This window comes from Papio anubis, chromosome 3, assembly GCF_008728515.1.
Source record: "Papio anubis isolate 15944 chromosome 3, Panubis1.0, whole genome shotgun sequence".
In the NCBI taxonomy this organism is placed as follows: Eukaryota; Metazoa; Chordata; class Mammalia; order Primates; family Cercopithecidae; genus Papio; species Papio anubis.
The window spans coordinates 29,438,253-29,582,431 of record NC_044978.1 but is presented as its reverse complement, the minus strand read 5'-3'; positions in this window follow the sequence as shown (position 1 = coordinate 29,582,431).

Genomic DNA, 144,179 nt, shown 5'->3' with positions numbered 1-144,179 from the left:
GTAAATATCATGGCATGGGACTGCTGAGTGACATGGCAAGTGGTATGCTAACATCACAAGAAACTACCAAAATACATTCCATAACTGTATCATTTTGCATATGTTCCAGTTGTTCGTGTCTTTGCCAACATTAGTATTACTGGTCTTCTAATTTTAATCACTCTTGCCGGTGTGTAATGGTATCTCATGGTGGTTTTCACTTGTATTTTCCTAGTGACTAATGAAATTAAACATCTTTTTATGGGCTTATGTGCAGTATATTATGTTCTTTGGTGAAGTGTATTTTAAACATTTTGTCCATTTTAAAAATTAGTTTTATTTTCTAATTATTGTATTTTGATAGTTATTTTTCATTCTCTATACAAGTACTTTATTAATAAGTTGTTTGCAAATATTTTCTTCTTGTTTGTGGTGTGTCTTTTTAGCAATATATGGCAGTGTTCTTTGGTGTGGCTTTCTATATATTTCTTTTGCTGGGTGTTTAAGTTTCTAGGGTCTCTGGGTTCATAATTTTTAACAATTTGTAAATGTTCAGTGATTATTTCTTCAAATATTTTTTTCTGTCACTTCTCCATTTTTTTCTTCTCCTTCTGAATCTCCAGTTACACATATGTTAGACTAGTAGATACTGTTCCACAATTTTCTGAACATCTGTTTTTTCCTTCTTAATCCTTTTACCTATGATTTTTATCACATTGTGTTTTTAAGTTTCCACATCTTCTTCAATGTTTAATCCGCTAGGAATCCCATCTGACATACTGTTTATTTTAGATTTTGTAGTTTTTTTCCCCTATGAGTTTAATTAGGATCTTTTAAATCTTCCATATGTTTTCTTTTTGTGGTTATCTTCTCTTTAACATTTTTGAGAATATTTGTAAGATTTGTAGTAGCCATTTTATGCCCTTATCTGATAATTCTATAATCTCTGCCATTTTAGGACCTATTTTTACAGATTGACTTTTCTTTAGGTTATGAGTCATGTTTCCAACTTTTTCATGCTTAGTAATGTTGACCAATCCAATGATCTTGTAAATTTCACATTATTGAATATTAGGTTGTCTTGTATTCATTTAAAGGGTTTGGACTTTGTTACTGCACATTGTAGGTGACAGACTTCAGGGTGGCTCCATAACCCCTGTCTCTTGGTGTTCATGCTCTTGTATAATCTCATCCCCATGAGTATGTCTAATCAATAGAACGTGGTAAAGGTAATGTTATGTCACTTTCCTCATTGGTTATGTTTTATGGCAAAGGTGATGCAGTGTCATTCCTGTTATATTATAAAACTCCATCTTATCAGATTGGAACTGTAGGCTTTCCTTGTAGGCTTGTTGAAGAAAGTGGCCATGTTGGTCAGGCTATTGGGCAGGGAACTGCAGGTGGTACCCGAGATCTGATGATGCCCTCCAGATGACAGCAAGCAAAACCCAGGGCTCCCATTCCTCTAACCACAACAGAATGGATTCTGCAAACAATTTTAGTGAGCTTGGAAGCAGACTCTTCCCCAGGCCAGGCCTCAGTTGATACAGTAGCTTGCCTGACATCTTCGTTGCAGCCAGAATTATGCTGATAAATTTGTGGCAACTGTTATATAGCAATGGGAAATGAATGTACACAAAGTAAGTTATTTTTGATATAGTGGATACTTTTGAGGCTTGCTTTGAAAGGTTTTATAATAAGCCTGGAACAGCATTTACTCTAGGTATAACTTATCCTCCATGAAGATATAACCCTCTTGAGGCCTTGGTTGAACGCACTGGGTAGTTAAAAAGTCTCTTCATTCTCTCTGGCGGGAACACAAATGATTCCCTATGCAAGTTCTAGGAATTATGTGGCCTACCGCTTTCACCTGCTTATTCCTCAGCTTCATGGAGTTTTACCCCACAATGGCACAGAATAGTACTCTACCAAATAATGAGAAGATCCTTCTGTGATCCCAAGCTATTTCTTTGCACGGTCTCTCCCCGTGGGGTATTCTGCTCCACAAATTCTACCCATCTCCTGAATTCTCTCATCTGTCTTTTCAGTTCAATGGATTGATAAACTCCGTTAGCTGAATCATGGAATTTGCCTTTTTAAAGTTTTTATATTTTAAGTTCTAGGATACCTGTACAGAACATGCAGGTTTGTTACATAGGTATACACATGCCATGGTGGTTTGCTGCACCCATCAACCCGTCATCTACATTAGGTATTTCTCCTAATGCTATCCCTCCCCTGGTGCCCCACCCCCGACAGGCCCTGTGTGTGTGTGATGTTCCGCTCCCTGCTCCATCAGGTGTTCTCATAGTTCAACTCCCACTTGTGAGTGAGAACATACACTGTGTTTGGTTTTCTGTTTCTGTGTTAATTTGCTGAGAATAATGGTTTCCAGCTTCATCCATGTCCCTGCAAAGGACATGAATTCATCCTTGTTTATGGATGCATAGTAGTCCATGGTGTATATGTGCCAGACTTTCTTTATCCAGTCTAACATTGATGGGTATTTGAGTTGGTTCCAAGTCTTTGCTATTGTGAACAGTGCTGCAGTAAACATATGTGTGCATGTGTCTTTATAGTAGAATAATTTATACTCCTTGGGTATATACCCAGTAATGGGATTGCTGGGTCAAATGGTATTTCTGGTTCTAGCCACACTGTCTTCCACAATGGTTGAACTAATTTTCAGTCCCACCAACAGTGTAAAAGCATTCCTATTTTTCCAAATCCTCTCCAGCATCTGTTGTTTCCAGACTTTTTAATGATCGCCATTCTAACTGGTGTGAGATGGTATCTCATTGTGGTTTTGATTTGCATTTCTCTAATGACCAGTGATGATGAGCTTTTTTTTCTTATGTTTGTTGGTCATATACATGTCTTCTTTCGAGAAGTGTCTGTTCATATCCTTCACCCACTTTTTGTTTTGTTTTGTTTTTTTTTTTTTTGTAAATTTATTTAAGTTCCTTGTAGATTCTGGATATTAGCCCTTTGTCAGGTGGATAGATGGCAGAAAAATTTCTCCTATTCCAGAGGGCTGCCTGTTCACTCTTTGATGATAAGGTTTCTTTTGCTGTGCAGAAGCTCTTTTTAGTTTAATTCAATCCCATTTGTCATTTTGGCTTTTTGTTCCTACTTTGCTTTTGTGTTTTTAGAAGCCATGTGAAGTCTTTGCCCATGCTCTATGTCCTGAAATTTGCATTGCCTAGGTTTTCTTCTAGGGTTTTTATGGTTTTAGGTTTTATGTTTAAGTCTTTAATCCATCTTTAGTTAATTTTTGTATAAGGTGTAAGGAAGGGGTCCAGTTTCAGTTTTCTGCATATGGCTAGCCAGTTTTCCCAACACCATTTATTAAATATGGAATCCTTTGCCCATTGCTTATTTTTGTCAGGTTTGTCAAAGATGACATGGCTGTAGATGTGTGGCGTTATGTCTGAGGCCTCTTTTCTGTTCCATTGGTCTATATGTCTGTTTTGGTACAAGTACCATGCTGTTTGGGTTACTGTAGCCTTATGCTATAGTTTGAAGTAAGGTAGCATGATACCTCCAGCTTTGATCTTTCTACTTAGGATTGTCTTGGCTATACAGGCTCTTTTTTGGTTCCATATGAAATTTAAAGTAGTTTTTTTCTAATTCTGTGAGGAAAGTCAATGGTAGCTTGATGGGGATAGAATTGAATCAGTAAGCTGGAGTAATTTTTTGACTCATTTTTATCCTAGGCTGTCTGATATCCAATGTCTGAAAACAGTTATTTCATATATATATAATTTTCTGTTTTGAGTTTTGTTTTTGCAGGTAGATCATTCCTAGAGCAGTTAATCATTCATGGGCTGAAGCAAAAGTCCTGTCATACTTTATTTTGTTATCTGTCGTCATTCTGGAATGTATATGTCATGAGGGCTGATATTTGGACTGCTTTTGTTCATTGCTGGACCTCCAGTGTCTGGAATATTGTATGTGCAGAGTATATGTATATGCACAATAAGTAATTTAATATGAATGAGCTTAGACATACCATTCTTAGTGTCTGTGGAGTGTATTTTTCCTTTTCTGATATGTATCACCAACTTGAGAGGTTATGTGAGTTTGGCTTTCCTTGTTTCACCTGGGGTATTTCACAGAGCCTTTCTTATTAACTTCTGCTTCTTAGAGTTAATTTCTAATGCAATTTGTTTGTCCATTAATTTAGCTAATGTACATGGAAAATTATGATATCCCAGGTGATCTTTTAGGCACTAGTTAAGAAAACATACTCTTAGATCTTTCCTTTTTCTCTGTCGTAAATGTAATCTCTTTCCTAACTTTCTTTTTTTCTTCTCTTTTAAGTCTTATGATAGTATCTAAAAATTCCTTAAACATAGTGATCAGTAAGTAAATTGTATTGGCTTTAATAATAGGTAAGTGGGTCTGAAGTACTTGTACCCTGTGTGTAGTGGACAGTAATGATGGAGCAATAGTTGATCTTAGGGAGGTGTGAGAAATCTTAGTAGAGCAAAAGCTATACAGCATGAATAGTTGGCACCTTTCTCCTTTCCAAACTTGGACAGGACACTATCAGTGTGCTAAAGGGAAAAGAAAATGCCCGGATCATTATTTCTCCAAAAGTGAAGTATACTGAAAAATATGGTATTAAAATAATCATCATAATAAGTGATTTTTGAAATGTTCTAAATTTAAATCTTTTGAATCTAAAGTATGATTTTTTCTATGAAAGTATTGCTGTACATATGTTATACACAAGATTTGGGACAAGAAATTTGATGGTTTAATGTATTGTATAGTTTTCTAGGCATTCTTGTTTGGGAAGTACAGTAGTATCTTAAAAAATGAAGCAAAACTACGATCCTGGAAAGATAATCCCAGAAAGATATAGCCTAGTTTCACTTACAATAAAATCATCCATCCTTCGATATTTCTGTGGGTACAACAAAGCTTGGTTTGCTAGAAATACTTTAATTAATATTTTAGAGTTTAAAATACTATTACTGAAAATTTATTTGCTTAATCTTGCTTTTTTTAAAAAATTATTTTTTCAATTTGCCAGACTGTTAGCTCCATTAGGACAAAAAACATATTTTTGATTTATTGATATAATCCCAGAACTGGCATATTCTAGGTGTTCAATAATTATGTGCTGTAAGAGTGAACAATTAATTACTAATGATGTTGTTGAAATAAGAATATATTAGTGATTATCTAGATTTTGCAAATTTACTGTATAAAAATAGCCCTTTATCAAATGGTTAAATTGTGAAGGCATATGCAATTTGAAAGGTAACCATAATTTAAAAGAATAGAACATTTACTCATGTAGAAATTCTATCTAATCTGATAAAAAAATTTCCATTGGCTTAAACCGCATGACAACCTATTAGAACATTAATCAAATAATAAAAGGGAACATAAATCATTAAAATATGTGTGTTTAGCAGAAAATGTGTCAAAATACACAATACAGTTCTTCGAGAAAGCTAAAAGCAAAAGTCATCATGGTGAAATACAGTTCAAAATTATTTTAGCTTGTTTTATTTTATTCTCTTGATTAGGAATAGAGAAATCTATGAATGAGGGAAACTCTGGGCAAATTGTAGAGAGAATACACAAGCAGAGTTTTAAGTTTTATACTCATTATCCTTCACATCCTTTTTTTGTGGGTTGTGGAGGGTTCGTTGGGGAAGGAAGTATCTTTTTGGCTCTTGGAGACTTTGTAGACTGGACTACATTGTCAACTCTCATGACTTATCAGAGCAATCATTGCTGTACTAGACCAAAAGCAAGCACCCCTCCTCCTCTCTCCAATTTCCCACATGCTTTGTCTTGGCTTGCTAAAGACTCTTGGGGAGAATGCTTTTATTAGAATCACTTTAAGGGGTACCTCTGGCTTGTGTTTGGACACAGGCTACTTGGACTGATCTAAAGTATCAGGAAAATGTTATGGTACAGCCAAAGCATGCATATAGCTAGTTATCTCTTTTCAGGTTTTCAGGATGTTCATTGTCCTTTGATTTATTTCTCCTTCAACTAATTTGTTGAGGTGTTTTGAAGGTTTTTGTTGTTGTTACCTCCTTTTGGTAGAATTTGCCTGCAGATGTTGGCTAGTGAATTTGACTGCAGTGAGCCATGATGCTATCTTCCCTGGCAACCATATCTTTGGGTCTGGTTATGAGTACAGTGAGATATTGCACTTCCTTTCTGCCCTCAAGAGAAATAAGAAAGGAATAGATATTTTTCTCCTCTAAGGAAGATAAAGCTCAAAACTCACTTTCTTATAGCATTACCAAATACAAAATCTAGAGAAAACAATATTAGGCCAAAATGAGGACTCTAATTAAATATATAGTAATGTTTTCACACTTTTGTTTTTAAACCATTATTGACATCATAGGTTATGTTGCTCCCCCTTGGATAGCTTCCAGAAGTAAAAAATTGCTCACGCATCAAATATGTAAAGGTTTATGGTGATTCGATCATTTCTGGAGTGATCTTTCATACTTCTCATTCCTGGAGTGTGTGAGTGCTCATAACAGTGAATGAAAACAAACTATTTTTGCTATATATTTAAATGTTATCCAAGGTGCAAGAAACCACACTCATTCATACAGACACTGTCACCTTCTTTTGAAGGAAATAAAATATACTAGTTTATTTATTGGTAAGCACAGTTTGTTCTGGTCTCTGAAATATGCCATAAAATTTTATAAGTTATAAAAGAGTAATATTCACCAAGAGGCTAGTGGAGACTTTTGTTTTGAGGAGGAAAATAAAAAAATTAAATGAAAAAATAGTTACATGCCTTTTAGTTTAGATTTTGGGTAGTAAAAATAAGGTTATTTTATATAATGTCAATGCAATTTTTATATGAAGAGGTGAATGAAACAATTCTGTGTATTGGCTTCAATAGAAAGTGAACAAGATAGTGACTAAAATATAATAAAAATTTTATGATTTTCTGACTTATGGAATCAGTGTTTTACTATTCATACTTTTACATTTGTGTTTTCTCAAAACTGTATGCTATAAAAACTTTGACAAGGGAGTACATCTTATTAATGATTTCACAGTGGTGTCTAATATAATTTAGAGTCTTGATAATTTAGGTAATGAATAAATATGTGATTTCTTTTCAACCGTGTGATCATTTGAATACAATTTTGCATGCACACAATTAGTTTTACATCTCACATATCTGAAATTATTTTCTTTTTGGTGCATGGGATTTTCTAGCATTGAACTTCCAAAGTGCCTAAAACCCTGTATAAAAACAGCTTGCTTTAAAGAACGGGGTGAAAGCCAATAGTAGAGATCTGTGGGAGGAAGCTCTTATTGCAGAGGTGAGGGTGTGCTATCTAACTTGTTCATCAGGTGAACAAGTAGTATGATCAAGTCATCCAGTTTTCCTGTGACTTTGCTAGTTTTAGCACTGAAAGCCTTGAATCCTGGGAACGTCCTTGGTCCATATAATCATATACAAAACTTCAGTGGGTCAGGTGATATCTAACCTATGTCTATGTCTTTATCTATAAATGAATCTGTATCTGTATTTGTCTACATACTGGATATGTGATATGGATATACACAGTGATTCAGGAAGGGGGAAAAGCACAAATGGGTCTTATATGCTTGTATGTACTGATATAGTACATGTGTCTAATATCTGCAGGTGCAGAGAGTTGTGTTAACTCTAGTATTAGTTTCATAACAATTGCCATGGCTGATCCATTCCAGATCTTCTCATTTTGTTCACTTAATCTATTTTCCTTTATCCCTTATTTCTACCATCCACTCTAGTAATATGTTCCATATATGTTCTCAACTATTTTTGAATTCTTATAAAATAAGCAGTATTTGTTTGTGGACATAGAGGTTTTAATTTTCACAAATGTTACTGTACTATAGGCTTTACTTTATTTGTTAAATTTATTTTTGTTTTTAAGATTTATAATACTCTAAGAGAACAATCTGATTTATTATTTTAAATTGCTGCATAATATCCATCACATGCATCTACTACATTTTAACTTTCATTCCTTTACTGATGAATACTTAAACTGTCCCCAACCCCTTGCTACCACAATAATGCAGCACTGAACATTTTGGACTTTTCTGAGTCTTTATCTGGATTTCATACCTTAAAATCAGAGTTCTGTATGTCAGGGAATAGGCATCCTTAATTTCAATATGCTCTGCCAGATTGCATTCCAGAGACAGTGAACGTGTTTGTACTTTCACTTGTATTAAACAAGACTTCCCGTCTCCTTGTTTTTGTTTCAAAGCTTGGTGTTCTCCATCTTTCTAATTGAGTACTTTGTGTTTGATGCTCATATTTTAGCAAATTGTATTAACACACATTTTGGTTAGTCTTTAGTTTTCTGTTTCTTCTTATCTGTCTTCATGTTTTATTTTATGTTATAATTAAAGGTATCACAAACTATAGGACACATGTGTAGAAGCAGCAGCATTTCTTAGGTGCTAGATTCACTTTCTTTTTGACAACCAATATTGTTAAATGACTTCTAACTTGAAATTTTATGTACCTTTTTAAAGCATGAAGAACATTTGAAATACTGAGAGAAAAAAATTGCTCCAGATTTTATTTTAGCTAAATGTCTGGATTTATCAATCCCATTACTGGGTATATACGCAAAGGAATATAAATCATTCTGTTATAAAGATACATGCATGCGTATGCTCATTGCATCACTGTTCACAATAGCAAAGACATGGAATCAACCTAAATGCTCATCAATAATAGACTGGATAAAGAAAATGTGGTACATATACACCAGGGAATACTATGCAACTGTAAAAGGGAATGAGATCATGTCCTTTGCAGGGACATGGAGGCAGCTGGAGGCCATTGTCCTCAGCAAACTAACGCAGGAACCCAAAACCAAATAGCACATGTTCTCACTTTTAAGTGGAAGTTGAACGATGAGAACACATGGAGGGGGAACAACACACACTGGGGGCTGTCAGAGGGTGGGGGGTCAGGGGAAGGGCATTAGGAAGAAGAGCTAATGGATGCTGGGCTTAATACCTGGGTGATGGTATGTCCTGTGCAGCAAACTGCCATGGCACATGTTTACCTATGTAACAAACCTGCACATCCTGCACATGTACCCCTGAACTTAAAATAAAAGTTGGAAAAAAAGGTCAGTGTCTGGGTTTATGAACAGCAAAAACTGATATATTTCATATAGTGGAGATATTTCTTTCTGAATATTCCATGATTAAGGCTTTTGTGTGCATACATGACAGTGTGATCAATGTCTTATATAACGTCAACCTCCTGAGGCCTCACTATTCTGTGGTTACTAGTTAGGTCATATTACCATTTGTGCTCACATTTCACTTGCTTGTAGATACTGTACCATCATAATTTTCTAATCAGCATCTCCTATTCCTGTACTGGGAGTTCCTGGGGCCTTTTACATGTGTCTCTAGTCTCCTTTCCCTAAGGTCTTAAAGAGCCAGTGCAAGATGGAGCTTATTGTTCTGCTGCTACCCTCCTTGAAAACAGTGCTTCTCTCTCTACTGATTTCTTTGCTGTCTCCTAGGCTGTATTTTGCTACAAAATGCTATATTTTATTTGTTACCTTATCCCCAGTGTGCTTGAGTTAGTACCTGCCACATGATAGCGGTGAAGTAACTATTTGTGGATTGTATGAATAAATGAATGAGTTCATTAATACACACATGTTTATTGAGTATAGGTACAAATAGAAGAAGGCTAGTAGCTGAGGATACAATGATGGACTTTAGAGACATGAGTTCTTTCCACACGGAGGGCAGTTATCATTCACTGGAGAATACAGATCAGTGAACAGGCAGTCATCATGCAGTACAAGGTGCCAAGTGTCATGTGAGGAGAGTGTAGGATGCTGGACCCACCAATGAAGGGCACCCAGCGACTCCATTTAGTATCCACCCAGGCCACCCTGGTGTATAGACAGCTGTTTGCGCTGGTCTGTTTTATTGGGGATGGGCAGAGAAGTTCTTTACTTCTCTGGATGCAGGAATGCTCTTCCTACCACAATTCTTTCCAGAATTGAGGATCTCCACAAATTCTATGTCATTTCTGGGTTTAAGGAATTTAAAAAAATACATATTTCCAAAGCATAAAATTGGTTCCTTAATGTATTTCTGTTTCTAATTTACCACAAGAACATTTCTAAGGAGAATCTAAATTTATCTTTTTTCACTTTAAAAATGTAATATACTAACTATAATGTCTGGAAAATAAGATGAAAACCTAAGACTAATTCACCGTAGTTTTTTTCTTTTTTGGGGGGTGGTGGGGTGGAACATGCAAGGGGAAGAGTAATGTATAATTCTCTGTAACACTACGTTTCAATGCTGGGTTTTTTGTCATTTTTTGTTGTTGTTGTTCTTATTTAATCATCACTAGCAGGTGTGCATGATGATGTTGGGGTTTCTTTTATTTCTGGCAAAGCATTTAGCATACAGTTTTATGTTCATGAAGTATATTTCAATGGGACCAATGTACTCATTGGCGCTCATTAAATATCACATCGTGGTAGACTCGGATAAGAAACTCTTTTAAATGTACTCCCCTCTCATTCATATGCTAACATTCTGTCAAGTTCAGTATGTGTCCTAGAGCTTTAGAAAGTGTTTTATCTTCAGATACTTCATTCATGCTCATCAAAACACAGTCAAATAAGAAAAATCTGTTTCATTTTCTAGTTATTTTCTGACTGATAACATATTGCAGTATATTTATGAATGTAGCATACTTTTTAAATGTTTTATTAATTTTCTCTTTGATTTTGTATACGAGACACATCAGCTCTGTTTGATTTAAATGGAGAGAAAATGTATAACGAAACACCCAGGCTTTGGTTAGCAAGGCTGCTGTTACCTTATCCCCAGTGCTTGGGTTACTTGAGGAGACCGCCTGGGGGCTTCCACGGCCTTGGGCCTTGCCAAACTGCCCAGGACTGAGAGGATTAATATCTCAGCACATCTGTGCCCCACTGGTAGGTAGCACACTGCTTGGGAAGATTTATCCTCCTGTGCAAAAGGCAGCCATGGCAAAATTGTGAAGTATATTATTGTATACACAAACTTTGACCTTTTTCCTCTTCTTTCTTTTCTTCTTTCCCCTCATCTTTTAATATAATATTCATGAGGTATTTTTCTGAATTTAACTAAAATGTTTTGATAAAAAATAATGTAAAATTACTTGTATAACTACAACATTCCAAAATAACTGTGGTTATATAGGATATGTGTAAATTGTGATCATAAGTCTTACAGACTACAGATCTAATGGTCTGTATACATTTCCCCATAAAATCAAACATGATTTTAATTCCTGTGAGATATTCCATTAAAAGAATGTTCTCTTGCTAATTAAAAAAATTTTTTTTTTGGTAATTCTTATGTTTTCCTCGTATTATAGTTAGTATATGGGTATGTATCTTTAAATATAATTAGGATTAATTATAGAAGTAAAAATAAAGATCTATTTTAGTTGCACTAGCTGCTATAACAATTAAACCCCAAAGTATTAGTGTTTAGCAGGGTATGCTTTTTTGTTCACACAAAGATCAATCATGGTGAAGTGTGGTTTTGGGGGGTAGCACAGACAGAATGCCATTCTTCACATTCCAGGATCATGGTGACAGGTTTTACCCTTGTCAGTGCATGCCTTCAGTGGTCACTTTGGGAGATGACATACAGCCAACAGATTGGGGAAGGGAAGCAGAACGTTGCATTGCATGGAAGCTTTATAGGGGCCCCACCAGGAAGTGGCCTCAAATCTACTCATGCTCCATTGCTAGAATGTGGTCACAGACAAACCACACCAAATTGATAGGTAAGCTGGGGAAGGTAGTTTAACTGTGTGCCCCGCTGCCTGGTCATCATTTCAAGGTCATAATTTTAACCATATTTAGACTTCTTCTCAATTATCCTAAAGAATCTTTCACTCAATTTATACCCACAATAGCAATGTAGAAAAAAAAATGCTTATTTTACCTCAATGGTAATGGGTACTTAAAAAAAAGGTTTCTGATTTTAAAATAAAAAATAAAAGGCTTCTCATCATTGCTTTAATAAGCAATTCTTTGTTTACAAGTGAGGTTGAACATTTTTGATATGCATATGGACCTTTTTTCATTCTTTCTGAATTATGAATTTATGAATTTGACTATTTTTTTTCCTTCTAAGGCACATTTTTTTTCCTTAGTGATTGAAAGACTTCTTTAATGAAGATGTAGAGAAAGCACTTTCTAGTGTTGATTTTTGTTTAGCCACTTTAGGTTTGTGTTTTAACTCTGTTCTGACATATATTTTCCATAAAGTAGCCTTTAATTTTAATGTGATCAAATAAACTATTTTTTTTAAACTTTTTTTCTCTCTCTTTTTATATACCCAGCTTTTCTGATATGTTTAATCCTCTTTCTTTTTGTCCCGTCCTGAGTTCCTTGATGTCCTCTTAAACCTCTGTCTGTTAAATCCTCTTTCTTTCTTGTCCCCTCCTTAGTTCCTTAATGTCCTCTTACACCTCTGTTCTCTTCCGGGTTTTTCCACTGTGATCATTGCCTGTCTCCCAGGATAGTCTTATTTGCTGGGGCTTGTGAATTCTCCCTTTCACTCTACCCTTGTCTCTATTAAAATTGATTGGCACAGAGAATCGTTCTGGAGAAAGAAGCTCTTAACTACATCTCTCATTAATACACTTATTAAAATACTTAATATGTGCCCGGCACTCTTAAGTGCTTTAAATGCAGTGTTTCATTTCATCTTAATATCATTTGGGTTAAAGAAGTTACCACTTGCCCAAGGTCAAGAAACAAGTGAATGGAAGAGAATGGATTTGCATTGCTGCATCTTGAAATATGAGAATCATGCTTCTAGAAGATAATGTGGGTGAGGGCCTTTTAGGTGCTCAGGTTTAACCCTTGATTTGGTGATGCCCACATCATTAAGGACATTCTTGACTCCTAGAGTTTGAGCTTCCACTCAAAGTCTCTGCAAATCTTTACTCTGAATAGTTCAGCCATAAAGGTATCCATTTCTTTCTATTTGTCTTTGATACAAATGAGCAGAATCAACTTTTATTCAAATAGAAAACTGTACTTCCCATCAAGTAAAATGCTCTGCTTTTGAAATTTCCATTTTGGCTTACATCAGGAGTTACCGGCACTGATTAATATATTGTGGATGACTAAATATCCTCCCAGGCCTGGTGCCCTAAAGCTTTTAGTAGCTTAACCATCTTCTATCCATGGTTTTATTATCTTCTTTCTCCTAGGATGGTAAGGGACTTGTGTTATCCTTTATTTGATTCAAATTCCTGATTTGTTCAAATCCTGTAGACCAAACAGATGCTGTAAATATGTGAATCTCATCACTATTATTTTCTGCCATGAAACAATGGACTCTGAACAAATGGGCTAATAAATCTCAGTATGCTGCTTATACATGCCATGTGGATTTGGGTATTTATGTTTCAAATTCAGAATATTAATGACCTTTCTACTGACTTCATTTTTATGCTTTATAGCATCATTCACATGGTCGACTCTAAGAATGGTTATCTTCCCTCCAAACAGATACACTCCTTATTAAATCCTTATGTGTGTATTTGTGTATTTTTTTTTTTTTTTTTTTGCAGGAGATGATAACAATATGTGGGGTTGATCTCATGCCATATATATAATTCTGAGAAGAAAACAAAGAAAACCTGAGCCAGGCAACTGTCCCTTGAGGTGATTTCAGTGTCTATCAGTAGATAGCTTTTTAAAGAGAAGCATCCATAATAACTGGATTGTCGTTTTCTGATTTACAGTGGGATAGTAGCTCTAACAGAACCATGAAAGATCATCTAGAATTATTTGTGACTATAAAATAATAACAGTTTGTGGCAATTGGCTATGGGATTTTCTCATTATTTTAGAGCTGGATCTAGTAATTTCCTTGTCTATTGACAAGGCCATTTGTACACAGTCACAAACAAAGAAAAATAAGGGTTTTTAAAGAAGTTTTCAGAGCAAAAATCCACTACCTCCCTTTATAAATACTTTTTATATCAAAGAAAGCAGTATCAGAAAGTCCTTCTTTGCATTTAATCTAAATTAGAAGAAGCAGCAATACGTGCAATTCTCAGCAGAGCTGTAGGCATTCTTGATACATCTTTAACTCATTTAATCTTTCTGGATATTTTTTCTAAAGATAAGAAAATAAAGACTTGAGAAGATAAAACACTTAACTCATTTGTACAATAATTCTAAAATTATGAAACAAAAACTATTTCAATTAGGGGGTCAGTGAAGAGATCTAAATATATCCCTTTTGTTGAATGTACTATTCTTATTAAAGGCTGAAATTCCCTGAGAAGCCATTATTCCTGCTGCAAAAACAAAATTAAACTCAATTCAGTCAGTAGCTATAAAATCCAGGTGCATTACCTTTAGGCAGAGGAACTTAATCCTCTTCTTTTACTGTTTTGGCCTACTTACAAATTTACTAATATGATACCTTAGATATGCGTAACTTTTTTTGTCTGAGGAGTAGTGAAAACTATAAGTACTAAGTTCAATATTTGCAACTGATTATCATATTATAAGAGGAAATATTGGTCTTGGTCATTGTCATATTAAACATCATTTTCTGAATAAGTTTCAGCTCATCTTTTCGTAAATATTTTTTTCCCACTATAAGCCATACAGATTTACTTTCTTTTTTATGTTTACTTTTTAGAATACATTGGTTAGAGTGGTATGAGTGTAAGGTAGCTGGAATGGGATGAAAATCTTGAGATGTATGTATTTTTCCATATAAATTACTCCATAAATCTGTAAGAAATGCTTGGGGTGTGTTTGTGAATAATGTATTGTGCTTCAAGTGTGACACATTTGTTCCTGTGCATATGCATTTTACAGAGTTCAGATTGGGTCTACTGGATTGCATTTGAAAATATGTCAACTTTTAAAATAGGCTCCTGGATAGACCCATATGATCTATTCAGACTTAGTTAGTAATATATTCCAGTCTTTTTGTGGAGGGCCGAAATGCTCATATTTTACTGTAGTAGTTACCATCCATCGAACCATATGAAAATTCCTGGATCAAAAATGAGGTTTTCAGTTTCTGAAGCTTTTATAATACATGTATAACTCTGAACACGAATATTTCAAACTTTAAAAGTTTTGATAATATGGGAAATGGATTTTTATAACCTATTCCAGGCAGCATTGTATATTCAAGAAGTCTTGTGAATGTGCTTCTATTCAATCCCTGGAATCTCAAGAAGGTAGTGTATCTTTTTATTCTCATGTCCTCAAGGTAGCCTGTTTTTACATTGTTGAAAGTTGTTAGAAATGTGATTATGGCAAATCTTCTTAAAAACATGAAGAATATTTGTTCAGAACTTTCTTCAAATTCTTATTCAGAAAGTTTTGACTGCAAAACCACATTTAAACTAAACCACGTTGTGGAATGGGATGGAAATGAAATCTTTAAAATAATGATTAGCCTTTTTACAACTTTTTTGAACCTCACTAACTTTTGGAAACTAAAAATTAAAACCACAAACCTGTTTTATGTTCACTGATAACTTATTTGAGAAATAAGTACCCCATGGCATGTATTAAATATAAATTAGATTGACTTGAAATTTTAAGGATGAGTGATTTAACTTTCCACACAACACAAACCAATAATCTTGCTAAACTGTAGTAAACAAGAAGCAATAGCAATTAAGGTCTTATATTTTAATGGTGAATACAGTGGCAGCTGTATAAAGTGATGCCTAGAAGGTCACATATGTTAGCTCTGTGGGGAGCCAGCTCCTTCACTTTGTAAGGAATTAGTAAACAGGGTTTCTCCATAGATGAATGTGAGAAACCAGATGGTTCTATCTTCCATAATGTATCGGTTTAAACTTAGGAAATATACTAAACATATAACCTGTCATGCTCAGAAATTTTAGGTAAATTATAATCAAGATTCCTGAAAAAGTGCAATCGGAACTGTGGGTGGGGTTTGATTGTTGTTGTTTGCTTGTTTGGTGTTGTTCGATTGGAGTCTGGGTTTGAATTACTTTGTGTCAGAGCTTGGCTCTGAACTGAAATGAACTTTGAGTTTCATAAAAGTTGTATAACCCTTGGTCAAGTTGTGTAACCTTTACTAAGTTTTAGTTTCAGCATTTTGTGATAGGTAATAATGTAACATCACGTATGTCAAAGGGCTGTCTGGTGTTCCCCACAACATATTAAAAATTCTTATTTTTACTATTTGCTCTCCTTAGGCAGTCTCTTCAGTTCTCATGGATTTTAATTCCATTTCATGGTAATGAGGTCTCTAGTCCAGGCCTCTTCTGTGTGCTTTAGACTTGCCTACCTTTTAAGTGATTCATCTCCACTTGGATTTCTCAAAGATATCTAAATAAAGTTTACCAAACTTCAAATTACTCTTTTCTCTGCAAAGAAATTATCCTTGATTTCTTCCCCCTTCATACCCCAACATTGAATTCATGAATAGACCTGCTGATTGGATTTCCAAAATCTAACTTCATCCTCTTTCTTCTATCTCCTCCATCAAATGGTGGTACCACCTCCTTCGTCAAATGCCGGTTATCTCCTGCCTAGATGGCTCCCAGAGCATATAATCTATCTATGACTTTTTCCATCCTGTGTCCCTCCTGCCCAATCTCCACAGTGCCGCAACTGTGACCTCCTCAGCACCTAATTTGGATTGCCTCATTCTTTTGTTTTATATTCTGTAGGGGTTTCCTACTGAACTTAAAATATAATACATATTTTTTCCATGGCTCACAAAACTCTTCATGGTTGCTTGGCACATATCGTGCCAAATAGGTCTTTTGCTGCACTCCTTCTAGTTTCTCACACTCAAGCCAAACTATTTTTTCCTTCAGTTCTGAATGACCCCAAGCTCTTTCTGGCCTTGGGTGTTTGGTATAAAGCATGCCCTTTGCTTGGCATGCTCTGCTCACCCCTTACCCTATACTTCACTCAAACTTATTACATTGCTTTCTCACTTTGGGCCTCAGGTTAAAGATGTTTTTCTTGGAGGTCTTCCATGACTGCCCAAACTAAAGAAAATTCTTTTATGTGTTTTATCTCTTATGTGTTTCTATGTTAATACTAGAAATTGGAGTTATTTTATTATTTATCAGTTTGCTTTCTTTTGTGTCTGCATTCTCCATGAAAAGTTAAGCTGAATGAGGACAGAGATAGTATCTGATGTCCTTTCCTGGAGTTTCATTTCAGTGAACAGAAAATGCGTTCCATGGTTTGTTGGGTATTCATGTATTGTCACCAATCCTGACTTTCCATCTAAGAATGTGAAAAGTCCTTCTTTCAAACTGCTCTAAGCCAATGCAAGGGGCAGCTCTTTGATTCCTCTTTGGTGTGTCTAGATGATGTCAAAGATTCCTCTTTGATACTGTCTAGTCTAGGACATTACTCTTTATCCAGTAACTAGCAAAGTTCCTGGCACGTAATTGACAGTGAGCAAAAAATATATGTTGAGTGAATATATTTAATCAGAAGATGCATTGGAAAGCAGAATACACAGAGGGCCCTATTAATATCAAGTGCTCAATAAATGTTGCCTGGAACAGCAACTTGAGTTTATGCCTCAAATCCTGTTTGAGGTTGAAGGAAAAGAGAATATAAAGTATCTTCTTAAAACAACATAGCTGACTCTGATGGCTTTTTTTGGGGGGGTTCCATTTTATAGTTCTTTGGTGAAGTTAATTTTTTCCCTTATATATTTTGCTGGCAAGAACATTTAAATGATGATTACAAAATAGTTGTATAATGATAGGCGTATTAGCGGTCTTCAATTACGTGAGTTGGCCATAGCCTTTTGATTTAGTAGACCAATTTTGAACTAATTACAAAAATAATTGGCCAGGCACAGTGGCTCATGCCTGTAATCCCAGCACTTTGGGAGGCTGAAGTGTGCAGATCACCTGAGTTCAGGAGTTCGAGACCAGTCTGATCAACATGGTGAAACCCCATCTCTACTAAAACTACAAAAATTAGCTAGGCATTGTGGCAGGCACCTGTAATCCCAGCTACTCGGTAAGGCTGAGGTAGGAGAATCGTTTGAACTCATGAGGCAGAGGTTGCAGTGAGCCAAGATCGTGCCACTGCACTCCAGCCTGGGTAACAGAGAGAGACTCCATCTAAAAATAATAATAATAATAATAATAATAATAATAATAATCATCTAGTTTCACTGTAATTATTAGATGCTTTGTGTATGTATACTCAGAAAGAAATTTAAGAAACAAAAGAATCGTGGAGAAATAGTGTATTACACCCATTTTTTTTCAACTCCAAATAGGTGGTATTTTGTGATCCCAAATAATGATGACTATATAATCTCTAGGGAGAGGTTGTGGCTTATGTGTCCTAATGGCAGGGTAGGGGTGGCCTGCTGTTTCTGTCTCATAGGCCAAATTCACTCGGTTTCTGCTTGTCACTAGGGATTAGCATTCAGTTCTGAGGACAGTGTAACTTGTGATGTTGTCACTTTCTGTGTGGGTAAAGCTCAATCTCACCTCAACCTTGGATCTCTGTGACTTTTTGCTGTTGTTTAGATTCATTCAAAGCCTGAGTGGGCATAGAGTTTTCTCTTATGCAGGTCTTGCTACAAAGCACTCTGTTTTTCTAAGTAGATTCCTTAGCTGCCTCCTCAAGCTGACACTTACAGAGTTCATCCACACCAAAGAGGAATCAAAGAGCTGGCCCTTGGGTTGGTTTAGAGCAGTTTGAAAGAAGGACTTTTCACATTCTTAGATGGAAAGTCAGGATTGGTGACAATACGTGAATACCCAACAAACCATGAACGCATTTTCTGTTCACTAAAATGAAACTCCAGGGAAGGACGTCAGATGCAGATATTTGACCATTCGTTTCTCTCCTCATCTTCTTTGTTTTCTTTTCCTCATAATTTCCTTGGGCAAAAGAAGGCTTTTATTTTAGTTACCATATTTTGTAAAGTAACGATTATTATGACCTCATTTTCTCAAAATAAAGGATGCTTTCTCTATCTTAGGAGACTACTGAATTATCTGAGTCTTCAAGGCTTGGTCTTTGCTATACTTCTATAAGAGCATCTGAGAAGTCCTTTCTCAAAACAACTGGTTTGTAAGGAATTTTCTTCCTGCAAAATTTGATTTTACTTAACCGGCAAAATATTACTAGGCTTACATTATTTCTTTAAAAGTTCTAACATTAACCCACAGGCCTTTGAATAAGGTAAAGATCAGATATTCATAAAGACAAAAGAACAAAAGAGGTAATTGCATTCATAATTGCCTACATTATGGCATTCATACAAAACAAAAAATTACAAGGAACACGGAAATCAATTTGGTACAAATATTAAGTTACTCACAAGACTAAGGAAAAAAATACGAAAAAAATAAACAGAGATCTTAAAAGATATTTCAGTGTGCCTTAACATTTTTGTATTTACACTATGAATACAGTGTACCATACGTGAATTATGCTGGGTTTGCATATAACTTTAGCTTCTGAAGTTCAGGGGGCTTAATATGAATCTGCCATGAGTGCACAGTATAGCCTGTTTTGGTTGACAACATTTAAATCCAAAAGTTGTTGTCTGTTTGTTCTTCTCAACCTCGAATTGTTCACTGCATACTCCGTACACATTCTATCTCGTGCCCCTGCTTTTGTCCGATTTAGTGAAGATCAAGGTCCATGTAAAAAATGTTGCACAGTCAGCACTTAAAGAAGGAAGCAAAATTTGTAGCATTGACTCTGCTAGTAGATAAGCTGTAAGAAAAGATTGCAGTTATTAAAATAAGATAGTGACTGTTAGATGCCTTTGCCAAGAGGTTTATTATAATGGGATATGGATCTTGTTAATTAACTCAGTAAAAATACTAAATCTAGGAGGTCCTCTCTGGAAAGCATAGAAAAGACAATTTATGTGCTCTAAAAAGTGTTATAAAATCAGCAGCTTTTTCCTTAAAATGCAAAATGCCTACTATGTGCCATACAATCTTGGCTCACTGCAACCTCTGCTTCCTGAGTTGAAATGAGTTCAAATGATTCTCCTATCTCAGCCCCCATGAGTAGCTGGGATTACACGTGCCTGCCACCATGTCTGGCTAATTTTTGTAGTTTTAGTAGAGACGGGTTTTTACCATGTTGATCATACTGGTCTCGAACTCCTGACCTTAGGTGATACGCACACCTTGGCCTCCCAAAGTGCTGGGATTACAGATATGAGCCACTGTGCCTGGCCACTTGTAGGCAGAATAAATTGGATGTTTGCTTGACAGATGTTCAGTGATTCCCAGGAAGTTGAATATTACCATTGGCTCACATTCTCTTATCAGAAATCCTTGGGCCAGATGTACATCTGGATTCAGAACTTTTAAGATTTTAGAAAGACAATAAGTTTCTTATATCAGATGTTACATACCGGTGCCAGTAGGATCTGTGACAACCTTGTAATCAAATGTGTTTTTATTTATGTGATGTAACATGCAAATAGTCAAGCTAAGTATGATTAAATAAAGACTATAAAGCCCTACATCATATCAGGGTGAGTTTTGTTACCAGATTTGGTTAGGTTAGGTCTTATTGCTGATAGAAGAGTTGCAAAAACACTATTAGATTTCAAAAGTTTTAGATCTTGGAATTTCACATACGAAATTGTGAATCTTATAATCCTAATCAAGCTGTACTAACGTGAACAATACTGATTGAAAGTTTTCATTTATGCCCAAGTTGTGCAAATGTATTTGGAGTAATTCAACTCCATAAAGGGGAGATTTAGTAACATCATGAACTAACCAGATTGTCTTTGTGCTGCCACAACAAAATACCCCAGACTGGGTAATGTATACAAAACAGAAATTTATTTTCTCACAGTTCTGGACAGTAGGAAGTCCAAGATCAAGGTGCTGGCACCTGGTGAGGTCCAGTCTCTGCTTTCAAGGTGATGCTTTGCAAGCTGCGTCTTCTGGAGGGAGGAAGGCTGTGTAAAGGCTCTTTTATAAAGACCTCTTAAAAGTCCCACTTCTTAATACTGTCACATTGAAGGGGACACATTTAAAATACAGCATAATTATATCAGAAGTTTTGGCCCCAGTTTTATCTGTGTAGCTTTGTATATCATGATAATATACACTTATAATCTTAGCAAGTTGCCAGATAAACTCTTTACTCTTGATCTTCCCTCAAAACTGTTGTTATTACTTAACATTCCCATTGCTGTTCATAGCATCTTCACCCAGCTATTCCTTAATCAAGAAATAAAACATTATTCCTGTTGATATTTGGTTTTCCCTCATTGTGTGTCAATTTCGAATTCATTATCCATTCTTTTTTATTTTGATCCCAAAAGTAGATCTCAAATACACTTCACACACAAGTGTTTCTTTACAAGCACTGTTCACATTATGTCAGTCTACTGCTTCATACACATCAATGGCTTTCCATTGTACATAGAATAAAAACCAAAATTCTTCACGAGAATAAAATTTTCTGGGTGATTTGGCCCCTTCATGTCTCTCTGACATTATTTTACACCATTCTCTTCTATCTGCTATTTTTTACTGGAAAACTGAAAATTATTCCTTTTTTTTTTTTTTTGGCATTTATATATATCGTGTCCTAAGCCTGGAATACTTTTCACCCCCAGCTCCTTGTCTATTTCCTGCTCATCTTTCTTTATATGGTATTGACTTTTCCTGGATCTAAGGCAGGTTCCACTCTTACTATTTTCATAGTACCCTGGTCCTTCCCTTCAACTCATCACAATTTGATTGTATACTTATTTCTGTGTTTTTGGTTAATGCCTATCTCCTCCATTACACATTAAGGTCTACACTGGCGTGGTCCATATATTTTGGGCCATTTTTGTATACTCAGTGTTTGGTAGAGAACCTGGCATAGGATAGAAGCTCAAAACTGCTAGATAAATGAATGCATGAGTAAGTGAACAACTTAATCGGTAGTGACTAATAGCTAACAAAGCAGTCTCACATTCATTATCACATTTAATCTCAAATCAACCATGTGAGGTCAGCAGGACAGGTATTATTAGCTCAAGGCTATCGATAAATATGACAAGCTTAAAAAAATAAAATGACTTGATGAGAATCACGTAAGAGTAAGAATAATGTCTTGGATTTTTGATTCTTAGCCCATCCTTTTAAAATTTATTTTCCCCAAAGTACTGTATACTATTTCATTATCAGTCTTTGAATATGAAAGTAGATTTGGAAGTCATGCTTATAGACTTCAATAGGAAAAAATATGTGTGACAGATTTGTAGGTTGTGGAATAAATTCCTGAATGAATATTGCTCCTGATGGTTCCCTTTACCAATTGGATTTCACATTTCAGGATAAGGAGATACAACAAGGGTAACTTATCTGGTGACTCAGAAACACATTTAGAAAATGGTGAAAGAGTACACTAAGATAAACCTAACTTTGCATTCAAAGATATGCCAAAGGAAACTGAGTAAAGGGAATAAACATCTGCCTATAATCAACAAAGGCAAGAGTATCTGACCCTAGACAGAGAAATAAAAGCATTTTCTCATGATTTGCATAAGATCTTATTGAAGCCTTTTTTTGTTGACTAAGAAGAATTCTTTAGGTCTCATATATAATATCGTAAGTCCCTGTAGATGCAAATAAAGGCCATTCAGTTGTTCAAAAATTATTTTGAATGAGGACATAAATAAAGTCGTAATTTCAATGAAGAAGGCTGTTTGAGGAGACTGATCATTTCTTGACCTTGTTTCTTATCTATAAAATGAAAGGGCTTTACTAGATGTTTCATAGTGTAATTTCAATCCCTAATATTATTTTATATGGATTCTAAAATGGGGAAGGAGATGCTGTAATTGTGAAGTCCTTAATATAAAATGCGTAAAACAGAGTGATCTACTTCTCAATCACATATTCTATTTTAGAAAATAGTATTTAACAGATATGTTAAGTGAAGATAAAGTTTCGGAAAAGATTTTGACAATTCTGCAAACCAGGTCAGGCCACCTTCACACTGCTGTGCCACCAAACAACATGTCTCAGAGTTTCTGGTCAAATCCACTATGTATCAGAAGTGGATTGATTACAAGAGATGCATGGTCAAAGGCAAGGCAGGACAGCTATTACCAAGAAAAGCTGTTACAGTTGATTTCCAAATATATACAGTCCCATTCAGGAAATATGGAAATTCGTCTTCCAGGAATACGTCTATGAACTCCTACATGAAAGACAAGCCTGGTTATAGAATGACTCTAGGCACATGTAGCAGATTGTGAAATCTGTTTGTTCATCATTCCCACTATAGGAGAGGATATAGCATAATGGTTTAGCCCATTAAGAATCTCTGTGCTGAAATCACAGAGACCTGGGTGTGAATCCTGGCTTTGGCACTTGTTTGTGACCTTGGGAAGGCACTATCCTGTCTATGCTACAGTCTATAAAGTACTAGAAGTAAATATTTCTTTCTATAAATTACACAATGAATGTAAATGCTTATACTCCAAAATATTACCTGCTACAGTCTATAAAGTAATAGAAGTCTTTCTTTCTATAAATTACACAATGAATGTAAATGCTTATACTCCAAAAGATTACCTTTTGTTGCATAGATTAATTCTTATTTAAGAAAATTATTTATATTTCCATACAAATTATGCATACTCCCAAGTGACACACAAAATAAAAAAGCAAATTTGTATTTATTATTAACACTGTTACTAAGAAATACTTATTTTAAGCATTTTTAAAAATTGATCTGATTAGTAATGGATAACACATTTATTTGGAAATAATAAAGAACTACCTTAATTACCTAACAACCTCCTTCTCTCATTTTTTTTATCATTTTGTTTGCTTCAGTTTCATTCTTATAGATCCATATAAAGAGTTTCTTTCACCTGTGCCCAGGCTTTTTGGGGGCTGCCCTTTATGATCACATGATTATCCCTGACTACAAAGCTCCCGGATTGCAAAGCAACAAACAGTGAGATGATTGTGCATAATTGTAAATCCACCCACACTTCTTCCATTTTTGTCCATTGTTAAGTATTCACATTTTTGTACTCAGCTGGAGAGCATCATGTACATTAATTGGCACTGGGGTTGCTACTGGCTACCACTTTTATTTTGGAAAAGTATTCAAGGCAAAAACATATAAATTCTAATGCAAGCATTTCAGTTATTTGAATTCTTTATATGCAGTCCTTTTAGAGAAAGTTAGAGAAAGCGTGCACAGGCATTGGTCTTGATTATCTGGATATAATTAGAAGCTTATTGCAGAGGAAATAATACGAGAATTAGCATCTTACATTAGGCACAAAGAGGGGTGTTTTGTGAAGAAATGAAGAGAGAGAGAAACAGTTATAAATATTTTTAAAAGATGTTCTAAATTTAAGTAATTTGCAGTGAAAAACTAAGGAATGCAGCCTGTTTAGTGCTCTTTGGGAATTATTAATGTTATGATCAATAATTTGACTCGATATGTTAGAAAACGTTGATGTAGATATTTGTGTCTTGCAGCCTATAAATTGGATAACTAATTTTGGGAATGACCTAGAAGTATGCAAAGACATCTAACAGAAGGACCAGACCCTGCATCATATTCTTACCATTTACGCTTTTTGGGGTATTAGCGTTTCCCTAGGATGTATCAGAGAACTCAGGATCTGGAAATAGCTCAAATCATCCTATTGGTTCCTCAAGAATCCTTCTTGAATACTCACAATGTATGCATATTTAAGAATTGGGAGAATTACTACAGTAAAAATTCCTTTTCAATTGTATTTAACCTAGCATTTCCCAAATTTGTATGGTTATAGAACCTTAATTTTTGGATTTATAATGCCTATGAAAATTGAGGACACAAATATAAGAAACACTAGGTTAAGTATGGGCTATAGAAGGGAGCTATTCAGTTGCAAATCTTAATGTGGTAGTTAACTCTCCAGACCAATCAAGTTTATAATATTAACACTTAACTTGTCATTGTGAATTAATTTTCAGGTTATAGGACCTCTCAGTTGCCAGAGGTCAGTATCCTAATGGAATGGGAATAATAATGATTATACTAATAGCTATTATAAGTTACTAGGTGTCTGGCAATATGCAAGCTATTAAATATGTTTAATTCTATTTAAACATCATGAAACAACTATAAGGGATACAGATATAATTATCTCTGTCTTCAAATAAGAGATTAAAAAATGTTAAGCAATTTGAAAAAGCTGTACAATTAATTAAAGCAGATCTGAGATTCTGATCCATATTTTCGGCTTCTTACTTATCTAGGAGAGGGTATGGAGAGCAGGAGGTGAGGAGTTTCTGTTCAGTTAAGTAATGTGGTCTCACAGTGAAAGATCACTGGATTCCTAGAAAGGGTGGTCAACCAAGGCCTGAAAGTGGGGGAGGGCACATATATTTGGCTTGATTCATAGTTTGTTCATCCTAATATCAATTAGCAAACTACAGAATCATGGAGTTCATAGAATTTTCTAAACTTATTGCATATATCACTTGTTTTTTTGATAAATTGACTTGTAAATCAATTACATGGATAGATTTTTCTGAGGGACCCCTCCAAACACATAGTTTTTCAATAATTCAACAGACGATACTATGCGTTAATCTTGTGACTAAATAATGAATTTTGTCTCAATGATAATTGGTTTATAATCAACAAAACAGTTTTCCCAGTAGGAAAAGTGCAGTTGTTATTCTTATTTATGTGCATCTCTAAATCTCTTTTAAAAATTACTGAGCTTGCTGGGTGCTGTGGCTCATGTCTGTAATCCCAGAACTTTGGGAGGCCAAAGTGGGGGGATTGCTTGAGCCCAGGGGTGTGAGACCAGCCTGGGCAACATAACAAGACCTGTCTCTACAAATTTTTATTTTTTATTTTTCAGACGGAGTCTCGCTCTGTAGCCCAGGCTGGAGTGCAGTGGCGCGATCTCGGCTCACTGGAAGCTCCGCCTCCTGGGTTCTCGTCATTCTCCTGCCTCAGCCTCCTAAGTAGCTGGGACTACAGGCATCCGCCACCACACCCGGCTCATTTTTTGTATGTTTAGTAGAGACGGGGTTTCACTGTGTTAGCCAAGATGGTCTCGATCTCCTGACTTCGTGATCTGCTCGCCTTGGCCTCCCGAAGTGCTAGGATTACAGGTGTGAGCCACCACACCCGGCCTACAAAAAAAACTTTTTAAAATTAGTTGCATGTGGTTACATGCACCTCAGGTCTCAGCTTCTCATGAGGCTGAAGCAGGAGAATCACTTGAACCAGGGAAGTTGACACTGCAGTGAGTGGTGATTGTACCACTACATTCCAGCCTTGGCAGCGGAGCAAGACTCTGTCGCCAAAAAAAAAAAATAAAATAAAATAAAAAATAAAAAATAAAAAATAAAAAATTAAAAAAAAAATTAAAAAAAATTACTGAGCTAAGCTTGTAATAATAGTTGCTAATGAATTGATGAAATAAATAAAATGAGAGTTGACTTTTTTTTTAATTTTAAGTTTTGGGATACAGTTGCAGAATGTGCAGGTTTGTTACATAGGTATACATGTGCCATGGTGGTTAGCTGCACCTGTCAACCCATCACCTAGGTTTTAAGCCCTGCACACATTAGGTTTTTGTCCAAATTCTCTCCCTCTCCTTGCCCTCAACCCCCCGACAGGCCCTGGTGTGTGATGGTACCCCGCTTCGTGTTCTCACTGTTCAACTCCGACTTACGAGTGAGAACATGTGGTGTTTGTTTTTCTGTTCCTGTGTTAGTTTGCTGAAAATGATGGTTTCCAGCTTCACCCATGTCCCTGCAAAAGACATGAACCCATTATTTTTTATGGCTGCATAGTATTCCATGTTGTATATGTACCACATTTGCTTCATCCAATCATTGATGAGCATTTGGGTTGGTTCCAAGTCTTTGCTATTGTGAGCAGTGCTGCAGTAAACATACATGTACATGTGTCTTTATAGTAGAATGATTTATAATCCTTTGGGTATATACCCAGTAATGGGATTGCTGGGTCAAATGGTATTTCTGGTTCTAGATCCTTGAGGAATTGGCACACTGTCTTCCACAATGTTTGAACTAATTTACACTCCCACCAACAGTATAAAAGTGTTCCTATTTCTCTACAGTCTTGCCAGCATCTGTTTCCTGACTTTTTAATGATTGCCATTCTAACTGGTGTGAGATGGTATCTCACTGTGGTTTTGATTTGCATTTCTGTGATGACCAGTGATGATGAACTTTTTTTCATATGTTGGTTGACCACACAAATGTCTTCTTTTGAGAAATGTCTGTTCATATCCTTCACCCAGTTTTTGATGGGTTTTTTTCTTGTAAATTTGTTTCAGTTCCTTGTAGTCTCTGGATATTAGACCTTTGTCAGATGGATAGATTGCAAAAGTTTTCTCCCATTCTGTAGGTTGCTTGTTCATCCTGATGATAGTTTCTTTTGCTGTGCAGAAGCTCTTTAGTTTACTTTGATCCCATTAGTCAGTTTTGGCTTTTGTTGCCATTGCTTTCAGTGTTTTAGTCATAAAGTCTCTGCCCATGCCTATGTCTTGAATGGTATTGCCTAGGTTTTCTTCTAGGGTTTTTATGGTTTTAGATTTTACATTTAAGTCTTTAATCCATCTTGAGTTAATTTTTGTATAAAGTATAAGGAAGGGGCCGAGTTTCTGTTTTCTGCATGTGGCTAGCTAGTTTTCTCAGCACCATTTATTAAATAGGAAATCCATTCCCGATTGCTTGTTTTTGTCCAGCTTTGTCAAAGATCAGATGGTTGTAGATGTGTGGTGTTATTTCTGAGGCCTCTATTCTGTTCCATTGGTCTATATGTCTGTTTTTTCTGTTTTGGTACAAGTACCATGCTGTTTTGCTTACGTAGCCTTGTAGTATAGTTTGAAGTCAGTCAGCATGATGCCTCCAGCTTTGTTCTTTTTGCTTTGGATTATCTTGGCTATATGGGCTCTTTTTTGGTTCTATATGAAATTTAAAATATTTTCTAATTGTGTGAAGAAAATCAATGGTAGTTTGATGGGAATAGCATTGAATGTGTAAATTACTTTGTGCAGTAGGGGCATTTTTACAATATTGATTCTTCCTATCCATGAGCATGGAATATTTTCCCTTTTGTTTGTGTCCTTCCTTGTTTCCTTGAGCAGTGATTTGTAGTTCTCCTTGAAGAGGTCCTTCACATCCCTTGTTAGTTGTATTCCTAGGTATTTTATTCTCTTTTTAGCAATTGTGAATGGGAGTTCACTCATGATTTGGTGCTATTTGTCTATTATTGGTGTATATAAATGCTTGTGAATTTTGCACATTGATTTTGTATCCTGAGACTTTGCTGAAGTTGTTTATCAGCTTAAGGAGATTTGGGGCTGAGATGATGGGTTTTCTAAACATACAGTCATGTCGTCTGCAAACAGAGACAATCTGACTTCCTCTCTTCCTATTTGAATACCCTTTATTTCTTTCTCCTGCCTGATTGCTCTGGTCAGAATTTCCAATACTGTGTTGAATAGCATTGAGGAGATAGGGCATCCTTGTTCTGTGTCAGTTTTCAAAGGGAATGCTTCCAGGTTTTTCCCATTCAGTATGATATTGGCTATGGGTTTGTCATAAATACCTATTATTATTTTGAGATATGTTTAATCAATACCTAGGTTATTGAGAGTTTTCAGCATGAAGAGGTGTTGAATTTTATCAAAGGCCTTTTCTGCAACCATTGAGATAATCATGTGGCTTTTTTCGTTGGTTCTGTTTATGTGATGGATTACATTTATTGATTTGTGTATGCTGAATCAGCCTTGCATCCCAGGGATGAAGCTGACTTGATCGTAGTAGATAAGCTGTTCAATGTACTGCTGGATTTGGTTTGCCAGTAGTTTATTGAGAATTTTCACATCGATGTTCATGGGGGATATTGGCCTGAAATTTTCTATTTTTCTTGTGTCTTTGGTATGTTTTGGTATCAGGATGATACTGGCCTCCTAAAGTGAGTTAGGGAAGAATCCTTTTTAAAATTTTTTTGGAATAGTTTCAGAAGGAGTGGTACCAGCTCCTCGTTGTACCTCTGGTAGAATTTGGCTGTGAATCCATCTGGTCCTGGGCTTTTTTTGGTTGGTCGACCATTAATTACTGCCTCAGTTTCAGAACTTGTTACTGGTCTATTTAGGAATTCAAATTCTTCCTGTTGTAGTCTTGGGAGGGTGTATGTGCAGGAATTCATCCATTTCTTCTAGATTTTTTAGTTTATTTGCATAGAGGTGGTTTTCTGATGGAAGTTTTTATTGTGTCTATTTGATTTTTCTGTCTTTTCTTCTTTATTAGTCTGGCTAGTGGTCTATCTATTTTGTTAACCTTTTCAAAAAACCAGGTCCTGGATTCATTGATATTTTGAAGGGTTTTTCATGTCTCTATCTCCTTAAATTCTGCTCTGATTGTAGTTATTTCTTGCCTACTGCTAGCTTTTTAATTTGTTTGCTCTTGCTTCTCTAGTTCTTTTGATTGTGATTTTAGGGTGTCAATTTCATATCTGTCCCGCTTTTTAATGTGGGTGTTTAGTTCTATAAATTTACCTCTAATCATTGCTTTAGCTGTGTCCCAGAGATTCTGGTATGTTGTCTCTTTGTTCTCTTTGGTTTCAAAGTACTTCATTATTTCTGCCTTAATTTCATTATTTACCCAGTAGTCATTCAGGAGCAGGTTGTTCAGTTTCCATGTAGTTATGTGGTTTTGAGTGAGTTTCTTAATCCTGAATTCTAATTTGATTGCACTGTGGTCTGAGAGACTGCTTGTTATGATTATCATTCTTTTGTATTTGCTGAGGAATGTTTTACTTCCAATTATGTGGTCAATTTTAGAGTAAGTGCTATGTGGTGCTGAGAAGAATGTATATTCTGTTGATTTGGGGTGGAGAGTTCTGTAGATATCTATTTGGTCCACTGGGTCCAGGGCGGAGTTCAAGTCCTGAAAATCCTTGTTACTTTTCTGTCTCATTGATCTATTTAATATTGACAGTGGGGTGTTAGAGTCTCCCACGATTATTGTGGGGGAGTCTAAGTCTCTTTGTAGGTCTCTAAGAACTTGTTTTATGAATCTGAGTGCCCCTGTATTGGGTGCATATATATTTAGCATAGTTAGCTCATCTTGGTTCATTGATCCCATTATCATTATGCAATGCCCTTCTTTGTCTTTTTTGATCTTTGTTGGTCTAAAGTCTGTTTTATCAGAGACTAGGATTGCAACCTGCTTTCCATGTGCTTGGTAAACATTCCTCCATCCGTTTGTTTTGAGCCTATGTATGTCTTTGCACATGAAATGGGTCTCCTGAATACAGCACACCAATGCATCTTCACTCTATGTAATTTGCCAGTCTGTGTCTTTTAATTGAGGCACTTAGCCCATTTACATTTAAGGTTAATATTGTTATGTGTGAATTTGATCTCGTCATCATGATGCTAGCTGGTTATTTTGCATATTAGTTGATGCAGTTTCTCCCCAGTGTCATTGGTCTTTATATTTTGGCATGTTTTTGCAGCGGCTGGTATCAGTTTTTCCTTTCCATATTTAGTGTTTCCTTCAGGAGCTCTTGTAAGGCAGGCCTGGTGGTGACAAAAGCCTTCACTATTTGCTTGTCTGTAAAGGATTTTAATTCTCTTCCACTTATGAAGCTTAGTTTGGCTGGATATGAAATTCTGGGTTGAAAATTCTTTTCTTTAAGAATTGTGAATATTGGTCCCAACTCTCTTCTGGCTTGTAGGGTTTCTGCAGAGAGATCTGCTGCTAGTCTGATAGCCTTCCCTTTATAGGTATCCTTACCCTTCTCTCTGGGTGCCCTTAACATTTTGTCCTTTGCTTCAGCCTTGGGGAATCTGATGATTATGTATCTTGGGGTTGCTCTTCTTGAGGAGTATCTTTGTGATGTTCTCTGTATTTCCTGAATTTGAATGTTGGCCTGTCTTGCTAGGTTGGGGAAGTTCTCCTGGATAATATAATGAAATGTGTTTTCCAACTTGGTTTTATTCTCTTTGTCACTTTCAGGTACACCAATTAGTCATAGACTTGGTCTTTTCACATAGTCCCATATTTCTTGGAGGCTTTGTTTGTTCCTTTTCATTCTTGTTTCTCTCATCTTATCTTCACACCTTATTTCAGTAAGTTGATCTTCAATCTCTGATATCCTTTCTTCTGCTTGATTGATTTGGCTACTGATACTTGTCTATGCTTCATGAACTTTTTGTGCTGTGTTTTTCAGCTGCATCAGTTCATTTATGTTTCCCTCTAAACTGGTTATTCTGGTTAGCAGTTCCTGTAACCTTTTATCAAGGTTCTTAGCTTCCTTGCATTTGGTTAGAACATGCTCCTTTAGCTCGGAGGAGTTTGTTATTACCCACCATCTGAAGCCTACTTCCATCAGTTCATTAAACTCATTCTCCATCCAATGTTGTGCCCTTGCTAGAGAGGGGTTGTGATCATTTGGAGAAGAGGCATTCTGTTTTTTAGAGTTTTTAGCATTTTTGCACTGGTTTTTCCTCATCTTTGTGTATTTATCTACCTTTGATCTTTCAGGCTGATGACCTTTGGATGAGGTTTTTGTGGGGGTTCTTTTTTGTTAATGTCGATGTTATTACTTTCTGTTTATTAGTATTTCTTCTAACAGTCAGGACCCCGTTCTGCAGGTCTGCTGCAGTTTGTTGGAGGTCCACTCTAGACCCTGTTTGCCTGGGTATCACCAGTGGAGGCTGCAGAACAGCAAAGATTGCTGCCTGCTCCTTCCTCTAGAAGCTTCATCCCAGAGGGGCACCGGCCTGATACCAACTGGAGCTCTCCTGCATGAAGTTTCTTTTGACCCCTGCTGAGAGGTCTCTCCTAGTCAGGAGGCATGGGATCAAGGACCCACTTGAGGAGGCACTCTGTCCCTTAGCAGAGCTCGAGCACTGTGCTGGGAGAATCCTCCTTGTCAGGATCCACTGCTCTCTTCAGAGCTGGCAGATAAGAACGTTTAAGTCTGCTGAAGCTTTACTCACAGCCGCCCCTTCCTTCAGGTGTTCTGTCCCAGGGAGATGCAAGTTTTATTTATCAGCCCCTGACTGGGGCTGCTGCCTTTCTTTCAGAGACTCCCTGCCCAGTGAGGAGGAATCTAGATAGGCAGTCTTGCCACAGCTACTTTGCCATGCTCTGCTGCATTCAGTCCAGTCCGAACTTCCTGGCCTCCTTAGCACTGTCAGGGGAAATCTGCCTACTCAAGCCTCAGTAATGGTGGAGGACCATTCCCCAGCCAAGCTCTATCATTCCAGGTCGACTTCAGACTGCTGTGTTGGCAGCAAGAATTTCAAGCCAGTGGTTCTTATCTTGCTGGGCTCTGTAGGAGTGGGACCTGCTGAGTGAGACCACTTGGCTCCCGGCTTCAGCCCTGTTTCCAGGGGAGTGAACCGTTCTGTCTCACTGGGGTTCCAGGCACCACTGGGGTAAACAAACAAAACAAACTCCTGCAGCTAGCTCAGAGTCTGCCCAAAACAGCCGCCCAGTTTTGTGCTTGAAACCTAGGGCCCCAGTGTTGTAGGCACATGAGGAAGTTTCCTGGTCTGCAGATTGCAAAAATCGTGGGAAAAGTGTAGTACCCAGGCTGGATAGCACAGTCCCTCACAGCTTCCCTTGGCTGAGGGAGGGAGGCCCTGGCTCCTTGCACTTCCCGGGTGAGTCGATGCCCCACCCTGCTTCTGCTCACCCTCCGTGGGCTGCACCCACTGCCTAACCAGGCCCAATGAGATGAACTGTGTACCTCAGTTGGAAATGTGGAAATCACCCACCTGCGTTGGTCTCTCTGGGAGCTGCAGACTGAAGCTGTTCCTATTTGACCATCTTGCCAGATCTCCTGACCATCTTGCCAGGTCTCTGCTTTTTTCTATACATGAGTTGTTGCAAGATGACGGGAATTAAATTATATAGGAAGATTAAAAACAAAATCCAAACCCAGAAATCTCACCTACAGGGTGTCAAGTGAAAATAGAGAAAAAACAAACTTTAAGGTAAATCTTTGACTCTTTTAAAACATTTGCTTATTTTTCACCACCAATCAATGATTAAAACCTGTTGTTTCTGCTTTTGAAGAAACTCTCCCTATATTATTTCTTTTCAGTCCTGATGCTCTCATACATGAACTGGTCATTTCTTGACCTGGGCTGCCACTGCCTTTGAGATCACTGCTTCTTTTGCTTCAACCCCAACACAACTTCTGGAATGTTACTAGAATAACCTCTGAGAAGTAGCTTTGAATCCCTGTCTTAAATATTTTTATGTCATAATGACCCATCCCATCATTATTTACTTATGGGCCTCGGCCTTACCTTTTTGGACTCATTTTTAATGATCTTCTACCTCACAAATACATCTCCAGCCCATAAAACACTTCCATTTCTCAAGCACAGCAAGGAGTTGCAATTATTCTGCTGAAAACTCTTCCCCAATCCTCTCCTTCACCTGGGTAGATACTACTCATTTCAAAATTCAGCTCAGATGTCAGCCACTTCCCCTAGGAAACAAACATTTTTTGAACTGAGTAAAGTGCTCTCATAATAGTATTATGCTATTGGATGTAAATGTTTTTGCCTCTTTCCTCACTAGGATGATAGGAGGGACTCTGTTTTTTTTTTTTTTTTTTTTTGTCTCTGAAGCCCCATTAGTTAAATCAGTGAACACCCAATAAGTTTCTAAGTACAACCAGTGCTGGACTCTGGAAACCAAGATTCAGTTCCTAAACTTAAATACGTTATAATCTAGTAGGGAAACAGAGAAATAAGGACAATTGTATCCCACAAAGTAAGCATTGTGGTAGGTAATCCAAGGAGGCTGTAAAAGCACAGTAGAGGACATCCAAACACAGCACGGAAAAGTGGGAGTCATGGAATGACCACCCAATTCTGAAAGACTAAGGCTGTTGAATAATAATGTCACCCACTACTTTTTGTGTTCATGCATTGCTCAAAGCTTAGATACATAACACCTCTGTAGCCATTACAGATAATGCATAAAAGGTTAATTCATTGGGACAAAACCTATTTAGGTCCACAAAATTAAATATCTTTGACATATTTCTTCAAGAATGAATCTAGCACTCTCCTTTACAATTCTTCTCTCTAGAAAACATATTTTATGCTATTTCAAAAACTATTGTAGCTTTAAGGGATTTTGGAAGAGGTTAAATTGATTATGCAAATGGAAATTAATTACTTGTTGCTTCTTGGAGGATGATGTTGACAGTGATGCTGAGACTGTGTCTTGGTTCCATGGTCGATGGTGCTAAAATTGGTTGCTGATGTCTGTCAGGAAGTGGGTAATAGCATTACAAGTGCCAGCCCACTTTTAGATGTTGTTCATTGAGTTCAAAACAACATTTTACACATGAAAAGGACTGAGACACAGAGAGGTGAAGTGACTTTGTCAGACAGTGAATATGTCTCAGAAACAGAGATAGACCCTACATCTTTTGTTTCCAGGACCCATGAAGTTTCCCTTGGACAGAATTGCTAATCTGATTTTTTCTTTTTTTGGTGTAAATAAACAAAACTTTCAGAGTCCTTTTCTCAAAGAGTGAATGCAAAACAATAAAAAATTTCATTAAGATGCAAGAAATAATTAACAGTATCTTTCATATAATTATCAATTTTGGGTTCTTCTTCTTATCAGAAATAACAAAGGAATAACAAATAACACTTATTCTATCCTGGAATGGTCCTTTATCCTGGATAAGCTGGTATTATTTTGAAAGCTTAGAAAGTCCAAGCTACGAAAGAAGGTATTATGATATCACTTAACCAAACAAAAGTAAAATAAAGGCCAGTTCCTGTATTTTGGAGTCTGCTTAATATTGTTATTTATTTTTCTCTCCAAAGTTATTTATAATAAGTAAAATATTATATTTTGAGTCTTTATTATTATGTAAAATTAGATTTTACATATTACTCCTCCATTTTACAAAGACATGTTAGGAAAATACTTAAAAATATATTAAAATTATTACTATTAGTTATGTGAAGATTTATAGTTCACCATCTATTACTTTGTTCTCACCTCTCATCCTCCTCTTTAATTCATTTTGATGAAAGATTTTTTTCTAACTGTGTATTGTTAAAATATATATTGTTATATTACTGTAATGTGATTCAGAGTTCTTTTTTGTACAACACAGTTCACTAGAACTTTCTGCAGTGATGGAAATCATTTGTGCTGCCTAATATGGTGACCACTAAGTGTATGTGTTCACTGAGCACTTGAAATGCAGCTGGTGTAACTGAGGAACTGAATTTTTAATTTTACTTAATTTCAATTAAAATTAAGATTTAAACAGCCATACGTGGCTAATGGTTACCATATTGGATAGCACATGCCTGGCAGGTACTTTTACAGGTACTTTTACTGTACTTTATTCACATTATGAGGCATCTATTTCTTCAAGTTTCTATCCACTTTTTAGCTGTTGAAACTAAATATTCTTTAAGAGACACTCCCTAAACAGCAGTAAAATCCTTTAGACTCCCTTCTGACCCAAATCTCATATTACAACTGTCTGTGGATCTGCCCTTTTGACTAGTATGGTATTAATTTAGATTATTGAAGCAAGATACCACTTATCTTTTATTTCTTGTTCCTGAGCATTGCTTTACAACAAAGGACATAAAGGTTAGAAAGGCTATTTAACTTAGGGGACCATGCTCATAATGAAGATACTATAATGGGTGACAAAAACTTTCATATGATTCAGAAAAAGTATGCCCCTAATAACATTTTTATACATAAAATTGGACAAATTATTAGTTGCCTTGCAATAACCTGGGTTTGTTACAAATTATATAGAAATGCATCTACTGAATGCTAAAAGAAAACCAGGACAGTCTGTAAATGTCAGTCCATTGCTCCCAGGCACTGGGCTGTGCCTTGTTAAATTTTAGTAAATTTTATTTTCTAATTACAATTATTAGCATCCTTTTCTGGGCTTGTAAAACAGTTGAATCACAGGGATAGATAAAGACACACAAAAACACTGTCAGAGTTGAAATATGGATGATAAAAAAATGAAAAAAGAGAGAGAAACAGGTGATAGAAAGTAAAAGAATTGTAAATACAGATAAAATCGCTGAAAAGGATTCTGTAGCGGGTTTGTTTAAATAGCCTTTATGACCTGATAGCAATAACAAAGAAAATAATGAGCTTCAGCTACCCACCACTGTTTCCCAATATAGAAAATGTGTAGTGTATGTTTCCTTGGTTTAGTTGTGGTTTATGTTTTAACTTATTACATGCTATTAAAAGTCATCAGATCATACATGTACACAGTGGGTTTATAATTTACTATTGCATCAAATTCCAAAATGTAGATAACAGATTTTTAAAAATAAAAAATAGGGAATGATTTAATGAGAAAAATACTTCTAATTTTATATATCTGTGTTTTGTACACCAAAGATGCTTTTTCAACCTCTTGTCACTGCAACTCTTCTAATAATTGGATGGTATCTTTCAGGGTATCAGTCTTAGAGAAGACTGTGACATTTATTTATTCATTTGTAAAATAAAAATATATCAAGACCCAGTGTATGTCAGTTCCTCTGCTGATTGTCTGAAATACAGAGAGTAAGTCATGGCACCTGCCGTCAATATGCTCACAGTCTGCTTGAAGATTCTTGATATAGGCCATCAGGGTGCCCATAAGATTATGAAAAAGATGCCATGCAGCAGTGGAGGAGAGGAAAGTTTGGTGAATTTGGGAAAGTTTACCATATGAAATGACCCTTGAGATAAGCCATGAATGAGGTAAAAGGAGAAGGAGCATTTTAAATAGAACACATAAAAAGGCATAACCTTGAAAAAGTTCAGCATTACTAGAATTAATGGTTTCTGTGGAGGGTGATAAGCAATGAATTTAGAGCATCCAGATCTTGATAAATCTTGTATACCATGTTAAAAAGATTTGATTTTTTTTTCTGGAGAAGTAGAGTTTTAAAATTTTATTCTTGAACTAGTTTGTCAAAAGAGGTCTTTTCAAGTACAGTTGACCCTTGAACAACATAGGAGTTGCCCAAGTAACTTTTGACTCTTCCAGAAATATAGCCTACTGTTGATCAGAAGCCTTATCAATAATATAAACAGTTGATTAACACATATTTTGTATGCTATATGTATTATATACTGTACTCTTAAAGTAAGCTAGAGAAAAAAATGTTATTAAAATAATAACGAAGATAAAATAATTACTATTTATTAAGTGGATGTGGATCTGCATAAAGGTCTTTGGTACCTTCACATTGAGTAGGCTGAAAAGGAGGGAGAGGAAGGGTTGGTCTTGCTGTCCTACGGGTGCCAGAGTCAGGAGAGCTGTACAGGTCCATGTATAAGTGGATCTGTGTAATTCAAACTCATGTTGTTCAAGTTTGAAATTCAATTCATATATAAATAATTTATCACTTTACTTTTTTCAGATGAATGACTGTAGAAATCAAGCATGGTAGACATTAATGTATTCACTCCACAGATGTTCAAACAAGCTTAAGATGAGAGATGTTTTGCCCAATATCAGCTTGTAGGGCCAGAGTTGAAACACCAACCATGTTTCCAGACTTCAAGTTCAGTGCTTGAAGCTACTGTTGGCTCTTAAACGACGCAGGTTTGAACTGTGTAAGTCCACTTATACATGGATTTTCTTCTGCCTCTGCTGCCTCTGAGAGAGCAACACCAACCTCTCCTCTTTCTCATCTTCCTCATCCTACTCAATGTGAAGATGACAAAAATGAAGACATTTATTATGATCCAATTCCACTTAATGAATAGTAAATATATGTTTTTTCTTTATTGTAACAATAGAGTATATAATACAAATATAAAATATGTGTAATCAACTGTTTATGTTATTGCTAAGGCTTCCAGTAAACAGCAGGCTATTGGTAGTTAAGTTTTGAGGGAGTAAAAAGTTATACATAGATTTCTGACTGCGTGGAAGTACTGACAACCCCAAACCCCTTGTTGTTCAACTGTCAACTATATTTGGTTTAGAAAATAATGTATCTGATCTCTAAATTAAAGCAATTTTAGCTTTTGGTAGCTTATCATTATTGTGGCCAATAGAGACCATGTTCCAAGTAATGAATAATCATAAAACCCGCTCTTCTTCCTCTGTTATGAGGTCAAGATACAAAAAGAATTAAGGTTTTTATTTCTCAACAAATAAATAATGGACTAATTTTGTTTTCTTGAACAGTACTCAGAACTGCGTCAAACAATTTTAGTTTTTTAGAGCTGCTGTGGCAAAAATACCATAAACTGGTTGTTTTATGAATAACCAACATTTATTTCTCACAGGTCTGGAGGTTAGGAAGTCCAAGATCAAGGTACTGGCAGATTCAGTTTTAATGAGGGCCCATTCCCATTCCTCATAAATGGTACCTTCTTTCTGTGTTCTCCTGTGGTGGAGAGAGCAAGGCATTTCTCAGGGCTCTCTTTTATAAGGGCACTAAGCCCACTCATGAGGGTTCTGCTCTCATGCTCTAATCACCTCCCCAAGGCCCCACCTTTTATTATCAGCACCTTGGGTATTAGTATTTAAATATATGAATTTTAGGATGACACAAACATTCAGATGACAGCATAGTCAAATTTTTCTTTAAGTTTTTCATTGTATGGATCTAGATCCCTACCTCCTGCCACCCCCAGTTAGATCCTACACACTCAAATTTCTTTTTTTTTTTTTTTTTTTTTTTTTTTTTGAGACGGAGTCTCGCTCTGTCACCCAGGCTGGAGTGCAGTGGCCGGATCTCTGCTCACTGCAAGCTCCGCCTCCCGGGTTTACGCCATTCTCCTGGCTCAGCCTCCCGAGTAGCTGGGACTACAGGCGCTCGCCACCTCGCCCGGCTAGTTTTTTGTACTTTTTAGAACTACTGCTACCTTTCTAACCCAAGAAAGACTTAATGTTTGGGTTTAATTCAATTGATCTTAAGTCTTCAAAGAAATACAGAGGTGTTTCTTTCAGAGAAATGAAAGTAAACATCTTAACTATTAAGATAGATATAAACACACAAATAATCTTTGCTTTCTCACTCCATTTCCTAATAAGTCATGCAGATAATGAAAACAGAGTGGAGAAAGTCTTGGATCAATTAACATGGTACAGTTGAATACACTTACACAGTGAAAACACAGATGTTTCTCTGTGACTTAGCCTTCGTGTTTTTCTTAACTCATTTTAGAGAGAAAGAATCTAATCTTAAATGTTAAAAAATAGGCAACATAAAATTTATTTTTTAAAATGAGAATATGTTTGAAAATCATTATTTTGAAAACTTTTACAGATTTTTCATTTCCTCAGTTTGATCTTTAAATATGCAATTTAAATTAATTTTCTCAGTGTTTTCTCAAAGTTATTTATTAATGAATTTAGCAATTTCTTCCTATTATACATAGGCTTTTTTATGTAATGCAATGAAAACAAACCACTAATGAGAAAAACATTTTTCTCTTTTAATGTATGATGTCGGACAATTCAGAAAATGAACAATTATGAAACGTACATTTGAACTGTAGGTCATGTTTACACAAATAATATTTAATTTTAGATTATGTAAATGTCATATAGGCTCAACTATAGGAAATTATAAAACATATACATTTATAACTTAAAAGCATATATTATTTTATTGGGGACAATAAAATAAGCATTTTAAAGGAACATACTGGGAAGATGCAGAGACAAAGGCTTGGCAATGGCAAGCATTAAGGAATTCTAAATGTGTTTTAGAAATATTAATAGAAGTTCCATGGATTATTGCTCCATCACAGTCAGGTAACCAATCCCAAATTTCCTGTGTGTCCCTGAGGAACCCCTTGCTGCTACATATTACTGGTAAAGCTGCATTGATTTGCCTCCCTAAGCAAAATAACATTAATTAAAAGGATATTAGTGAGTCATAGATTTGGGTGATGGCTGAACATTTATTGGGAAAATAAGCAAGGGATATGAAAGTTTGGGAAGGCCACACTGCAGAATCCACAGTCAAAGTCACCCTATGGAAAGATTGTATTCCAAATGTATGTACTGTGATGAATATTCCTCCAGCCTCTATATATCACTGTGATAATTCAAGACTCAAAGACTAGAAAGAAAATATCTGATAAGCCTGTTCAGTGACTGTTGAATGATTGTGCCAGAGCAGAGAGAGACTGTTGCTTTGGCTTTCATAGTGGGTGCCATCTTGAAAGATGATACACAAATGATTCTCCAAAAGAGAGAGAATAGCACTATGAGTTGGATGTTTGAAGCTGGATGGTAAATAAACAATAAATTTGTACTACAAAGCTGTGTCTTCTTGTTCCTGAGATGCATGCAACTGGCATGGAATTTAAAACAGTTTTTAAATGACAAAAATAATGGCTATGCTCCTCAGTAAATGTAAAAGAACAGAAATTATAACAAACTGTCTCTCAAACCACAGTGCAATCAAACTAGAAGTCAGGATTAAGAAACTCACTCAAAACCGCTCAACTACATGGAAACTGAATAACCTGCTCCTGAATGACTACTGGGTACATAATGAAATGAAGGCAGAAATAAAGATGTTCTTTGAAACCAATGAGAACAAAGATACAACATACCAGAATCTCTGGGACACATTTAAAGCAGTGTGTAGAGGGAAATTTATAGCACTAAATGCCCACAAGAGAAAGTAGGAAAGATCTAAAATTGACACCCTAACATCACAATTAAAAGAACTAGAGAAGCAAGAGCAAACACACTCAAAAGCTAGCAGAAGGCAAGAAATAACTAAGAGCAGGACTGAAGGAGATAGAGACGCAAAAAACCCTCCAAAAAATCAATGAATCCAGGAGCTGTTTTCTTTTGAAAAGATCAGCAAAATTGATAGACCACTAGCAAGACTAATAAAGAAGAAAAGAGAGAAGAATCAAATAGACACAATAAAAGATGTGAAAGGGGATATCACCACCTACCCCACAGAAATACAAACTACCATCAGAGAATACTATAAACACTTCTACACAAATAAACTAGAAAACCTAGAAGAAATGGATAAATTCCGGGACACATACAATTTCCCAAGACTAAACCAGGAAGAAGTTGAATCCCTGAATAGATCAATAACAGGCTCTGAAATTGAGGCAATAATTAATAGCCTACCAACCAAAAAAAGTCCAGGACCAGACGGGTTCACAGCCGAATTCTACCAGAGGTACAAGGAGGAGCTGGTAACATTCCTTCTGAAATTGTTCCAATCAATAGAAAAAGAGGGAATCCTCCCTAACTAATATTATGAGGCCAACATCATCCTGATACCAAAGCCTGGCAGAGACACAACAAAGAAAGAGAATTTAGACCGATATCCCTGATGAATATCGATGCAAACATCCTCAATAAAATACTGGAAAAATGAATCCAGCAGCACATCAAAAAGCTTATCCACCATGATCAAGTGGACTTCATCCCTGGGATGCAAGGCTAGTTCAACATATGCAAATCAATAAATGCAATCCAGCATATAAACAGAACCAAAGACAAAAACCACATGAATATCTCAATAGATGCAGAAAAGGCCTTTGAGAAAATTGAATAGCCCTTCATGATAAAAACTCTCAATAAATTCTGTATTGATGGAACATATCTCAAAATAATAAGAGCTATTTATGACAAACCCACAACCAATATCATACTGAATGGGCAAAAACTGGAAGCATTCCCCTTGAAAACTGGCACACGACAGGGATGCCCTCTCTCGCCACTCCTATTCAACATAGTGTTGGAAGTTCTGGCCAGGGAAATCAGGCCAGGGAAAGAAATAAAGTGTATTCAATTAGGAAAAGAGGAAGTCAAATTGTTCCTGTTTGCAGGTGACATGATTTTATATTTAGAAGACCTCATTGTTTCAGCCCCAAATCTCCTTAAGTTGATAAGCAACTTCAGCAAAGTCTCAGGATACAAAATTAATGTGCAAAAATCACAAGCATTCTTATACACCAGTAACAGACAAACAGAGAGCCAAATCATGAGTGAACTCCCATTCACAATTGCTTCAAAGAGAATAAAATACCTAGGAGTCCAACTTACAAGGGATGTGAAGGACCTCTTCAAGGAGAACTACAAACCACTGCTCAGTGAAATAAAAGAGGACACAAACAAATGGAAGAACATTCCATGCTCATGGATAGGAAGAATCAATATAGTGAAAATGGCCATATTGCCCAAGGTAATTTATAGATTCAATGCCATCCCCATCAAGCTACCAATGACTTTCTTCACAGAATTGAAAAAACTACTTTAAAGTTCGTATGGAACCAAAAAAGAGCCTGCATTGCCAAGACAATCCTAAGCCAAAAGAACAAAGCTGGAGGCATCATGCTACCTGACTTCAAACTATACTACAAGGCCACAGTAACCAAAACAGCATGGTACTGGTACCAAAACAGAGATATAGACCAATGGAACAGAACAGAGCCCTCAGAAATAATACCACACATTGACAACCATCTGATCTTTGACAAACCTGACAAAAACAAGAAATGGGGAAAGCATTCCTTATTTAATAAATAGTGCTGGGAGAACTGGCTAGCCATAAGTAGAAAGCTGAAACTGGATCCCTTCCTTACACCTTATACAAAAATTAATTCAAGATGGATTAAAGACTTAAATGTTAGACCTAAAACCATAAAACCCTAGAAGAATACCTAGGCAATACCATTCAGGACATAGGCATGTCTAAAACACTAAAAGCAATGGCAACAAAAGCCAAAATTGGCAAATGGGATCTAATTAAACAAAAAAACTTCTGCACAGCAAAAGAAACTACCATCAGAGTGAACAGGCAACCTACAGAATGGGAGAACATTCTTGCAATCTACTCATCTGACAAAGGGCTAATGTCCAGAACTTACAAAGAACTCAAACAAATTTACAAGAAAAAACAAACAACCTCATCAAAAAGTGGGCAAAGGCTATGAACAGACACTTCTCAAAAGAAGACATTTATGCAGCCAACAGACACATGAAAAAATGCTCATCATCACTAGCCATCAGAGAAATGCAAATCAAAACCACAATGAAATACCATCTCATACCGTTAGAATGACGATCATTAAAAAGTCAGGAAACAACAGGTGCTGAAGAGGATGTGGAGAAATAGGAACACTTTTACACTGTTGGTGGGACCATAAACTAGTTCAACCATTGTGGAAGACAGTGTGGCGATTCCTCAAGGATCTAGAACTAGAAATATCATTTGACCCAGCCATCCCATTACTGGGTATATACCCAAAGGATTATAAATCATGCTGCTATAAAGAGACATGCACACATATGTTTATTGTGGCACTATTCACAATAGCAAAGACTTGGAACCAACCAAAATGTCCATCAATGACACATGGATAAAGAAAATGTGGCACATGCAAACTATCGCAAGAACAGAAAACCAAACACTGCATGTTCTCACTCATAGGTGGGAATTGATCAACGAGAACACTTGGACACAGGAAGTGGAGCATCACACACCTGGGCCTGCTGTGGGGTAGGGGGAGGTGGGACGGATAGCATTAGGAGATATACCTAATGTAAATGATGAGTTAATGGGTGCAGGACACTAACATGGCACATGTATACATATGTAACAAACCTGCATGTTGTATACAGGTACCCTAGAACATAAAGTATAATTTTAAAAAAAAAAGAAAGAAAATAATGGCTATGCTGTCTACGTAAATCTCATAACAAAGGTTACTTGAGGAGTATGCTGGCCCTAAACCAAAGTACCTAATGGAAGAAAACGTATTTCAGTTATTAATCTTCCAATGCATTTTTCTTCTGATATATTTTTTCATATCTTAACTTCGTTCTTTCATTTTTCCCTTTAGATTGTCTCCGTTTATAAATTCATCTTCTGCTTGTTTTCCCCTTTGTCATTTCCCTTGGTCATCGCCTAAAATTTACTTGCATGTGGGCATTTAAACAGACATAATTGTCTTAGTTTGGTCTATCAAAGAAATATATCTTTATGCAAGGATTTGGCTGAAAGTGTTTTATTTGGAAGATAATATAGTTTGAATATTTGTCCCTTCCCAAATCTCATGTTGAAATGCATTCTCCAGTGTTGGAGGTGAGGTACCTTCTCTCTCTTTCAAAAGCAATTTCAAGAGAAGTTAATTCATGTACCCAGGAGCAGCCCATGTTCAACCACTGGCTGATACAGGGTTACAAACACCCTGCTTCCTTACCTCATTTTGGGGCATCTTTGAAGGAACAGGCTTGCTTCAGAGCTCCTTGTCAGATTGGCTGAGGCCACCATTGAAACTGCATCACTTCTCGAGGAGTATCTTTGGAATACTATGCAGCCATAAAAAGGATGAGTTCATGTCCTTTGCAGGGACATGGATGAAGCTGGAAACCATCATTCTCAGCAAACTCACGCAGGAACAGCAAACCAAACACCTCATGTTCTCACTCATAAGTGGGAGTTGAACAATGAGAACATATGGACGCAGGGAGGGGAACATCACACACTGGGGCCTGTCAGGTGGTTGGGAGTAGGGGAGGGATAGCATTAGGAGAAATACCTAATGTGGATGATGGGTTGATGGGTGCAGCCAACCATCATGGCATGTGTATACCTATGTAACAAACCTACACATTTCTGCACATGTATCCCAGAACTTAAAGTATAATTTAAAAAAACCCAGAAAAATAATAAAATAAATTTTATATATGTATATAAACTGTATCACAGCTCAGTGTCTGCATCTGTCCAATCCTGTTTGCCTCACTGCCTTACAAGCTTGTTTTTATTTTTCCCCTATGAGCGAGCATACCTGGTAAACTTCCTATATGCAAATTTCCTTCTGAAAATATTTCCTGGGAGTCACAACTAAGACAGAAACAAGTGAGGAGTAGACTATTGACAAAGGTGGGAATAATGACTTCTACCTGATTCTAAACAAGTGCGGTAGATGGTCATTTTTGTTACCTGTATTTATTTATTCTAAGCATACACAGAAATGAATTCCCAAGCTTAGTCTTAGTCCATATAGGCTGCAATTGTTAGTGTTTACTGGTGCATATTGTATCTGTATTCTAATACTGAACACTTGTAGCTTAATTTGAATTCTATTGTATACAAATATAGTATCAAATAAATGTCGACCCATGAAGCATACAAAAGAGAAATTGTTTTATGGATTGTCATGAATATAAGCAATTCAGAAACGATTTGGATCGTCATCTAGGGAGTTTAGAGTTGTTGAGTGTATCCTTCATTTGTCAGGTCTTATTTTGTTAGTGTCAATCTTATTTTTTCTCAGAAACATTGAGAGGGAAATGCTAAGCTGGTTATGACAATTAGTTTTCTGTAAAAATAATGACGTGCATTACTAGCAATCTTAATGTTACCTTGTAGTTTATCTTCCATAGTTTCTGGCAGCACAGGCAATCAAAGCCTGTGCTGAACTTTGCAGACATTTATTTTATTACGAAGTTTTCCAACCCCTCCTCCTGTTGAATAAAAAGAAGATTTTTTGCAGTGATTCTGCCTCACCAAAGCTGTGAAATCACTTTTCTACTCTATGAACTCAAATAACTTGCTGAAAAGGCTCCCTCTTTTTCTCACAGTTAAAAACTCATTTCTTTCCTATTTATCTTAATATACCTTATAGTTCCTTGGAAAGGGGAATAGGAATGGCTGTGAGGGAAAGTACTGCTATTCTCAAGGCCTTCTTCTCTGACGACTGGAAAATCAGGCTTGACCTTTTTCCAGCATAGTACTATGGAATAGCTAGAGCATGCTACGGGTTTGAAAAATAAAAGGAAGACTGAGATCAAAGAAAGACCCTTCATACAATCTATGGAAAGAAAAAAAAAAAAGCTTCCTGTTCTCAGCTATATTAACTTTAGATAAAAGGTTTAATTAGAGTAGAATCTTTAATATGCTTGTCTGATGTATATTTTTACTTTTTGTCAAGAAAGTAAATGAGAGAAGCTTTCGAATTTCACCAAAGTGATCTCACAGTTATAATGAGGTTAACAAGCTGAAATTAGGCTCTTGGGCTTAGAAAAAAAATAATTCACTTATGAAAAAACAGGTTTCATTAAATGGGAGTGCCTTCATCCAAATAGCACAATTTGCTCGTCAGAGATAAGAAGCTGTGATAGACCTGAGGAGAGAAGATAATAACAATGTAAAGTTGTATGAAGTTTAAGAATCAAAGTGTTCATTTTAGTATTCTTGTATCCCTCAGCATATAGTACTGCTAGAGAAAAAAGAAACTCAACACATAGAACTAGCTTTGAGAAAGACGAAAACATCCTTTATACCCAGTATGAAGCCCACCCTATAAATCTGCTTGTATTTGTTTTCCAGAAATGCCATAAAAAATCACCACAAAGTGGCTTAAAACAACAGACGTATTTTTTCACAGCGTTGGAGGTGTTCAGGCTTCTGGGAGCTAGAAGCCTGAAATTGAGGTGTTGGCAGGGCCATGTTAATCTCTGAAGACTCTAGCGGGGCGTGGGGTGGGGCTAGTAAGCTTGACTTTTATGGGGCATTATTGAACCGTAGTACATTGTGTAAAAAATATCCCTGAGAGAACTTTTCAAATCAGGACATTTCTTCACATTAAATTATGAGATTTGACTTCCTACCCTTTCCTTCTTGGTCAGACCTGTTACAAAAATTTAACAAGAATACCGAATCTATAACAATGTATGCATATTTGAGTTTTCTAATTAAAACTACAGAGACTTCTAAAGTAAATCTCTTTACTCCTCTTTTCTAAGTTATTGTGTTTAGTAATTAGCTTGGAAATGAAAATGAGAATAATTAGTTCCTAGAAAATTGAAGATATGTTCTGTTTTGTTTGAATTTGTGCTTAACTTCTAAGTATACCAGTGGGCAACGTATTTTTTAATAAAAATCTTTTAATTTAGAAAATTTTTATATGGAAAAATTTCAAAGACAATACAGAGTTCTTATACCTCATACTCAGTTTCCCTCATTGTTAACATCTTATGTTAGTGTGAAATACTTGTCATAATTAATGAAACAATATTAATGTATTATTATTAACCTAAGATCATACTTTATTCAGATTAATTATTTTTCTTTTACTGTCCCAAGATTCAATCCAGGACACCACGTTGACATTTAGTAGTCATGTCTTTGTGGGATATTTTAAACTATGACAGTTTCTTAGACTTTCCTAGTCTTCAGTGACTGATAATTTTGAGGCATACTGGTCAGATATTTCTAATCAATTTGGGTTTGTCTAACATTTTCTGTTTTTATGAATAGACTGGCATTATGCATTTTTTGGGGGGAAAGTCCACAGAGATAAAATGCCACTTTTATTTAATTATACCAAGGATAGATACTTTCAACACGACTTATCACGGTTGATGTTAACCTTGATCACCTGGCTGAGGTTGTGTTTGTCAGGTTTTTCCACGTTAGTCACTTTTTTGCCCCCTTTCCTTATTGTACTGTTTGGAAGAAAATTATTATGTGCAGTCCACACTTCAGGATTGAGGACTTACCTTCCATCTCCACAATGAAGCATATCTAAATCCATTATTTGGAATTCTTCTATATTGGATATTTGTCTATTCCTACCCATTTATTCAATCACTTATTTAGATAGTCTAAACTCATGATATTTATTTTAGATTTTATGTAGTAATTCAATAATATGTTACTTGTTTTGATGCTTGATTTGTTTCTGCTCTAGCCACCGAGAACTTTTCACTTGGCTCCCATACCCACTTTGACATGTCCCCATCATTTGTGTGCCTGTGTGTGTCTGTGTGTGTGTGTATGTATGTAATGTAGTATTACTTTTTAGCATTAAATGATATTCCAGACTTATCTGGTATATTCCATTCCCCAGGCCTAGGATCAGCCATTTCCCTGAGGAGCCCTGGTTTATTTTACTGGAAAACCATATTAGAAAGGAAGATCTGGGTGCTAGGCATGCTCATCGCATCAAAGCCCCTTCAGCCAACAGAGTTAGAAAACATACTTGCACATATTAACCTGTGTCTGCACACAGATTTATAAATATTTCCATATCTCTCCATCTGTATTTATATTAAGTTAAATGTGAGTTCATGCTGATGTCACCAGCTTGAATCCATTACCACACGGATCCTCCTAGCCTTCTCTCCTTGCTTATCTGCAAACTCCCACTCCAACAGTGAAAAACCTGGCTCTACAATCTGCCGTTTATTTACTTCATTGTTCAGTCACAGTACATATCTATGATCATTTCAAGGTTGTCAACCTGGACTCCTGTAAGAACCAACCTTACCAATGTATTACGTAGTTTCTTTTTTTCTTTTTCTGTAGGCTTACAGCCTCTACATCTCTAAGGTCCCTTATATCAGAAGCTTTTTCTCACATCCTCTTCACTGAAGTTATAATTTTCTAATACAGTTAGATTTTTTTGTCACAGTCTGTTTTCCACCCTGGGACCACAGACTTGCTTGATTTTTTTTGTTTGTTTGCATACATTAAGGTTTACTTCTTGTGGTGGAAAATTTTCTGGGTTTTGATGAATGCATTGTGTCATGTGTCTACTATTATATATATTATAGAAAATAGCTATACGACTGAAAAAATAATCTTCACTAAATTAACCATTCTCATATCCCAAAGCCTAGACAACCACTGATCTGTTTTCTTCTCTATGGTTTTGCCTTTTCTAGAATGTCATATAGATGGAATCTCATAGTATGTTGCCTTTTAGACTGGTATCTTTTAACTTAGCAATATACGTTTAAAATTCATCCATATTGTTTCAGGCACTAATTCTTCATCCATTTGTAGCACGAAATAGTATTCCATTATGTGTGTATACCACAATTTTTGTTAATCTGTTTACCCATTCGAATACATTTTTGTTGCTTCCAGCTTTTGATTATTATGAATAAAGGTGATACAAACATTCATGTGTATGTTTTTGTGTGAACTTATGTTTTTAAATCAGTTAAATAAAACTAGAGTGTGATAGCTGGTAAAATTATGTTTAGCTTTATAAGAAACTGTCAAATGCCTTCGAAAGTGGCTGTGACATTTTGCATTTCCACTAGCAATAAGTGAAAATTCCTGTTGCTCCATATGAAGTAACTAATACTATCAGATTTTGGATTTCAACCATTCCAGTGGTTGTGTAGTGGAATGTCATTGTTATTTAATTTGCACTTTCCTAATGGCAAATGATGTTGAGGATGTTTTCATGTGCTGTTTGCCATCTGTGTACCTTTGGTGAGTTGTTCAGATCCTTTGTCCATGTTTAAACTGGGTTGTTTTCTTATGTTTAGTTTCAAGAGGTTTTTATTATTATTTTGCATATTTTGGATGCATGTCCTTTATCTGATTAGAATTTGTAAGTATTTTTTCAAGTCTGTGACTTCATTTTTTCATATAATACTTTTCAAATTCTAATATTTTTCTTTCATGGATTGTGCTTTTCGTGTTGAATTGTATCTGAAAATTTATCACCAATCCGTAGGTGTCATTTTCTAGAAGTTTTACAATTTTGCATTTTACATGGAAATCTATGGTACATTTTCAGATCAAACTGTTTGTGTAAAGCATGAAGTTTATGTCTGTCTTTCTGTCTTTCCTTTCTCTCTCTCTCCGTCCCTTCCTTCCTTCCTTCCTTTCTTCCTTCCTTCCCTCCTCCCTCCCTCCCTCTTTTCCTTCCTTCCTCTCTTCCTTCCTTCCTCTCCCTCCCCTCCCCTTTCTTTCCTTTTTCTTTCTTCCCTTCCCTTCTCCTTCCTTCCTTCCTTTCTCCCTCCCTCCCTCTCTCCCATCCCCTCCCTCCCCTTCCCCACTCCCCTTCTCCCCTTCCCCCTTCCTTCCTTCCCTCCTTTCCCCCTTCTCTTGCTCCCTCCTACCCCTTCTCTTGCTCCCTCCTCCCCCTTTCCCTTGCTCCCTCCTCCCACCTTCCGTTTCTCCTTCCTTCCTTCCTTCCTTCCTCCCTACTTCCCTCCCTTCCTTCCTTTTTCTTTCCTCCTTTTTTTTTTGGCATCTAATTTTTCTAGCACTGTTAATTGAAAAGACTATGCTTTCTCAATTGTATTGTCCTTTTGCCCTTGTTAAATGTCAGTCAACTTTATCTCTGTGGGTATATTTCTGGCCTTTCTACTCTCTTTCATTGATCTATGTGTCCATTCTTTTACCAATATCATGCTCTCTTGATTATTGCAGCATTATAGTAAATCTTGAAATTGTGTAGTATGAATCTTCCAAGTTTTTTCTACTTTCTCAATATTGTGTTTGATCTTCTATCATATAAATGTTAGAATCAGTTTGACACTATCTCCAAATAAGCTTGCTAGTAATTTGGTTGAAGTTATATTAAATCTGTATGTCAGTTTGCTAAGAATTGACATCTTTACTATGTTGAGTTTTCTAACCCAAACACAAAACCTCTCTCCATTTATTAGATCTTTTTTGATTTCTTTCATCAGTGGTTTTATTTTCCTGTATAGAGGTCATATATATAATTAGATTTCTCCCTAAGGATGTCCATGCTTTTGGTGTTAATGTAAAAGGTATTTAAAAAAGCAATACTCTCATTTTTATTTTCTGATATATAGAAAAGCAACAGACTTCTGAATGTTGACCTTATGTCCAGTGACCTTGCTATATCTACTGATTGCTTCAGTAGGTTTTTGTTGATTTTTAGGGTTATCTACATAGAGAATCATGTTATCTTTGAATAAAAACAGTTTTATTTCTCCTTTTACATTCTGTTTGCTTTATTTTCCCTTCCCTTGTCTTATTGAACTAAGCTAGGACTTCCAGTACAATGTTGGATAGAATGAAAAAGGAAGATGCCTTTGCCTTATTTTCAACATAAGGTGGAAAACATTTAGTCTCTCCCCATTAAGTATAATGATAGCCATATGATACCCACTGCTTAGTGTAAGTACATATTAGGTGAAAGCAGTTCCCTTATATTCCTAATTTTTTAAAACATTTTTATTATAAGTAGGTGGTTAATTTTTGTCAAATGGCTTTCTGCAATAATGGATATGATCATGTGTTTATTCAGTCTATAAGGGGATGTGTTATATTGATTTATTTATAAATACTGAATAAGCATTATATTCCTGATCATGATATATTAAATTTTTATATACTGCTAGATTTTATTTGCTAACATTTTATTAAGTATTTTTCTCTGTATGTTCATGAGATATATCAGTCTCTTGTAATATCTTTATCTGGTTTTGGTGTTGGTATTAGGGTAATGTAGGGCTCATAAAATGTGTTGTTAAGTTTTCTTTATTCTTTTATTTTCTGGAAGAGGTTGTAAAAACTGGCTCTCTTTCTTCCTGAGATGTTTGGTAGAGTTAATCCTAATGATGTCATCCAGGCCTTACTGATTTTTAAAATAAGATTTAAAAATTCTAATTCAATTATAAAAACAGATATAGAGATATTCAGGTTAATTATCCTTGAATGTGTGTTAGTAGTTTGTATTTGAAAGAATTTATCCATTTTATCTAAGTGATCAAACTCGTGGCCATAGAGTTGTTTGCAGGATTCCCTTATTAGCCTTTAGATGTTCCTGCGGTTAGTAGTGAGGGTCTTCATCTTTCATTGATGATATTGGTAATTTGTGTCTTCTCTTTTTGCTTGTTTAGCTTACCTAGAGGCTTACCATTTTTATTAATCATTCCGAAAAAACCAGGCTTTGATTTCATTGATTTTCCTCTATTTTTTTTTTTCTGTTTTCAATTCCATTGATTTCTGTTCTGATTTTTAATTATTTTTTGCCTTCTGCTTATTTTAGATTGAATTTGCCTTCTGTTCTCTGGATTGCTACAGTGGATGCTTAGGTTATTGTGGACACTGTAATTTGTGCAATACTTGCTATGCAATGGGGTTGTTCTGAAACATACGTGGGAGTTGACTTTTGTTCTGGTGAGGTTGGAGGGCAAAAGGAAATTGCAGTCCTCAACTGCCTTTGATATCACAGTTTTGGGAAGCAGGCCAAAAACAATCATATTGGTGGTGAAGATAGATGAGGAAAACAGAGGGCTAAGAACACAGTGAAGATCCCTATAGTTAGATATGAGGTCAATATGTTTTGAAAGTCACATTCAATTTCTTGTCCCCCCGAGAGAGGATAGATTCTGCTTATGAACTCCACACCTTCCTGCTGATCTGACAACCCCAGCATGGCATCAGAGTTGAATAATCATCTAGTGAATTCAGCATTTTAAACCACCAAGTTGACGCTGATTAGAATCCCCAGTGTGCCACAAAATGTACTTGCAACCATCCAAACTGAACATAAAAGAATCCTGCAAGAGAAACTCTGCTGTTCATCCCTCAATCAGAGTCATGTGTTTGCTATCTAAAGCCAACTTACTGGACCATGTGGGAATTTTACATATTTAAATAGATGGAGAACAGAATAAAATTTTAATACTCTGGTTAAGACAATTGTTTTGATGTCTCCTGAGAGGAATTTTTGCCAAGGTTTTCCTAATATTGGCTTCTCACTTTTTGTCCTCACTCCTAATAGTCTATATTCTAAAAGAGACTTTTTTTTTTTTCTTTTCGAGATCAGATCTTGCTCTGTTGTCCAGGCTGGAGTGCAGTAGTGCAACCTCGACTCATTGCAACCTCTCCCCACCCCAGGTTCAAGTGATTCCCCTGCCTCAGCCTCCTGAGTAGCTGGGACCACAGGTGCACACCACCAGGCCCGACTAATAAAAAGGAGACATTTTAAAAAAATAAATAAATATACAAGATGAACAATATGAAATACATATTATGACTGTGTCTGGCAATTAGTGCTAAGATGATAAAAGCAGACAAAGATGGCAGAGATTGACAGGGGTGTATGTGTGTGTGTGTGTGTGTATGTCTGTGTGTGTGTGTGTTTTAGGCAAGGTGTTTACCCCAAACCATAATTTAGGAAAATTATGTTTAATCAAAAACTTGGATTAAGTGAAGGAAAGAACGTTGCAAAAATTAAAAATATAAGGGATTCTAGGCAGTGAGGAGAGCAAATGCAAAATCCTAAATAAAAATAACTATGGCACCCTAAGGAGCTGCTACAGTGAGCCTAGAGTGGAGTAAAGTGGGCAAAAAGTGGTGGGAGCACGAGTAGGAGAGGAAGACAGGGAACAGAGCATATCGTGTGTTACAGGCTACGTGGAGTTTGGATTCAATCTGGTGGGCGTGTTTTTAAAAGGACAGTGAATGGTCTGATTTATGTTTTTAAAACAGTCTGGCAGCTGTGAGGAGAATCACTATTGACAAATTTGCTCAGCTTTGGGGTAAACAAGACACTGATACGTAGCATTTTACTTGGAGTTCAGAATGGCTTGAACAAATCTGTGCTAAAAATGACAGTGGAGAAATCCTGATATCCTTTAGTAGTATGTTTTTAACAAATCTCAGGGACTGAACCTCAATCCTCTTCATTAAAATGATCAGAAAACTAGAGAGAGGCTTATTGGAGAAAATGAGAAATGATTTCAGTTTTGTCTCAGTTGTTCGGAGGCAATATTATAAAGGCTAATGAACTGGATTCAAAATCAGCTGGTATGAAAACCAACTGTGCCCTTGTGCCTGGAGAGAGTTAATGTATCTCCAAGAACATTTACCGACAAGTAGTAATTGGGGACCAAGAAAAATGGAGTCTCCCAAGTCTCATTTCAGAGACTGAGTGAGGCAAGCTTCTTGGATCTCTACCCTGGATATCTCCTTTATTCTTCAATCTTGCAATCCGTATTGCCTCAGCAATATGGAAACATTAATGTTGTCCATTCCTGGAAAGATAAATTAATATCATTGTTAATTATAGAGTATTGCATAAATATTTGAATTTTTGTAACTTTGTTAAAGTAGGGAGTCAAAGGTTATTTCCCACTAAAGTGGATGATAATAGACTGTTACTGGGCACCTACACTGAAGAACTCAAGAACAACAATCATATTATCCACCTGGACAAACCCTTTGTGTCTAAAATACATCAAATTCAATCCTCACTGTTAGCATAAAACAGGAGAAACTAAAAGCGTGATATGCAGATTTGGACCTGTGCTGTTTTCAAGCATGCAGTTTGACTTACTTCTTCCTTAATGTATAAATTTGATGAAGATTCAGACCATGCTTTGTTTTGTTTATAATCTCTGAATATTTCACCATCTCTCCCATAGTGTTTATTTGTTTGCTTTGTGTTTGCAGTGTAGGTATTTGTTAAATTGTGACTCTCTAGAACAGTTGAACACTGATGTCATATGAAAATCTCAAAAGAATATTTGCTTTTTAAATATCCATATTAGAGAAACAACCCATTAAGGAAAGTGTAGAAGCTCATTACTTTATGTATTATTTTTATCCATTTATTCTTTCACTTTATATTTGATGAACATCTAATATGGATCTAGAACAGTACCAAGGGACAAATTTATAAAAGACAAATAAGATATAGGTTGTCTTAGATGGGCTGATATTCTAGTGGGGTAATTATAACAGAATTTAATAAGTACTTTGTGACATAAGAACAAAATGCTAATGTTGCATGCAAAAGGGAAATATTTCTTTTGCTAGACAGGATAAGGGGAATCTTTTAATAAAGAGTGACATTTGAGGGAGGTTTTCAAAGAGCAGTAGGATTTTCTCATATAAAGAATAAGGATGAACCCCAAAAGTACAGACGCATAGAAGCATAAGGCATAATCAGGACAAAGCAAGTAGTCTAGTGGAATTAAATATGGGATATATAGGGAAATAGATGGGAAATGGGATTGAAACATTGAATGGGGCCACTTGTAAAGAACAGTTATGTCACACTAAGGAATTTTACTTTATAAATGACGGATAGCCAATAAAGGTATTTGACTATTGTAATGAACTGAATTCTGTGCCCCCACCCCCCAAATTTGTATGTTGGAGTCCTAAGCCTGCAATGTGACAGGTTTTGGAGATAGGGACTTTAAAGAGGTAAAAAAGATTAAATGAAATCACAAGAGTCGGGCTTTATGCAATATGACTGGTGTCCTTATACAAACAGGAAGAAATACCAGGGTTGTGTGCACACAGAGAAAAGGCCATGCGAGAATACAGTGAGAGAGCAGCCATCTAAAAGCCAAGGAGAAAGGCCTCAGGAAAAACCAAACCTGCTGACACGTTGATCTTGGATTTCCAGCCTTCAGAGATATGAGAAAATAAGGTTCTGTTGTTTAAGCCACCTATACTGTGGTATTTTCTTATGGCAGCCTGATATGGTTTGTCTGTGTCACCACCCAAATCTCATTTTGAATTTTAGTTCCCATAATCCTAACATGTCATGGAAGGGACCTGGTGAGAGGTAATTGAATCATGGGTGCAATTACCCCCATGCTGCTCTTCTCATGATAGTAAGTGACTTCTCACGAGATCTGATGGTTTTATAAGGGGCGTTTCCCTCTTTGCTAGGCACTTCTCCTTCCTGCCATCGTGTGAAGAAGGACTTGTTTGCTTCCCCTTCCACCATGACTATAAGTATCCTGAGGCCTCCCCAGCCATGAGGAGCTGTGAGCCAATTAAAACTCTTTCCTTTATAAATTACCTAGTCTCAGGTAGTTCTTTATGAGAGTTCTTTACCTAGTCTCAGGTAGTTCTTTATGAGAGTTCTTTACCTAGTCTCAGGTAGTTTATCATGAGAACGGACTAATACACAGCCCCACCGGACTAAGACAACTGCTAAATTATTTTACAGAATTTTTCCTCTTTGATTTCTGAATTATTGCTGTCTCTGGTTATTTTTCTGTCCCATTCATTATCACTTTTCTGCATTCTTTTGTCTCATCCCTATTTTTTAGTCTCATTTAATGCTGATTTCTTGCATGTTGTTGTTCTCCAGATTTTTCTTGGTGGTGGTGTTTTGTCCTTAGCTTGTTGTTTACTTCTCAGTTTATATATTCTTCTTGGTCAATTTTATACAATTCTGTAATTTAAATATTGACTGAATGCTAATGACTTCAAATCCCTGTAAGCACAGACTTTCCTTCTGAACTCTTGATTGGTACATACTATACATACTGATGCTTATTCCACATGTTCACACCCCCCTGTCACACAGGTGGCTCAAAAACCGCTTGTTCCAAAATGAATTCTTATGTTTGGTCCTGAATCTGTTTCTATTTTTATGATGTAATTCAGAAAATATTATCACCATCTACTCAGTTACCTAAATTGGAATTATGAGAATCATTCTACACTCATCTTCCTGTCTAAAAGTCCAATTAATCCCCAATATCCAAAGATCCTCCCTCTATAGCATTTCGGTTATTGGACTTCCCTGTCAAATTCCTTTGGCACTGCTTTGGATCAGGCATGAACTATTTCTTAGACACACTAACCTCCTAATTGGTGGGGTTTGGGTTTGTAGCACTTCCTTTCTATGAAAGCTAGTTATTTCTGCATACCCTATAATTTTAAGATGATAACTTGGTGGAATATTTCTGTGATTGGACAGTTAAAATTCTATCTAGCTTTTGATGTTTCATATAATGTAAAGTTTCCTACACAAGATGAATGAGCACTATAATATTGACATATAATGCCTTTAGGGTTATTTCAGCCTAAAAAATATTAGAATTCTTAATGTGATATTTAGTAATTAAGGATCATTAAGATGGGCCAGCTTCCTAGAATAAGAGACTCTTTTGTCTTGATGTAAATCATGATCTTTGTTTTATAATTTACTTGTGTAGCTGAGATAAAATTTAAATACAGTCTTTTCGAAATTCTTAGTGCACCCTCATTTTTCTTGAGCAATAATCTATAACAGCTGGTCATCCTGGGCTGAACCAGCACGTTCATTCCCTTAGCTCATTTGGTAACCATTGCCCAGGATAAATGTTTGACTTCTAGAATCTTCTAACTTTTTTTTGTTCATTCCTTTTTCCTCGAAGATAGATTCAAATCTGCTTTATACATTTCCTCATACAGCTCTATTTTTGCTTTTCAAGGTCATAAATCCAGTAAAAGTTTCAAATGTCTTGGCCTTCACAATTTGTGAGTGGTGGTAGTTCAGATCTTTTAGCCTGGGATATAGTAGTGTGTCAACTGAATTTGAAAAGAAAATCATAAACTGTCGAACTAGAAGCCAAATGTGCACAAAGTAAAAATGCTCTTATTTCTTCTGCAGTTTCATCTCTTACCAAGAAGTTTCTTATATCATTTCCATGAATTTTGTTATGCTTGCACAACATACTGTGAAACATTCTGTTGGAAAATGTGACAGAAAAGCCACTGAGAAAATGCAGAATTCAGTAGGTATCATATTTTTATTAATGATTTTTATTCATAGCTGACTTTTAATTTCTATCATCTTTTAAAATTGAATATGTATGCTTTTTTATTGCTGTTGTTTTTATAGCTGGGAAAAATCAATGAATTAATTGGTTGGGTAAATCAATGAGATAGTATAGATTGCCTGTCTCTGAAAGAAAGTAAAACTACCTGATTCTGAAAGCACAGCATTTCTGTTACCTATAAAGAAGAATTACTGGTATACAAATGACAAAAAGCCTAATTAGAATTGTTTGCCTTATGCTTGATGTTGCAGTGGAAAGTGGCAAAAAGAGGTGGGGACAGTTTTCCCCAATACATTACCCTTCCTCAACTAAAGCTAATTTGGAACTCAAGAACAAGCCGTGGGGTTTTCAGTCTCATCAGTCTTGACATAATGAAACTAGACAGCCCCTCTGTTTCCCACTGTGACTTAGCCAGATGAGGAGAAAACAAAAATAAAAACGAGTGACTTCTCAGATTCATGCTTGCTCTTATGGCTGTTGTAGCTTTAGGGTACCACAAGATGCCAGTGTTTTCGAGCTTTGTTACTCACAAATAGATGGCTGGCTGGTTCTCATTGTCCAGTTACTGAAAGAAAAGACAACTGTGCTGGGTAAAAGCATACTGCTCTTTTGTCTTTCTTTTTCCTCATAATAAATGTATGCCATACAATGCTATTTAAAGAAATCATGGATTATTGATAGTAAAACCTTTTAAAATGAAGAAAAATGGTAGAGGCATCATCCTTTAAGCAAAAAAAGATCTAAAGTTATCTTCACTAAGTTACTTTCTGCTGTCCCATGATATGAACATGCTATGGGATAAGGTGTATATATATAGCTAAAATTTTGGTCTTTGGGTTAACACTTGGTTTTAAGTCTTGAGATGGAGTATTGCTCTGTTGCCCAGGCTGCAACCACCACCTTCCAGGTTCAAGCAATTCTCCTACCTCAGCCTCCCAAGTTGGGATTACAGGCGTGTGCCACCACACCCAGCTAATTTTTGCATTTTTGGTAGAGATGGGGTTTTGCCATGTTGGCCAGGCTGATCTTGAACTCCTGACCTCAGGTGATCCACCGACCTTGGCCTACCACAGTGCTGGGATTACAGGTGTGAGTCACCATGGCCAGCTTAAATTTTTTTTTTTTTTTAACTTTTCTTTTTTTTTTTTTTTATTATACTTTAAGTTCTAGGGTACATGTGCACAATGTGCAGGTTTGTTACATATGAATACTTGTGCCATGTTGCTGTGCTGCACCCATCACTCATCATTTACATCAGGTATAACTCCCAATGGCATCCCTCCCCACTCCCCCCTCCCCATAATTGGTCCCAGTATGTGATGTTCCCCTTCCTGTGTCCAAGTGATCTCATTGATCAATTCCCACCTATGAGTGAGTACATGCGGTGTTTGGTTTTCTGTTCTTGCAATTGTTTGCTGAGAATGACGGTTTCCAGCTGCATCCATGTCCCTACAAAGGACATGAACTCATCCTTTTTTATGGCTGCATAGTATTCCATGGTGTATATGTGCCACATTTTCTTAATCCAGTCTGTCACTGATGGACATTTGGGTTGATTCCAAGTCTTTGCTATTGTGAATAGTGCTGCAATAAACGTACATGTGCACGTGTCTTTATAGCAGCATGATTTATAATCCTTTGGGTATATACCCAGTAATGGGATGGCTGGGTCATATGGTATTTCTAGTTCTAGATCCTTGAGGAATCGCCATACTGTTTTCCACAATGGTTGAACCAGTTTACAATCCCACCAACAGTGTAAGAGTGTTCCTATTTCTCCACATCCTCTCCGGGACCTGTTGTTTCCTGACTTTTTAATGATTGTCATTCTAACTGGTGTGAGATGGTATCTCATTGTGGTTTTGATTTGCATTTCTCTGATGGCCAGTGATGACGAGCATTTTTTCATATATCTGTTGGCTGTATGTATGTCTTCTTTTGAGAAATGTCTGTTCATATTCTTTGCTCACTTTTTGATGGGGTTGTTGGTTTTTTTCTCGTAAATTTGTTTGAGTTTTTGGTAGGTTCTGGATATTAGCCCTTTGTCAGATGAGTAGATTGCAAGAATGTTCTCCCATTCTGTAGGTTGCCTATTCACTCTGATGGTAGTTTCTTTTGCTGTGCAGAAGCTCTTTAGTTTAATTAGATCCCATTTGTCAATTTTGGCTTTTATTGCCATTGCTTTTGGTGTTTTAGACATGAAGTCCTTGCCCATGCCTATGTCCTGAATGGTATTACCTAGGTTTTCTTCTAGGGTTTTTATGGTTTTAGGTTTAACATTTAAGTCTCTAATCCATCTTGAATTAATTTTCGTATAAGGAGTAAGGAAAGGATCCAGTTTCAGCTTTCTACTTATGGCTAGCCAATTTTCCCAGCACCATTTATTAAATAGGGAATCCTTTCCCCATTTCTTGTTTTTGTCAGCTTTGTCAAAGATCAGATGGCTGTAGATGTGTGGTATTATTTCTGAGGACTCTGTTCTGTTCCATTGGTCTATATCTCTGTTTTGGTACCAGTACCATGCTGTTTTGGTTACTGTAGCCTTGTATAGTTTGAAGTCAGGTAGCGTGATGCCTCCAGCTTTGTTCTTTTGACTTAGGATTGTCTTGGCAATGCAGGCTCTTTTTTGGTTCCATATGAACTTTAAAGCAGTTTTTTCCAATTCCGTGAAGAAAGTCATTGGTAGCTTGATGGGGATGGTATTGAATCTATAAATTACCTTGGGCAGTATGGCCATTTTCACAGTATTGATTCTTCCTATCCGTGAGCATGGTGTATTCTTCCATTTGTTTGTGTCCTCTTTTATTTCACTGAGCAGTGGTTTGTAGTTCTCCTTGAAGAGGTCCTTTACATCCTTTGCAAGTTGGATTCCTAGGTGTTTTATTCTCTTTGAAGCAATTGTGAATGGAAGTTCATTCATGATTTGGCTCTCTGTATGTCTGTTACTGGTGTATGAGAATGCTTGTGATTTTTGCACATTAATTTTGTATCCTGAGACTTTGCTGAAGTTGCTTATCAGCTTAAGGATATTTTGGGCTGAGATGATGGGGTTTTCTAAATATACAATCATGTCATCTGCAAACAGGGACAATTTGACTTCTTCTTTTCCTAACTGAATACCCTTTATTTCTCTCTCTTGCCTGATTGCCCTAGCCAGAACTTCCAACATTGTGTTGAATAGGAGTGGCGAGAGAGGGCATCCCTGTCTTGTGCCAGTTTTCAAAGGGGATGCTTCCAGTTTTTGCCCATTCAGTATGATATTGGCTGTGGGTTTGTCATAAATAGCTCTTATTATTTTGAGATACGTTCCATCAATACCGAATTTATTGAGAGTTTTTAGCATGAAGGGCTGTTGAATTTTGTCAAAGGCCTTTTCTGCATCTATTGAGATAATCATGTGGTTTTTGTCTTTGGTTCTGTTTATATGCTGGATTATGTTTATTGATTTGCGAATGTTGAACCAGCCTTGCATCCCAGGAATGAAGTCCACTCGATCATGGTGGATAAGCTTTTTGAAGTGCTGTGGATTTGGTTTACCAGTATTTTATTGAGGATTTTTGCATGGATGTTCATCAGGGATATTGGTCTAAAATTCTCTTTTTTTTTTTTGTATCTCTGCCAGGCTTTGGTATCAGGATGATGCTGGCCTCATAAAATGAGTTAGGGAGGATTCCCTCTTTTTCTGTTGATTGAAATGGTTTCCAGAAGGAATGGTACCAGCTCCTCCTTGTACCTTCAGTAGAATTCGGCTGTGAATCCATCTGGTCCTGGACTTTTTTTGATTGGTAGGCTATTAATTATTGCCTCAATTTCAGAGCCTGTTGTGGGTCTATTCAGGGATTCACCTTCTTCCTGGTTTAATCTTGGGAGGGTGTAAGTGTCCAGGAAATTATCCATTTCTTCTAGTTTTTTAATTTATTTGCATAGAGGTGTTTATAGTATTCTCTGATGGTAGTTTGTATTTCTGTGGGGTTGATGGTGATATCCCCTTTATCATTTTTTATTGTGTCTATTTGATTCTTCTCTCTTTTCTTCTTTATTAGTCTTGCTAGTGGTCTATGAATTTTGTTGATCTTTTCAAAAAACCAGCTCCTGAATTCATTGATTTTTTGGAGGTTTCTTTGTGTCTCTATCTCCTTTAGTTCTGCTCTGATCTTAGTTTTCTTGTCTTCTGCTAGCTTTTGAATGTGTTTGCTCTTGCTTCTCTAGTTCTTTTAATTTTGATGTTAGGGCGTCAATTTTAGATCTTTCCTGCTTTCTCTTGTGGGCATTTAGTGCTATAAATTTCCCTCTACACACTGCTTTAAATGTGTCTCAGAGATTCTGGTATGTTGTGTCTTTTTTCTCATTGGTTTCAAAGAACATCTTTATTTCTGCCTTCATTTCATTATGTACCCAGTAGTGATTCAGGAGCAGGTTGTTCAATTTCCATGTAGTTGAGCGGTTTTGATTGATTTTCTCAGTCCTGAGTTCTAGTTTGTTTGCACTGTGGTCTGAGAGAGAGTTTGTTATAATTTCTGTTCTTGTACATTTGCTGAGGAGAGCTTTACTTCCAACTATGTGGTCAATTTTGGAATAAGTGCAGTGTGGTGCTGAGAATGTATATTCTGTTGATTTGGGGTGGAGAGTTCTGTAGATGTCTATTAGGTCCACTTGGTGGAGAGTTGAGTTCAATTCCTGGATATCCTTGTTAACTTTCTGTCTCGTTGATCTGTCTGATGTTGACAGTGGGGTGTTGAAGTCTCCCATTATTATTGTATGGGAGTCTAAGTCTCTTTGTAAGTCTCTAAGGACTTGCTTTATGAATCTGGGTGCTCCTGTATTGGGCGCATATATATTTAGGATAGTTAGCTCTTCCTGTTGAATTGATCCCTTTACCATTATGTAATGGCCTTCTTTGTCTCTTTTGATCTTTAATGGTTTAAAGTCTGTTTTATCAGAGACTAGTGTTGCAACCCCTGCTTTTTTTTGCTCTCCTCTCCATTTGCTTGGTAGATCTTCCTCCATCCCTTTATTTTGAGCCTGTGTGTGTCTCTGCATGTGAGATGGGTCTCCTGAATACAGCAAACAGATGGGTCTTGACTCTTTATCCAATTTGCCAGTCTGTGTCTTTTAATTGGACCATTTAGTCCATTTAAATTTAAGGTTAATATTGTTATGTGTGAACTTGATCCTGTCATTGTGATATTAGCTGGTTATTTTGCTTGTTAGTTGATGCAGTTTCTTCCTAGCATCGATGGTCTTTACACTTTGGCATGTTTTTGCAATGGCTGGTACCTGTTGTTCCTTTCCATGTTTAGTGCTTCCTTCAGAGTCTCTTGTAGGGCCGGCCTGGTGGTGACAAAATCTCTAAGCATTTGCTGGTCTGTAAAATATTTTATTTCTCCTTCACTGATGAAACTTAGTTTGGCTGGATATGAAATTCTGGGTTGAAAATTCTTTTCTTTAAGAATGTTGAATATTGGCCCCCACTCTCTTCTGGCTTGGAGAGTTTCTGCTGAGAGATCTACTGTTAGTCTGATGGGCTTCCCTTTGTGGGTAACCCGACCTTTCTCTCTGGCTGCCCTTCACATTTTTCCTTCATTTCAACTTTAGTGAATCTCACAATTATGTGTCTTGTTGTTACTCTTCTCAAGGAGTATCTCTGTGGCGTTCTTTTCCTGAATTTGAATGTTGGCCTGCCTTACTAGGTTGGGGAAGTTCTCCTGGATGATATCCTGAAGAGTGTTTTCCAACTTGGTTGCATTTTCTCCCTCACTTTCAGGCACAACAATCAGACGTAGATTTGGCCTTTTCACCTAATCCCATATTTCTTGGAGGCTTTGTTCATTTCTTTTTCCTTTTTTTCCTCTAGACTTCTCTTCTCGTTTCATTTCATTCATTTGATCTTCCATCATTGATACTCTTTCTTCCAGTTGATTGATTCGGTTACTGAAGCTTGTGCATTTGTCAGGTATTTCTTGTGTCATGGTTTTTATCTCTGTCAGTTCGTTTATGGCCTTCTCTGCGTTGATTATTCTAGTTATCTTCCATTCTTTTTTCAAGATTTTTAGTTTCTTTGCGCTGGGTATGTAGTTCCTCCTTTAGCTCTGAGAAGTTTGATCGACAAGCCTTCTCCTCTCAACTCGTCAAAGTCATTCTCTGTCCAGCTTTGATCCATTGCTGGCGATGAGCTGCATTCCTTTGGAGGGGGAGATGCGCTCTGATTTTTTGAATTTCCAGCTTTTCTGCCCTGCTTTTTCCCCGTCTTTGTAGTTTTATCTGCCTTTGGTCTTTGACGCTGGTGACATACTGATGGGGTTTTGGTGTGGGTGTCCTTTCTGTTCGTTAGTTTTCCTTCTAACAGTCAGGACCCTCAGCTGTAGGTCTATTGGAGATTGCTTGAGGTCCACTCCAGACCCAGTTTGCCTGGGTATCAGCAGCACAGGCTGCAGAAGATAGAATATTGCTGAACAGCGAGTGCTGCTGTCTGATTGTTGCTCTGGAAACTTCGTCTCAGGGGTGTACAGTGCTGTGTGAGGTGTGAGGTATTGGTCTGCACCTAGTGGGGGATGTCTTCCCGTTAGGCTACTCAGGGGTCAGGGACCCACTTGAGCAGGCAGTCTGTCCATTCTCAGATCTCAACCTCCGTGTTGGGAGATCCACTGCTCTCTTCAAAGCTGTCAGACAGCTGTCAGACTCCACCCAGAGGTGGAGTCTACAGAGATAGGCAGGCCTCCTTGAGCTGTGGTGGACTCCACCCATTTGGAGCTTCCTGGAGGCTTTGTTTACCTACTTAAGCCTTAGCAGTGGCGGGTCCCCCTCCCCCAACCTCGCTGCAGCCTTGCAGTTAGATCTCAGACTGCTGTGCTAGCAATGAGGGAGGCTCCGTGGGCGTGGGACCCTCTGGGGCAGGTGTGGGATATAATCTCCTGGTGTGCCATTTGCTAAGACCCTTGGTAAAGCGCAGTATTAGGTTGGGAGTTACCCGATTTTCCTGGTGTTGCATGTCTCAGTTTCCCTTGGCTAGGAAAAGGGATTCCCTTCCCCCTTGCACTTCCCAGGTGAGGTGATGCCTCGTCCTGCTTCAGCTCTGGCTGGTTGGGCTGCACCAGCTGACCAGCACTGATTGTTCGGCACTCCCCAGTGAGATGAACCCAGCACCTCAGTTGAAAATGCAGAAATCAACAGTCTTCTGTGTTGCTCACGCTGGGAGCTGGAGGCTGGAGCTGTTCCTATTCAGCCATCTTGCTTAAATCTTTTTCTTAATAATTTTGTATTCCTGAGTAAGTTAGTTAACTTTCATAAGCTTAAATATCATATGTAAAATGAATAGAAATACATACTTGATTAGTGTTTTGTGAAGGTTAAAGGAAATGATATATATTATTGCTTAGGCTAGCTTCTGACCTTGCTCAGCATTCAGTAGAGGGCACTGCTGAAGAAGAAAAAATGCAGATGATCAACAGAAAGATGTTTGTCTTTATAAAAAGTTTTGTTATTCCTACTCATAAAGTGAATCAAAGAAGTCCTGATTAGATGCATTTACCCATATTATTACACAGTCTTTAACTACATTTTAAATGTTTACTACTCTAATTTTTATTTTCTTAGTGTTGCAGTCATATCTGAGCTGTAGGTTATTTAAAACAGATTCATTAAATATTATATTCAGAGCTATTATTTGTTGAGTGTTTATTATGTCCCATACTTTGCTATGCTCTTTACAGGGAAACTAAAAAAATTGACTAAAGTTACACAGCTAAGAAACTACAATGTTAGTATTCAAATCCATGTCTTATTTCAAAATTTATGCTCTTATTCAGTTTTGTTAAATTTTCCTCTAAGTTGCAAATTTATTTCCAGAATTGGTGGCAGCAGAAATGCAGATGTATCTGGTATCTGGGGTAAGATCGACTACATGAAGTTGTTGGATAAAATTGGAATGACTTTATGGGAAACACAAACATCTTTGTATTCCTAAATTATTCTTATTTTCTAGAAGAATTCAAATGATCTAAACTATTATAAAAGTCAATGAATTCTGGCTACTCTGTAGTAGTAGTTTGGGAATTCCCTGTGAAAACCAGCTTCTCTTCTGACTTCGTAAAACTTATGTAGCAGGGCCACTCAACTCAATTTTCCCCAAACTCTTCGTTGTCTAGGGCCAATTCAAACAAAGGACACATTCTCAATGGCTTTCTGTAATGCTGAGTGTGATGATGGGCCACCTTACGGCCAACTTGTGCTTTTTGGATGTATCCAACTTATGTACTGATCATATGAAATCTGGACTATTTGCCTTGCCTGCTGTCTTCCTAATAGATAGTGCTACAAAGAATACAGCTGCTCAGGCCACATGAACCCATCATCAACCATAAATGCCGAAGTGCCCTCCTATAAAAGCAAAGTCTTTATGACTCCACATATGCAAGACATTTTCATGACTGGTAATAGAAGCTGAAATATGAGTTGTTAATACCATATACATTTTGTTCTGAAAATGTAAAATGTGTTGTTATGCCCTGGGCACTTCTGAAAACTCAAAATTCCTAGGTATTTAGACGTTTCAACAACCCCATACAAAGCCTTTTCCTAGTTCTCTGTTGATGATTCAGTGGGCCTTGAACTTCTGGGAAAAGCTGCAATCTCTTTTAAGCAGAAAAACAGATAAGAAGAAAAACTGGCCTTTTACAATGGAGGGAAAATAGGGTCCCAGGAATGGCCATGAAACAATGAAACAGATCAAGTATGTCCTATGATTATGTATTATGAACATGAGAGATGAAGATAAGATCATGAATTGAATCTCTGCCAATGCAAAGATTGAGGAAATGAAGCAAAGGACATAAACTTTGTGTAGGATAGTAAAGCATTATAATTGGTGTTACTTGCTTTTGTTGTGAAGAAAGTGGGATCTGACTATGTCTGTGAGGAAGGATATGCAAATTTGTATGTATAGATAATGAATATATACTATATATACTATATATACACACACAGTATATGTACACACTATAATAGATATATGCACATATATGAATATGCATGCATGTATATAACCAGATGGATGGTTATATATCTTCTTCCCTAGTTTGTTCTTACTACATTTGATGTAGATTTGTTCTAATTGGTGCCTTAAATAATTTGGCCTAGACCATAATAAAAACACCCAGTTCTAAGGAGTTTGGTTCTACAATTTTAAAATTTATTTATACACTGATGTTGGTTATGGGCAGGGTGGTGAAATCATTTGAGTTGTAAAATTGGATAAGAGAAAAGTTTTACTGATTTGATTAAAAACCCATCTGAGTGCTTGCTACATTCAGCATTTACGTGAGACTCTGTCAGGTAGAAATATGTCACCGAAAGGCATCAGTTCTTTTGCAATCTGGTCTGAAATATCTGATGGGAATTGAAAAGCCATTATGGCTACCTGGTAGCAAGTCCAATTACAAATGACTCCAGAGCCCTCTGCAATGTGACCTGACTCTAAATCGTCCTTTAGGATTGTCATTCAGTCTGCTGGCCCTCTGCTTTCTGCCTACTCACATGTAATTGGGAAATGGAAGGTACTTATCTGTCTTGTTGATGGCACTGTGCTCATTTGATAACAGTTGCTCCACAAGAGCACAAGAAGGAAAGTGCATTTGCTGTAGCTATAAATTTACTCACTGAAGTGAGTAAATCATGGATATTGCAATTGGACAAATAGACATTGGGAAGAGGGGGTGGGGTAATTGGACTTTTTCTTTTAAAAAGGAACAATAAAATAAACCTTGTTCTTCACCCTCTTTACTTGACTTCTATTATCTTATTTATGAAAAATACACACAAAAGAAGAAAGAAATATGAAACTAACATTGAAGGAGTTAGAAAGAGACAATCATTTGTATTCTTGGCAGAAGGAGAATCCAAACTAAGCATTAGGAGTAACTTTCACTCTCTTGATACAGACATCCTTCAAGAAATCTACTTTGGTAGGAGGAAGCTGTCTTTCTTTTCTTGTCCCAATACTGCACTGAAAATGCCATTTTTTTTCTTTGCTCGGAGTCAGCCTGGTAGGGAGTCAAGGCTTGTTTTGCAGTAGAATACTGCACAAGGCTCATTTCATGTTGATCTTGCAAAATTCGGAGTTGTGAATATTCACTGCAGGTGTCCTGCTAGGGGAGTAAATTTTCACAGACTAAACAGGCACTAAAGAAGTCCATTCAGATGTAAGAATTGAATGTAGGGGTTTTACGCTTTTATACATTTTTTATGAATTATAAAAAATAAATGAACAAAAACCACATCTGCAAATAATCAGAGGGATCTAAAACCATGCTTAGAGATTTGCAGATACAAATTTTCACCTCAGCAAGCATTGAGGGATGTTTTGTTAAAGTGCTGTCACAGTCATAAAAGCAATGATTTTACATCTTTTATTAGTGCTTCTGATTTAGAAAGCTGAAAAGCACTTTGACTCATATGTGAAAATGAAAATACCCAAACCAAAACCTTTTTCTTTTTGATAATACATTTTTGTTTACTTCTGAGGATGGTCTTACGTTCTTTTCTGGCATATTAGTAGCAAAACTGTTTCTTACAACCTGAAGCAAATAACTTTATTTGGGGCTTTATAAGGATGATCGATTTCTTAAGAAAAAGAGGAGTAGGATTAGGTAATCCATAGGAGTTGTTGTTTTACTAACTTAAAATTGTTTAAAGAATTCAAATCTAGCATGGAAATACTAAAATTTAGTGATGCTAATATAGTTTTAAACCATCATAATACTAATAATAAAATTGATCCTTAAAATTATATAACTTTGATAAATTCTCTTTAATTTAATATTACAAAACACATGGATTTCTTTAAGAGACTGTTAACACGGGCATTCTGAGTTTCCTTTTACATCTGAAGTTTTATAAGATGAAGGCTCTTGCCCAAAGCCACACTGAGAGCTGGGATTAAAATGATTGAGTCCGTCCTCCTGGTCCTGCCTTTCTCTTCACTTGACAACACATCATCTAGCAAAGGAGCAAATCAATAATAATGAAAACTTCCTCTTTCTCCCTGGAGTGTTAAAGAGAATAGGTTCACAGAGCAATATCTATAGCAGCACTGGCTGCTTGTTGGCCAAGACCTTACCCATTCTGGTGTGGGGCAGCGGGGCTACTTGGGATGGCTAGCCTGGGGATGAAAATGCAGTAAATGATGAGAATGGCAGAGACTAGAGCCCTATGGGCTAAACATAGGCCATCTCAACCCCGACACTGATTGGCTCTGTGACTTTGAGCTAATCATATAATTCCTCTGTGCTTTGGCCACAAGCAAAATGGGACATGGAGGCAGGATAAACTTGCTTTCTACAGTCGTGATATTAAATCAATTGCTGGGGACTATTTCAAAACACAGATGCTGGAGGTGGGTGGTGTTTTCTGTATCTGTCTTCAATCTACATCAAGTTGGCATTCTAAAAATCTTTTATTGGGGGATGTATTCATGTGTAATTTGGTCGGGACAAAACATGATGGGTTTGAAAACAATAACAAGTGGAACTAAGACCAATATGTAGTGTGTTAAAATGAATTAAAAGACTTTTAAATGCTAAAAGGATTATTGAATTTTTTTTTCTAGAATAGCAGCAGTTTAGATGACGTTTCAGCTTAACACAATTTATCCGAATGAGGCCCCTACATACTCTTCCAGGTTCCGTGGCTCCCTGCAATATACCCTCATCCCAGCACTCCTATAGTCATCATGGGGTCTGTGGATTTTACTAAATGAATCCCTGGTTCTGGTGCTCTGCATGCTGGTAGAACATTGACACTCCCATCCGGCAGCTGCCATGGCCATCTTCTGGGGATGACTTACCCAGGATGCTCTTTCCCCGTGGTCCCTGGGGTTGAAATGATCCCAAGGCTAAAATTATTTCAAATGTTTCAAAATGTAGTTATTTTCCTTTTAGCACCCACAAAGTCCCATAGGAAATAGATCCCTTAGTCTCTGCCTCAAATTCATTAGTTTATTGGGACTTACAATCCATTTCCTATGTGAGGGTAGAGGTAGCGTCTGAAATATTTCATTCTTATGATCTCCCTTTCAGTTCTTTTGCATAACATTCCTCCTTGCTCTATTTATCTTTATTTAAAATGCAAACCCACTCATGCTTCTCTACTAGAAATTCCAAAGGAAGTACAGGACTCTGCTCCAGAAGTTCCACAAACAGCTAAATGTTTGAGTCCAAGTTTGGGCTTAAAGGGGATTCACTTCAGTTGTATAAGAGCAACAAAGCAATTTAAAAAACTCAATCTAAAACATTAATGTTTTCTTTTAAATTAGCTTATATTTCTTCTTCATTCTATCCAGGATTTACTAATTTTGACACCAAATAATTATATATGCCTATAATAACTGCTTAGAAAAGGAAACAATACCATCCTGGCTAACACGGTGAAACCCCGTCTCTACAAAAAAATACAAAAAACTAGCCGGGCAAGGTGGCGGGCACCTGTAGTCCCAGCTGCTCGGGAGGTTGAGGCAGGAGAATGGCTGAACCCGGGAGGGGGAGCTTGCAGTGAGCTGAGATCCGGCTACAGCACTCCAGCCTGGGCGACAGAGCGAGACTCCGTCTAAAAAAAAGAAAAGAAAAGAAAAGGAAGCAATAATGTCTGCTAGGTTGATCTGTATGAACTTTACAAATTTTAAATGTTTTTGATCTACAGAAATCGTAGTTTAATATGCTACAGCCTAAATACTTCCATTCTTCCTGAAAAACGGGCTTCATTTCTGAGGTTGTCAATTAAAAAAAATTATCTGTGGTTAAAAATACCTTATCTGGGCTAGGTGGACTGAACCAATCATCAGTCTGTGATCTCATTACTTAGAATATTTGATTAAAGTTTTCAGCCAAGAGGCACATATTTACTAATCACTAAACTTAGACTCTGTCAAGTCTTGCCTGTGTATAACTATTTTGAAATGTCATATTGAAATTAGAAAGTATATTTTTCTCATCCCCTATTTTATGTAGCATCTCTGATCTGAACAGGACATACCAAAACATGTAGCTCAAATATCTTACTTTTCAAAGGAGAAAATTCTAATACAAAGTGAAGAACTGCCTGGCTCAAAATAACTCAGCTCTAATAGTGGGATGAGTCAGGGTGGGGAGTGGGAAAGGATGAAGTTAAAGGATTATCAGTCATTAGTCAATGGAAAAGGAGAGAATCTGACAAGTATCGCTTGAAAATGGTGGACGTTGATATACATGAAATAGTCCTTATAAATTCCCACCATCACTGAGCTCTAACTGAGAATGGTGTACTCACCCTCTCTACTTTGGAAACACATGCACACACACCTTCAGATTTTACATTGCTGTATGTCTTCTTACACCCTTCAATATTTCCTTGGGTATTCTTTTTTTTATTACTTAGGCTGTATAAAAATGTCATGATCGTCAAATGATCAGTAGAGAGAGACTCCTGTGAGATTGAGTGGTGGAAAACTGCAGCAGCTGTAGTCAGAAATAATGAATAAGTCATGTGACAGGACAACAATAGTTTGACATCTGACCTTTCATCTACTTGCTATTAAATGTTGGTGGCTAGGGTCTTACAGCTGTGCACACAGAAGTAAACTGTAGTTAGGTGCAGAGTGAGAGCACAGTGACTATAGGTACACTTCAGACATGAGCAAGCCAGAAGCAAGAGAGAAAACTGTGGCAGTGATTGATTTCTTTTGAGTACTAGTCAGTTTATAGTGGCTTCCAAAATAAAATGCTCAGAAAGATTCTGAGGCTCTCTTAAGTGACCCAAAATATAATATTATCTTCTGGCCAGGTGCAGTGGCTCACGCCTGTAATCTCAGCACTTTGGGAGGCTGACGCAGACAGATCGCCTGAGGTCAGGAGTTTGAGACCAGCCTGGCCAACATGGTGAAATACCATCTCTACTAAAAATACAAAAATTAGCTGAGTGTGGTTGCACGCACCTGTAGTCCCATCTACTTGGGAAGCGGAGGCAGGAGAACTGCTTGAACCCGGGACGTGGAGGTTGCAGTAAGCCAAGATTGTGCTACTGTACTCCAACCTGGGCAACAGAGCGAGACTCCATCTAAAAAAAAAAAAAAATTATCTTCTTTATTCCTCTGACAGACACCTTTAAGAAGGTCATTATATGGCCTTCTTAAAGGATAATATTAACTTCCTTATCTGTCTGCTTTTGGTATAAATTTTGGTAAAGCTTTAAATCGCAGTCATATCGTGGTTTTTTGTGTGTGTGTGTGTTTTTTTTTTTTTTTTTTTTTTTTTTGAGACAGAGCCTGGATTGCAGTGGTACGATCTTGGCTCACTGCAACCTAGGCTTCCCAGATTCAAGTGATTCTCCAGCCTCAGCCTCCTAAGTAGCTGAGACTACAGGCATGAACCACCATGCCTAATTTTTCTTTAATTTTTTTTTTTTTGTAGAAATGGGATTTCTCCATGTTGCCCAGACTGGTCTCAAACTCCTGAGCTCAAAGCCATCTGCCTACCTTGCCTCCCAAAGTGCTGGGAGTACAGGTGTTAGCAACCACGCCTGGCCATACAGTCACATCTTAAAAGAGTTCCCTTTTAAGAGATCAGTTATTGATATATTTTTGTGTTCCTTTTGTAGTATCATGTTTCCTTGCTATTTCTTGTTTCTAGCGGTCTCATGTTGATGTCTGTACATTTGAAGGAGCAGTTACCTCTTTCAGCCTTTTGAGATGGACTTTAGTGGGGAAAAATTTCAGCTGCAGGTATATTTAAGGGTTCCAATTGAGTGGGGTGCAATGTCTTCCATTCAGGGTAGAAGCAGCAGTATAGTCTCCGTCCAGCTCTGCTAGCTGAGGTCAGTGTTGGAAAATACTGCAGAGGTCTTTGGTGGCCAAGGTTATGGGTATCTGCAGTGGCAGTGACAGCTACACTATGAGGTCTTTGGTTGCTAAGGCTGCTGGGTCTCTCTATTCTCCTCTTCCTCTAATCAGGGAAGTTCTACCTGAGAAGATACCCCTTGACACCTGGAAATGCACTGGCAGCGATGTATACTGTGGGTGGGAATGTAAATTGGTATGGCCATTATAGAAAGTGATATGGAGGTTCCTCAAAAAATTGAAAATAGAACTACCACATGCTGCAGAAATCCAATTTTGGGGTATATATACAAGATATATTTGTACACCCATGTTTACTGCAGCATTACTTACAATAGCAAAGCTATGTGTCCATCAGCAGATGAGTGAATAAAGAAAATGTGGTGTATATATACAATGGAATATTATTCAAGCTTTAAAAAGAAGGAAATCCTGCCATTGGCAAAAATGTGAATGAATTCAGAAGACATTATGCTAAGTGAAATAAGCCAGAAACAGAAAGATCCATATTGCATATCACTTATTTGTGGAATCTAAAATAAGTTGTATTTAGAGCAGAATTGTGATTCTCAGAAGCTGGGGACAGGGTTGAGAAAATTGGATACATTGGTGAAACTGTACAAACTTTTAGTTATAAGATTAATAAGTTCTAGAGATCTAATGTACAGCATGATAATTATAGTTAATAATAATGTACAAATGATCCTCAACTTACAACAGGTGCTCCTTGACCAATATATCTACTGCAAGTTGAAATATCATAAACTGAAAATGCATTTAATACACCTAACCTACCAAACATCATAGCTTAGTCTAGCCTGCTTAAACATGTTTGGAACACTGATATTAGTCTATGTTTGGCAAAAGCATCTGCTATGAAGCCTATTTTATAATAAGTGTTGAATATCTCATGTAATTTATTGAATGCTGAAGGACTATTTCTACTGAATGTGTATTACTTTTGCACCATTGTAGGTCTAAAAATCATAAGCTGAACCATTGTAAACCAAGGACAGTTTGTATTGCATACTTGAAATTTGCCAAGAAAGTAGATCTTAAGTATTCTCTTTATAAATACACACAAGGTAACTCTGTGACATGGATATTTTAATTAGCTTGATAGTGAGAATCATTACACAAGGTCTACTTAAAACACTATGGTGTACACTTTAAATATATAGAATTGTTAATGTTTTAATTATACCTCAGTAAAGCTGGAAAAAAATATTGCCTCCAATCCTCATTTAATAAGTGGGATTTTCCATGTTTTTATGAAGTCCTTTTTCAGCCATCGTTTTGTCTCCCATTCTCTTCTCCTCCCTTTCTGCAGTTGTTTGTTACTTGCCTAAGATGTACATAAAGTTGAACCTGCTAAAGGTGGGAGCTGTAGACCTTATAAGCTGGAGCTGTCAGTTGGTGTGGATTCTGGGATGATTCCAGCAGCCTGTCTGCTCATTTTCAAAAGAGAACACATTATCAGCAGAGTTGAAGCTGGTCTCCTTAGAAAAATAAACAAATCTCTGACTGCTCTTATAAAACTCACAGATCTTGTCAGAGTAAGTTCGATGTTGTTGACAGATCATCAATTGAACAGTGCCTGTATGAAAACAAATGTGGGAAGTGATGGTGTGTGGCTTTTTGTGGGGTGACAGTGACTCTTACCGGATTGGGAGATGAGCGGGAATCCGTTCTGTACTCAACTTTGTCTCAAAAACAGTAGTGCTGGATTTCAAAGAGTAGTTAATTTATTAAGACTATCAACTCTTCCCTCCAACCCATAGCTATAGACCTTGTCCTTACTTAAGTGTATTCTTATTTCATCCCATGATTTTTTTCATTCTGCCAGAACAGTAGGGCATGATTTCAGGTACTATGTTATTTTGACATTAACCATGCCTACCACTAGTTGAGGCTTTGATTCACCAAGGGTGAGCTTTAAGGTTTAAGATGGTGATCACTTGACTTATTTCTTATTTATGTATTTAATAATGACAAAGAAAATCCTTTTGTTTGATCTACATCAGAGCACTACTATGTAGAATTTATGCCAATCCCATGAAATGCATTGGAAGGGAAGGGTATGGAGTGAGGGTGACTTGTGTTATGCTGCCTAGACACTGTGTGATTTGGGCAACTTATTTATCCTCTTTGAAGTTTGGTTTCAACATTCGTGAAGTGGAGATAATAATGCCTACTTTGCAATGTTGGATTGGCAAGGTCCTGTGACTAAAACAAATGTACCAACAACTTCTTTAGTGCTTGACATGAAAAAGGTACTTAATGGTTATTACTTTATGTAACAATAACAATGATAACAACAGAAGAACTGTTTATTAAGAAAGCAGGCACTAGAATTCAGTGATGAAAGACTCTGTACTCAAGAGTCTCGGAGTGTACCGCTTTGCAGCTCAGATATCTCTTGAATGATTTCCATGTGTTAAGTTACTGAAAGAACCAGAAGGAGTCCCCATAATTCCTCTATGACATAATCCAGAGGCATGGACCTAAAAAATTTAATCATAAAGCTGTAGATAGAGGCATCAATAAACATAATCTGCCAAAAGGTCTCTGGCTGTAGTAAATGAAAGTATGTTTAGAAAGACTCATTTATAGATGTTTTTGCCTTAGTTTTATCAGAATATTAGTTTCAGAATGACCATACTTCTACTTTCTAAAACAGAAATTGAGGTACAGAGTTTCAAAATTGTGTCAGCCAAAACAGAATTCAGGCTGTGTAATCTCCAGATCTTCAGTCATGCATTATCGCTTACTGCTTTTCTTAGTTTCTTCTCAGTGGAAAAAGGAATGTTTCAAACCATGTACAAGATGTTATAAAGTTGCTTATCAGAAACTTTATAAAAGCTGCTTTTAGATATCCATCAGAGATTTATGATTTCAATCGCCTGGTACATTTAGTGATTTTAAAAAAAAATACAAGAAAAAATAGAATATTTGGTGATATACTTTTCTATTATAGTGATAACATCTATTAGGAGAAAATAAGCCCAATGGATGCATTAGAAACTGAGAAATGTAATTAAATTATAGTCTTGCTTTGCTCATTTTTAATAAATGAATTTAATTTAGTTAAACATTTTTCTTTAAGACCAGGGAAAATGTAATTTATCCAGAATAGAACTATATTAAGAAGGCCTATATAATTGCTTAACTTTAATATTGGTGGTTTTGAAAGTAGTTTTAAAACATGTATGTATACAGCCAATAAGTCACATTATTAAGGCCTTTGTAACTTGAATATATGCAGAGACTTTATAGGACATTTCTAAGCAATGTATTTTAATAACTTCCATCAGTGTTACTGAAAAGGTAAAAAATAAGACAGTTGTTTTGCAGTTTAATTAAACCCATCACATGGGTAATTGAATATGTAAATATTTCATTGAGTGATAAACTTCACACAAAGAATTATTCTAACACTTAGTGATATTGAACTTGGTGATGCTGCAGGTTCATCAGAGAGCTAGCTAATCTGTGTGAATAATGGTTTGTCTAAGAAAGAACAATGGGCTTAAATTAGAAATAAAAGTGATCTGAAAGCTTGCAATTGTTTTTTTTTTTTCTCTTTAACTATGTCTGATTTACACCTATTTCTTTTTAAGAGTGTAATTAGCATCTCCGCAATTAAAAGTGCAAGTTAAAAAAAATCCAGGGTACTATTGGAGACTAAAATCGCCTTTTGTAATGGAAAATCTCTTTCCGTTATTGAATTACAGACTAGTTTACAGGACTTTCAGCTTCATACATGGATATGTGGTATCTGTTTCCAGACAAATAACTGACAAATACCAAGATATCTTTGCTTTCTGTCAACCTAGATCTACATCCTGTAACTACCATCCACATGCCTAGTTGAGTTTGATAAAGAACATTCTTTGGATCATTGAACAAAAATCAACATTAGACTTACCTTATTTTAATAATTCATTTTAGCATTATTATCTACCATGTCTTTTTTTTGACTTTTTAAAATCAAATTTTTTGGTACATAATATTTTACATATATATGGGATAATATTTTATTATGTGCACAGTATATATAATTACCAAGTCAGGGTATTTGAAGCTTTTCACCACTTTGAGTGGTGAACTCAAAGCGTTGGGAACAATTCAAGTTCACTGTCTTAGCTACTTTGAAATATACAATTCATTGTTGTTAATTATAGTCACTCTGCTGTTAAACAATAGCATTTATACCTTTTATCTAACTGTATATTTGTACCTGTTAACCTACCTTTTCATTCCCCTCCCACCTACTGATTCTTCCCAGCCTCTCGTATCTATCATTCTGCTTTCTACCTTTATGAGATCAACTTTACTGCATCTTATCACTCAAATCTTGATGAATGAGTGGTGTTCATAATCCAGAAACCCATTACATGTTATAAACTTCAGAAATTGGTTTAGCTCTTTCCTGTACTGAGACTCACATATCTGCCTGATGTGCTTTGTAGGGTAAATAGAGCTGAAGAAAGTGAGCACTGGCAGGAAGAGATGCCAGTTTCCAGCTTCAGAGTGTATTGGATGCTGCAGACTCTCAGGTCCTTTCAGCCTCCTGCCATTATATTAAAGGCCAATGGTAACTCTTTGTCTGCCAATGATCCTCTTACTGTGTCTACTTGTATTTTAAAAGTGACATCATATATGATTTTGCCATTTAAGATTTCATATATAATTGAACAGATGGATATAGTAGCACCAATCTTATTTAGGGACTGATGTCATTTGGGGTTTATTCCACATAATGACTAAAACCACTGTTTGCAACACACACTGTTTTTGGTAGCTTTGCCTTGTGGACAGCATGGTGTCTGTTGAAAAATCATCCCCTTTCAGATAATGTATTTTGTAGCTTTCTACAGCTCGGTTCAATGTCAAGGATGGAAAGGTAAGAGAGATAAAAAGTAGGTATTGTGCAAATTCTAAATTGGTTTCCATACGTTTTGGGAGACTTGATTCGCCGTTAATAGGGAGATATAAATATGGAGGATAGTCATGCTTGGGGAAAAAAAATCACTTAATCATTAAGTCTTGATTGCTTGTCTGTAAAATAGTATCCATCATGTAGAATTAGTGGGACTGTTAAATAAGATGATAAATTTAAAGTACTTAACCAGTTTCTTGCATACATAAATTAATATTAGTTTTTTCATGGATATATTTTGAGTTTTCTGAAAATATAAATTCTACCTTTTTTTGAGTTAGTAGAGCATGAGTTTTTAAACCTTTTTTCCCACTCTTTCTAGAAGGTAGCCCCTTTTGTATTTCTTCCTAGACCTGGAAGCTGGAATTCACTTCCTACTTAGAATGCTTGATGAACTAGGAAATATTAATACAGCTGCTTCTTATTCACCTACTCAACGTCAAAATGTAACAGACTGATTAAAGGGAAAGAAGACATGAATAAAATGACAGAATACACATTAAATTTTAATCACTACAGGTTCATCTAAGACATGTAGCTGGCATACTGAAAAGGAATTATATTTAGGTCAGGGAGATGGCAGTGTTAAGAAGCTAGTTGAATTCATGTAGTCAGGGGAAAGGTAATGGTGGGATTAGGGCAGAAAGAAAACAAATATCTTTGTGCTTTCTAACACAACACTTTAGACATTTTTTAAAAGTCCCAAACAAAGCTGCATGATGTTTTTGATGTTTAATGTATTTGGAATAAAAATGTATGTTAAAGAAATCTTACTGCAGTGGAATCCTCTGGCAGCCTTCAAATTTCACTGAAGAAAGGCCCCTGCAAAGTCTGTGGGGAAAGAGATACCTGAAATAGCCCCTATCTGTCAGATGCATGCAGAAAGATGAATTTCAAGTGACAAAATGTTTATTATAAAACGTTAGGCTATCGATTAGTGTGAAATTGTACATTTTTTTTTTACCATGTCATTTCGTTTATTCCTTCAAAGAAACTGACATGTTTGTCAGAATGAGGCACAAAGCTATTTTAACCACTTATCTGAAAGTGTTCAAATTCCTTAGCATAACATTTAATGGAATCCACAATCTGAACCCAACCTGCCTTACCTGCTACTTCTCTTGTTTACAAATTCAATGATTCAGTTACCCCTCAGAATACCCACTGTTGTCAGATAGACCCATCCGGTAAGGAAAGGGAGGGAAGAACAGGATCATGCTAGAAAAAACCACCACTGCACCACCGAAGTCTATTTGTCACTCAAGGATTAACTCAAATATTATCTCAAACATTTTTTGTCTTCTTATCCTCTTATCCTCAACGAAAAGAGTAGGTAGTATCTCTTTTCTCTTCATGCTTGTGACAATTTAGCTACACCTAGGCCTTTGCAATATATTACTTTATATTGTTTATAATTATTTATGTCTATTTCTTACATATCCCTAAAATATTATAAAATAGTAAGCTTTTAAAGAGCAAGAGAAATTGTCTTTTTATTATTCTATATATCATGGAACCCTGCACACCACATTGCTAACAGTCATCTACTCACATGTCCATGTACTAACTCATATATTTACTATACAAACTATGTTCTATGAATGTTTCAAGACACTATGTACACTAAGTTGAGAAAGAAACAGAAATGAGAGAAAGAGAGAGAGAGAGAGAGACTTCTTGCCAGAAACTACACATGTTGCCATGCAAAGCTTTAATTACAATGATATTTGAAATAAGCAATGGTTCAGTATGGAGGATATTTATTAGAAATAATGGGAGAGGAGGTTGAAGGGTTAGAGATGTAGCATGAAGTTCTTGTACACTGTGCAATTTGGATTTTATGCTAAAGGCGATGGGCATTTGCTGAAGAATGTTAAGTAACAAAGTTATACTCTCAAATGTTACATGAAATTTGGATCTTAGAGTCTGATCATTGAGATAATGAGTCCATTCTGAATGATGTTGAGGTTAAAAATGAAAAAAGCCCCACAAATAGTAAATAATAAAGTTGAAACTAAGGCAGTAGCAAAGGCGAGAGAAAGGCAAGGATAGATTTAAGAGCTAATTTTAATGAAACCAAATCACCTCAAGAATTTAAAGTATGTCCCTCCCCACTTCCCACTATTCACTCTCTACTAAAATTAACCATAACATCTGGTGGTATACAAAACTTTCCCTGGCTATTATTTCCCACCTAGTTAAAGAAACTGGTCATTTTGAAGTTTTACACGTTTAAATCTCATGACTTGATCAGCCTAAAATTGTAAGTCAAAATGGTCTCCAAACATCAAAACTTTAAAGTGCGTATAATACAACTAAACACAAATAAAACAAATTATGTAGGCAGATGATACAATGAAAAATGGGAAAAAAAGAAAAATCAGGGAACAGATGCCTATTCGACCTTTTCCACTTTGAACTTTCCACAAAAATATCACCTTTCTATTAGAGTTAGTGTCTGCACCAGTGCGAAGCAGGTTATTGAACGTTTTCATAGCTTGATGATTATGGGTTTCCGTAGTTTCTAGGTATTTCTTTTTTCTATTTCTAAGTCTTTCTTAGGTATGTTCCCTCGGATGGAATAGTGCATGTTCCTTAAAGGGGTTCTTAGGTTGTAACTGTTTGTGCCTGCTCTGCAGAAGTGATTTTTTTTCTTCTGAATTCTCACAGCTGGTATTCTGCTCTGCTCTTACATACTGCTTTTGGCAGTGACTGTCACTTGCTTTCCTATTGCTGTTTTTAATCTCTGCTGCTATCTCTGCTTCCTGACATGGCTGCCTTTTGTTGTTATTTTTCTTCCGCTCTTTACGCATCTCTTGTTACCTATTTCTTCCCATCATAACAAACATCTCTTATTTCATCCAAAGTTCTTTGGTTTATGGGTTAACCTTAAAATCTCTGCTTCTTAGTCACTCAATTCAGAACTCAACTACTGAATTCTACCTCCCTCCCCTCACTGCTCTCCTCAGGGTACTCAATGTCATTTAAGGTGCCAAATACAGTGGGTTTTTTCCATCCTATCTTCCCGGGTCACTCTGTTACCTTATTATTATTCTTCCATCTTTTAAATATTGGTATTTTCTCTGATTATTACTAGTTCTTACCACTATTCTGTCCTTCCTCAGTTCTATTCCCCAGAAGGATATCATGAATTCTTAGGGTTTCACAGCCCATGTCTGTGAGTGATCGTTCCTCAATTGGTATCTTCTCACTAAAATGTCTCTCCTCAATCTCCACACTCATATGTCTGATTCTCTGCTGGACATTCAGGTCATAGGTTGGGATCTTCAGATACAGATGCAGAAACAGAGTTAGGTGTGCAAAATGATTATTAAGCATCAACACCATGAAAGGAAGGAAGAAAAAGGCTTGACCAGAGAGAAATGTCAGATCATGGTGCAGATCTGACAAAGACTCAGCAAATCCTATGGCATACTCCAGAGCAATTATTGCCCATAGAGTTCTGCACTGGCTCAAAATTCCCAGGTTTTTAGATTCCCACTTTGCTCATTCATTCAACGTAAGGCAGCCCAGGAACAGTGTGATATATGTTTCTGCAGCTGAGGCAGGAACTGAAGGAACCAATGGCTGGAGGCTACTTGTTGGCAACATTCCCTGCAGCTGGGCAAGTCCTTCCCTAAAGGAAGATCTAGTGGCACATGTCAGCCACAGTGTCTGAGTGTTTCCTTATTAACTCAAATTCACACATGCCTGCTGTCATTTGAGGTTCTCACTGCCTCTTGGTTGAAATTAGCTAAAATATTTGTAGTTAATAATTGAAGTAAAATTTACTGAATACCTAACAAATTCTAGATCCTGTTCTAGACACTAGGGATTCATCAGTTAACGTACAAATAATTAAATATGTAATGTTTCAGGAAGTACTAACTTTCTTGCCCCTGGCCTTGTATTTCCATGAATAAACTTGAGCTGGTACAACTCTCCTGGCCTCTCTCTACACAATGGAGATTTGCTCCCCCAATATGTAGATTTGGAGAAAATTGTAGGAGTAGGGACTGTTAGCAAGATCTTTGAGTAGGAGCCCTAAAGCCACATTCATAACTGGCTTTATCAGCAAAAAGAAAGCTGACATTAAAAAATTTAAATGACTTGGCCAGGCGTGGTGGCTCACGCTTCTAATCCCAGCAGTTTGGGAGGCTGAGGTCAGGAGTTGAAGACCAGCCTGGCCAACATGGTGAAACTGTGTCTCTACTAAAAATACAAAAAATTAGCCAGGTGTGGGGGCAGGTGCCTGTAATCCCAGCTGCTTGAGAGGCTGAGGCAGGAGAATCACTTGAACCTGGGAGGCAGAGGTTACAGTGAGCCAAGATCGTGCCATTGCACTCCAGCCTGGGCTACAAGTGCAAAACTCTGTCTCAAATGAATAAATAAATAAATAAATAAATAAAATTGTATGGCTCTTCCCTGTGTTTTAGTTCTCAATTGATCTAAACAAAGGAGAATAAGAAAAGGGTATCATATTTTAAACTCTTAAATTTCATCACATAATATATCACATGGGGGAAGTGCAATGAAGAATAACAATGGTCTAAGAGGATAGAGATTGAGTAGAATAAGTGGTGGGTATTTTATAGAGTTATTGGGAGATATCTCTTTAAAGAGATAACATTTTGAGCAAAAACCTGCTTGAGGCCACCCAAATTCACTGACCTGAGGAAGTTCACACTCCAATCTCTAGATTTTGCTTTCCCAGCCTTCTCTGTCTTTTGGGTCTTTACTTCTACAAGGCTGGCTCATTTTCACACTCAGATCCTTCTTTAGTTTTGCAATTATAAAATTCACCCCAGGCTGGGCGCGGTGCCTCACGCCTGTCATCCCAGCACTTTGGGAGGCCGAGGTGGGCGGATCATGAGGTCAGGAGATCGAGACCATCCTGGCTAACACGGTGAAACCCCGTCTCTACTAAAAAACACAAAACATTAGCCAGGTGTGGTGGCGGGTGCCTGTAGTCGCAGCTAGTCAGGAGGCTGAGGCAGGAGAATGGCGTGAACCCGGGAGGTGGAGCTTACAGTGAGTCCAGATGCACCACTGCACTCCAGCCTGGGCGACAGAGCGAGACTCCATCTCAAAAAAAAAAAAAAAAAAAAAAAATTTTGCCCCAAACATTGATAAAATTCTGTTGACTTTACTGAAGACAGGTGAGTGCTTATCTCACGGGGTCACATCATATAGTTTTACAACTTTCAGTTGGCTGGCTGTTCCCCTCGCCATTTCTACTCTACTTCCAATTCTTTTTCCTCTATAAAGTGTAGTGCTTTTCCCTCATCTAAAGCTAGAAGCTGACTACTGGACCCTCAAATGTTATGTTACAGCATGGGGAAAGGCTTACCTTCTATCAATCCCTAAAACAAAATTACTGCAGCGTTTTTTTGTTTTTTGTTTTTTTTTCTCATAATAAGAGATCTTTCTGCATGGTTAATTCTGGTGATAATTATTCAGCTATTACTGTTTTTTTTTTTCACATGACTTCATAGTCCATGCTCTCTCTTTCTCTCTCTCTCTCTCTGTGTATATGTGTATGTATATATGTACATATATACAACTTATGTATATGTATGTGATATGTGTATGTATATATGTATGCGCACACACACACACAGATATTTACATCCTCCTTCAAAGTTATTCCACAAGTAAACCTCTTCAGTCGTGTTTGAGGGGCCTTAAGGGGAGCAAAATTAAATTATGTAACTTACTTGCCACTACGCCCATAGGATAACCAGCCATCCAGGGACAGAAGGGTTTCCTGAGACACATAAATATCAGGGCTAAAACTGGAGAGTCCCAGACAAAGTAACATATTCTAGATCTCCTTTGACTTAGTTCCCAAATCCCCTCCTCCTTTGAAGGCTGAGGAGAGATTCCTTGAGATTTTAGAGTATAATTTCTTTTTTTTATTATTATACTTTAAGTTCTAGGGTACATGTGCACAACGTGCAGGTTTGTTACATATGTATACATGTGCCATGTTGGTTTGTGGCATCCATTAACTATATATAATTTCTTAGCTCTGTCTTAAGGCTTAGTCATGGAATGAGCTGCTTGCCCTCCAGGGGCAAATTCATTTCATCAGGCTATCTTTACTCGAGGCACATCAGTTAGAGGTCCTTTTGTTTCTGCAGAAATCTCTTACATGCCTGTCGTGGCTAAGATACACAGTTCTCTTTGAGAGAATTTAAAGATGACCTGAAAGTAGTAAGAAGCAGAGCTATGTCTTCTTCTCTACTCAGAACAGCTTCCAATTATTATTGAGCTTCCAACACTACACACACACACACAAACACACACACACATATATACACACATATGTATACATATATATGTATATCCATGAGTTCTTGGTTAACAAGAATTTGACCTCAAAAGTTCTGGTCCATACCAATTTCCATTCTTCGAATTTGAACTAGTGCTTCTGGTTCCAACTTTGGTCTTGTCTTTTGTCAGCAAATATTACCTCTCTATCTTTAGCTTCCTTCTCAAACACCTTTATCCAACATGGACACTTTTCTATGACTCTTGAGAAATTTTAACTTTCTAGAAATATTTTGGTGTATTTTGCTTTCAGATCACTGGCTCTGCTGAAACTGGATTGTCTAACCACATTATATGGGACCTTACCTTAGTGATGTTCTCAAAATATTCCTATGCTTAAAATTTGTGCAGAAGTCTTTCTTCCTCCCCCTTGGAAGACAGTAGAAGTTTTTTGTAGGAGTTCTAGCAGCTCTCAACATAATAGGATCCAACAATATAACGATGATAATCATAACAATATCTACATTTATACTTTTTACAAATGCCTTTTTTATCTTTGTTTATGAGGTCAGTGAAATTGTGATATTACAGAATCTATCATGTAAATGTAATAATGTTGAGCAATTTCTTTTCTTTTGTAATTTCATACTATTTTTACAAAGAACCATTAGCTTTGAACATCTGTCATTGTTTAAAACTAAATCCCAATGTTACATTATTATAACTGGAATTTTAGAGTAATTAAAAGTTTCCAAACACACACATCTATGTATGCATACACACACCTACATAAACACACATTCATACACTAGTACAAATAATAATTAGCTGAATTTATTCATGAAGAGCTGTTCCTTTAGTTATACTCAACTCAGTTCCAGGGACATTTAAACGACTTGGCCAGGCGTGGTGGCTCACGCTTCTAATCCCAGCAGTTTTTATTTTATTTATTTTTTCTTTTTGAGACAGAGTCTCATTCTGTTGCCCAGACTGGAGTGCAGTGGCATAATCTTGGCTCACTGCAACCTCCACCTCCTGAGTTCAAGCAATTTTCCTGCCTCAGCCTCCTGCGTAACTGAGATTACAGGTACGCACCACCATGCCCAGCTAATTTTTTGTATTTTTAGTAGAGATGAGGTTTCACCATGTTGGCCAGGCTGGTCTTGAACTTCTGACCTCAGGTGATCTCCCCACTTTGGCCTCCCAGAGTGCTGAGATTAAAGGTGTAAGCCATCGTGCCCAGCCAAATATCAATTCTTAATTGAAGTAATGGGCCTGAGTTTTTGTAATCAGGTAATTATATCTGTGTCACGCTGAAGAAGTGTTCTTAGAAGCAATGTTATTATCTTGTTTTACAAACATATAACTGTGAAGAGTTATATGTGCATACTTATAAATCAAATATGATTCACACTTCCTTTTAAGTATTAGAAACAGGATTTATAAGGTCAGATAGGCATTTTGTCTTTATAAACTGAACTTTCTTTTCAATATTTTAGAATGAATGTGTCTTCAACCAGTTTAAATCCTTTCTGGCTTATGTCACATTGCATGATATTTTTCATTAATTTTCGGTGTTAGCTAATAGGCCTTGCCCACAGATAGTAGCTGAGGCAGACCTTTGCCATTTACACTTTTCCTATGACTTAGTCAAAAATTGCTTTTGAATTTATTGAATAAAAACTACCTCTTATTTGAAATTTATAAATTAAAACTTATAAAGAAAAAAATTAAATTATAAAACATAGTCTGTCAGAATGGAATTAAACAAACATAAGTCTTTTTGGTTCCAGAGTACTCAAATTTCTGGATTTAAGAAATAATAGCTATAAGTGGATGTGAAATCACCAGATGTTCTCTAAAGCAAACATCATATTATATTGCATAATATAGGAAAATGGAAAGGAAATGGAATTATAGGGAGTCCTGTTGCTGTGGGAATTATCTATCTAATAGACTGATTGTTAGTCTCACATTTGCCTAACTCTTGCTTGTGTATCATACAGTTTAGTAATTGTTTTTTATCTCTTGCTTCTTCTCTGTTGGTTATAAGCTCCTAGAAGGAAGAGATGATATTTTAAACGTTTTTCTCTCTTAGAATTGCTTTTCACAGAAATTAGGATGTAAAATTATTGGTTAACTGTTCATTCTTTTTTCAAATGAATAGTTTCCTCACCTGCAACCCCTAATAGATTGTTTGAAATCCATTTGACAGTGAGGATGCTTGAGACACGCATCCAAGAAAGGAAAGCTTGAGAAGTCGAGGCTGAGTCATTCATCATGGTAGAGCTTAGAATTAGTTTTTCGTAATAGGCTAAGAATGTTGGCCATAGTATATCCAAAGTGGATGACTAGCAGACCAAATGATAAATAGGGTGATTGTACTATTATATGAGAAACTTCAATTTGGAACGTATTACCCAAAGTATTTTATTTACTTCATCCACTCAGGAAAATTGTTCAAAAATCACATCAGGTAATGGCCTCTAGTGAGAAGTTGATAGTTACATATTTTGCATGATAATAAGCCCTTTGTGACTCATTGCTTTCTGGGTAGTCTTACGAAGCTTTGTCTTTCCATGTCAGGCTCTTCTAAGTGTCTGCCAACCCAAGCTGGTATTCCAAAACAGTTTAAACCAATTGAATGCTCAGAAATATTGGTATCAAGAGACATAACTGGGGGCTGAATACCATGACCTGTGTTTGTATAGGATTTTCACAGTGTTGGCAACCTGTAAATTTTATTTTATGGTTAACTACCATGAAATGCTGTAGGAAGAAAAGTTTCATTTTATCCTCCATGGTAAAGCTAAGCATATAATGCCGCATTTCCAAATCTCATGAGCTCTTTCTTTTCCTCGCTGTTTAAATATGTATACATACGTTTCTAAGGTAAATTAAACATTGATATACTCAAAGGTTGAGAATCTATTTTCTAGGATCATTAATGAATGTGAAGGTAAAAGAAAAATTTAAACATCTCTTGGTAGGGAAACTACTTATTTCATTTTGCTTTGTTCAAACAGAATCGATTTAACTTTGTTACAGTTTTAATGCCTGAAATATAAGAATGAAATGCATTTTAGAAATGGGAAGCAACAGTCTAACACATATTGCCTTACTTTCTTAGTTTATCTCGACTTTATTCACTCTTAAAAATATAATGGCTGGCCAGGTGCAGTGGCTTACACCTGTAATCCCAGCACTTTGGGAGGCTGAGGTGGGTGGATCACGAGGTCAGGAGTTCGAGATCAGCCTGACCAACATGGTGAAACCATGTCTCTACTAAAAATACAAAAATTAGCTGGGCATGGTGATGCACTTCTGTAATCCCAGCTGTTTGCGAGGCTGAGGCAGGAGAATCGCTTGAACCTGGGAGGCAGAGGTTACAGTGAGCCAAGATTCAGCCACTGTACTCTAGCCTGGGCAGCACCCCCCCACCCACAAAAAAAATATATATGTATATATATATATATAGGCCATATTTTTCATTGTACCCATTTTTTAAAAAATACAGCAATATTTCAAAGCATCTATTACTTTATATGGTACCACTTTTCAGATATAACCTATATCTTTTTTCTCCATTTTAATTTTAGAATTAAGGGCTAATTTTTGGATTTTATCCTCCAGAAGCATGAACAGGTTGCCAAATGCAAGAGGAGAATAATGAAATTTATTTTAACAAAATAATTCAACTTTTAAGTTAAGATCTAAAACTTGTAGTGCATTTTCAGTATGTTGTTCCTCTATTCATTTATTCACAAGTGTTTATTGACTTAGTTTTTGGAAATACAAAGTAAATAAGGCAGGATCCCTACCCTCAGATAGCTCATAGCACTAAGTACAAGATAAGTGCTAGTATATGTAAGTTCAAAGGTGGACAAGATTAATACTGGCACTAGAGGGAAGTGCAGTTTATTGAATAACTGATGACTTAGAAAGAGGAAAACTAGGCTGGGTGTGTTGGCTCACGCTTGTAAACCCAGCACTTTGGGAGGCTGAGGTGGGCAGATCATGAGGTCAGGAGATCGAGACCATCCTGGCTAACATGGTGAACCTCATCTCTACTAAAAATACAAAAAATTAGCCAGGCGTGGTGGCAGGCGCCTGTAATCCCACCTACTCGGGAGGCTAAGGCAGGAAAATCACTTGAACCTGGGAGATGGAGCTTGCAGTGAGCTGAGATCCTGCCACTGCACTCCAGTCTGGGTGACAGAGCGAGACTCCTTCTCAAAAAATAAAATAAAATAAAAGTAAAATAAAGAGGAAAACTAAACAAATTAGAATAGGTACTTTTAAGACTTAAAATATTATAACAGTTAAAAAAGAAAACCCTGATGATTTCAAGCAAAGAAGGAAAGAAAACCTTGGAATTAAGGAAAGCTACCTAAGCCCAGAATGTGGTCACCTGAGTAAGTCATCTCTAGTTGCTCAGTGTTAGCTAATTCTAGGAAGTAAAGTTATATATTCAGGAAAAATAATCTAGAATGTCAGCAAATTATTTAAACAATTCTTTCTGCCCCTTATTTCTGTTTCATTACTTTATAGACATGCTATGAAAATGATTCATATTTTTTTCAAGAGTCATTTTTATATTCAGGTGGTAATTCAAAGTTACAAATATAGCAAAAATGAGGAATTATAAAATTATTCATAAAACTCATGCTAAAAATCTTATTTGTCTAAGTATTAAGAATGAATGATATGCATTTATACTTTACTCAGTTATGTGGATAATTGGCATCACTAGTGAACATCTATCTGCTGATTTCCAGACCAATTTATAGTTTCCAACTCTCATGTGAACTCTAGGTCTTATGTCAAGATATTTTAGGTGTCAAAATACTTAGAAATCATTAGACTTACCTCCACCCAAGCATCTTCTCCCTCAACTTCTTCTTGTATTTCCCACCTTCACTAAAGATACCAAGTGCCCTATCTCCTAAGCTAATATAAGTGCTATTGCAAATTATTCCTTAACTCCTTTATTGGACATATCTAGTTGTTTAACAATTTTTATTAAATCTGTCCCTGGGTTGTTTCTCTAAATACTTCTCTTCATTCTCCTGCTATAATCATGGTTCAGGATTACATTTGTTTGGATTATTATAAAGTTCTCTCTTTGCCTAATTGTTTTTCTCCACTTCATACAATGCTCCATTTGTCTGAGAAAAACAGACACAAAGCAGCCCATGACGTTTTCCATCCTAAAAACCATCTTTAGTTTCCTATTACCTATAAGATAAAAAATTTGACTTCTTAGGAAACCATAATAAAGAGTCTGACTCTAAGCCAGAATAAATCTGTATATGTTTATGTTTTCTGGCCTGACCATAGGCAATTGCAAAGACTTTTTTACATACCAGGTCTCACAGTGGAAAGCTTCCCTCTTCTCACCAAACTTGGTGCACAGTCAGTGTACTTCATTCTCTGGAGTGTTGCGGGAATGAAGGAGGACTGGAGAGACCATAAGATGAGATAGAAGAATTTTTTTGAGTGCACTCAGACGCAGTGGATTAGCAAACAAAAACGGGGCCTGGAACAAAGACAGCACTTGACTTTTACACACACTTCTAAAAGGGGGTGGGCTAGCTTGAAACAAGCTTACAGTGGCATGAAAGCAAGGATACAGAGGCAAAACAAAGGCAATTAATTAAATTGTGACAGGTGCATAACCCAGAATTACATATCACCTTTGCTAAGCAGCCCAGATGGCTGTTATCTAGGTTTTGCTCTAGTGCCTTATACGGGCTTATCTCATAACCTTCGCTCTGGTGCCCAGACGGCTGCAGCCCAGGCCTGCTCAGACATGTCTTATAACCTTCACTACTTCTCAGATAAAAACAGTATACTTGAAGTTGCCAGTTACAGAAAACAGGAATCTATAAACTCATAAAACTTGCAGAGCCAGGTACAATCACACAGAGGGTGGTGGGATTTGAGGGAGAACATTACATTTTCTTATTCTTATGTTGAGGGAGTGCTGGGAGAGTCCCCAGAGCACATTCCTTTGAGCCTTAGCTTCTTTGAGAATGTTATCGAGACTGCCTGGGTCTGGGCTTTGCCTGTTACTGCCTTTGGTATAGAAAGCTTGTTTCTCTCTTTTTAATTTTACTTTCCTTTAATTTCCTGCCTCAGAAGGGAGTTGCAATCAAGGACTCAGAGCCCCCTCACTGGCCATGTTCTTATGCATATCTGCATTCCTCTTTCGGATCCTTGCATATGGAGGTCTCCTTGAGAGGTGACAATTTGCCGGCAGCCCTCGCTTGCTTTTGGCACCTCCTCAGCCTCAGTGTCCACTCTGGCAGTGCTTGAGGAGCCCTTCAGCCTGCTGCTGCACTGTGGGAGTCCCTCTCTGGGCTGGCTGAGGCCAGAGCCAGTTCCCTCTGTTTGCAGGGAGGTGGGGAGGGAGAAGTGCAGTGGGAACCAGGGCTGCATGTAGTGCTGGTGGGCCAGTAGGAGCTCTGGTTGGGCACAGGCTCATTGGGCCGCACTCAGAGCAGCTGGCCAGTGCTGCTGGCCCAGGGCAGTGAGGGGCTTAACACCTGGGCCAGCAGCTGCGGAAGGTGTGCTGTGTCCCCCAGCACTGCTGGCCTGCCCGCGCCATGCTCAAATTCTCACTGGGCCTCAGCTGCTTTCCCATGGGGCAGGGCTCTGGATCTGCAGCCCACCATGCCCAAGCACCCCAACCCCCTCATTGGGTTCCTGTGTGGCCCAAGCCTCTTGGACAGTTGCCGCCCCCTGCTGCATGGTGCTGGGTCCCATCTACCACCCAAGGGCTGAGGAGTGCAGGCGTGTGGCACCAGACTGAGGAGCAGCTCTGCCCACGGCCCTGGCGCGGGATCCACTAGGCGAAGCCAGCTGGGCTCCTGAGTCAAGTGGGGACTTAGAGAACTTTTGTGTCTAGCTGGAGGATTGTAAATGCACCAATCAGCACTCTGTATCTAGCTAATCTAGTGGGGACTTGGAGAACTTTTATGTCTAGCTAGAGGATTGTAAATGCACCAATCAGCACTCTATGTCTAGCTCAAGATTTTTAAATGCACCAATCAGAGCTCTGTGTCTAGCTAATCTAGTGGGGACTTGGGGAACTTTTGTGTCTAGCTAGAGGATTGCAAATGCACCAATTAGCACTCTGTGTCTAGCTCAGGGTTTGTAAACGCACCAATCAGCACCCTGTCAAAATGGGCCAATCAGCGCTCTGTAAAACGGACCAATTAGCGCTCTGTAAAATGGACCAGTCAGCAGGATGTGGGTGGGGTCAGATAAGGGAATAAAAGCAGGTTGTCCAGCCAGCAGTGTAAGTTCCTTTGGGTTCCTTTCCAGTCTGTGGAAGCTTTGTTGTTTTGCTGTTTATGGTAAATCTTGCTGCTGCTGGCTCTTTGGGTCCACGCTGCCTTTATGAGCTGTAAAACTCACTGCGAAGGTCTGCAGCTTCAGTTCTGAAGTCAGTGAGACCATGAACCCACCAGGAGGAAGCAACTGGATGCCAGATGCACCATCTTTAAAAACTGTAACACTCTCCGTGAGTGTCCAGGCTTCAGTCTTGAAGTCAGTGAGACCAAGAACCCACCAATTCCGGATACATCCTTATTGGGGAACCTTGAACACATTTTCCCCACTCTGACTCAATATTCAGTACTTTCCCACTCCTAGTCATTCCTCCTCACCTTCTCCTCCTGTTCCGGGTTTATAAAGCTGCAAGAGCCTCTTGTTCTGGACTCACTCAATAGTGAGATAACCCCCACATCTGTGTTAATGTACTTGACCCTTGACTGAGGTGCTGCTCCATGTGGGAAAATGAAGCAGGAGGGTAGTTTGTGCGTTCTCTGGTTTTAGCCTCTTGCTTACATGATTGTAGTAAGTGATAAAAAGTGTTATTGTTACTTCTGTTTCTTCTGTTTTGGCTCATTGTTTTGAATCTGCTAGTTTGGCACCTGATGACTCAGCTCTTCCCAGCTCACTGGATCTTCTGACAAACTGGCGCCATGAGGATAGCTGATTAAGAGTAATGCCATTCTGGAGCAGTATAAAGCATGAAAGTCCCATGGGGTACTTTGGGAGGTGCTAGTGGAGTCCACAGGGCGTTTGAGAGGGATGTTGGTGGATTGATTGCAAGAGTTTGAGGATTCTGTGGGGTATTTTGCCAGTGTATCTTGAAAAGTGCTAGTGAACACTGTGGGACATTCTTGGAGGATGCTATCAGATTGTTTATATAAGTTTATCGGTTCAAAAGGGGACCTTTGGTCCTTCTCTTTAGTCCCTAACTCTGTGGATATGCTCACACAGTGGATCAGATTAGAGATATGACAAATGAGGTTTGGAAAAAACTAAACCCAGAACTAGGCTTAGTTCCCCACTGTTTAAGGTTTTCTACCAATGGGATGAGAGAAGGTCAGTGGGCTCCCATGAGCCAAGTAACTCTATGCAGGTCTCTGGTACTGATGAACACCCTACAGTGCAGCAGGTTGTTGAAATTTCAGAGGAAAAAATAAGGGTAAGGAGCCCTTCATGAATGCTTTGCCCAGTGGTTCTGAAGAGAACATAGAGACTTAATTATATCTCCTCTGCATGTAAGCTTGCTAATGTTTGCAAAGGAGAGTGGTATGACGTGGGATGCGTTACCACAAACTGTCTGTCTTTAGAGTGCCCTGACAGCAGTCGCTGCCAGGATAACACGGTACAAGCAGTAGCCACAGCAGCAGCAGCCAAAGCCTCTGGGCACTACCCCTCTCTAGGAGAGCCCGGACTCCTCTTAAACCAACTTTTCTTGTAACACCAGACAGAAGAAGCTGTCTGCCCCCTGGCCTGTTGCCTGACTCAGCTCCCTCCCCTGCAAAATGTATGGCCAAATCCTGATAAGTGGCTCCTGTTACTGACATGGGTGGTCTCTGCCTTTCCCTGTGGGCTTGTGTGAAGAGGCCTGATAGCCCCGCTTCTTTTCTCCGGACCTCTTGGCTTTTGAAAATAAACAAGATCAGAAATTAACCTGAAAAGTCTCAATCCTCAGGAGTGATCAGAGGCCCCACGCCAAGACTAGAGGTCAGTGGGGAGGAGGAGGATAATGGCACTTCTAAATTCCGGTGCACAAGTGACTGTTGTCCCTGCAATCTCTGGCACTAAGATGAGGGGAAAACAGAGAATGTTCTCTGGTTTAGAATCTGAGACAATCACCACTGTGACCCTTGACCACCTATGGATGGGTCCCTTGGGACCTTATGAACCTCCATTGTTATGGCCCCTATTACTGAATGTATTATTGATATTGATGTATTATCTGTGTAGACCTCTGTTAGCTTTGCCTCCAATCTCTGACAGGAATTGCTGCAGTTAGGGCCATTTGATAGGGCATATGGAAGACTAAGCTCCTGGACTCCTGGGCTATAGTTAATGGCCTAGCCATTTGCCTGGGCCATTGGCAAGCCTCATATTGACATATAAAACAAACCTGTGGGAGATGAGACATTTGGATAGAAGTCAGTTCTGCTTATCTATATCTATATCTATCTACATCTATAGATGAGCAGAACTGATTTTTATCCAAATGTCTCATTTCCCACGGGAGATTTTATATATATCTCCCATGTGGATACTCAGCAGAGGCCCCTGTGCTAACCAACAGAATATAATAAATTCTGTTTAATTTCAACTTTTATTTTAGATACAGGGCATACATGTATAGGTTTGTTACATGGGGATCTTGCATGACATTGAGGTTTGGGGTATGGATTCTATCACCCAGGTGATGAGCATAGTAACCAATAGGTAGTCTTTGAACCCATACCCCCGTCTCCCTCTGCCCTCTAGTAGTCCACAATGTCTGTTGTTCCTATGTTATGTCCATGAGTGCCCAGTGTTTAGCTCCCACATATAAGTAAGAACATGCAGTATTTGTTGTTTTTTTTTCTGCTTAGGATGATGGCCTCCAGCTGCATCCATGTTGTTGGAAAGGACATGACTTCTTTCTTTCTTATGGCTGCATAGTATTCCATGGTGTATATGTACCACATTTTATTTATCCTGTCCATCATTGATGGGTACCTAGGTTGATTCCTAGGTCTTTGCTATTATGAAGAGTGCTGTGATGAACTTATGAGTACAAGTATCCTTTTGGTAGAACTATTTATTTTCCTTTGGGTATACACACAGTAATGGGATTGCTGGGTGAAATGGTAGCTATTTTAAGTTCCTTGAGAAATGTCCAAACTGCTTTCCACAGTGGCTGAATTAATTTACGTTCTCACCAACAGTGTGTAAGAATTACCTTTTTCTCCACAGTCTAGCAAGCATCTGCTGTTTTTTGACTTTATAGTAATAGCTGTTCTGACTGGTGTGAGATGGTGTCTCACTGCAGTTTTCATTTGCATTTCTCTGATGATTATGATGCTCAGCATTGTTTCATGTTTGTTGACCACTTGTATGTCTTCTTTTGAGAAGTATCTTTTCATGTCCTTTCCCTACTTTTCAATGGGATTGTTTGCTTTTCTGCCTATTTGTTTAAGTTCCTTATAGATTTTGGATATTAGAACTTTGTCAGATGCATAGTTTGTGAACATTTTCTTCCATTCTGTAGGCTGTCTGTTCCCAATTAAATGATTTGCTATATAATCTACTTTCTAAAAGAATATTATTCCCTTCTCTTCTCTTCTCTTTAAAATTTCTCCTTTGACTCTGAACTGTAGACTCAACAGGTCTTTTTTATTTGGAGACAGGGGTCTTACTTTTTCACCCAGGCTGGAGTGCAATGGCAGAATCAGAGCTCACTGCAGCCTTGGCCTCCTGGACCCAAGTGATCTTTCCCAGACCATTTTTTATTTAGTGTCATTGTACAAGCTCGCTCTTCTATCTTTAATGCTCTTTCTTCCTTAGTGAACGAATTTGCCTACAAAAAAAACAGTTAAAATATTATTCTGATTGCTAATGCTTCCTTGTATTCCTCACTTAGGACTTCAGCTCTGATGAATCTTTTGTTTCCAGAGCAAGAATACCAAATAGCATTTTAGATAGAGAAAGAGGGATTTTTACATACAATAAGTTGCCTCCTAATAAGGTTGTGTGTTTCTTTAGAAGAGGCATGATGTTTTAGTCATCATTGTGCTCCTTTTAGGTGTTCAATAACATTTCTTGACTAAATATATAAAGAAATAACAAAGTCCTGAGCAGACTGATGTTAGTTCTCAATGTATCTCATACAGAACATGGCGTAAATGATATAGTTTAAATAGTTGAACTTGCTTAATGTTCTCTATTAATAGGTATTGCTGCAACTGTACAAACCAGTTTTCTGTAGAAAATAAACTATTAGAGATGCAAAGAACAGATATAACCTTGTACAACTTTTTAATTTGAATCACAAAGAAACCGACTTCCGTGACTTTGTGATTGGTGACAGTATTTGTAATGCCTGTTAAGCATCACACACATTTAAATTGTGCTAGAGTTGATGCTTTGCTGTGTATAGCAAACAACTGACTTTTTTATCCTTCCTCTCATCTGAGCCCCATCAGAGAAACTAGATTTATGTTTCTTAATAAACCCTGCATAATATCCTACACACTAATAGTTATTTTCTTTGCTTTTTCTTTTATCTAATAAAATGTTGTGGTAACACTGTTTTATCAGTTCTGAATCTGTGAAGCAGAATTTAATTAACCAATAATGATCTGTAGTTTAGATTATTTTACCAGTTCGTTCTACACTTAATACATACTTGGAAATATTTCTCTATCTTACAGTGTATTTTAAAGTTATAACAGCTGTATTTCTGTAAAACTAGGGCAAATTAGATTTTTGTGTGTGTGAGTTGCCTTCGTAAATAGTGATTTAAAAATGTATATTTCTAATTGGTTTTTATCTTGATATTCTTTATCTAAATTCAATAAATTTGCTTAATTATTACTTATGCAACAATAATACCTATATTTATTATTTCAAGGTGTACGCTTGAGTAGAGTTTTAATGCTAGCTTTTCAAAATCCATTTATAAAAGTGAAGAAATTTACTCATTCCAGGTAAAATGTACCAAAGCAGTTCGAGAGGCAGACTTACTACCATTCAATCTGGGGTCTGTTGGGCTCTGGCACAGAAGAACAAGAAAGGCAATGGTAGAAAGAAAGCCTGGGTTCTCATCCAGCCTTCATCTCTAAAAAGCTCTGAGATCTTGGATGGTTCACTTAATTTGTCTGTTTTCAATGACCTCATCTATTAAATGGACTTACTATCATTACAAGGTAAAATTTAAAAAATCAACGTTACCCTAAATTAGTTGTCATCTTTATCTTTCTCCCCAAGATAGTGTAGTATCCTGTTTAACTGCCCTGGAGCCACGCTGCCTGGGTTTGTCATTTATGAGCCATTACCTGAAGCAAGTTACTTAAATTCCTTGTGCCTGTGTTCTCTCATTTAAAAAATAGGGGTAACAATAGTATCTATCTCATAGGGTTGTCATGAGGATTATGTGAGTCATTACATGAAAAGCCCTTAGAGCAGTACTAGCATGTGGTAATGCCTCTTCCTCTTTTATAAGGACCTGCCTATTACCTCTTGCTATAATGACATAGATTTACTAAGAAGCAGCCAATTCACAAGTTTTGTATTACAGCTGGAAATAACTTTGAGAGAGGGAGAGAGAGAAAAAAGAGAATCTCAAGGGGAGAGGACTCAATACATATACACTTTTTTCTCACTGTCAGAAATGGAGTTTCTGCTGAGGATTAAGTACACGATGTGGGTTCTTAAGAAGTCAGCTTTGGTGCTGTAATGAACAATCACAGACATCAATACACCTGAAGAAGGTAATCCTGACCTCCGCTTTACCCTCTCCTGATACTCTAAGCTTTTATCCCAAATCTCAAATATTGCCTTCTCTTTTTTTTCTCTTTTAAGGTCAATAAAGTCTTCAAAGATCTTTTAGAGCTATAGATTTAGGCTGTAAATCCATTCATTTTAATTTCTACGTTTCAAAATTTTAAAAGATTACTTATAGCAGTATGGTCATTATATATCAGATTTTAACACTATCCTTAAAGATTTTTAAAAATGTACATATATAGGTTCTTTCTCTAAGTAAAGTAGATAAACTATAATAATAGTAACAAAAATAATTCACTATTTCTGAGGGCTTTCGAGGTACTAGTCTATATGCTAAAAGTTTTAAAAGCATCATCTACATAACTGAACACACAACTCTTAGTGGTGGATCAATGCATAAATGAACAGAGCAATCCTTTTTGGTATTACTTATATTTCTCAAATGATAAGATTGAAATTCAGAGGTTTAAGTACCATGTCCAAGAATACAAAGCTATAAAGTCAGCAAGTGGTGGAATCAGGATTCAAAACTTCATTCATCTGACTTTAAAAACCTATGTTCTCAAACAATAGCCTGTAGTGACTCATGTCTCAAGAAAAGATAATATGCCTCACTCCATTTACTGATTCCAATTTAACAGATAGATCTAAATGGAGAATGGTCACAGCAGCTGCTACTCTTTGTACCAGACAAATATAATAATTCTCTCATGAAATAGGCACACTGAGAAATAGCCTCCCAGTAGTTGTGAAGTTTAGGGCTTCTCATATACTGTGTGTAAACAGAGTATTAAGCAAGCTCAGGGGTGATTGGTCTGATTTTCTAAATAAAGTGTCCTGGGAGAATAGGTTACTAAGAACTAGGTGACCCGCTCAAAAGAAAGTGGCATTGTTCTTGTCAAAGTGGTCATTGATTTTCTCTCAGGTTTCTGTAGGGAATTGCGGGATAAATTTCTATTTGCTACAAAGTGGAAAAAAATGTTCTCAGATGGACTTCTGTGTTTTAAAAATATAATCTTGGAAGGGACAAGAAGTCTAACAGAATAATGAGTTTTTAAAAAATTCTTTTTGAGATTTGTCAGGAAAAGAATAGCTTAAAAAAAAAAGGAACTAACCACATCCAAATTTATTTTCAAGGGTCTAAAAAAAGATTGGTAAAAGCAACTAAATTAGAAGAAAGTCATCTTTTTAGTTATACATATGACTCTATTACAATGTAATTTGTTATATACTTGCATTTATTAATATATTGATAGAAAGCTTTTCACATTTGATGGGCTAAATAAATTGTTAGATTTTTGAAATCATAGGGAAATAAAATCAAATTTGTTTTATGCAATAAGAACATGCTTTCCATAGCCAAAGGGGGGATGATATCATGATATGACACATTAAGCACAAAAGTACTTTATGATTAATTTTTCTTTCCTTCTAATATTTTTTTCCCTTTCAGTGACCTACAGCATCAGTTAAATAACAAGCGTTTTCCTATGTGGATTCAATGTTGATAGAGGTATTCTCATCAATGCTACATGCATTTTATCTTGAGTACTTTGGGGATATAATTCATGAAAATCTTAAACAGTGTATGTCCATGTGTGGAAGTTGCAGACCAGGATAATTTTTGGGGAAGCCACCCATTTCATTTCCCAATTGAGCAGGACTTATACTGCCTATTGTCACAACTGCCTGAGCATCCTTATCATCTGTAGGTCAAAGATGCATTATTTAAAAGAGCTGAAAGGCTTATTTACAGGACATAATAGACAGTAACAGCTGGGAAGACATTGTGAATGTCTACTGGGTAATTAAAATGAGTTCTCAAGATAGATAAGCACACAAACTGAAATACATATTTATTGGAGAAGTTACACTGGCTCCCAAAGAGCTCTGAAGGCCTGTCAAGTAAACAGCAGCTTACGTAGAAATGAGGATGTAGTCGAGTATGTGACAAGTAATGGAAATGTTGGTTTCCTTTTCTGTATCTGATATGCTTTCTGGTGACCCTCATGGTGTTAGCTACGCTTTGCTTCCTCTGCCTGTGCATTAACAAGTTCTCCCATCTTTGTCAGAATATTGTAACCTAGAAGATTAGGTAGTTTGTGCTTGTTAGATTTTAACCCATTAAGAACAAGGAAAGAAGAACAGAATCTATTAGGCAGGCACAGAATGATTTGGAAAATAAGCGGAATGGAGCATCCAGAAGGCTATGAAAGGGCAAGGGCAGAAATAAAAAGTTTACCATAGCAAGGAAGAAAAACAATGACCATAAACTGTTGAATATTTCTATAAACACAAAAGACATTCACTGAACTCATCAGATCAAACAGCATTCTTAAGGAGTACTGATTTTATGATTCAGTATCCTTATTGAAGAATAGAGCCTATTCTAAGTGTTTATACTGACTGCAAAGCTTCTTGCCCCATCTCACCCAAAAAGATATTGGCCTCAATGAGAACATGATGATTTTTTTTTAATGATGTATTCAAGTTTCCCTTCTCTCTATCCACTTTTTCTGTTTCATAGTTTAAACTTTTGCCTTTATGATGATGATATTCATTTATAGTTTTGGCTTTCATTTGCCTGCCAACATATCTCTGGTTCCATTTCTCTATTTCCTCCAAGAAGATCTCCAGGTGATAGAACACAAGTGAACAGGTAGATACTGGGAGGCAAGACGATGTTTTGGCATGTGCCACATGTGAGTAACTTACATATATCTAAGTATAAATGTCTAATGGGGAATTAGATATATGGGTTAGAGCCAGATGAAAAATCTGAGCTGGAATATAAGTTTATGAGTCACCTGGGTACAGGTACTAGTTCACCTTGCTGGATTTAATGATATAGCCTATGAAGACTGAGTAGCATGAATAAAAAAGAAAGTAGGAAGATGGGGGGCTATGAATCGAATTCTGGGGATTCCAATTTTAATATTTAAGATTTGGACAGAGGAAGGAGAGTCCAAGAGGAAAAATGACAAGCACAGACCATAAAATAACAATAACAACAATGAAGGTATGAACTGCAGAGTGTCTTAGAAACAAAAGGAGGAGAGTTTGGAGGAGGAGGAACTCGGATAATAAAGGAAGTCATATGAGACAAAGATTGAATGAGGTATGGACAATTGTGGTGAATTCATCAATAAATACCATTGGTAATGAGTTAATGGTAAGTGTGGGAGTGGAGAGAATGAGACTTTGAATGTAGGGTTGAAAGAAAGGAAAGATACAAGGCAGTAAATTGAACAGCAGGTGGGATTAAGGACTTTCTTTAAAATGAGAAAAATCTGATCATGTTTCTTTGCCGAGAGGAAAAGATCAAAGCAGTCACATACACAGAAGAAAGAAGGGGCCAAGGATCGAGTTTCCATCCTCAAGAGGCAGATGCAGATTGAATTGAGAACTGGGGTGGAGATATGTTCCTGGTATCATATTGCAGCAACTGAAGGAATAGTTTCTGGAATTGTTACAGTTTGTCTTTGATTTTTAGCTTTGCAACCTTAAGTAATTTGTTAAATTAATAACACCTCTCTCAAGTAAGTTATCATACTTAAATAAAGTATTCCTTGTAATGTTCTCTGACATAGAAATTAAGTAATACAGTTTTGGTATATTTATAATATTAAATAAAACAGGAGGTAAGCATATAAGGATATAAGCATGTAAGGATGGGTATGGCTTAAACTAATTTTTTATGGATGGATATTAGCAAGTTTTGCACAATTTCACCAGAATTTTTTAACCTCTCTGTGTCATGGTAGACGTGGTCATTGGTTGGGAGTGACTGAGTGAGTGGTCGATTGGGAAGCTTGAGGATAATAGCAGAGATTTGAGAGAGTTTTGTAGAAAATGGAAGAGGGAACACTAACGAAGGGTGAATGATGGAGAAAATATATGTGTATGAATTTTGAATTTAAAACATTTTTCTTTTCTTTCTTTTTCTTTCCTCTTCATCGTTTTTCTTTCCCTTCCCCTCCCTCTTCTCCCCTCCCTTCTGCCTCCTCTCCCTTCCCTCTTCCATCTCCTCCTCCTCTTGCTCCTACTTCTTCCTGCTTCCCTCTTCATCTCCTTCATCTCTTTCTCCTCATTCTTCTTCTCAGTTTCCACCTGCTCCTTTAGCAATTTTAAACAGTTCCGATATAGGAGCAGAAAAGGCAGATTTGTTCTGGGTGAGGGATTTACTTGTCGAGTGTGACACAAATGCAAGTGGATTAAGGGTGTTGACAAGAGATTAGCCTAAGTGGAAAGAAAGTGAGGACAGCAGGGAAAAAAAAAGGCATGTTTAAGGGCCCTTGAATAGCACGACATTGTAAGAGATGGAGACTAAAAGAACTGGGATAATAGGCATGGTAATAAGAGAGAAAGATAATATAGGGTAAGATTTCAGAGGCGGAGTAATTCTAAATGATGGCAAATTTGGCATGACAACTATAGATGTACAGAGGAAAAGTTAAGTGAATGACAATTAGAAGGAAACAGACATTATATACGTAATTTACATGGACATCTGAACCATGTGCCAACATTCTAAATAAATTTTGGAAGATAACCAATTTGAAAGCCACAATGAGTGGTAGAGAATTACAAAAGAGTTTTAAATAAAAGGAGGAGATAGCAGTGATCTGGAGGAAGCAGTTGAGAGTAGAATGTAGACAAGGGTATTTATTAAAGGGTGGCTTGTCACTGGAGAGGCCCAGGTTTCAGCTAATGGCAAGGAGGTTGGAGGATAATTCTGAAGATAAGGTAGAAGAAAGGTATTGTGAGATTACATCAGTGCCACTTGGGGCAGGGGAGAGGAGGGAGCGCTTTTCCAAACTTTATTCCCCAGTGAGTCCCCACTTAAGCCCTGAGAGTCAAGCCAGCCATGTCTCTCTCTTAATACAACTCTTCCGCTTCCCCTGTAATTCCCAGGTCTAAGCTAAAGAAAGAGGAAAGTTTCTGTTATGATTATGATTGACAGATACAGATATTTAGATTAGAGCATTACAACCTTCTTGTGACTGTAAATGATCAAAGGAATTTTTATTGTGGAAGAGAGTCTAGAAATCATGAGATGAGCCCTGATTTCACCAGGGGTGGAACTACCCATAGCAACAGTGCAGGGGAAAGAATCCAGATGTTTTCTACTTTTGACCTTTGGAATTCCACTTCTTAGCATAATGGGTATAGCTTTTTTTGATAGTCAAGAAAAATTTTGTTTCTTGCTCGCAAGAGATTCAAGAGTCTCAAACCATAGTTGATTAAAACTCATGGGAATATTATTAGAAGATGCATAGAATCAAAATTAATAATGATTATCATTAGTGAATGTTAGGGGTTACTTTCTTTCGTTGAATTCTTAAGAGACTAACCCATGAATATTTTAGCTGTCATTTTTTTGTTGTATTCTTAGATTTGGCAAATGATTATGATTTGAAGCATGCATCATAAGACTCTTTTGCATATTGAAATGTATATCTGCTTTGAATGGGCTAGAAACAATTATTGATTGAATTTTTGCATACCTACAATCTGGCTGGCTGCTTCAGCCTTGTTTAAGGGGTTCAATTAAGCATTAGGGCACGTTTACTTCCTTTCCTGTTGGTCTTTACTTCCGTCTGCCTGACAGTTGCTCTTTGTACTTCTCATTGTCATCCATTTTCTAAACATGTCCAGCTCAGGAGGACTAAATTGCAGTGAACTCCTGTCAGTGCTGATGGACTGGCTGGCTTCCAGGCCCTTCTTGTTGGTGATCTTGTCAAAGCATTACATGCTGATTATGGTTTATTGATGATGCCTGTGAAACTACTTAAGAGGCCAGATGTAGCATCTCTGAGCAGTTGAAGCCTCACAGCTGGTTAGTATGTTGCACACTACTTCTGCTTTCTAAACTACATGATGCTGTATCACTGACACCATACCTGATAACCCCTTGAAGGACATGCAGTGCATCTTGGCTGATTACTTTCTGGTTTCTAGATGCTTCAGCTCACATTACTGCCTAAATAAAAACTTACAGTAACTTTCTGTACTCACTGATATTTTTTTCTTTTGGTAAAACAATAGCGTATCTTAAAAATATTTTCTGACTATAAACAAGTTTTCAAAGATATCTTCATTATAGAACATTGATATATGAGTAACTTAAAAATTGGAATCCTTGAATATTTGAATATGTGATGAGTATGGGGCTGAGTGGATCATGCTTGCCAATATGTTCGGTCTATTTTATTTTGGTCCCAAAGTTCTTATTTTTAGGAAAAATATTGACAGCCTTCTGTATATTATATTATAATATTATAATCATGAATATTCCAATTTGATCAAGACCCAGAATTTGTTATAAGTATCCTTTGAAATTTTATTTCACTTTTAAGACCGAGGTAATACTGATATCTGAAATATCAAGAAGAACTGTGTATGTAATTCTGTTATCAAAATTTTTGCCAAGTGCCATTTGAATTTATGGTATTAATAGAAATAATTGTGAAACAAAAAGTCAGGTCTAAAATAAAGTCAACAAAATAACTCCTAAATGAATTCAGTTCTGGAATTGAGTGTTTCTATTATTTTAATATTTTCCAAACGGACACATACTTGCCTAATATTTAACTGTTACTTAACATGACAAGTTTATCTTGTACTAGCTAGGAACACAATGATAACTATATGATTGCTGAAATCCTACGTGTCTTAAAAACAGAGGTGCTTAACTAGGTGATTCATACAGTAAATTAGTTCCTGACCACTAGATGGAGCTACGCAACCTCTTGCATTATTAACAGATTTCTTAGAAACCATTTGCTTTCCTTGAAGGGAAAAAATTATCCTTGAAAATTTCTGAGGACAGTCTTTTCCCTCCCATTTTAACCCCATCTTCTATTGATGGCTGAAAAATACCCCATATTCTCTGTATAATGACAAGGCAGCATTACAGTAATGACATGGTAGTGTAATCATTATATTATGTTCTCGGAAGGAAGTAGATACATCGCCAAGGTCACCCTAGAGTTAATTCAGCCTCTCCACTAATAGTAATAGGTCAATCATGGTGACATGCTAACAATTCTTTCTTTTTCTATTCTTTGGTTCAAGACACAACTCATTAACTTCATCTATTTGAATTGTAGACCAGTTTGCTTCTAGGATTTAGGAGGCTATGGAAATGTGATTACATCTGGAGTGAGTGCATAAACCACTAACAGTGTAACAAGTACAAATAATAGTTTTTCTTTTCATTTTATCAGTTACCCATCATGATTAACTTAGTAAATAATCTACAGGTCTTTTTGGCTCTAGAGGAATGAGGCTCACCCCTAAACAATGATTAGCATTGCATGTGAAAAACTAAGTATAATTACAATCTTGTGCTACTTAATGTTTATCTTTCCTTGTAAAGAAAGACTTATTTCATTTTGATTTATAAGCAGTTATTTCACTATTTTGGTTTTCACCCTAAATTTAACCAGTAAAAATTAAAAAAATAATTTTCCTCAAATATTTCATTGTTCTCCCTTGTAGTGAACTATAATACTATGCATAAAATAATTTAATAAGTTCTTGTTAGATAAATGAAAGATTCATGACACCATGCTTATAATGTATATCATGGGAGCAGTACAATTTCATTTTTGTCTTTTACCCTTGTCCAAATTTCAATTTATTAAATTATCATAAGACTTCAAGTAACAAATATGTTTTAAATATTTAGATGTGGTATTCCATATGTAAGACAGATTTTTGGATGCTGAAAAAATAATTTAAAACCCTAGACACCACTGTGTTCCCTATTGATTCGGGTATTTAAGTAAGAGATTTCTGGACTGGAGTCATTTTAATCAAAGATCTTTATTTTGAATCTAAGGTCATACGGAAATTGGTAAATGAAGCAGTTAATTGTCAGTCAAATATTTTTGATAGAGAATATTTGTGAAGAAAGGCATAATCAGAACGTTTTTAAGAAAACCAGCTGTTTTTGGTGGTGGAGGGGCAGAAACTGGAAGGATGCTTCACACTGCTCTTTGCTTCTAAAATGAGGCAGTTCTGGAAAACCATAGATAAAGAACCATCCATTAATCTCTCTTGGCATTCAAGCTAACCTGATACAAACATAGGAACTAAAATGAGTCGATTTTACCTCTGGGAGTAAATACAACCTCAATTTCCCTTCAGCCTGTAAAAAGCTTCTGAGAAATGTAATGATACCTGGGTTAACAGAAAGGAAGCACATTCAAATTTATATATTTGCAAAATGATATTCCTTTGATTTTAACAGCAAGCCAAATTCACAACAGAAAATTCAGAAAATGCAAAAACTGTAAATGAGAAAATAGGAATGACCCGTAATTCCATCACCCAAAGAAGACAACTTGGAGGGTTGTATATGTGTGTTCATATATGTATGGGTCTATACTGACTATGCTTACCTAATTTGCTTTTGGTTTTCTTTCCTGTAATATACAGAAAGTCTTTTTAAATATCTCTGAATTATCTTCTAAAATATGATTTTAGTAATTGCCTGTTATTCTAGTATATAGATGTACAATAATAATTTGACCAGGAATGTATTTTGGACCTTTAGATGATTTCTTAACCTTGATTATTGTAATCAGCATTATAATTTTTAATAGGAGTTGATGTATGGTGAAAGTCTGTCTCAGAATAATTTTCTATATATTTATTATATGCTTACATAGTAAATATTTACACATATTATAAACCCATATATATATATTTTATTACTGATTTTTAGCATGTAAAAAGGGAAGGCTTGTACAGCAACCCAGGCTTTCTATTGACAAAACATGAGGGAAACGATAGGGTGGATGAAGAGTTTGTTTAGTTGTATTTTTGAAATAGTTGGCAGGAATATGTAAAGATTATATCTATCTATACTTTCCCAGGTGCTTGAACGCCTGATTTCTGAGGAGAACCTAAATGCAAAATAATGTTCTCCAAAGCAATCACATTTGTAATCAACATCGAGGCAGGGTATATTATAGCAGTGAGTAAAAGAATTAATGTACAGGCACAGATGCCACTCCCAGCAGGCCTGCTGACAGTAAGCATTTTACTAATTTTCTCTATTTGGCCGTAATTTCACTCAAGGTCCCATTTGTAGTAAAGCTCAAGTAAACTTAACAAGTTACTCTAGAAATGCAATGAAAATGATAAGCAAAGTGCTATTGTGCTCACCAACATGGTGCTACCAAGCAGCTGTCACGCGCTGGTTTTCCATTACATACAAACGATTTTGTCACTTTCTAAAGGAGAATTTTCATCTATACCTTTTCATTTTCACTTTTTATTTTAAAACAATTTTAAACTTACAGAAAACTTGCAAGGATAGTGTGAAGGATGAATACTTATAACCCAGATTCCACGATTGATGACATTTAACCATACTTGTTTTATTGTATATTCTCCTTCCCTTCCTCCTTTCCTTCCTACTTAGCTAAATCTATGTATCTGGCAGGAATGTAACGAAGAGATGCTATGTTCTTACTACACTTTATCCTATATTATTGTATAGGTTGTTATAATATCAATATTCTCATTACTGGTGATTTTTAATTCTTATTTGTTGATTAAAGTGATACCTCAAGGCAAAGTTACTATTTTTCTTTTGTAATGAATCATTACTTTGATAAAATAAATCATTTTATCAAAAGACACTTTGAAAGTATATAAGTTTCACTTTCCTAATCAAACTTTTACCCAATAGTTTTGGCATCCACTGAGGATCCTTGACTGAAATTGCTGTTCCTATGATTTTTGCCAGGTGGTGGTTTTTTAACTTCATTACTCTATACTTACATAAAACACTAAAAACATCATTTTTTATTTTGCTGCTAAATTGCTGGAAATCTGGCTAGTAAAGCCACTTTAGACTGGTTTCTGTGTTATTTTTTGACATTTCCCTTCTGTGAGGATAAAATATTACTTTCCAGCACATCAATATGTTCTAGGTTCGTTTGCATTTTTCTTGCACCAGTCTCTGAGTCAGCCATTTCTTTAATGCGTCCTGGTTCTTGTTAGTGGAGAATGGTCTTAGAAACCAAAATATTATAAGCTAGATGTGCTTATTGCCACTTGAGTTTACTGCTTCTTAGTCCCACTGGGTGGGCTAATTGAAAAAAATAATATATATGTGGTGTATGTCTATGAACATATATATGCATACACATTTATATACACACATTTACATCCATGCTTCTGTCTTACTCACACCTTAAATTCATACCAATGCCACAAGTTTACGTCAATACCTCCAGTTCTAATCCAAACTCATAGAATTCACTCTGGCATCTCTTTTCCATACTTGTAGTTCCCTTTTCTGACAATGAGGAACTTGGTTTCCATTTGCTTATTTTCTCAACACCCACATTATAAATCAATCTCAAGGATCACCCAGAGCTGCTGCCAAAAACCCAGCATGGCTGTTGTTTTGCAAAGATCCTCAATTAGCTCTCAGCTGCCTCCAACAATAGTACTGGGGGAGGCACAAGACAAAGAGATGAAGAATAGAAGTGAAAGATCCCTGATGGCTTTTTGACTATATTATTCAAAGAAGGAAGGAAGGAAGAAAGGAAAAGAGTCTAAATATTTTAATGTATAAATAATTTGATCAGAAAAAAATCCTTTACTGTTAGCTTTCTTTGAGTAGTTTTAATTCAACCAAACAAGAAATATATGTAACATTTGAAAAAAATCATCTCAAAGAGCATGATTCAGGTCTTTGATAAATAGCAAAGACCAATGTCATGTGAAATGATCTGAGAATTCATGCAGTTTATCTCCAAATCATGATTTTTCCCTTTATGGTTTGATCATGGCTGCATAAAACTCTAGGGGTAGATGGCTGGCATACATAGGTTTATTCTTAATTCATTTTGATGTGGTCAATTTTGTTTAAATGATATTCAAGCATTAATGTTAAATATCCAGGATACAGACTTTTGATTTTTTGAGTTGTATTCACTCAGGAATATGAGGTTCTTTCACAGAATATCAAAGATATCCACAGCATTTTCATTTGATTCCCAGCTGAAAGAACATAATGAAATTAAAATCATCTTCCCTATTCCTTAATCAATGCTATGAATTGAAATTGAGAGCTAATAACTGAAGTGCCTAACTTCTGAGCATTTAGCAGAGTTACTCACGAAATTCTTCAGTGGCACAGAGGAGCTGAATGCAAAGGAAGAGAAGCTTAAACACAAAAAACGTAGTGAAAATTGAATTTTCTTTTGTAAGAATATTGTACACAGGACTGAGTTATGTCAAGAAAAAATGTTTTGCAGTCAAATTAAGTTATTGACATTATGTTAGAAGGCTACAATGAATGGGATGTAGACCTGCATACATTACATTTTCTAGTCTGATTACTTACAAAGTTTCAGTCACAAACAATCTGTCTTCTTGTATTACCAATGTTTCAAGCAAAGAAGATTAGATGTTATGCATTGGTATTGTCATACAGCTGTGAAATGGACAGATTTCTGTATTTATTCAACAAATATTTATTGAATGCCTACTACGTTTTAGGCATTATTCTACTTCCTTACAGTACAGTGATAAATAAGATACCAGTGACAAATAAGGTAAATGAGATAAGTGATGTTTAATTCTTGCCCGCATAGCTCTTACATAGGGGGGAAGCAGACAATGAACACATTAAGTATAAATATACGCACATAAAATATTACAGATAATGTTAAGTTTCACTATGGAAAAGAAAAGAGAGTAATGGGACAGACTCAAGGTAGGTGCTAGTCTATTGAGAAACACAAGCCACTGCAGAGTAATTATAAAACTTTATATGTTAGAACGGTAAAAACTTGAGACATTGTTTCTTCCCACTCCATCTTTTTGCAAATATTAAACCTGAATTCCACAGAACTTGCGACTTGCCTAAGGTCCCATGGCTTTTGATGTTCTTGCTGGGATTTGAGTTCTAGTGTCTAGTAGACCGTTAGTCACAGTAACTATGTGATATCCTGGAAATGTACTAGAAATGGAGCCACTCACTTTCATGTAGCTCTTTGTGATCCAGACACGGTCCATATTTTTAAATTTAGCTCCTGATTTTTTATCGTTATTAAATTATTACTCGTACATAGTTGTAGATGACAAATTCTTTATCATTATATAGTATTATGTATTCTAATAATATTTTCAACAAAATAAAATAACAAAAATAGTAGTCTCTGTCCCCATCTATTCCAATGCCTCATTCCTATTTCTAGAGGCAATCGTGTTTTGTTTTTGCTAAGGTTTCTTCTAGAATGTACTTCCATATAGCTAAAGAATATGCCATATTTCTATTTCTTGGTTTTCCAGTTTTTGTACCTAATAGTTTCATTAAACAGGCCCAATTCCTATCATATGATAACAGCAAGACTGAAAACATCTCCGATAGTTTTCTTAAATTTACTTGGTGGAGCTAGTATTTTCCTTGATCTTAGATAAAATTTAGGATAATCGTTTGGTCAATTTTGTTAAAAAAACCCCGTATATTCAATAATTAATATTCCTGTTCTGAACAATGGTAAAATATTTAATGTCGAGGCATGCATGCTTTTCTCCTCCTGCCTACATTTGTGGTAGGCTGTCAGCTTGCACAGTTTTGCACAAAGGAGGAGTCTTGGATTCTTGGATCTCCATTTCTACTTCTATGAGATTCTATGTTTCTCCTTAATTTGCTAACCCTTGAAAGTCAAATCTTGTGGTGAAAATGAGAGCAGAGAGGGGTTTTCTAGGCTATTCATAATATGAGATGGCATACTTCCACTCTGGGGAAGATATACATTGACCTGTTCTCTTGTAAGATCATTTTGTGGATTCTTTTGACATCTATCCTGATTGAAATTCCCTCACCACCAGTTCCTGGAAATTCAGAGTCATCTTTCTATTGGAGACTTTGTTTTTCAACTCATCCAACTGACTGGATATAACATATCGAGCCCTAATTATGGGCCACGTCTGGTCTGCAGTAACCAGCCATGCATTGTGTATCCCGACAAACTCTTGAGAGCGTAGGCAGTCTTCTGACTGAAGGACTTGTCTTGCACAAAGGCTGGGTTTTTCTTCTATGCTAGTGGCAAGGGGCAACACGACTTCTTCCCTCACATAGGGAAGAACATGGGACTCACAGTTATCATTAAACCTTTCCCCACATCCTTGCCTCTCCTTCTCTCCCAACTCATTTCCTTGCCTCTCCAATTGTATTTATGGACTGCAATTAGATATTCAACTAAGTGTTGGAAACCTATTTTCAACTACATTTTGGAATATTTGGCACATTATTTGGGGACCTCAGCCCAAATGAAGACTTAAAAGTTTTCATTTGTAACATTTGATTGCAAATATTTCTACGAATTTCCTTCTATGAAAGATGAAAATATAGCTCCCTTCTTCATCTCCTTTTTGCTACATTTTTCCCTTGCTTCCATCTTCCTGAAAGAATTATATTGTGTTTTGGGTTGAATCAATATTTGGTGTACACATTATAGTGATATAGTTGAGTCACAACTTTTACAGGTTTTTTTTTTAATCCCATGCAGTTTTTCTTTGATTGGCTTTCTTTTTAAAATTGTTACGCACCTATCACTAAATCTAAACCATTCCATCTAAGTTGCAAACATTGCTTTAATGTGTTAAAAAATCAGGAAAAGATATTAATTTTAGTTGCTGTGGATGAACTCTAACCTAGCTTAATAGTCAGGCAAGAGTGAAATCCTAATTTAGGAGTATGCTTCTGTAACAATAACTGAGTCTTGGCCAATCCCAGTGGCTATAGTTAAACCACTCAGAGACTAAGTGTTCAAAATGTGTTCAAATAAGGCAAACAGCAACCTGTATCCAATCCAGCTGTTTCTGTACTTCATTGCTGATTTCTGTACGTCATTTCCCTTTTTTTGCCTGTAAATCTTTTTCCACCACGTGGCTGTGCTGGAGTCTCTGTGACTCTGCTGTGATTCTGGGGGCTGCTCAATTTCCGAATCATTCATTGCTCAATTAAACGCCTTAAAATTTAATTCGGCTGAAGTTTTTCTTTTATCAATACTCATGCACCATTTGGACTGCTTTCTCTTAATTCTGCTTCAGAACTTTGGCCTGGGACTTCCATAATGACCATTGTTGGGATTCTTTCTTCTGCATTGGAGTTCTCAAATCCTGAAGCGTGATTACTTTTTGTTGGTTTATTCATTAATTTGTGGGTGAGAGTTTTATTTTTGAGATCTTGTGGCCTGAAAATGTCTTCTGAAAGGAAAATAAATCTTAGGACCCTAAAATCACTAAGCCAAGGGAGAAGTCAAGCTGGGAATTACATCAGGTAAACGGGCCTTCCATTTTAATTCTTAAATAATATAGTTAAATGGATAAATAGCTGCATACCTTCCTCATAATTTTCCCACTAGGAAATTCCTTGTGGGCCTCAAGATACTTACCCTAAAACAGTTGTGTTGAATTTCCCCTGGCAGTGTAAACTAATAGCTTTTCTTTATAGGTGTGGAACAGAAAGTCATCCCTCTGCTCACCTGAGACAAATGCATATCTGATTGCTTCCTCTGCCCTATTGTTTATGTAAAAATGCAGATTCATGGAGCCAGACTAAATAGTGTATTCAGTGAAAAGCTAAATCAAAATGACGTACAGAAATCAGCAATGAAGTACAGAAACAGCTGGATTGGATACAGGTTGGTGTTTGCCTTATTTGAACACATTTTGAACACTTAGTCTCTGAGTGGTTTAACTATGGTCACTGGGATTGGCCAAGACTCAGTTATTGTTACAGGAGCATACTCCTAAATTAGGATTTCACTTTTGTTTGCCTCTTAAGCTAGGTTAGAGTTCATCCACAGCAACTAAAAGCAAAGACTCAGAAGAATGTAACTTTTTGTCTCGTATCTACCTATGACCTGGAACACGGTCCTCGCCCCCAATTCCACTTTGAGTTGCCCCACCTTACAGGACTGAACTGAACTGATGTATATCTTATACGTATTGATTAATCTCTTCCTAATATGTATAAAAGCAAGTTGTACCCTGACCACCTTGGACTCATGTTGTCAGAACCTCCTGAGGTTTTTTCATGGGTGCGTCCTTAACCTTCGCAAAATAATCTTTCTAAATTGGTTGAGATCTATCGTAGATATTTTGGGTTCACAGTCTTTATTCGATCTTCACATTTGATTGCTAGCATAATTGAAAGACTTTGCTCACTGCCTTCTGGTTGCAGTATACTATGAAGTAGTTTGATAACATCCTAATTCTTAATTTTTTGTCTTCCTTCTTCTCCCATTGATTGTGTTGGTCACTGACTGGGCCCTACCTCTTTAATCTGACAGTTTGTATCTTCAGTTCTAGGAAATAACCTTAGAATTACTTGGATAATTCACCATTCCCCCAACTCCTCTTCTCCTTTACTGTAACATCTAACTTCTTATTAAAACCTCCTTGACAGGTCTTCTAATTAAAAAAGAAAAAGTTCTCTCCAATTCCCCACATTGTCTTGTTTCTAATGTCTGAGAAATTTCCTCAAATTTTCAGTGTTATAACTTTTACTGAATTTTTATTAATGCTGTGAGACAAATGTTTTCTAAGAATTTTGGGGGGAAATAGTCTCATTTAAAACAAAAACATAGCAATCAATGCTATATATATCATATATATGTGTGTGTGTGTGTGTATATATATGACATATAAAGATACATAACATTGAAAGATCTTACTTTTCTATTGTTCCCTGAATAGTTTCTGTTTACCCTGGATTTTAAATTTTTTATATTATTTTGGTCTCTTTTTTTTTTTTACAATGGCAAAGGCTCTTTTCAAATCTGTGTCACTCCTTCTTTCTGTTTATACTTAAGCCCAAGGCACTAAAATGCTGTTTGAAAATTCTGTTTATGCAGGTGGTTGGTGGTCTGAGGCACTTTATAGCAGTGTTAGCACTAGGGAACCTGCCAGTTTGATGGGGGGATTTCTAAATGTGGTATCCATGGATCTTTTCTTTGAGGCTAGTCCGTTTCCCTAGAAAGGATTCTTTAGATTTTCTGACAGTGATGTTGTCATTGTGGCTCCCAGCATTCTGAGTCAGTTTGTTAAGACAGGCTATTGTTTCACTATGTAATAGGTCAATTTCCACTTGATCCCACTTTTTTAAAGCACAGCATTCCACCTAACCCCAGCACCTTCAGCTGTGCTTTTTGTCTCAGAGTCAAGTCTGTCTACTTCAAGCTCTCTTGAGAGTAAACCTCTAGTCTTCTGTTGTGATGAACGGGGAGAACTGCCTGGCTGCATTGAACGGATGAGGGTTTCTTGGACATCTAACTACTACCAACAAAAACTTTCAAACCATTTACTAGGATTTAGTAGCACTTAAAAGGCTGCCTTCAGAGGTAATTAGGGCCTTCATCACTCCTGTATCCACATTTTAACTTTCAGTTTCTTGATATCACATTAAAAAAAAAATTTTTTTTTGAGACAAGAGTCTTGCTCTGTAGCCGAGGCTGGAGTGCAGTGGTGCAATCTCAGCTCACTGCAACATCTACCTCCCCGGTTTAAGCGATTCTCCTCCCTCAGCTCCCCCCGGCACTTGGGGCTACAGCACCACCATGGCCAGCTAATTTTCATATTTTTAGTAGAGATGGAGCTTCCCCATATTGGCCAGGCTAGTCTCAAACTCCTGACCTCGTGATCCACCCATCTCAGCCTCCCAAAGTGCTGAGATTACAGACGTGAACCACCGTGCCCAGCCGATACCACTTTTCTAGTGTCTTATCTTGGACTCTCTTCTTTGTTCTTGTAAATTTAGAACTTTTTAATTCCTTTACTCTGTTCTCAGTAAAGTTTTGAGATGGTGCAGAAATAAACATACCACGCAATCTATTATGTTTTGCGGAAGCTTTATATCTTCTTTTCCCGTTTATATTTTTTGCACATTTTAAACGGTTCAACTTCAAATAAATTAGGATAATTTAATTTTTTAAATCATGAAAGATGTTAATTTACTTTAATAAAAAACTAAAAATAATAAAGGTTTATTTAGAATTAATTATTCACGTGATTGGGGGAGGCACATGATTCCACATGATTGGGGAAGTTAAAAAGCAAGAATCATTTGGATGTCTCCTTGTTCTAATAGACAGCCAAATCAGTCTCTTCAGATGAACACAAACTGTGCTGGAATACAGATAGTATGTTATACCAAGTCCATGTTCTTGGTGTTTTAAAAATGATTAATAATTGCGGTTTGCATTGGCATTGGATGTTTCAGAAATGAATTCACAAAAGATTTTCTGATGATAAGGTCAGTATAGAAATTCATAAAAAATAATTTTAAGTGAATATTCAATCATGAAACATTTTATTATGTATCAGCGAAACAAATCTTATTATCTGGTATTCCTTATTGTTATGAACCAAGTTATTATATAATAATAGTATTAAATTCTAAGAGTATTCCTGTGGAAAGATGCAAGAAATTAAAAAGATAGTTGTATTTCGCTTCTGATCTATACATAAACTCTGACATATTAACTCTTTGTGGGTCAATTTTCTTTTTAAGTTTATTCCTTTAAAAGTTGATGATCTATTAGTGAAGGGTAAGTCTTATGTAGAAAATTCACCTTTCGACCACTTCTGTTCTCTGCCCCAGACCCCTCCACACACACATACATCTTCAACAGCTTGCTCTTGTCATGCAGACCTTGGCTGTCTGGGTTTTTCAACAGCTGAATTCAAATAATACAGCTTTCAATATTTTATCTTCATTCTTGGAGACATACTATGTAGTTCATTATACAGCCTAGACATTTTCTTACTTCCATGAAATATTGATTAGTAAAATACTAGGTTCAATGTTTTATAATTGAATAAATGTTTATGCTTCTTGAAGTACTATTATTAATAACTAATAAGAGCTTTCTCTATCAGTAAAGAAATCTTTATAAATCAAGCCTTTAGGACCCTAAATTATGTAGTTAATTACAGAAAGGTTAAATTGATGAATGCTTTATTCTATAACATTTGATTTTTGTAAAGCGTAAGCTTGGAAAATAAAAAAAATTAGAAAGGTGAATAGTATAATATGCTAGTACTATAAAGCCTAAGTTACAAAGAAGAAAGTGAACATGACAAAGAAAAGAAAGGAAAATTCACAATGCAGATAGGAAAGACTGTTGAAAATTTAAGAAAGTACTTAATCATTAATAAAACATATTCCAGGAAGTACCCAACTGAGAGAATAAAAGAAAAGAGATTTAAAGATAGCTGTGGTGATAAGGGGCATGGTCATTGGTGCTAGCTCTTTACCAATAAATTAAAAAATTATTTAGAAAAAGTCAAAATAGTCCATTTAGCATTCAACAAGGCTCCATTGTTACTAAATCTTTTGTAGCTCTGCATAAGTCTGGTCTTCTAAATAGCCTGAAACATTTAAAATGTCATATAATACAGTATTCAAGACAAAGACTAAAAAGAATACACTTGTTCAAAAATAAAAAGGCTACAATAAAAATCTAATATTTTTAGAGGTAAACAACTACCACTTAGCATGATCAAGGAGTTCATTTATAAAAGTTACACATCAGAGACAAATAGGAAACCATTAAGTAGTACTCAGCTTCTACAAGATATATATCCCAATTGCTTATGAGACTATTTGACATTGTTGAGCTCTTTGCTCTTTGGAATTGAAGGGCTTTATTAAGTAACAAGAGGCTCTTGTATGGACTATTGCCTTTAATTTGTGATATAAATTTCTGCAAAAGACAGCTCAAAGTCAAGCAGTTAACATCATGGATGTTATACTGCTAATGTGAACAATTTTAAGTGCTGCAGCTGATTTATATATTTTAATTTATAAACAGTATGTTTATGTTACTGTTTAATAGAAATTCAAAATATTATTAATTACAAGTTATATTTTTGTGTTCTTAAAAAGTTGAATAATCATAAGAGTAATTGTATTATTATTTTTACATTTTTTGACTTAATCTCAGTATAACACCCAATTTAATATAGTGATCTTCAGTATATTTTTAATATCTGGTAGGGTTAGTTCACCTCAAGATTAAGTTTTCAAAATAACTTGACTATTTGTGGAGTTCTATTCTAATGTATAAAGTTGAATGTTTGCATAACTCTGCACTTCTTTTTTGAATTTTGATGAAAAGGACAATAAATATATGTAGGTGGATACAATAAGCTATACATTTTCCTTCAGTTTACTTTTAGCTGCCTAACAGAGATAGAATGCAGATTTCTCATTTTCATTAGTTCTAAGTATTTTATAACTTTACTTAATGGTTTCATTTTAAACTATGGGTTATTTACTAGATATTTTAAGGTTACTACATAGATTTTGATTTTTCTTTTCACTTCCTATTTGTTAATGTATATTATCATTGCATTATGGCTAAAGAACACTGCTGTGGTTTGGAAATGGTTTGTCTTTCCGCACCAAAACTCATGTTGAAACTTGATCCCTAATGTGGCTGTGTTGGGAGGAGGGGGCTAGTTGGAGGTGACTGAGTCATGGAAGCAGATCCCTCACGAACAACTTGGTACCATTCTCCAAAAAGTGAGTGAGTTATCCTATGAAACTGGATTAGTTCTACAGGAAATGGAATAGTTTCCACAAGAATCAGTTGTTATAAAGTCAGGGGGCTTCTTGGGTTTTTCCCTTTTGCACTGTACACTTCCCCTTTGGCCTTTCACCATGTCGTGATGCAGCATGCAAGCCCTTAGCAGATGCTGAACAGATGCTGGCACCAGCATCATGCTTCTTGTACTTCCAGCCTACAGATCTGTGAGCTAAATAAACCTCTTTTCTTTATAAAGTACCCAGCCTGAAGTCTTCAGCTGTAGCAACACAAAACAGACTAAGACAAACATGGGATGTTGGCTTTCTTGACCTTACCAAGCTATCCTTTGTCAACCACTTACGGTGGATTTTTAATAAATTTTCCTTATTTATGCAAAAAACTCAGCATGTTTTTGCTATAAGAACATAGCTGTCAAGTTAATGAACATCAATTATGCTTTTAAACATTGTATATCCTTACTTGGTCTATGTAGGTATCATGTGTCATTTTCAGAGCATAGTGTTATCTTCTCTCACTAAATTTGTTATTTTCTCCATGATTCTAAAAAATCAAGCTTTATACATGTTAAATCTCTATTGTTAGCTGTAAGCATGTTTATAAGCATAATATCTTCTGGCTCATTATATCATTTTATCATGATATAATGCCTATATTTATCTTTTATTAAGTTATTTACTAAGAATTTTCTTGAATCTAAAATTGCAACAGGTTTTTTGTTTTGCTTTTGGTAAATTAAATAGTAGAATTGAGATAGCCAAATAATGAACTAATAAACTAGAGCATCATTAAACACTCTTTTGAAAGCATGATCAATGAAAAAGATCAGCTCTATTTCCAAATAATAGTGATAAAAAATATGGAATTAAACATGTCAGCATTAATACATGACTATATAATCAAGAAAGAAATATAAATGGAAGAGAATAAAAAGATGGTAAAAATTAAAGAAAAATGAATGTTCATAAAATAAAATAGCTCATGGATACTAAACAGATTTTTTTTGTGCCTACACTTAAATAAAATTCATAAAATGTAAGAAAAGACCATTGCTTTAGGTCAATTATATTTTTGAAAGTACAATTGGGCTTACATTTATTTATTTTTAATTTTGTAATGTTTTTAAGAAGCCGAGTGTCTCTCTGTCACCCACGCTGTGATGCAGTGGTGTAATCATAGCTCACTGTAACTTCAAACTGCTCCAATCCTACCACCTCAGCCTCCTAGGTAGCTAGGACTACAGGTGTACCACATGACCAGCTAGTTTGTAATTTTTTTTAATAGAGATGGGATCTTGCCATGTCACCCAAGCTGGGTTGTCAAACTCCTAGCCTGAAACAATCCTCCTGCATTGGCCCCCCTATATACCTGATATTTCTCACATGTTACTAAGTCTCTGTTATCTTTCAGTTATTATATTCGGTTTGATTTTTAGATTGGCTAATTTCTAGTAATTTCTTTTCAAGTTTACCAGCCCTTTCTTCTGCATTTTCAATTTTATAGTGAGTGTTTTACTTTAACTAGGTACTTTTCAGTTTTATAATTTGTTTGTTTTGTTTTTATAAATTACATTTATTTTCAGAGATTTCTCTCTATTCAATCATTGCACTCATTTCTCTATATAATATTATGTATATTTAATTCGCACAATATTTGTTCATAGTTATGGAGTACAGTGTGATATTTTAATACATGCATATAAAATCAGGATAATTAGCATATCCATCACCTTAAACATTTATGATTTCTTTGTGTGGGTAATATTCAAAATCCTCTCTTCTAGCTATTTGAAGAATTACAATAAATTGTTGTTTATTGTAGTCACCCTACAGGGCTATAGAACACTAGAACATATTCCTCTTATCTAGCTGCAACTTTTTATGTGTTAATCAACTTCTTCCTATACTCTCCTTACACCTAGTATTAATCTCTAGTATCCACTTTTCTTCTCTTTACTTCTATATCAACATTTTTAGATTTCACATATGCATGAGACCATGTGGTATTATTTTTTGTGTGCTTGACCTGTTTCATTTAACGTAGTGTCCTCCAGTCTCATGCACAGTGCCATGAATGACAAGATTTCATTTTTTTATGGTCGCATAGTATTCCATTGTGTATATATACCACATTTTCTTTATCATTTCACCTGCTGATAGACACTTAGGTTAATTTCTTACTTGACTACTGGGAATATTACTGGAATAGAGGATATGTGCAGATATCCTTTTCTTTGGATACATATTTAATAGTGGGATTTCTGGATCATATAGTAGTTCTATTTTTAGCTTTTTGAGGAGCCTCTGTACTGCTACCCATAATGGCTAATTTACATTTCCACCAAGAATGTCTATGACTTTTTTTAGATGTCTGCATCCTTGTCAGTAGTTGTTATTTTTTGTCTTTTTGTTAATAGCCATTATAACTTGGATGCGATGATATCTTATTTTGATTTTCATTTGCATTTCCCTAGTGATTAGTGATGTTGAGCATTTATTTATAATTGTTAGCAATTTGAATGTCATCTTTGGAGAAATGTCTATTTAGATCTTTTGCCTATGTTTAATTTAAATCATTTGTCTTTTTGCTTTTGAGTTATTTGAATTACCTGTCTATTCTGGATATTAATCTTTTATTGGATGAATAGTTTGGGAACATTTTCTCGCATTCTTCCAGTTGTCTCCTCACTCTGCTGACTGTCTTTTCTGTGCAGAAGCTTTTGAGTTTGATATAATCTCATTTGTCTATTTTCTCGTTTTGTTGCCTGTGCTGTTCAGGTATTAACGATAAAATCTTGGTCCAAATCAACATCCTTAAGCATGTCCCCTATATTTTCATGTAGGCCTTTCATAGTTTTGGATCTTACATTTAGGTCTTTCATCCATTTCGAGGTGTTTTTGTGTGTGTATAGTGAGAGACATGGGTCTAGTTTCATCCTTCTGCATATGAATATCGAATTTCCCAGCGCCATTCATTGAAGAAACTGTCCTGTCCCTCATGCATGTTCTTGGCACCTTTGTAGAAAATCAGTTAGTTATAAACAAATTGATTTATTTCTGGATTCTCTATTCTGTTTCGTTGATCAATATATTTTTTTAATGCCAGTATTATGATGCATTGGTTACTATGCTTTGTAGTATATTTTGAAGTCCAGTAGTGTGATGCCTCCAGCTTTGTTTTTTGGCTAAAGAATGCTTTGATATTTGGGATCTTTTGTGACTCCATCCAAATTTTAGAATTACTTTTTCTATTTCTATGAAGAATGCCATTGGAATTTTTTTAGGGCTTGTACTGAATTTGTAGATTACTTTGGGTAGCATGGTCATTTCACCAACTTTTATTCTTCCAATCTATGAACATAGTATCTCTTTCCTTATTCTGTGGGTATGTCTTCTTCAATTTTGTTCATCAGTGGTTTATAGTTTTCTTCACAGAGATCTTTCACCTCTTTGGTTAAATTAATTTCTACACTTTTTTTTCTAGATTATAAGTGGGATTGCTTTCTTAATTTATCTTTTAGATAGTTTTTTACTGTTTTATAGAAACATTACTGACTTTTGTGTGTTGACTTTGTATTCTGAAACTCTACTAAATTTATGAGTTTTAAAAGTTTTTTGGTGGAATCTTTATGTTTTATAATAGATAAGATTATGTCATCTGTAAACAGGGACAATTGGATGTATTTCTTTCCAATTTAGTTGCCTTTTCTTTTCTTGTCTTGCCTAACTGTATTGGCTAACACTTTCAGTACTATGTTGACTAAAAGAGGTAAAGGTGGCCATTGTTATCTTGCTTCAGTTCAGTGGGAAAGCTTTCAACTTCTTTTAGCATGTATTTTGCTGTGGGTTTGTCATATATGGCCTTTATTGTTTTGAGGTACATTACTTCTATACCTAACGTGTTGAGGGTTTTTATTATGAATATGTTTGTTTTTATCAATTGCTTTGTTTGCATCAATTGAGATGATTATATAATGTTTCTCCTTCATTCTGTTGATGAGAAGTATCATGTTTATGTTGAATGAAACTTACATTCCTAAGACAAATCCCATTTGATCATGGCATATACTATTTTTGATGTGCTGTTGGATTCAGTTTGCTATTATTTTGTTGATGATTTTTGCATCTATGTTTATCAGGGTTATTGGCCTGTAGTTTTCTTTCTTTGTTGTGTCGTTGTCTGGTTTTGATACTGGAGTAATGCTGGCCTAATAGAATGAGTTTGGAAGAATTTTCACACCTTTAATTTTTTGGAATAGTTTGAGAATTTGTGTTAGTTCTTTTTAAATGTTTGGTAGAATTTATCAGTGATGTCATCAAATCCTGTTCTTCTTTGTTGGGAGACTTTTTATTACTGCTTCAATTTCAATTCTTATTATTGTTCTGTTCAGGTTTTCTAGTCTTCCTGTTTTAATCTTGGTAGGTCGTATGTTTCTAGGAATTTATCTACTTCCTCTAGGTTTTCTAACTTGTTGGTGTATAGTTGTTCATAGTAGTCTCAAATGATCCTGTGTGTTTCTTTGGTATCAGTTGTAATGTCCCCTTTTTACTTATGATTTTATTTGGGTTATCTCTCTTTTTTTCTTAGCTAATCATTTGTTGATTTTACTTATCTCTTTTAAAAAACAACTTTTTGTTTAATTGACTTTTATTTTTTAGTTACTACTTTGTTGATTTCTGCTTCAATCTTCATTTATTTCCTTTTACTAATTTTGGATTTTCTTTGTTCTTGCTTTTCTCCTTCCCTGAAATGCATCATTAGATTATTTACTTGAAATCTTTCCACTTTTTGATGTTGGTGTTTATTGTTATTAACTTTGTAGTTAGTACTGATTTTGCTGCATCTCATAGGTTTTGTTATGCTTATTCTATTTTCATTTGCTTCAAGAAATGTTTAAATTTTCTTCTTAATTTACATTTTAACCTATTGGTCATCCAGGCACATATTGCTTAAATTCCAGGTATTTGTACAGTTTCCAAAGTTCCTCTTGTTATTGATTTCTACTTTTATTCCATTGTAATCATAAAAAGATATTTGATATGATTTTGATTATTTTTAATTCATGGAGACTTGTTTTGTGGTTAGAATATTGTTTGTTCTGGAGAATGTCCCATGTGCTGATGAGAAGAATATCCATTCTGTCTTTGTTGGGTGAAAAGTCCTATAAATACCTGTTGACTTTATTTGGTCTATAATGCAGTTTAAGTCCAATACTTTCTTGTTAATTTTCTCTCCACATAATTTTTTTCCCAGTATGATAAGTGGGATATTGAAGTCCCCACAGATTAGAGTGGGATCTATCTCCCCCTTTAGACTTAATAACATTTGCTTTATACATCTGGGTGCTCCAACATCAGGTGCACATATATTTATAATTATTATACCTTATTGCTGAATTGATTCATTCATCATTATATAGGCCTTCTTTGTTACATTACAGTTTTTGACGAAGTCTACTTTATCTGGTATAAGTATAGCCTCCTGCTCATTTTTGCTTTGCATTTGTGTGGAATAACTTTTTCATCCCTTCACTTTCAATTGGTGTGTGTCTTTACAAGTGAAAAATTTTCTTGTAGGCAGCACATAGCTGAGTTTTTTTTTTTTTTTAATTCAGCCAATTTTTATCTTTAAATAGGAAATTTATTCTGTACATATTCAAGGTTATTATTGATAAACGAGGATTTACTCCTATAATTTTGTTATTTGTTTCCTAGTTGTTTTTTATAGTTTCTTATTGTTTATCTTTTTGATGTTTTGGTTTTCTGTAATGATAGGATTTTATTCTTTTCTCTTTTTCATTTGTATATCTGCTCTATTAATGAATTTTATGCTTTTGTATGTTTTTGTGACAGTAGTTATTGTCTTATTGCTTCTGGATGTAGGACTCTCTTTAGTATTCCCTGTAAAGCCAGTCTAGTGTAGATGAATTTTTAAGTTTTTGTTTGTCTGGGAAATAATGTCTTTCTTCTTCATTTCTGAAGGATAACTTTCTGAGTGTAGTATTTTTAGCTGACAGCGTTTTCTTTCAGCAATTCGAATATATCATCTCATTATCTTCTGGCCTGTAATGTTTCTGCTGAGAAATCTGTTGTTAGTCTGATGAGGATTTTCTTATATGTAACTTGATGCTTTTCTCTTGCTGTTTTTAGAATACTTTCTTTGTCTTTTACTTTTACAGTTTGAGTATAATTTCCCTTAGAGAGTACCTTTTTGAGTTGAAACTATTTAAGGAGTTTTGAGCTTCTTGAATCTGGATGTTCATATCCTTCCCAAGACTTGGGAAGTTTTCAGTTATTATTTTATTAAATATTTATTTCTGTGCCTTTCCCATTTCTTCTCCTGCATAATGCAATGTCCATAATGCAAAAGTTTGATCACTTAATTTTGTCCCATGAGTCCTGTAGAATTCATTCATTCATTTTTTTTTCTTTTGTTTCACTGGGTTATTTCACAAGACCTCTTTTCAGGTGCAGAGAGTCTTTCTCCTGTATCATCTAGTTTGTTGATGAAGCTCTCAATTATACGTTTTTTAATTTTATGCATTGACCTCTTCAACTCCAATATTTCTCTTTGGTTCTTTTTAATGATGTCTATCTCTTTATTGAATTTCTATTAATAGCACAAATTCTTTTCCTGATTTTGTTGGATTATTTATATGCATTCTATTGTTATCTAAGTTTCCTTAAGATAATCATTTTAAATTCATTTTCAGGCAGTTGGTAAATTTCAATTTTTTTTAGGTTAGTTACTGGAAAATTATTCTTATTAGTGATGTCATATTCCTTCACTTTTTCATGTTTCTTGTACTCCTGTGTTGATATTTGTGCCTCCGATGGAACAGTACCCCAGTTTTATAGAGTGACTTTTGAGGGAAAGGACTTTCATCGGTAGATTTGGCCTTGGGTTTCAGTAGGGTAGGGTGTGTTGGCTTTGTTCTGGTTGGTTGCAGCAGTGTAGTCTCTGTGCAGTTTCTTTAGCTATTGATAACATCATGTAATGGCTATAAGTGCTTCAGTGGCTCAGTCTGCAGAGATTTTTGTAGCTGGTCTGTCTATTGGGCTCTGCTTCCCTGGGCACAGGGTGGTGAGCTGGTCCTTGCTCTATGGAAGTGCAGCATTCATCAACCAGTGGCTCAGATCAAGCACTGCTTTCCTGGAGGCAGTGCAGAGCAGGAGAAGTGCAGGGAAGATCAACTGGTGGCTCAGCTTTGTTACTGCCCCCTGAGGTTGGTGCACAGGCCTGGTCCACTCTGAGAGAAAGTGAGCAGCTTGTCAACCTGTAGCTGGATTTTAGCACTGTTTCCCTGGGTGCAGGGTACTGGGGTGGGGCGGCGGTCTGTGCTCCATTAAGCACAGAGCTGATCAGCCTGTGGTTTGGCTTAGGCAAATGCTTCCCTGAGAAAGGGTACCAGTCTGGTCTGCATTCCAGGGAACTGAGGATCTGATCAGCTGATGGCTTTGCTTGGACACTGCACTCCTGGGAGTGGGGCACCGAGGCAACAGCTGTTCCATGAATCTAATCTCTGAGAGGCCAGGATCATTGTGCTGCATCCCTTGGAATGAGGAATATAGAGCACCTCCTAGGTTTCTCTCAAGGCTTAGGGAGCTGTAGCAGCTGAGCTTGGGAATGCTGAGCTATCAGCTGTGAGCAAGATGTAATGGGGGCAGATCCTCAAGTTCAGAAAGATACAGTGGCTACTGGTCTTCAGAGCAGGACTCATTCTAGCTGTTGTTGCAGTTTTGAAATGGTGCCTTATGGCAGCTCCTTGGGTCATTGCAGGGCAGCGAGCACAATGTGGGTTCCTTCTCTAAAACAATGCAGCAAGGAGAGCTTCTGGCAGCAACCTAAAATGGACTTAGGGCTATGAGAAGTGCAGGATTCTCCAGCATCAGAGATTGCAAGGATTCACAACATTAATGGGGGCTCCTGGGGACTCCTGATTATCTTCTCCCCACACAGTGAAGTCATTCCTGGCTCCAAGCTGACTGGGGAGATGAGGTGGGAGCAGGGTGGTGCTTTGCTCCTTTCTCTAAGCAGTCATCCTGAATCTTCATGTTCCACAATGTCTCTGCCATTCTCCCACTGCACTCCAGCATTCTCCCTCAGATATTTTAATCAAGATATAGCTGTTTATTAGCTATTTTGGTACTAATTTATTGGGAGAACAAGTGCCAGGTACCTCTAGTCAGCCAACTGGGATGTTATCATCCCAGTCTTTTAGTTTAAATTCTTGAACATGTTTCTAAAAGTTATTTTATAGTCCTTATCTGCTGATTGCCATATCTGCATTGTCTTTCTACTAATTGCCTATTTTCTTCATTATGTGTCACATTGTCCTACTTCTTCATATATCTAGTCATTTTAATTATATGATAAACATTTTAAATGGTTTATTGTAGGGGGTCTTGATTAATTGCCCTCTAAATGATATTTATTTGTTTGTTTTCCTGGAAACCAGATAAATTACTTGTGAATCTTTTTAATCTTGTCAGGCTAGGCTTCCTTTTTTATTATTTGTGGTCTCTAAGTTTTGACCTTAGTCACAGGGCGTGGCTCTAAGTTTAGGTCGTAGTTGTTACTCTTAAGGCATGGCCTTTTTGAGGATCTCAATTGAGTACTTGAGCTTCACTGCAAAGTTTCCAAGCACTCTGAACTGCATAATCATTTTCATTTTATCTGTTGTTAGTTATCAGCTATACAGTTCTATGATCAAGCCTTGTTATTCATATAATCTTGACAAAGAACTTGCACAACCCAGTCCTTTGTAAAAACACTTGTGGGCCTGGCGCAGTGGCTCACGCCTGTAATCCCAGCACTTTGGGAGGCTGAGGGGAGGGGGAATCACGAGGTCAGGAGTTTGAGACCAGCCTGGCCAACATAGTGAAACCACATCTCTACTAAAGATACAAAAAATTACCTGGGCGTGGTGGTGCATGCTTGTAATCCCAGCTACTCAGGAGGCTGAGGCGGGAGAATGGCTTGAACCTGGGAGGCAGAGTTTGCAGTGAGCCGAGATTGTGCCATTGTACTCCAGCCTGGGCGACAGACCACAACTCCATCTCAAAAAAACAAAATAAAACAAAGCCAAAAAAAAAAAAAACAAATTGCAAGATGCAGATTTCTAGGCATCCTCTTTTTTGCTTCTACCTCTTATTGACAATCTTTACCACAATTTTAAGCCTCCTAAGAAATCCGTGCACCAGTATTTGCCTCCTCAGCTCAGCCCGTCCACTGTGCTTTGTTTGAGTTCCACTTCTTTATACTTTGATGGAGAAAGTCATGTGGCCAAAAAAAAAAAAAAAAAAAAAAAAAAAAATTCCAAGGAAAACAGGAATCTGATCTACTAAGTTTTCTAATTATCTTTGTCTTAAGAATCACTTCCCCACCTTGCTTGTTTTCTTGTGCCTGGAAACACTTGTCTCATGTATTTTGTTCAGTTTCATGTTTGCTTAGGGCAAGAGGGCAAGTTTAATTTCATTTTAAACTTCAATTTCATAGTATTTTAATATATTTAAATTCATTATATATAATTGAAGCTCAAGAATTACTGACATCTGTGTTAATGCAGCATTTTATTAAATCTTCTCTTGCTGTGTAGTTTGTTAATAGTATGTGGCATTATAATAGATAAACACAGAATTTAGTACTAGAAGATTTGTATTCTTGGAATTATCTGTAAATTTATACTTTTTTTAAAGTTAGAGTTCAGCCAGGGAGACAAATGTCACTCTGTGTATTTAAGTATTTATTAAGTAAATACACTCTGAGTATTTAATCATATAAAATTATGTGATTACATTATAATTGAAAGGGCTAGGGGTGTTAAGGTTGGACAAGTCTATTTAGTCTGCCACACTGATGTCAGTGATTCTTAAGGAGCTCAACTGAGAGTTGCTTCAAATATCATGTCTTCCCACTCATCTACCAGCAACCGTCCCTGAAAAACAATGACCTCTTCTGATTTTACTTTTTGCAAGTCTTATGTCTCTTGACAGGCTCTAACCTGGAACCATATGGAGAAAGAAATTCCACAGAATGTAGTTCTTAGCTTCCTCCTTAGGCTGTAGAGAGAAAATCCTAGAAGAAGGGAGTATTAATGCTGATTTGATTTCGACAGTGCAGCAAAGTATGGTTTGCCTCAACATCTCAAATATAGGAACTCTTCTAAAATGTGAAAAAATTGGAAATTACTTTGTGAGCAGAAAATTTTGAAGGTATTTCAGTTATTTAAATATTTTATTTTATATTTTAGTTTTATTGAGGTATATTCCTAATAAACCTTCCCTGAGTGAACGCTAGTGCACAAATATCATTTAAATAGGTTCAAAAATGTCTGAATCATTCTGCACGTAGAAAAAGAAATAATATTTTCAATTAATTATTAGAATAACTATGATAGTCTTAAGATAAGGTACTTAAAATTTAAAATTAAACTCTCCATAAATCCATAGCTCTGAATACTAATCTAAAATGTTTCTAGCTTTACTTACATGTGTGAAAATGCCCTGTTTGTGTAGCACTCTAAATTAATTTTAAGGAATCAACTGAATAAAAAGTGAGTACATAAAAGGCAGAGAAAGATAAAAATATTGGTCTCCGATTTGACATATATCTTCCTCTGAAGACGCTAAAAATTCAATTATCATTAAAGTGTAAGTGCGTATCTCTGTCGCTTGACCAGGATTATCACCTCTGCCCTTTGAACCTTGAGGACTTTGTGGAAGGTCATCCTATCCTTTGAATATTTAATTGCCATGGGGATGTATATCAGTTATGCTCATTCCAAGCATATCAAAGGTAATCTTATATGAAAATGGCCCTCTAATATTTTAAGTCACTGTGGTATTTGTTTACTGTGGGTACTCCTGGAATACCATGGAGAAAAAGAACTTGAAAGTGCAGTGGAAAGAAAGAGAGGGTAACTCATGCATAGGGAGTGATAAATCTCACTATAATGGTCTGGGTTCTATGACACACTTTCTATCATGTAATTTCCCTATCAACTATTTTCTATTTATTACTCTGAATCCTGCAGTTTGATGTTGTAATTTCTGCTCCTCCATTTTATTTTAATATTTCCTTGATTTGGACATTCATCTATTTAACAAATATTTATTGACTATCTACCATGAACCAGTGCTTGCTCTAGGTTGTGGTATATAGAACAGTGGACAAAATACTCAGAACTCTTTCACTTCACAGGGATTATATTATGGTAACTAGAGTCAGGAAATGAAAAAAATTTGACTGTGTTAGGTAGTAATAAACGATAGAGAATAAAATAATTCAGGGAAGAGGTGTGGATAGTACTGGTGTTTGTGTGTGTGTGTGTGTGTGTGTGTGTGCATGCGTGCATGTTTTGGGGATGGTGATGTCAATATTAAATAGTGTAGAGAAGGCTTTAGATGAAATAGTTACGTTTAAGAGACTCGTAGAAGTTGATCACTCTGACATTTCTCCAGGCCTTCTTCATTTCCTTTTTCTGTCCTACATTCCTTTGAAAATCTATTTCTTCTTTATACTTATCACTGTCTAGAATAATCTCTCTCATATATATGGGTGTTTGTGTCCATGTGCGTTGTGTGTGTGTGCGCATGTGTGTGTGTATAACCTTGTTTTCTAACCCTGTTAGAACATAAGCTCCATGAAGAGATTTCTGAATGTTTTGTTCAGTGTTATATCCCCAGATCCTGAAAAGTTCTTATGTCATAAAGAAGTGATAAATAAACATAATTAAATAAGAGGTTGAATGAATGGATGAAAAAGAACATTTAAGGGAGAGTAAACAGCACATGCAAAGGCCATGATGTGAGAGTGTATCTGGTGAATTAAATAAACAATCAAAAAGCAGCATAGCTGGAGTGGAGTGAGATGGGAAACAACAGTAGAAGATGAAAGTAGAAAGGTAATGGAGTAGGGCATGGGTGACAACTAATGTAGGGCCCTTAGGTCACTGTAATGACTTTGACTCCTACTTTGAGTGCGATGGAAAGCTAATTTGATGGGTCATATTAGTGGCAAGACCTCACTTTTGTTTTTGCAGGGTCACTCTGACCATTGTGTTGTGAATTGATTGAAAAGCCAAGAATGGAAGCAGAGGGACCAGTTTGGAGTTTATTGTAAAAATGGCCTTCCCAGTATTTATTATTGTCCAATCTCTGTAAGTGTAACTGCCTTATTGTCTAGAGTGCAGTTTCTTCTCTTAAGTTCACAGCACGGAGAAATAAAAGCAAATATAAAGTGTCATTATAAATAAATTAGATTGGAGAGAGAAAGATCCTGAAAATTATGAGTTAACTTAAATCATGTACATGGAAGCAAACAATATATATATATACCCTTAATAAGCCAAGGTTTTACAATTTCAGTTACTGTAAATGAGAATAAAAGAAACACTTTAAATAATATAAAAATCTTCTGGCATAGAAGCTTTTAAATATACACCTTTGAATATAGGGAAAAAAGTGCATTCATTTATGTTTAAATGACAGCATAGTGTTTTCTAATCCTGACACAAAATAAATTCTCTAGACAGTTAAACTTAAAATGAGGCTCTAACATGTAGTCAAGACATTTCTTACTATAAATAAAATAATTTAGTCATAGAACTACACTAGAAAATTAGTTTACTCATAATTCTGGCAAATAATTTTTATCTTAAATCCCCATTTAAATGAAATAAATTACAAGTAGTCAAAGCTTGACTGTGACTGCAATGAGGATGCCAACAATCAATTCTATGTCAATAGGGTTGAAGAGCCTTAACACTCTATGATAATAGGTTTGATAAAAGGGCTTTAGAAAAACTCTGTATATCAGAGACATAATATTTCTTTCTCTGATACATACACACACACACACACACACACACAGAGTCACACTCACCAATCCCCAAAGATCACTGACAAATATTCTAAAAGATATGAAATAGTGAACTCTATTCTTTCATCTTATATTTATATATCTATTTGTATTTATTTGAAGGTATTGTAATTGTATACTTCTAAAATGTTTTGCTAATAATATGCAAAACTTGGTGGTATACCATGTGTGTTTGGCTGTTCCCATATTGCTATAAAGAAATACCTGAGACTGTGCTGGGCAACAGGGACCTGGGCCTGGCCCAGAAAACCATTCTTTCCCCCTAGTCCTCTGGCCTGTGATGGGAGGGGCTTCCTTGAAGACCTCTGAAATGTCTTCAAAGCCTTTTTCCCCATTGTCTTGGCTATTAGCACTTGGCTTTTTAGTTATGCAAATCTCTCTATCAAGTGGTTGCTCCTCAGCCCACTTGGATTCTTCCCCTGAAAAATGGGCTCTTCTTATCTACCAAGTGGCCATGTTACAAAGCATCAAAACTTTCACACTCTGCTTTTCCTTTAAATGTAAATTCCAACTTTAAGTCATTTCTTTGCTTGTGCATCTGAGTAAAAACTGTTGGAAGCAGCTATACCACTTCTTGACCATTTTGCCACTTAGAATATCCTCTGCCAGACACATTAGGTTGTGAGTCTGAAGTTCAAACTTCCACAGATTCCCTAGGGCCTGGACACAATACAGCCAAGTTTTTTTGCTAAGGCATAACAAGGATGACCTTTGCTCTAGTTTCCAAAAAAATTTCTTATTTCCATTTGATACCTTGTCAGTCTGTACTTCACTGTCCATACCACTATCAGTATTTTGGTCACAATCATTTAGCCAGTATGTAAGAAATTCCAAATTTTCTCTCATCTTCCCGTCTTCCTCTGAGCCCTCAAGACTCTTCCAATCTCTGTCTGCTACCCAGTTCCAAAGTTGCTTTCACATTTTTAAGTGCCTTTATAGCAACACCCCAGTCCTTGATATCAATTTTCTGTTATGCCATTCTTGCATTGTTATATAGAAAAACCTGAGACTGGGTTATTTATTAAAAAAAAAAAAAAAAGGTTTAACTGGCTCATGATTCTGCAGGCCGTACAGAAAACATGGCACTGAGCATCTGTTTGGCTTGTTGTGAGGCCTCAGGAAGCTTACAATTATGGTGGAAGGCAAAGGGGGAGCCAGCATATCACATAGTAAGAGCAGGAATAATTTGGTGTCGGGGGAGGTGCCACAGTTTTCAACAACTAGGCCTCATGAGAACTCACTACTGCAAAGACAGCACCAAGGGAATGGTGCTAGACTATTCATGAGAAATCTGCCCCGTGATCTAATTATCTCCCACCAGACCCCACCTGCAACGTGGGGAGTACAATTCAAAATGCAATTTAGAGGGGACAACATCCATACTATACAACCATACCTACAGCTTCTGTCTATTGGCTTGAACATGAGACTTTATTAAGCAAGTTTTGTGAAATTAATTTGGATCTGCTTTTGCAATGGACCATACATTTATAAACTTCTCATTTCTAGGCTTAATAATTTTTTTAAAAAACCACATTTTTTCACAAGAAAGAAGATGAAAATTGTTTGCTTTATAGCATATGTAAATTATCATAGTTTGGATTATTTCCATTCCTTAGCCATTGGTTTAGAAAGAGTGACACCATTCTTGATTTAAATGAGTGAAACTCCTAGGGTGAGATTTCATTGTCATTAAATAGTTAAAGGAAGATTTTTAGGTTGAAGACTTTGTTAATTTGTTTATACTTTGATATACAGTTTGTAAGGGCTGCTGTAATAAAGTACCACAAACTGGATGACTTAAACTATAAAATTTATTGTATCACAGTTCTGCAGGCTGGAAGTCTGAAATAAAGGTGTCAATAGGGGTGGTTCCTTCTGAGAGCTGTGTGCAGAAATCTGTTCCAAGAATCTCTTTCGCACCACTACCCCACTTTATGGTGGTTTGCTGGCAATCTCTGGCATTATTTGGCTTGTAAAAGTACCCCCATCTCTGTACTTACCTTCACATGGCATTCTCCCTATAGGATGTCTGTCTCTGGGACCACATTACCCCCTTTTATAAATACATTAGTCATATTGGATTAGCACCTACCCTAATGAGCACTAAACATTTTCAGTAGAATTGTTAACTTAGCAAACTGTTTACTTACAGATGTTAAGTTCTCTCACGTTTCTTGTAAAACTCAATGCTTCTTTTGTGGCAGGTTGAATTTCAATTATGTGCTCAGCTCTTCAGCCAGTTCTAACACTTTAAACGCTTCAACGTTCCTTACATTCAGCAACTCAGTTTTTAAGGGGGCATTGCTATGGTAGTTGGCTATTTTATTTGTATAAAAATATACAGTAAGTATATGTATATATTTAATATTTGGAGGCACATCTAGGAATGGCTTGAGGTACATCACTGAACCCCTGCTATAGCATTCATGGGTGAATGTATAGGTTTCAGAAAGATGCCTGCAAATGCATATGTCCAAGGTACAGAATCCCACACATAGGATTCCTTCCTTCCTTCCCTCTTTTTTGAGTGGAGAATTAAAACTGACCGCACACTCCAAGGGAAAGACAGGCTATTCTGGAGCCATGGTAACAAATAGCTGCCAGAAACAGTTTAAATCCATTTAGTTAATCACTAGCAATTCTTCTCAGTGAATACACTTCTTGAAGTCAACAAATCATTAATAGTCCTATACTTCGGAAAGCCAGGCAATCAGGAACAGACTTACTTCAATAAACATGGCAGTCAATTAACAAGTATCTCAACCCGACAACTATGCTTCCATATAGGGTAAAAGCCCACTTAAGCCTTAGGAATTTTAAACATTCCTGTACTTTGCGTTTCCCCAAATGCTGAAGAAGATCAGCAGTCCTCTCTTCTCAAAGAACATTGTGCCTGAGGGGTCTAGCTCTGTCTCAATATGCTAAGTAACTAATTGAGCTTTGTCTTTTTGTTAAGTAATATTTTCACCGTTCTTTAACAGATTGAACTGAACTGTCAGTCAATAAATGGTAGTTAATGTTATAATTGAGGTAATGCAAAGGATCAGATTGTCAAGTTGTACTCAACAGAAATCAAAGATATTACCCAATAGTAACTTTACTGACAATTACAAGGATACAAGTAATCCTGAGGTACAGATAAAGAAGGGACAGATTCTGACTGTCAATGCAAATTTCTAGTCCCACTTAGTATGTGATGTCTCTAAGTAATACACATGGGATACGTTATTTTCACAGAAGAGAGCCTTTTCTGTCATGAAACATTTCCATTTTATACACAGATAGTTACTTTGCACATAAAATATTTTCCAGGAAACCATTATCCACACATGCTAGATTTGTTGACTATAAAGAATCCTAGACAACTGAGCATTCACAGATAAGAACCTTTCCTCTAGCAAGTAAAAATTCCTTTGTGGGCATATCCTCCTACTACAATGTCACCAATCACCAGGAAAAAAAAAAGAAAAAGGATTGTAGACCTGCAGCTCAATCCTTTTCTTGAAAATTATTATTGAGTATTAATAACATTTTAGAATAATAAAATGGTAAAATGAAACATTTTCTTTTTAAAGTAGATTTGTTTTAGCCCTTATTATTAAAATTAGTATTTAGAGATAACTTTCCTAAAATAAAAGCAGACATTATGGAATAATGGGGCACTGAGACATCCTCTGATTCCCCTGACAGTATTTAAATCAAAATGGGAAATAGAGTCTTTTGATAATATTACAGCACTAAACACCCTAAAACTTAAGCTAAATAGTGAATATGTCACATTTTTAAAATGTTCTTCAATATACTATTTAGAAGAAAAAGTCAGTTAAACCTGATTCTTTACCCTTAATCAAAACTCACCATTGCCTGATCTCGTAAGGACACATTACATTATGTCCTATACCTGATCATGGAGCTATCCAGATTTATCTGAATTAGGTCACCCAAGACCAGAGAATGAATAAACATGGATTCCCACGTCACAGACGCCAAGTGTGGTAGCTCTTTTCAAGATGGCTGCTAACAATTTCTTCTCTTTAAGCACATTCTACTTCTTACATCTGTAACAGGTCTAATTTTCACTTCCTGTCATCTGGGAAGTGAATCTGGGATGGGACTTCTGATACTAAGTCATAAGAAGCCTTATTATAGTTTCTGCCTGATCCTCTGGGAATTTTTGCTTTTGAGTTGCTCCCTCTGGAAGCCCAGATATCATGCTGTGAGAAGTGCAAATCACATGGATAGTCCAAGTGCAGGTGCTCTAGGTGACAGCCTGTTATTAGTCTGCTCAGAATTGCATAACAAAATACCATAGACTAGTTGGCTTAGATAAAATAAATTACTTTTCTCATAGTTCTGGAGGTTGGAAATCTGAGATCAAGGTGCCTGTATGGTTGGGTTCTGTTGAAAACTCTCTTCCAGGTTTGCAAAGGCCACCTCTCACTGTGTCTTAACATTGCAGGGAGAGAGAGAAAGGAAAGAGAGAGAGAAAAGAGAGAGAGAGAGGAAAGAGAGAGGGAGAGTGTTAGATATGAGTACTAAATTTCTTTTCAAAGAATCAATATGTCAGTGTGTTCAATTGTTTGCCTTCTACTTTTAAACTTTACTTCCTCATAAAGCAACCTTTTTTGATCACCTGCTCCACCCTGACTCATTTCAATCATCTACTCCACCCTGACTCATTCCTGTTACCTGCTGCACCCTCATTCATTCCAATTACCTGCTCCCTGCTCCACCCTGACTCATTCTCTACCCTGCATAAGTATTTTTCCCGCCAAACCACTCACCCTGTCACTCTCTTTAAATTAGCCAGTCGGAATTAGTTTAGCCTGTGTGGTCTAACCCTAGCCAACAGAGGAACGACACAGCAGCAGGGCCGACATATGTCAACGATAAGAACCCCTTCACCTCCCTTGTTCAAGTGTGTGTTCACCATTGCTCCATCTGTAAGAGCGCACCCTTCTTTGTTTTGTTGTTTTTTGTTTTTTTTTTTTTTTTTTTTTTTTTTTTTTTTTGAGTCTGGCTCTGTCCCCCAGGCTGGAGTGCAGTGGCACAATCTCGGCTCACTGCAAGCTCCGCCTCCCGGGTTCAGGCCATTCTCCTGCCTCAGCCTCTGGAGTAGCTGGGACTACAGGCGCCCGCCACCACGCCGGGCTAATTTTTTGTATTTTTAGTAGAGACGGGGTTTTACCGTGTTAGCCAGGATGGTCTGGATCTCCTGACCATGTGATTCGCCCGTCTTGGCCTCCCAAAGTGCTGAGATTATAGGCATGAGCCACCGAGAGTGCACCCTTCTATAGAAGTACCTTGGCTTGCTGAGAATTAAAAAGAAAATTTTATATCTGAGTGCTATCTCTTTTGCAGCACTGAAACTTTATTTATGACAGAGAGAGAAAGAAAGAGAGCACTCAGGTGTCACTTCTGGGGGTACTGATCCCATACTACCCAGGGCCCCACCCTCGTGAAATCATCTGAGTATAATGATCTCCCAAAGCCTCCATCTCCAAATACCATCGTGTTCGTGGTTAGGGCTTCCCTACATATATTTTGGGGGACACAAACATTCAATCCATAACACAGTCCTCAGTGAGTTTCCATCTCATAGACAGCATTGACTTCCATTATGGGAATAGGCAATCTTTAACATTGAGCCCAGTCAGATTTCAGATGACTGTAGCCCCAGCAAGCATTTGAACATAACTGCATAATAAGTTCCAAGCTGGAACCACTCAACCAACTGGAGTCAATATACAGAACCAGGAGTAATAATGAGTTGCTTTATTACACCAAGTCTTGAGCTGGTTTATTATGCAACAAAAGCTAATCTGAATAGAAATTAGCACCAGCATTCGAAGTGTTACCATAACAAAAACTATAACATGTGGCATTGTTTTGGGGCCAGTAGGAGAGTGTCTGAAGGAGACTCAGAGAAGTGATGAGAGTGAGATTTTGTAACTGAAGTCTGGAGAAAACAGAGGAGGTCCATTATGTAGTGGCCTGAAAGTTTGGCAAAACTATTGACTGCAGTAATGCTGAAAAAATAAAATTATCCCTAATAAAATGCTATAATTGGTTAAGAAAATTGCTAAGCAGAAGGTTGAAAATGTCAATTTTTTTTAAAGCTACCTATGATAAGTTATGGATATAGAGAAATAATAAAAAAGGAACTACTTATCAATCAAGCAGAATTTAGAGAAATATAATAAAGTTGCTACTTGCTAGGTTCAAAAAAATCTATTATCCCCCAAATATCAAAAGAATATAATTAAAAAGACACAAACTGAGAAATAACCCTATTCTTTATTTCTCTTATCCTATATTATTTTCATGATTCATCTTCTCAATCCATGATTTCTACTACTTTAAACTTCTAAGCACTTTTGTCGAACAAAACTGGCTTTTTTTTTTTTTTTTTTTTTTTTTTTATCATCTCTGCCCTGTGGCATTTTTCATTAGAATGGAAGGTATATTTTGAAAACATTATTAGAAATGTAATGTGCAAACTAATTAGGGGTAAGGATTAGTGAGCATGTCTGGGTTGTCCAACCCCTACACATTCCAAAGAAAGTTTTGACCCTTGACCAGCTCCTGGGAAATAACTTCTAAGCCCTTGGAATATCTGGCTTGATAAGGATGTCTTTGTGACTTGGTCCATCCTTGCACTGCTAAAAGAAAAATACCCGAGACTGGGTAATTTACAAAGCAAAGAGGTTTAATTAGCTCATGGTTCTGCAGGCTATATAGAAAGCATGGCTAGAGGGTCCTCAGGGAGCTTTTACTCATGTCAGAAGGCAAAGCCAGAGCAGGCATCTTCACATGGAGCAGGAGGAAGAGAGAGAGGGGGATGTGCTACACACTTTTAAGCGATCAGATCCCATGAGAACCCTATCACAAGAACAGTACCAAAAGGGGGAAACTCATTTCCATGATTAAATCACCTCCTACCAGGCCCCATCTCTAACACTAGGGATTACCACTTGACATGAGATTTGGGTGTGGATACAGACTCAAACCATATCAGTGTGTTACCTAGAGCCTTGGGCCATGCCAGATAGTTTATGCTAACAATGTGCTTTTTGGCAGGGAGTTTTTGGCCATATGATATCAGTTTGACTTCTGGAGGAGCTGGAGACTGAATAAGGCCAGCCACAGATGACCTAAATTTGATGACCTCCTGATGACTTAAATTTGTTACTGTATAGTGGTTAAAAAGTCACCAAAATTTTCTGGCCTCAGTTTCATTATTTATACGATGGGATAACGATAGATCCTCTACCTAGGTCATAAAGTTGTCACAAAAGCCAAAATATAATGGTAAAAGTATACTGCAAGTTATATGGTTTCCAAATTCTATAACCACTGCTACCACCACCAGTCTTATAACCACTATATATTATTTCTGTACAACTCTATTATTACTGTAAAACTGTAAAACTGAGGTCAAAAAGGCCAAGGGATTGAGACAGTCTTGCTTTAGCTAAAATCACATTAAAAAGTAATCTTCAGCCTTTTTTCCTCAAAATGATGTTAGGAAAATAATATTAATTAAAGAAGCTATTAGCATTAGCCATATTCTTAAACAAAATATATAGCCACCATTTTTTCTTTTTTGAGAGGAAGACATATCTTCTACTAGAAGGTGCTGAATATAGTTTGTTTGTTTTATATTAACCACAATACCTACTGAAAATATGAATAAAATTCTCTCCTTAGGGCCAAATTCTTCTTTCTTGAGCAAGAGAGAAAACCTAAAGACAAACTGATCAGGTCCATTATTGCCTATTTGTTGTAGGTTTTCAAAAACAAAAAAAACCGAGAGGCATTATAAACAACTGGAATTATTCAAGGAATCATGGAAAATAGGGACTGTCTAAATGAAAAAAAAAAAATTCACCTCATTGCTCCTTACACTTCATTTGAGGATTTCATGCACTGTTAATTTATTCATTGAGTTCTGATTCTAAATGCTCCAGTGGAATCAAGACTGCTTTTCTCAAGGGGCAGGGAAAATGCCATAGGGTTTTCATATCACAATTCATGTTAATAATTCTAAGAGCAAAGGCTTCTCTGCTGAAACACAAAGATTAACTCTGCACGTATTCCTGTCCCACACCTTTTAATTTTTTTTTTTTTTTTGGCATTAACACAAAATGTGTTTTGTTGACTCATGGTGTGCCATATTAGTTAAATTAAACATCAAACATCTGTCTAACTTTAAGATTCCAACGTGAGTATGTTGGCAGTCTCAGTAAAACTGGAGCTGTTAAAGGCCTTCAATCAGTCAAAAGGATAGAGCTGCAGTAATGGCAAACTCAGCAAGCAATTACATCAAAGGATTTAAAATCTATTTCAGTAATGCCTTCTGGATAATGACATTGATCTCAGCACTCCCCTTGCAGATTTCCTGGTATTGCAAAGCAAGATTCTGCATAGTTTCACATTTAGAAAAACACCATTCACCATTTCTTTTTATGTGAACATAGTTCAATTCTCTTGAATACACCTACACAGCTATTTTTACAAAGCTAATAGACTTTTATTCATAAAGCCAAAATTCATGCTATGTACACAATCCTTTCTTTGTTCTTTTCTGTCACACCAATTTTGCCAAAGTGGTAGAAGTAATGAGAAGATTATGCTACCTTTTATACTCATACTATTTTTACCTTAACACAAGCAGTATAAACAGATCAATCAATCAATCAATCAATCAATGTTTTGCTCTTTCTCTCTGTATTTTAATCTTCACTCAGTTTGCTTATCTTTAGGGGTTGATATGCATAAATGAAATTATTGTAGATGAGAATGTTTTACATTAAAAGGATTTTTGTAAACCTAAACCCTCCCTCCCTTCTTTCCTCCTTCTGTTTTTTTGCAGAATTGGGGGTTGAGGTGTCGGGGGACATAATGGTTTGGGGACATTTGTGAACTATCTGGAGATCATTTGAGTGGGTTTTAATGCTGGCTAAGTAGTTTTTAAGCAGTTGTTCTAGTGAAGGAATAGCTAGATGTAACTTCATCCTTAAACTTGGGTGCTATAAAGCAACTCTCCAGTTTATCAAAATTATGTGTGGTTTCCTGTTTTAAAAGAAATAAAAATTCAAATCTAATTCTACACAGAAACTATATTTTTAAAATTTTTATATATTTAAGGGGTACAAGTGCACATTTCTTACATGCCCATATTGAATAGTGGTGAAGTCTGGGCTTTTAGTGTACCCATCAGCAGAACAGTGAACATTGTACCAAACAAGTAATTTTTCAACCCTCACCCTTCTCCCACTTTCCCACCTTTTGTAGCCTCTAATGTCTATTATTCCCGTCTGTAGGCACATGTGTACCAGTTGTTTAGCTCTCACTTATAAGCAAGCATATGTGATATTTGACTTTCTTTTTCTGAGTTATTGCACTTAGGATAATGGCCTCCAGTTTCATCCATCTTGCTGCAAAAGACATAAATGTATTCATTTTTTTTATGGCTAAGCAGTCTTATATGGTGTGTATATATATATACACACACACATACACACACACACACCATTACGTGTATATGTATATATATACCATTACATGTGTATGTCTATATGTATATATATACTATTACATGTGTATGTATGTGTATACATATATACCATTACATGTGTGTATATAATACATTTTCTTTTAAATTAATTTTTTTTTTTGAGATGGCATCTTGCTCTGGCACCCAGGCTGGAGTGCAGTGTCACGTTCTTGGCTCACTACAACCTCTGCCTCCTAGGTTCAAGCAATTCTCCTGCCTCAGCTTCCTCCAGAGAAGCTGGGATTACAGGTGCACGCCACCATGCCCAGCTAATTTTTGTGTTTTTAGTAGAGATGGTGTTTCACCATGTTGTCCAGGTTGGTCTCGAACCACTGACCTCAAGTGAACTGCCTTCCTTGGCCCCTCAAAGTGTTGGGATTATGGGCGTGAGCCAGAGTACCCGGCATATATATACGTTTTCTTTATTCAATTCTTTGTTGATGGACATTTAGGTTGATTCCATAACTTGCACTTGTGAATAGCATTATGATAAACATACGAGTGCAGGTATCTTTTTAAATAATGATTTCTTTACCTTTGATTTGATACCCAGTAGTGAGATTGCTGAATCAACTGGTTGTTATAATTTTAATTCTTTCAGTAATCTCCACACCATTTTCCATAGAAGTTGTACTAATTTACATTCCCACTAGCACTGTATAAGTGTTTCATTTTCTCTTCATCCTCAGCAGCATCTGCTGTTTTTTGACTTTTTAATAACAGCCATTCTGACTGGTATACAATGGTATTTCATTGTGGTTTTAATTTGCATTTCTCTCATAATTACTCAGGTTGAACATTTTTTCAATGTGTTTTTTAGTCATTTGTATGTCTTCTTTTGAAAACCGTCTGTTCGTATCCTTTGCCTACTTTTTAATTTTTTTTTTCTTGTTGAGCTATTTGAGTTCCTCACAGATTCCGGATATTAGCCATTGACTGGATGCAGAGTTTGCAAATTTTTTTTCCCATTCTGTAGGTTGTCTGTTTATTCTGGTGACTATTTCTTTTGCTGTGCAGAAGCTTTTTAATTTAATTAAGTCTCATTTGTCTGTTTTTGTTTTTGCTGCATTTGCTTTTAAGGTATTCATATATTCTTTGCCTAGGCCAATGTACAGAGGAGTTTTTCCTAGATTTTCTTCTAAGATTTTTATGCTTTCATGTCTTACATTTAGGTCATTAATCCATCTTGGTTGATTTTCATATCTGGTGAGAGGTTTGGGTCCAGTTTGTGACGATTCAATTTTCCCAGCACCATGTATTGAAATAAGGTTTCCTTTTCTCAGTGTCTATTTTTGTGACTTTGTCAAAGATCAGTTGGTTGTAAGTATGTCATTTTATTTCTGGACTCTTTATTTTATTCCACTGATGTATGTGAGACCACCTGTTTTTGATGTCACATAATAATAGATAATACATGTAATTTCATTGTTTGTTATTATTTGTCTGGTCTTTGAATCTATAACCTACTCTATACCAGAATCTCTAGTGTATTATTACAAAGCTCGTATTGTTAAAGCTCTTTGTGTCATCTTCTAAACTCCTAAAATCTTTTTTATCTTAAACTAAATAAACATTTTTTTGCAAGTATATCCCATAAGTTGCTTACCCCATCTCTATTACTTTTACAATGAAACAGTTTGAAATGGTTCTAAAAAAAGGTTTCCATTTCCCACCTCCAATTCATCCTTGTGCCTTGCTAGGAGAAAGATGATTAAAGGTGGCTCTGATTCCCCTATACCCAAGGGGAATAAAGTCCATATACAACTCTATGACTATACTGGGGCAAAGCCACTAGGCACCTATTCAAGTATACTGAGACATTACAAGGACATGAGGATACTTAAACTTTTATTACTCTGTTATCTAGCACATTAATAACCACGTTACATTCTATCTAGTTTAATAGGTGAAAGAGTGCCTAGATTCAACCAATACGATGTGGGGAAAGTTTAGAGTGGGAAAGAGAAGCTAGTGCGACCCTATGGGTGCAGCTCTTTGGGCTAAATCAGTGTACTGTTGTTGTTTACACCTTGGAATGTATAGTAGGAAATGAAGTGTTATATACTTATAGTTCCCTGTCCTGTAAGTGTCAGAATAGATTATCCCAGTTTGGAAAACTGTATACAGATAAGAGCTAATACCCTCAGGGATCTACAGCTCTAATGATGCTTTTGAGGTACAAGTTTCTGTGACTAATGATTTTGCTAGTTAGAGCCACTGGCAAAGGGAAGAAATATCTATCTGGAGGCTCCCTTTGGGGTTTGGGTCTTCTTGCCTGCATGACAAAGCTTAGCCATTATCTTGTTATTAGGCTTTTGTCAAAACAATGGCTAACCCAGACCTACCTTATAACTCTCTGGTCTGATAATACATTTTTGGGTGGTTAATTCAGTTGCCATGACTAACAAGGTGGGAAGAGTAATAAGCCTGTCTTCTAATGCAATGGCATATTCAAAAATGCAGCTGGCCTGGCCCTAGCAATGTCTCTCTTTTGTATTAAAAAGTAGCAGCTATCCCTTCAGGGGAACCTTATCCCCAACCTTGCTGTCTGAAGCAAAGCAAGCTGCTATCTCAGTGGGGCCATTGAGTCACAGAAGTTTCCCTAATGCTAGGCCTGATTCACTGATGATTGAGCTAAGCTGGAAGCTGACAGTATCCTCTGGGTTGTGCAGATATTCAATGTTAACACTAACTATGTAGGATTAAAACCAGTCATGGGCACTTTACTTTGTGGCACTTTACTTTACTTTGTGGGCAGTATTGAAAGTGATTCTCATAGATTTGGCCAATGCTCCCTTTGATACACTTCAATATATTTTCACTGAATCCAACTCTTTAGTCTGCCACTTGGAAAACTATAGGCGATGAATAAAAAAACACCCATTTTGAGGCCATTAACTGTGAAAACAAAGATTGCTGATTAATTTTCTGGATTAAGCATATAAATGCCCATGGTTAAGGCTTGTTTTCTGATGAGACTAACTGCAGTCAATCTGTTGATTGAACCTGCATCACCCAGATTCCCAGTGTTGCTACAAGGATTCATCCTTGTACTGAACATGGCAACACTTCTACAATTAAAGTAGAATGGGCACATTACAGTCCTCATAGTTATGATGCAGAGGCTGCCACTGAACTCATACTTGTGACCCCTGTAAAGTTTGATCTAATTGTCTGTCACGGAGAGAGGCTGTATGGCACGGGGCATTGTCTGTGCCAACTTGTGACAGTTTAACTTCATGATTTTTGACACTATCGTGGTTATCAGTGATGTCTTGTCACCATTTTGACTTTTTTAGCTTATTGCATTATTCTTGTAGTCTGACCCAAATGACTCTAGTCATGCCATCATGGCCTTTGAAACTAACCTATGTTATATATTCAGATTTCTGGATCATTTGCAATCTGACAATGGATAAATGAAATAATTAGTGGACTTTCAATGCTCTTTGTCATAGGATATTGTTAATAGTTGAAATAGCCTCCTTAAAAACTGACTCAAAAAGTTTTCTAACTCTATCTTCTACTTAGCAAGGCAGTTTGGTGACTCAATGTGACTATTCTCAGAAAGAAGTTATCTTCTCCTAGTCACTTCCTGGATAATGATCAGAATAAAAGGGAAGGGGTTATATAGATCTATTTGGAAACTTTGGGAATCCCCCCTGATTATTCCTGGCCATGATACTTCTTTCATTTTCCTAACAGCAACCCCAGGCAGCCTAGTTCCTCTGGGTGAAAGCCTGTCCACGAGGGTCTAAATAACTCAAATTTGATTCTGGTTCAGTCACTAAGATCCTCTTGTTAGATTGGCTTAGTCACAGACCATATGGGTATTGAGTATTTGGTTGAATATATTGCTCGTTGATTCCCCCTGTAGTGGAACATATGGGCCAAAGTGAGAGACATAATTGGTTTCTGCATACTTTCTTCATTAGGTTAAAGAAAAATCACTTTTAGGCTAAAAAATGTTCTTCCTTGAACCTAAAGATGATCTTTGGTTAAACTGAGATCTAATTAAATAGCTGGATTTGAATAAAAAATGATTGGGGAAAAATATTGTATTGAAAGCTATGGACTAGGACACCTGAATTTTGTCATGGTAGAAGGATAACGATCTTAGTGCTAGGAGACCCTTGAAAGCATAGGTAAAGGAAGGACTATACTTACCTCTGTCTTTCAGAATCACCTCTGGAGCTTCCTCATGAAGGAAAACATCTTGAGGCCAAAACCTCAGTGTTTCTCTCCTTTAACGCAGTCTACTGCATGTGTAGGCAGGCATTCATGCAGGCTCATCTGTGTTGCCCTGTGAGACTTGTGGGCTAGGATGAAAATATGCTGATGCTCATGTTGCTTGTTGGCCATGATTAAGAAAATCCATTGTCTCTTGGCTCAGGCCTGTTTGCCAGGAAACATGAAATTGTGGCAGGCAACCATGTTAGTCTACGAGAATGGTAAAATCTCAGATCTTCTCAGTTTTTGATAGGAGGGATACTTATTTGGAGTTAAGTTCATTCCTTGAGTTTATTATTTTTATTACTTTTAAAAAGAAGAAAAATGAAGATAACCAAAGATATACCTTGAGAGTTTTGTTTTAAAAGAATAATATTTTTAAAGAAATAATGAGCATGTAAAATAAAAGGACTAAAAAGGATACTTGAATTATGAAGCAGAAGAAAGAATAAGTTCAATAAGTAAATTCAAATCTAGTTGAAAAAAACCAACACTCTAGATAATGTCTGCAAAGCTAATATCTACAAGGGTAGAAGTAGGGGAATAATATTTCAGAGAATAAGGGGATCTAATAACTAGAAATTGAGTCTTGGTATAATCACAGGTAAGACTGATTAGATGAGAAATCATGAGGATTAGTCTAGGAATTCTTATGTTCTAACACAGACAAGATTTGTTCACTTGGGAAAGGGAAAGGGCTGACATTTTGATAATGCCATGGGTTGAGTTCTCCCATATTCTGTGATGATTGAAAGAGAGCATGTACTATATTTTGGGCAGACCACTAATACTTTTTAGGTTGTAGTGTGACACAGAAGGGTTCTATGTGCTAGGGGAAACTTTTAATATTGTTATTTACATTTTATATGAATGAACAATTTCTGGGTACAAATATAAAGAGACTGGCCAAGGACGTCTATCTAAGGAAACACATATGCTTTGAATGATTTTTAGAAGTACTTCTGTATTTAATTTGTGTAATTTATAAGGTAGGTGGCTAGATATCACATTGGAGAGTATTTAGTTGATTCAGTATTTACTATTTAGTTGAACTTTAATTCTTAGAGCAATTATGAGAACATAAGAAAAACAAAGATTTATGGAAAGCAAGTTTAGTCTAACCACATGTTGAAGTTTCTAGTGCATTCAAGGCCACTGAGAATGAAATAATCTGTTATCAGAAAGTAAAAAGAAAATAATTTTAAAATTATGTTAAAAAAGCTTCTTATCTTTCACTTCAACACAACTACAGACTAATATAATGATGTCAAATATTGTTAACAGAAAACAAATATCAAGCAAACACAATCTTCTTCCTTAATCTGCCCTCTCAGTTCTGAGAAGAAGAATAATAGTGTCCACTACCACACTGCATATACAGTTAAAAACTCATAGGGAAAGTATTGATGCAAAAGGATTGAGATAGCTAAAATTAAAGCCCCTGAAAGTTAGACTGCTTCATAGAATGCTAACTGCTGACACAGTTTCAATTAGTGTATATTGTAGATTGAATAATGCTATTTCAAGCATGGACTATAAAAAATTAGTGAGCTGAAAATAATGAAAGATAATTTGAATAATGGTAACATCACTATTTCCCATCTAATATTTATATCATATTTATAATTTTATATTC